General features: G+C 37.1%; 1 protein-coding gene across 1 annotated transcript; it reads left to right on the top strand.

Annotated features, from left to right (window-relative positions):
- Positions 1–36,904: 36,904 nt before the first annotated feature.
- On the top strand, positions 36,905–134,099 carry grin2da (glutamate receptor, ionotropic, N-methyl D-aspartate 2D, a). Its single transcript, XM_088010443.1, has 19 exons — positions 36,905–37,396; positions 37,508–37,635; positions 37,751–37,888; positions 41,614–41,880; positions 47,593–47,780; positions 55,517–55,657; positions 82,283–82,397; positions 89,468–89,673; positions 91,699–91,867; positions 97,470–97,623; positions 104,832–104,957; positions 106,569–106,681; positions 108,567–108,683; positions 109,137–109,297; positions 114,832–114,901; positions 115,411–115,528; positions 123,309–123,370; positions 123,572–123,742; positions 128,052–134,099. Exons 1-19 carry the CDS (start codon positions 37,171–37,173, stop codon positions 131,190–131,192), a joined length of 5,811 nt encoding a protein of 1,936 aa, XP_087866569.1. The 5' UTR covers positions 36,905–37,170; the 3' UTR covers positions 131,193–134,099.
- Positions 134,100–144,179: the final 10,080 nt, after the last annotated feature.

The raw sequence follows: 144,179 nt of genomic DNA, 5'->3' as shown, positions 1-144,179 counted from the left end.
TAAAGCATGTGGCTCTTACTGAAGACAAAGATAACAGGGCTGAGGGGGAAACGTATTGTAAAACTATGCCTTGATCACCGTCCAGGACACAAACACACACTTTAGATGAACAATCCACTTTGGCACGTGCTGTCACCTTTACCATCTGGCTCAGCTGTGATGGTGAGCCAGACATCTGCCAACATGGAGCCTGGACCAACTTCAAGGATGTGCTCGGTGGTTTTTGCTGTTGCACCCCTCAGGGAGGAGTGAGGTCGAAATCCCCCAGCAGTAGATGCAGCCAGTACCACCACTGCCCACGTGGGACGAGAAGAGCTGGCTTTCCGTTTTATTGCTGTTTGTTGCCACAGTGTTTTTTTTTTTGTTGTTGTTGTTGTTTTGTTTTTTGTTTTTTTTTAACACAAACAAGAACAAACCTCCTGCCATTTCACGCTCAGAATATTCAGCGTTCGATTCAACTTCAGTCTGCTGCTGAGTTCAAACTGGAATGTGATGGATAAATGCTTCCTGCATGCTAGTGGCCGGATAAGAGAAGTCTTTCACACCCTTCATTGCTCTACACTTACATTTCTAATCTTGCGTAAGAGCGTGCTTTTTTTTTGTTCTTTGGATTTATCTGGCAATTGAAAACTGCAGGAGTTTTATAGTGGAAGTCCATTCCTCTCACAGCAACCAAACGCTGCAGATAGTCACCAACTGCTCCCATTCAAACGTGCAGCCTTGAGTTGCTGATATGTGCCGGAGGTTGGCTGCACATGGCCTCTAATGGGCTTGTTCTCTGACATGTGTGAGCACAAGAGGGCTGATGAGTGGTGAACAGATGGCTTCTCTCTTTCATTTGAACTGTGAGTTTTAAGTGAGGACTCTAAATTGTTTATCTGAGCATTGATCAAAGTTTTTAGCCAAAGGGAGCAACCGTGAAAGAGTCCTCCCATAGCCTCCTGCAGCACTGTCCCCAAACGTATACAGACCTTTCTCTGTGACATTTAGCTGTTTAAACACTGAACGTTTACAGTCCTGAATGGGATCGGTTCACGTTTTTGAAGGTTCTGTTGTATTTGCAGGCCCTTCTGCGAAGCAAAGTGTTAGCTGATCATCTGGTTATTTCCACAGAGAAAAAGAAGACTTGTTGGGTGCTTTTATTTTGAATGCCAAACTCTGATTCTAAATTCTAAATATTTTTTTCTTTTAGTTATTTTCTTCATCATTGTCTAATTAAATGCCACCTTGTGATGCATAAAACTGGACAAGAAGTGAAAATACAGATTATAAACAGTGTATGGAACTATGTGCATTATGTGTGTTTGTGCCTCCTTCATGTAGCACTCTTGACATGAACCTGCACCAACCTGCCCGACCCTGCACACATCATCTTACTTCACATTCTCTAATTCGACATGAGGTGGGATTTGCAATTCAGATTTGTGGCCTGAAACACACAAATGTGGCTATTTTTGAATGAGAAGAGGAGCTGATGCTGGCACGATGTGGCGTCTTATTCACTGCTCACAGGGATGTTCTCATTGCAATTCAACAGGTGCATGATCTACCATTGTGGTATAATATTGTTGAAGGATTAGAAGAGGGACTGTTGTGGATATTTAAACCCTACCGCTCAAGAATCTAACTCTTTTTAGGATTTGGAGGAAATAAACCAGGCAGTTTGTCCATACTGACTGGCTTACAGACTAAATTGCAGTATATATTTTATTAGTAAAGTATTATTGCTTATTACTCTGGAGATTTTATGAATACATATAAAATGAACTTAAACAGCTAAGGTAGATGATTTTTCTGATATTTATATGTTTAATACTTTTACAGTCTGGCTCAGGCTTTAGGGTCTCTCTTCTTTGGAGTAATAGATATAAACACGGAGATCTTCCATTTATGCCTACTGCTATTTCCCTCCCTAATTATGTTGGTCTTATTTTTGATGGAAACTTTATGTATTTTTAAACACGTTTAATGGTGTGTTTGCTCTAAATGTGGGGTATTTAAATTTTTAAGTAATGTATATTTACTGGCTTACTTATTGTACATCTTTTAGTCCTACCAGCACTTTATGTCTTTGATGGACATGTTCTGTGTTTTTTAACCACTGTTGGTTGAAGCAGTGGAATTTACTGCCACAGGCTCTAGTTAAGTATTAATTGTTGGTTTGTTTTCTGTTTTTATTGTGACTTGCTGTAAAATTATTTGCCCTTTGGGATAGAAATAAAAATCTGAATCTGATTCTGGAACCATCTACAAGTCTAAATGTAAAATGGCTAAAATATGCAGCATCATCAACAGAACCGACTGCTGGTCCTCAAGTTCATGTGACTCATTTTACGTTATTTACAGAACATTTGTATCTCATATCAGCTCAAATATACTTAACTAACTCTTTTTTCTGATTATCTGGCACATGTCTAAACAAAACCCAAAGAATTCACTATAGAAAGGATACACTGATACCCATTGGCCAGTACAGAGGTTGGTTACCTTGGAAACCACTTCTTTCTACATTTTTGCTATTGAAGGATTTAGTGATTTTTCATTTACTTTTATTGGTAAATGATTATTTTTCCACAGTAACTGAATATAACGGTTTACTTGATTATTCAATCTTAAACCCAACATTTGTTTTAATAAAGCCATGTAGATTTTTTCCTAAATCTTGAGTTATTTTGTAGAAAACAAATCATATGCATGTTGAAAAGTCTACAAAATGTGAATGTCAATTAGGTTTAGTGTTTTTTTTAAAACATGATTTATCTTTGTGTGTTTACATGTTGCCTGTTCCACTGCAGCCTGCCCACAGTAATAAAACATTCTAATAGTGAAATAATTAGCTCTTATAGCTGCAGCAACTGTTTAATGACTGCAGTAGACTTCATTAATGCTTTGCCCTCTGGAGATGGTGGACAGTCAAACTAATTTGAAAGACCACAAACAAACACATTCACAAGGTTCAAACACACAGAGGGTTGGGAAGACCCTCCTCCCGCCCCTCAGGCATGTAATCTCAGGTCTCTTGAGGTCAAAGTTTGGCATCGTCGGCCACATAAACACAAAGTCATTAAGCAAACTTCTCTCTTGTTCTGTCTTTTTATGCCATTAGTAAAGTGAATTTATTTACTAGCTGTGACTTTGTTCTCACCCCCCCCTTGTCTACCCATCTGCAGCAATTCCTTTTAAAATACAATTATCATAACGACCAATTCCATCAGCACCTGTAAGGTCACAAATGAACCTCTTGGTAATTACTTTGAAGACACTGAAGTCTTGTGCATGTCTTTCCAATCTAGGCACTTTTGCAATTGTGAGCCTTCTTCCAGTCTTTTTAGCATTTTTCTGCGGCTTTCCTAATAAAAATGGTTGTCTGATTAGATAAAATAATAACATATGTGGACTTGTTCACAAACTATCCAAAGCATATCTTAGTTAAAATAAACCACATTACCTGACTGCAAACAATTGAATTTAACTGAAGGAAATGATTTGAACTTGGAAATGCACAATGAATTAAAACATTTTAAAATGCCTAGACCAACAAGCCTTTCACATTTTGTCAAATTCCACATTGAATGATGTCTTGATGTCTCATTAAAATAGCAAAACAAAATAATAAAAAAATGTCCACACACCATTCACTCAATAACAATAACTTATTTTCTAAATGAAAAAAAAATATCTGTATTTTATTCCTCCTGTCGTTAATATACCTTTTCATTGGTTTTAATCTATTTGTATATGTTGTGATTTTTTTTTTCTTCCAATTTTGTAATTTTGCATTTTTTCCTAAAGGGACAGTTCCCAAACAAGATACAGTTGATTAGAGTTAAATATTAATGAAGACCTGCAGAGCTTTTTCTTCTTTCATCCTTTGCACTACGTTTTACTGCAGTTTCCCAAAAGCTTTAATCTGACCTTGGAGTGGATGTGCAGGAACATTGAATCAGGGATGATTGACAAGTGTCCTTAACATTTCTCACTTCCTCTCTTCAAAAGGATGCATTCAAGATTTTTGAGTGCATCCTTTGGAAATAACCTTGTAACTCCACCAAAATCATAGTTGGAACAATTGGAGCTTAAGTTTGTTGCTAATGTCATACAGCACTGAATTCTTAAATCCTTATTTAAGGAAAACCTCAGCTTTCACAATGACATGTACACCCAGATAATTTATAGCTTCCTATCTCTGTAAGTAAAACGCCTCTTGTGGAAAATGCTAAATTGATTATGTTGCAGTACTCAATGTGCCTGAAGGGATTTACAGTCCATAGTATAAACTGTTTAATGTCATCATGACAAATTAAGCTGGCATTTCTGTTTAGATATAAGACGTTTAAATATAAATGCCACTCAAATCTATCTTGATGACTGTAGATTGCAAGCACACCACTTCACTTTTAATGCCCTTATTAAGGAACGTGAATAAAAACTGCTGCAGAGTGTATACAAGGTTTACAAGCTTCATCTTCTCAGTTTTGTCAGATTTTGCTGTACTTTCCTGTCATTAATTCAGGATGCAGTTTCTGAAGGAAAATTTGGAGTGAGAATTTAAAGAAAAATATGACCAGCGACTTGCACGTAGCACAAAGGATTATACACAGAACAACATTAAAAATAAAGCTCGTATTCTAAAGTGGTGTGATATACATCAGGCTCATCATGTTAGCTTAAACAGAGCATTTAAGCATAAGTCATTCCTTTTGAGGTAATACCGCAGCTACTGCAGATTCCTGACTTACCTGCGGCAAATCTTCAGTGTTAAATATTCACCAGTTATTTAATAATGTAAGCTATGGTCTGCAACAGTAAGCGGACTCATGTTTCATAATCAGTTTCTGTTGCTGCAGAAGGTTGTCCTGAGGCGCCCTGCTTTCAAGAAATCTTTTATTTTTCTAAACCTTCAGCAGTTTACCATAAAACCTCAAAAAAATATAATAATAATAATAATAATAATAATAATAATAATAATAATAATAATAATAATAATAATAATAATAATAATAATAATAATAATAAAATTATGTGAAATATTGTTTTGTTTACCTAGGAAATGCCAAAGATATTTTTATTTATTTTCTTTGCCAAATAACAGCTCGTACAGCAACGCAGCTCATGGAATATAAATGCTCACACAAAACTTTTGTGCAGCCGGTCCAGCATTGTTTACAAGATTTTTCGGTTAGTATACTGACATAGCTTTTTATTGTTTTATTTTATGTCATGAGTTTTAATTGTGTATGAAATCAAACACAGATGAAGTACAAAAGGACAATTGAAAAAGACACAGTACAACTTTTTTGTTTTATTTTGGGATTACTTCTGAGTTAAGATGAACATCATCCAGCATCTATTTCTGTCTCATATTTCCTAGATTATCTTCTGGCCCTAAATTCAAAGCTTGTTAGAGTCTTATTTATATCCATTTATGCAGAATTTAATTTAGTCCAAATAAAATAAAATGAAAATAATTAAGTGCATTTCAGTTAAATTTTGTCATATAGTCAGATTATGACCCGTAGAGTGTATATTATATCCAACTTTTCTGAGCTATACAAAAAAATATATCATTTTATGTTTTTGTGATGTATGTAACAAGTCTCTCTTGTAAATCAGTCAATGAGTTTCAAGAGATTATACATTTTGCTGAATACATAGACAGTAAAACGATATCTATGGAAACATATTTAGTGGCGTAAATCATAGATTTTGCATCAATGCCTTAAGAAGCACAGGAGACGGTAAAGAGGAACCATTATGTCTCAACAGGAAGAATCCTCCAGCAGAACCAGGCTAAGTGTGACACCAAGCAACATTAAGGCAACTGTTTTTATATAATAACAATGTAATTAAAATCTACTTGCTGTCAATAAATGAGCAGAGAAAACAATTATAAGAAACATAAAAAGTTATTGGGGGCAATATTTCAAAACACTATTAAATATAAATGCTAAATATTATATTGTAAACTCCTATAAGAAACCAGATCAGCTGCCAGTTTCTTAAACAGGTGCAACATTCTGCTGGAAGTCAAATGTACAATGTGCTTAAGCAGGTCTTTACAACATGAACAGAACATCATAGCAAGTTGTATTCTTTAACGGCACTATATAATGCTTTATTAACTTTTTTTCATTAAAGTACATAATACATGTTGAATTACCTCTATGAGTATAGCACTTTATCTGGTCCAGAGGACTCCAAATCACTTCATGCTACATTCAGTCAGTCAACCAGTCATGCATAACAATATTTAAAAATTAATGGAACGAGATATGAGTCAGCGCACAAACTATATTAGGATAAATGTAACTTTCGGATGAAAAAATGGCAGTGGTCTGCTTCGACTTGATAAAATCATCTCTTAATGCATTATTGAAAAGCATCTGCTCCTTCAATGTCTGATTAACAACCACTGGCTTTGTTCTGCATGGCAAATTATAAATTGGATTTGCCTTCAGTTTGGGATTGAAAACGTCTGGCCCGGTCCGCTTTTCTTTTGGCTCTCAAACCTGCCTCTTCCTTCATACTTCTGGGTCTCCCCTTGTGACCACGTTTGATGTGTTCAGCAGCTGATAAGTCCAAAGAGAAAAGCAGGCTTGGTAAGATGAAAGTAAACAGCAGGCAGAATTATAGTAATGCTTTGTGGTAATTATTGAAATAATTTCTCTCACAGGCTATTATTAGAATTTCTTGAAAGTGTCATTTAAAGGAGGCTTTTTTATTGTGGGGTAAACAATGAATGATTTCCATTTCTGTTAGGGCTACAATGTAGAACAACTGAAAAAAGCTCTGCCTTTACTTTTTATGATTTTTTTGTTTCTGTATTTACAGCATAGATTTATCAAATATATACATATTTTTAAATACACATTTTTTTAAACTGCATTTTGAATTGTTGATACATTTATCACAGCAGTTTGAACTGAATGTGAATCTTTGGCTGATTAGATATCATGTTTCAGAAACAAAGGGACCTCAGACAAACTGAACTGTTGTAGAAAACTAGAAATAAAACTAACATACTGTTAGCAGATATTAGAAATCCAAAGCAGCTTTCCTATGAGGAAATCTATGTTAAAGTTTCAACTGAGTTAACTGAGAGGTGTTCCTCAAGCAAAGAAAAGCCTAAAGCTTTTTGTTCAAACTGATTTTTTTTCTAAGACAAATGTTTCAGAGCAGCAAAAGTGAAATGGGTTGAATGCAAAAAGTACTTTCTAACAATCAGTGTAAGGAGAAACTGCATATCAGCAAGCAATGAGGGTTCTGAGTGGACAATAAATTGAAGGTGATACGTTTTTGCACTGCTAAGAGGCTTTTCATGCCTTTAAGACACCAAGGCTTTAGACTTTGTCAGCAGCTTTTGCAAAGGCAGAGAACTTAGCTGGAAGTGATGTAGATGGAAGAGCGAGGAAACATCTGCTCAGTTTGTTTAAAGACAGAGTAAATATTACTTTGTCAAGTTTTGCTTCACTTTCTGACATCTTTTTAAGCAATTAGCATCTGACATGATCTCTCCTGATGTAATTGTAAACATCAGCATATTAATATCACATGCATGTAACAGAGTATGCCGCCCTTGAGCAGAGTGTTCCTCAGTGTAATACAAACAAATCATTTAAATAGCTTTGACTAAACTATGATGAAAGGCATCTTTATGATGCCACAGTTTCATTATGCATGAAGACTCACATTCAGCTCTCATTTCTAAACACAATCTACTAGAGTTGATGTCACATCAGATTTTATGCCACTACATATGTTAGCAAACCTACAGTGACAGGATTTAGGGTAATATTGTGACACATCATGTTTGTGATGTGTGAGTCAATGTGATGCTCCCCTGTTTGATACAGTGCTTGTGTTTTGGGATTAATGGTGTAAAAGTTACATAATGTGACTGGTAGGGAGCCAATATGTTGCTTTTGTAATAAAATATATTTTTAAATGTACTTAACAATCACAAACCTGGGGGAAATTTCTAAATCTCTATGTCCGGTCTAAAAGTGCCTCTACATAATGCCGTCCTGCAGCATTCGGCAATGAACACACTGAGCTGTTTCTATTGAAATTTACAAGCTTGCAATCCTGAAACTCCACGAATCCCTTATTTTCTGAATTTGCGCTTTCTTGAAGCCATGAATGGTAAAATATGGATTCAGGCTACACATTGTTGGATTTCTTCTTCAAGACCTCCACAGTGTTGCTTTCCGCTGCTCCAAAAATGTGACAAAAGCAGACAAGTTGAGCTTGTAAAAAGAGACTCGGAGGAAGGAGTTCAAACAGTGGGATCCTTTAGAGTTGTCAGCTTTTTTAACTTCTGTAACTTGCTGGAATAAAAAGAGATGTCATAACTTGTCCCTGCACTTGCAGTTCAGGCTGGCTGCTCATGCAATTTGCTGGTGAAACTGCTGCGAGGAAAAGTAGTAACAAGCAGAAGATGTCTGTGTGCAACCTTCACAGGACAACAGAGCAGGTAACAGAGACAAGGGAAGACGTCGGCTGGTAATTGGGCATTTTAACTTGTCATGAATAAAAGAACAACGATAAACCATGTTTTGCCTCTTGAGAAACAATAATTCCATGTTGTGCCTTATTCAACCTTTTAGTAATCATAGCATGACGAGTGAAACTAAATCAGTTTTACTGTTTGCATAATGACTCAAGGGATGAACATATTTCTATTGCTAGACGTTATATAGACAGCAGTAAGTAATACTTCCAAATGCTTTGCGTGAAATGACAGATATACACATGATTGGATATGTCTGAGCTGGAGTTTCAGCTGTTTTGTTATAAAGTAAAAGCATTAAAGTGTGCAAAGCTGGACAGGGATAGCAAATATCATTTGTGAACTTCCATTTCACATGGTCATCATGCAGGAGTCTGTACATTTTCACCAGTTTCCTGGAAACACTTTCCTGCATGCATAATATAGTATCAACCCACTGATTTCAACAAGTGCATGAACAATTTTTAGTTACTGGGCTGTGAGTGGGAGATGAACTGTCATCTTTTGAAAAAGTTCAATTTTTAGAACAAGCATCTAGTTTGCTTGCCATATATGGAGCATTACTGTCATATAGAACATAGTTTTTACATGTGCAAAATGAAGTAAATTGTAAGACCTCATATTCCCTGTGAAATAGCTTATAAAGTTATTACACTCATTCTACTCATGTTTTGACTCAAACTCTTCTGTGTTTGTTGTGTTTGTCAGATTTTACTGCAATGGGGTTTGTGTAAATTGTGCAGTCAAGCATCTTAGAATATATTTGGCCTCTCAAAGTTGCAAGATGTGTCATGGAAGGTTTCAGAAGCCTGGCTTGGCTGATGATCAAACTGCATAGTATTAGATGGATAGAAAAGCAGTCCTCAAGTGTTATGTACTTAAAGCTGCACATCTTCTTATGCTCTTGAAATGCTAGGCAGGCATGCAGCATGGGAGATTTATTCTCACTGTCAACTCACAGTTTTGTGGAGGAGAAAGAGAGGGGAGGGGGGGTCACAAAAACTGGAGTGCACATAGTTGCCTGAAGAAAATAAATCATTCATAAATGCACATCCACAAATCACATTTAGATGGAAAAAGACGGCTTGGGCATGGCTTTCAGTAAAATTCAGTAAAAGTGACTGTTTTTACCTTTCTCTCTTAAAAAACATGAACTCGTGAAAACCATTTACCTCTTAATAGCAACTTAATTTAAATGAAATTAACTTATGTTAATGAAATGAACTGGTTTGTTTTAATGGAAATTGTATTGTAAAGAATTTATAAAGTATTTGCAGAAAGATTTGTTAAAAAAATCTCACTGAAAGTGCTGGCAGTGGTTTTACTCTAAAATAACACACTATAAAGTTTTCATTGCAATAAAAGGAAGAATGTTAAAGTGAGGAATCATCAAGTTTCAGACACAAAGTCTGAAAGCAATCAGTCTAAATATCGACACAAACTGGGCTATAAAACCCGTGTTGGGAGACTTGAATCAATGATGCAACTGCGTAAGGATCTCTAACAAGTTGCAGTTAAAAAGGTGTGATCAGATTCTTCTTTTCAAATCTGTTACTGTTCTCAACATGAAACTGAGGAGTTTTGCCTCATAATTGACATCTGTTTTTTATGTACACACACAAAAATGTCGTTAGTTGAGCTGCTTGACACTTTGTTGTCTTTTTAATACCATTTAGGCTTCAGGCAACTGAGTCACTGAGTCACCAGATTGCACATCACCAATAATCTTTATGAGAAAATAATCTTTTTATTTTTCTGCTCTTTTCTGCATGTATTAAGTTATACAGACTTCCCAAACAAACCAATGAATGTTTTACAGTTTATATGATTTAAAATTGAGTTAAAAACGTAACCTTTTTACGAGCTTTGTTTCTAAATAAACTTCACCCAGTGGATTTTATCTTTTCTCAGCTCTGAAAACACAACAAACTCTGACAAAATCAGTAAAAAAATAATGATGTATTAAGAAATAACAATGATTATCACCCTACCTGATTTATACTCAAACATCAGACATATGACAACCTCATTTCAGATTTTCTTATAAAATCCATCAGAGTCTTTTCTTGAAGATACACTAATACATTTGTTAACCAAAAGATGTTTTCAAGGGTTTAGTCCTTTCATCTTGGACTGATAACAATGTAATTATTCTCTACTTCTTTGTAGTTACTGTGTAAAAGCTTTCCAGAACCTAAAGTTCATTTCTAAACAGCCAAATGTATTCATCCATTGTCGTTACCGTCCATGAGTCCAACAGTGAGCGATAATTAAACTCTTCAAAAAAAGAAAAACTTTTGGTTGGAAGTGCATGAACAGAATGTACACAATGGGGTTTTCTTACGTTTAAAAAGAGGGAAATGAAAATACTCAACACTGTTTTTATGTTGGTAACATAAAAACTGTTCTTCTATCCAGAAACATACATCACATGAGTTTGGGAAATTGCTTAAAGTGCTCCTCCATTGAGTTTGGCCTGTAAAATCCTAAATTTCAGCTGACAGTGCTCGTTACGATCCAGACACTACAATAAAACAAGAGAGAGCTGCAGGGATGCACATGAAGACTTGTCAACTTGCAAAGAGCCAGCTGCTGAGCATAAAATTGGGTGGTCGTCGTTAAAGAAAATAGCTTTTCCTCCGTTGGGTAGAATCTCCCGAGGTGTCCTTGAGCACGACATTAAACCTTTTTCGTCTTTGTTCATTATAAGTTTGTTGACGAGATGGCGGGTCTGTCCCTGGTCTGGGCTTTACAGTCTGAGGAGTTCAGAAATAAAGTTATGCGTTTGTGATGTCTTGAGGAAAAACTGCTTTAGTGCATGAAATTTCCATTTGAGGCAGATGCTCTCTCCTGCGAGCATCCGTGAAAAGCAGTTAGCAGTTTCTAAATTGAATTGTGTGCTCCTCTGTGTTCGACATTTAAAATTCAGCCGGAAGATGGGTGTCTCATGTTGAGTGTTTAAATCACTGTGTGACCTTCTGTGTGTTATATTATGTGTGATTGTGTCTCTGAGGGTGGATGTGGATGGCTGTTGTCACAATAGAAAGGAGTAGGGGCTGGAGGAGGTTTATTTTATGTCATGCTCCTGTTTAAAATTTTAAAGAGTGATCCATGACAACTCCGTATATCTGCATGTTTTTAACTGCATGTTCTTTTATGGTCGACATAAAACTGAATCTTTTATATCGACATACATTTTATTCATCTGTACTTGGATCTACTGGTGGTGCCAGACAATAGGCTTGTATCTGTGTGTCAGAGTTTCAGTAAGGCATGCAGGGATACAGGGCAGACAGATATTGCTCTTTTGAATGCAAGCAGACTGTCTGCCAACGTGTCAACAAGCTCACTGGAAGAAATACTGGGTACGATCTCAGTGTCAGGGTATGCTGGCTCAGGCCTTGACATCATGTCTCTGAGTCTGTCAGTGTCCATTAGACAGCAGTTTTAGGATGAACACATCCCACACTCAGCCTCAGGGATGTTTCGTTCCAGAATAAACGTGACTGCGATAAATGTTTTATTCATTACGTGTTGTGTATATTATAGATTTCTGTTTGGGTAATCTGTGCCTGACATGGACATATGAGCCAAACGGTTCAGCTGTACTGACTCTTGACTGTAAGGTAATGATGCTGCTAGAAGAGACAGAGGAGGATGGTTGTGAACAGCTGAAAAGTGGGAAGACCAACAGCTTTTCCAATCACATGGAGCCACTGTTAACCTGCTTTTCATACTTTAAATACTTTGAACGTACCTCTTACTCAGTGGTTTTGTGTTTAGCCGTGTCTTGTATTTAACTCTCTCTCCTGGATGAAGCCATGGACAGAGGTATTGCTTCAATAAATGTTGTGTACGCTTATAGAAAGTGCTCCTTTCTCATTTTGATTGTCTTTATGTTTGTCATAGAAAGTATTCCAGGTTCAGTGTTGCTGTGTTTTTCAGTGTCTTCTTCCTGTCGTCTCAGTCCTCAGCCTGTTGGGTTCAGTGACTGGTTAAACTCAGCTGTATACATATATTTTCTTGTTAATAGGGAGTAATTTCTGTCCACTGTCACCACATACGTGCTCAAGATGAACACGTATGTGGTGAACGATGAAAGGCTGGGCTCCCTTGATTACGTTTTTTTTTTCTTTTTTTTTTTTAACAAATTGTCATTATAACATCAACCAAATTTTGCAGTGAGGTTTGTTCCCAGTTCCCACATCAAGCAATCTGTGGTAAAAGTTTTACACACACACACACACACACACACTCAGGCAAATCTTCAGAGCTATACTATAGGAAGAAATGGGAATTTGAATCCAATTATTGCAGACAAACTACTTTCTGATTTAAAACACTGCAACTGCCTTCAAGCACAATGGATCAATAATTGTCAAGAGAGTTGAAGTGCATGAGCTAAAGCTTGATTGTTCCACAGTGTGATGACAGTATTCATGGCTTTTGGTCTCTATTGGACGTTTACTTGAAGCACTGTTAACGTAAAAACAAATTACTTTAGATATGAAACAAAACATCTGCTCTTTAAAGACTTTAGCCACAGAGCTGAGTGATTCAGAGGCGTTTTTATACTGATCTGAAAAAATAAACTCTCTTCACTTCATTTAACTCCCAAAGTTAAGATATCTTTATCCTTGTTTTCCACAAAGAACTTGATTTTTTTTTTTACTTCATCACTTTCAGAGTCACTAAAATTATGTAAATAATTTGTCTTTCAGATGGTATAATTTTAGACTGTCATGCAAGATCAACTTCACAAACAACAGCCGATCCTCCTCGCTCGCTAATAAACAAATATGCATAATGATAAATCTGTTCAGGCCTGGAAGCTAATTTCTATCATTTTTGGCTGCAGTTCAAGTGAAACAATGAAGGAAGGTGATGTGAATGAAAATTAGGGAGGCTTGTTCAGAGCATCAAGAGTCACAGAAGCCAAGTTCTGTTTCAGCTCTATCAAGAATTATGGAATCACAATTCAGATATCCTTCAGATACTTTGATTTAATAAGCTGTCTTCATGCATTAGATGCATTAGTATTATTACTTGTTTAAATCTGCACATCTCCTGCAGGGGTAATTTGAACTGACACCAGGTAATTGGGGTCAAGGGTGTTGGGAGCTATTGATTTCTTCTGCATTACTCCAAACAAGAGTGCCACCCCTACGCTGGCCTTTAACATTTTCACTTGCACACACACACACACACACACACACGCACACACCTCTACACACACACCCACACACGCACACACACACACACCCACACTCACAAACACATCTTATTGCTTTGTCAATAACATAAAACCACACATAGATTTTTAACTGTCATGCGTAGATCCTCACGCTTCCACATACACTTATGCAAGCAGATCTCGAAACAGCTGGCTCAGCGTATGGTGCGGGCAGCACTGCTTGTTTAGCCGTAATCTATTCTGCTGCTGCAGCGTGTGTTCGCTTTATGGCTGGGGAGTGGTCCTTCAGGGAGTCGCAGACTGTCAGATTTGCCCGTTTGGTTGCTTGCATGTGCATTTGGGAGCATTTTAACCACCTAAGTGATGAACTGAGGTGTGAACTTGCCGCATCTTGTTAAAGTGAAAAGCAGCTATGAGGTTTTAGTGCGCATCGAGTGTGAATGTTTCATGTGAACTTTGTAGTTTGGGTTGTTCCTGCATTCTTGCAGAGTATCTTGCCCATGCTACAGACCAGATGATGACACGGTTGTTCTGTTTACTTAGTTTTTTGTCCCTGTCAAGCTGCTGAAGCTCAAACGCAAACAGCAGGCTGATACTGAGCAGATTAACTCGGGTCACACAAAGTTCCCTTGAGCATAACCATGCAGCGGTCAATATTTGGGCAGTATCATGGCCCAGTGGTTGCAGAGATGTTCCTCTAACCAGAGCAGCATGAGCTGAGTTTCCAAAACAGGCAGAAAGTTGAAGCTATACTTCAGAAATGTTGGTGGATTTTCTTTTTACATTTTTCCACTGGTAGGAATGTGAGAAAATAAAGGTAATTTGCACATTGTGCAATATGACTGAGCTTTTGCAAAAACAGTGTTGTTATTGCTGACTAAACAGCTGCTTACTTATGTCTCGTGAATTGTCTATGTTGTACCCTTCCTATAGCCAAATGACTGCTGGACATTTATTATTACCCTGAAAAAAATCTAATCTAAAGCAGAGTGACCAAATCTTGTCTGATGAGCATTTATAAACTTTCATTTATTTTTTTTATATCAAGTTCTTCACTCATTGAATCAAGGCAACAACAAAAAACACTCTTGCTCACTCACTTTTTTCTACCTGCTTAATCTTATTCTCGTAAACGGTTGAAAACTCACCAGACGCCTAAAGGGACGAACCAGAGACAAATGAGATAAACAGCCGTGCATGTATACACCTCTAAGGGTGATTTAGAGTTGCCAATTAAGCTGACATGTTTGTTTAAGGAGGATGTGGGGAAATAGGAGTGTTTGTGTGTAAAAATCCATGCACATTGTATGCAAATTTCTCATCTAATGCCTCATATAAGTACTCATACTTTTTACTTTTTTTTTCATTTTTTGTGGCATTACAGTCAGAACCTTTAGTGCATTTTATGTTATGCACAACACAAAACAGGGAAAAGTGATGCATGTTAAGTGCATAGCGTCCAATACTCTGAGTCAATACTGCGATCATCTTTGTGGGTCTTTCTATATGTCTCCATATTTAGGAAGTGGAAGTTTTCCCCATTCTCTGCAAAATAGGTCAAACTAAGTGCAATTAGATGTAAAGTGTGAACAGCAATTTTCAAGTCCTGCAGCAGATTCTTGATTTGATTTAGGTCTGTCCATTCTAACAAATGAATATGCTTCACTTAAATCTATTACATTTTACCCACAAACCGCCTCCTTTTAACAGGACCTGTACTTTGGTGCATCCATCTTTTTGTTTTGTTGCAATGTGTTTGCTGTTTTCTTAGATCCTCACGATGTTTTTTTTTTCAGTTTGTTTGTTTTTCTATAAACACACATGTTGGTTCAATTAAAGACATTACAAGTGAAAGCAACTAATGCAGTGGATTCTAAAATATTGTTTCCAATACAAATCAGTTCATGTAAAAAAAGAGAAAAATGTTAATTTCCTCAGAAAAAAATAATAATAACAAGGCTCACAGCAAAACTCAGCAAATCCCCATATGATTCAAAGTGAAAAAAGTGACGCCTTAAACTCTTTATGAACCTGCCTTAAAATCTAATTAAACTTTGAATTTTAGTGGCCTTTATAAAAATAATCTGCACATCTAGGGAAATAGCTTCAAATGCATACTGCTGGAAACAGCTGATTGAGCTAAAATCCTAACAAGAAAACATACAAGTTGTTCAGGCTCAAAGTGAAAAAACTGAAAAAAGTCAAATGTTCAGTTGGTTTGGAAATGGCAGCTGAATGCACACAGTGAGTGCAACAGTGGATGGTATACAGGGAGGCAGTGTAAGGCCTAAATGCATTGCTTGGGAAGACTTTTTGAAATTTAAAATATATAGTTAAAGATCAGTTAAATGTCTCCATTGATCTTGACAAGAAGGAAAAGCACAGAGTCTGATGTAGAAACAGTTTATGAAGAAGCCAGAAGCCTTAATCCAGGTATTTTTTGTATTTATAAAACCATAGCTCCTTCTTCCTTTATTAACACCTTTTGTAAAAAATAAAATAAAATAAATAAAAAATATGCAAGTATCTTGGGGGAAAAAAGATTTTATTCTGTAGTAGTTTTCCACCTGCAGTCTTTGAGATTCTCTATTTTGATAAATGAGAGAAATGAACCTATTTGTCATACCACATTAGTATGCAAGTGAAGCACAAAGTCACAGATTACAAGTTAAACTTCAAGTTTGAAAAAAAAGTAAAGGTTAGATTAAAAAGATACTGGGAAAGTCAGGGTTACCAATAATTGCAGCTTAATTAATTTAAAGAAATATAGGATATATATTGCATGGAATATATTTTCCAACCCAATAAATGCACATGATTCAAAATCTTTTTTTCCCCATTTTTGTGTGTGAAATAATGGTTCTGCAAGAAAATAAAAAAATTCCTAATGACTGTTATTCATTCTAAAATTGTAGGCACATATGAATGCATCCATGATTTCCACTGCATTTCTTGGCCATGAATGAGTGTAAACATTAGAGATAAAAAAAAATGTATTTCAAATGTATTCAGAGAATAACAAAACTACGAAACAGACACGTTGTACCAAAGCGTACTCCACTGGAGCTCAGCAGATAAGTACACCTTATCGGTAAAGCCCTCTAACATTACTCATGACCGCTTTGCTTTACCTTAGCAATTTAAGACACCTTTTAGCAGCCGCTTCCTAAATGAGTTGAAGTGAGTGAATGTGTGTTTTCACAATCCAATAATTCAGCCTCGTAGCAGTAAAAGCATGGAGTGGTCTTTCAGTGGCCTCCGGAGGTCTGAATAGTCTGAACTTTCCAGTCTTTCCGAGGTAAAAGCGGGATACTACACCTCTAATGTGCTGCTAAGATTTAAGGTCAGTGCAGACGGTGCCAGAGGAATGGTTAGAGGTGGAAAAGGCCATTGGCAAGCCTTGGTGTCCAATAATAAGGGTAAAGAGTGTAAAACAGGGATTGTATGCATCAGATGCTTTAGACGAAGTAAACAATACTTTATCACTACTTCTAATGGCATTGATGTCTGGAAAACAACCAGTTTGACTGGATATCAAAAATCCAATGACTTATCAATACAAATGCTACCTGGAAATTAGCCTTTAAAAAGAGTTAAGGACTGAACTCAAAAAGAAAAGGAAAAGTTTCAGGATAAATCACTAAAACTTTCAAAGAAGGAAAGTATTTCTTAATCTAATACTTTCTATTGATTAGTAATGGACTAAGCTAAAGATATAAAGAGAGCCTATAGTTAATTAAAACACAAAGTGAACAATGAACAAGGCAAATAATTGCACCATAAGCTGCATGTTGGAGAGAAAGAAACAGGTGATATTTTCCTATAAAATAGACCTGATTAAAACTCTAGATGAAGTATCTGTTTAATTCTCTGATATCAAGAGGGAGAATATTTTGACACCTGAATTTGAAACACTGATATCTAACAGCAGTGGTCCTGACTGAATGACAATCTCGCTTCTGTCTGTCTGCTCCAGGGCAGACGAGGCACCATCATCAGTGTGTGAATGTGTGCAAGAATGAGTGGATGACTGGCTGGAGTGTAAAGTGCTTTGGAATCCACAGACTTGATAAAACTCCATGCAAGTGTGATCCATTTACTATTTATGTTATTGAAAGATGACACAAGGAACCAAATTAACAAATACAGTGACAGAAAATTAATATCAAGTTACAGTAAATACATCATATTTTCAAAGAGATAGAAATAACAGATGGTGTTTGTTTTATTTTATTAGAATTGAATATTTCAGTTGCACCAGCTCAGGACTTGAAGCTGCTCAGGATAAATGAGAGTAAAATATTCAGAAGGTCCTTTTCTGATAAACTGACAAATCACCATCTGGTTTTCGCAGTGATCGCTCCAGGAAGGAACACATGATTATTGGATACACAGTCTCAAGCTGCACTTTCACAGAACTGCAAATGATGTTGATCACTGGTATTAACTCTAATTATTTGTATGAGTAAATTATCCGAGCTTACATTAACATCTTCTCTCTTTTTATTTTACACTAGATGGGGAGTCCACATAGATTATATTTGACGTTTCAGCCAGGCATAATTTTCAATTACTTTAACTTAAAAAGAAAAAAAAAAAACAATCCCAGAGGACTTTTTAGACTCAGTTGTTCAGCTCTGTGACAAATGGAATATTTAATGTTGGTGCTCATCAGTCCTGAATGTATTTGTAATCTTGGGATTAGGGCTGCCAGGGCTGAGAGCCAGACAGCTGGCAAGATATCGGGAAGATGTCTCTGCTGACGCTGGCTGCAGTGGACGGCTAAGGAGATAGTGAATGTCATAACCAAAGGGGTTACTGGTTTATCTAAAACTGCTGGCCATGGACGTTCCCAAAGAGAACAGGTTTGGGTTTCAGGAACAATGCAGTCAGGCTGTAACGAGGACGTTAATTCATTTCGGTTGGTTGTGATAGAGGCAGCATTGTATTTTAACTATTTTTATGATTTATACATGCACAGTGCTGACACTGCTGTGGAGAAGTAGCATAATGAATAAACAGATTCACACTGCAAACAAGCTTTTCCATATTGTGTCTTTCAAAGTAATTTTACGATTCACATTTTTTCTCAGATATACCAACATTCCAACTATCTATATGTTTTAGTGCTTTGTGAAATCTGAGCAGGTGCTGCCACAGTTGCTGTCCAGTAACGTGTGTCTGCGCTGCTCCTGGATCAGCAGCATCACTCTGCTGCTCTTGGTTGCCATTGTCCCCATCCTAACACACTCCACAGGCACACAAAGAGTTGGAATCACCTCATGAATTGCTTCTGCAGCCTCCGACTCACACGTGAAGCCATTATGGCAAGCTACAAATCAAGAACTCTGCATGTAGCGTCACAGTCATTTTGCTGCAAATTACTTTACAGTTCGGCAGTAATTTAGGGTTGACATGAAAGAAGAAGAAAATGTGTGCAAAATATTCAATATCAGACCTGGAATAACTTAAAAGTTGTAAGTAAAAGTGAGACAGTAACTGGGTGATCTTCAACCTAATAAGATTACTGCAAAACGTAAAACTGTAATACCTGAATGAAGTGTAATTTTCATGAGTAATGTTCTTTACAGCAAGTTACTGCATCTCCTTTTATTCCCTTTTTGACAAAAAAATGTAAAATTACATTTGAGGTGAAACGTGAGCTAGAGCAGCATGTTCATTTACGTCAAGCCAAGTTTCTGTTAAAAACATGCTATTAATTTTTATAAAACCAAATCATGATAAAAAAAAGGTTTTCTGGAAAGGGATCTGACATTTAACACTACCATTTTCAGGATTCCCGTATTAGATTTCTGAGTCATGTGACATTACCTTGTTGGAAATGATATTTTACAGTAACTGAATGTTAAGATGGCAGAAACACGGTGAGGGTCCAAGTCCAGTGAAGCGTCTACCGCTCTGCTCAAGGAGGAACTGTGGTGATAATGGCTGTGACTGGAGGACCATCAATCTTGGTCGATGTTCATCCCAGTAACTATCACCACAGTTCCACTTTCAGCAAATGCTTCAGTGAACTTGAACCCTTTGAGTCACATGAAACTGAAATCCAGATCACAGTAAAACTGTAGGACTGAATGTTCTTGTTCTAAAACAATTAAATTACAAGCACCTCTAGTTAAATGCTATTAAGAAGTTTTAAACCTTAATCCAGTTGCCTGATGGGAAATGACTGGTAGCCGTGACATCGCTGTGGATTAGCTGGGCATTACTGTGGTAAAGGATGCACTTAATTATGTTTTCAACAAGCATTTAAGAACAAACATGGAGTTTTGTGTGAATGTGTTCTCGCTGTGAAGTTGTTGACCTCGCGCCTTCCAGCAAAAACACAAGAAGCTTCTTTCAAGTCATGAGCGCACATCATGCACACAGCAATTATAGCGAGCACAAAGCTCAACTCTTGCTGAGCTACACAGCTCCCAACCCGCAGCCTGTTGGGCAGAAACTTTTCACTTCCACGCTCGTACACAAAAACAAGCCTGGCAGCGGCAATACACTTTCTCACGAGCACACACACATTCGCTTACAGTTTCTCATAACGCCAGCAAGTCGTGGGGAAACCTCACAGTAAAAGTGCGATGGATAGCACTTGACAGCCAGCAGGAGAGCATAACTGTTGGCTGTTTTTGCTTTCTGGGGGGTTAGAGACAGGAGTGTTATGGAGCACTGCACAGCGACAGGAAAGAGAGAATTGCAAAGTGAATCAGCATGTGTGGTCAGCTGGCAGATTGAAAAGGAAGGTCAAAGATTCACAGGTGATTTCCACCGCTGACTTTGTTTTAAAGACGCATTAAATGCATTTCAGGAGCAATGAAGTGATAAAATGTCTTTCCGTACACAGCCACCCACCTCAGCCTTAGTTATAAGGTTTTTTGTTTTTTTTTGTGCTTTGTGTTTCCTACATCTGCACAACATTCTTAAAAACGTGCTGAGGAGAGAGAATCTCAGGTGGAAGTTATTTTAAAGTTTCTTTCTTTTTCCATCACGATAGGCAATCTGAGGCAGAGATAATATTTATCAAGCCCCTTTTACAATTAAAACAACAATAATTCAGGACATTAACATAATTTAATACTATTAAGTGACACTCAGAAAAGTTGTTTGTTTGCTTACACATAAATAATCAGCGGTATGGAAAAGGAACAAAACTCAGAAGGAAAACTGAAGCACGTCCAGAACTTTATGAGTATCGTTGAAGTTAAACTGCTGTCTTAACTCTGGGCTTCGATTTGTGTCAAGGCAGCACTTTGGTTTGTCTCGCTCTGCTCTTCTACAGATTCATTGTCTTTGTGCTGTTTGGCAGGTGTGACATCACTGTGGGATTGATTAGAATCAATTGTTCTCTTTATTGTTCATCACCACAGTAAGGTTCTGGAAACTCTTCATTTGGAAAGTGATTGCAGTTTTCAGAAATTGTGCTGCGTTTAAACTCATTTCTACATGTCTTTGATTTAAACGCATCATATTTAAGCAATAGGTAGTTTATCCTAAAAAAATATGTATATGGTGATAGCTGACTACTTTGCTTGATACTTGTTTATATGGTTGACTACATCCACTAAGTTTGGTCAATAGCAGCTGCTGGTGAAATATTTACTCTACAGATTCTCTCCTGGCCCCTCAGTGACTACAGCATGTTAGCAACATGAAAGTCTGGGTTGGCTAGTGCTTGTAGGCAGTTAAATTATTAATACAGAAGAGGGAATAATGATTTTTTTTTCCCCCTTTTGAAATTATAAGTTTGTTAAGTCACACAAAAATTATCAGGGTTTAATTTTTGATGGTTTAAAGTGTCAAAAATGTAACTTATTCAGAAAAAAAACCCACATTACATCAGCATAAAATAGATTTTTTTATGCTTGTCAATGAATTATGTATTTAAACCCCAAGCAAAACTTGATTCAGAACTTAGGGGAGGAACCTTTACTGACAAGCACGGTAGCAATCCGTTTCTTCTATTTGTCGAGCAGGTTTGCCGAAATCTTAGGAAGCATTTTGGTAAACTCTTCTGCAGGAATTCTGTAACTCCTTAGTGTCCATAATTAGTCCTCTTGGGACGCCGTATTACATGTTTTGGGCATTTTCTGGTTCAACACACCTGAATCTAATGATGGTTCATAACATGTTGGGTTGAGTCAATGTCAGAGAAATCTGCTTTGGTCTGATCTAAACTTTGCACTTTCTGCTGACTATGAAGTCACTGTGAATGCAGGATGAGCCTTTTCCACAGTAGCAGGAGGCTGCCAGACTTAGAGTCATGGCCGACTCCCTCTCCTGTCTCATGATCATCCTCATTATATCAGGCCAGATTTTGCTTGGAGATCCAAATCGAGGACAACTGATGGTCATCTTCTTCTTATGATTCTAAATAGCACCACCAGCAGCTGTCACACTTAAAATAAAAACCAAGCTATATATTTGGGAATATTTCTGATCACAAAAACATGAACAGTTGAGGTTTTGAAAATTTACCTGCCAAGCCTATTAAGTTTTAACTGCTTTACTATTGGCAAGCTATAAACTAATTGATAAGCTACTTTAAATAGAATTAATGTAATTAATTACTTAATTAATGTAATCTTTGTGCTAATAGCATAATATTGTGAGACTTTAATATTTTTACTTAAGTTTATAATGTTGTGGGAATCTCATAGCGACCATAACTCTGTTCTGTAATGGATTGATTGAGCCATGTGCCTCTTGGCTTGCAGAGAATAAGGTATTTATTTTCCTGAGTGTCATCCAAATCAATGTCTAATTTTCATGTGGGATTTTTTTTTCTACATTATTGGTTAGCATCCTGCCTCTTTCCATTCAAATAAACTTCAAGTAGCTGGAAGAATGAAGATTAGGTTAAGTTCATTTACTGGAAAAGGTCGAACTGAGGATACTGTATATCAGCCATTACAGTTGTATCTAATGAAATTGCTTTTGTAACAAAGATCAGCTCCACTCTCCAAACAGTAATGATGTTGTCTCACTTTGGCAAGAGTCAAAGAAATCCTCTTTGGGAATTGATTCAGCTTAGAGACGACTTCATTGGTATCCTGTGTGGAATATCGTCTCCTTCCACGCATGCAGTTTGGTCTAACACACACACACACGCACACACTTCTCTATCACCTCCCATCATGGCCAGTGGCTATATGAGGCCTTTATTATGTGCCTGAATAATGCAAAAGTCTTTTCACAAATCAGAGGTTGTTCGTTCCCTCATTGCAGCCCCCACTGCCCAGCACACCCTGAGCGGAAGATAGCCAGAATATTTCTTCTTTTCGCTTCTCCTTAATAATGATTTTCTCCCCATTTCCCCTCCACGCTCCACATTTTCAGTATCTCACACTTCCCCCCTTGATGCTCTACTCATTATGTAGTGCACTTACTGTAATTTATGGCTCTGACAGCTTTCTGTTTGGTTCTTACGACTCCATCTCTCTAGCAAAAAATATAGACAGAATAAAATGTGATCATGTGCACTTACATCTCTGTCACCTTCTTTTTATTTTCTTTTTTACTTTTTTTCTCTGAATTATGTTTTCCTCAGAGTTACCATGCACCTGTGCTTATATCCTGCTTCACCCCTGAAATGAAAAGTTTTTTATCTTAATCTTCATTTTCAACTTAGTTCCCCTACACTTTGAGGATTCCTCACAGACTGAAAGCACAGGAGAGTTTGGAAGGAAACGGGTGGTTGAGTCAGAAAAAGACTGATGAGGTGGGAGTTAGAGCTTGTATTACGTCAGGCATCCTTCTGGTTTATTAGTAAGTGATGTTGGGGAAAAAAGCCAATCTCAGAGGAGTGTGACAGTTATGGATTGTGTGTTTATAGGCATGGTAGTAGTGCACAGGAGAGAGTTTGAGTGGATACATTCTGACTGGTAGATTTCTTAGTAAACCTGGAGAGATTGGATTAGGTTCATTATATAGAGGCGTCTGGACAATTAACAAAAGTACATTATGGGAGATAATGTTTTTTTTCTCTCTACTTAGGTAAACTTAGTTATGTGAAACTTAAATATGAGAGTGTGTAGGAAATAAATGGTGTAATGGCTGATGCCCAGCTTCATGCATGTCTCAGAGGCACAGAACTCTTTCATGACAGACGCCGCAGCAGAGGAAGCTTTGTTCAATCTCAGGTTATCAGATAACTGATTGCTTACTAATCACATCAGCTGGTTGCTACTCCTGTGAAAACAAGAAATATAGTGTACTATTTAACACACTTTATTTCCATAGTTGGTTGATGGGACATTATAAAATCCAATTATGTTTTTGTTCATTTGCAGGTGTTTACTTAAAGATCTGGAAAGATCTGAATACTTGTTTGTTTTTACCATGACTGCATGACCTTTTTAATGCACATTACCGACATAGTGAGGTAAAATAAAAAGAAAGTACACCCTTTTTTTTGTTAAATGTTGTGCATATCGTTGCATAACAGAAATAATCTCCTCTTTGTCTAGTGTGCAATCACAGTAGGTGACACATCAGTAGTATTTTTCCAACAGACTTTTAAGCTGTGTGAAAAGTAAGTACACCACTGCAGTTTCTTTTGGACTTAAGGAAGAAAACAGCAGCCAGCTGCTGTTGACCAAACAGACCTCAATGTTAAATGAACATCAGCAGGAGAGAGCAACTTTGTAACACAAAGAGCAGCAAACTATCAGCAAACTCTAGAGCATGAGGATGTGTGCAAACAAACTGCCAAGAAGGAAACAGCCAGGCAAATTAGTCCAGCAGTGGGTGGAAAATTATTTTCAGATTGGTGTAACACTTTTGAATTCTCTGAATTAGAGAAGCAGTAATTAAAAAGGCTGGATACGGACAATTTGTTTTAGTGTTTCTGTTAAATTATTCCGTATTTTTTATTAAGAAGAGTACTGCCATATTTCTAGCTATGTTCCTTGCACATGAACAGGAAGCGCTGATAAGAAAATATTTGATTTATTTTATTTAATGAGACTAAAAAAAAATCTTGCAAAAGTATTTACTTTATTATTTTTCATATTTTGTTCCAAATGCCTTTATACCTTATAGGGATTTTATAGATCAACAAAATGTAGAGCATGATGGAGAAATATAACTCCTGAAAACAATATACATATACTGCAGATGCTTATGTAGTAAAAAGTATTTCCACTTCCATTGGTTCATAAAAAATAGAATTTAATGTTGTGTTAGTAACACAGCTTTTATGTCCATATTGAATATTGTTTGCTTTTTTCACACTGTATCTCAAACAAATGTTTTATATAGTCAATCAGCTTTTCTCCTGTTTAGTCAAGGTCCATGCATGGCGGAATAACATGATAAACAACTCACCTGCTGCTTCCAGCACCGTCCTCTCTCAGCTCTCTGTCTGTCAGCTCAACAGGGGCTGCAGCCCACAAGCATCCATATGTATGACTCCAGGTCCTCTTCCTAGAATAGGACACTGTTTCTTGGATCTGCTCATTTTGCAGTGCAACGGTTCATTCTAAAAAATATTCTAAACGTGTTCAAAGTAACATTGGAAAGCTAAAATTGTGTTGTGTGTGCTCACTAGAGAGGAAAATGTGTGTTTCTGTGCCTTGGCGTGGATTCTTCTGAGCCTGCGGGGAGAAGTTGGAAGGAGGGTGGTAATTATAGAAAGTGAATGGAACAAGGTGCTGTGTACTGGGGCTAATGAAGGCAAGAAAGAGAAAAGACGAAGGATGTGTGTAGGAGGTGTTTAAGACTTGAGGATGATGCATTGGTTCGTAAGTTCTAGTACTCCCAGTCGAACCATCACTTTGACTACATCCTGGCACATATTTTATTCAGGGAGACTGACGCAGAGACAAACATGCACAAGCTTACTTCTAAATATGCACACAAGTTACTGAAATTACTATAATTTCAGGCATATTTATGCACTGTTGTAACTTTCAGGTCTTTCTTCGCTTCTGATGTTTTCCTTAACGACATACTGAGCAAACTTTGGATTATATCTGAAATAAAATTATATTTTTAGACATCTATCATCTCTACTTTGCGATGGTGTTACAGTATTTTAATAAGCTTAGTGTTAATTATTTAGGTCTCACCCTGTTTAACCTTGATAGCCTGCCACTGGGTGAGGATACACTTTTAAAAAAAATCCAAATCATTTTTATTATGTTTGACTAATTATTATATTTAACATTATATAAAAATGTAATGTGATACAATTAAATTATTTTTGGAGATATTTAAGCAATTTAAGGCCAGTGTGTTTACATGCCTGTCAAAATTAGTTTTATCCCAGGCAGATTCATGTTTAATGTAGTCCTTGAATTTTAGCAACATGTGGAAGCAATAGTGCAATTTTGGAGAGGTCCAACCCGAATCAGAGCTAGAGAGGTCCAAGAAAATCAAAAATTCCTGTACAGAAAAAGTTAATTGGTAATTCTAATACGGTTTTAATTGCTAGTTTGTGTGACGGTCAAAAACATTTCCCCAAATCTGATACCCCTTGCATACCGTCTTATTTTCATTATAAAAGCACCAAAGTTAAGCAGTGTACTTTGGGCAACAAACAAAAATGAAAATTGCTGTCAGCAGTCCAGATAATTGTGGGATCATGATGGTATTTTTAGTGTGTTTCACTTGAACATTTTAACCTGAGGAGCAAATGTGTCAGGTTTTGTGTAGCTTGGCAATTTGAAGCTCATTTAAGGCAATGAGAAGACAATTGTAAAGAGAAAAAAAAATAAATATCCTCTGCAAATCAAATGTGCACTTTGTCATTTAAAACCACCAAGAGGGTTTAGAAAAAAAAAAAAAAAACAAACATCTGGCACAAATTGTCCCTAGAATATTTTAAGAGTTAAGTTTGTGATTTGTGAGATACATTTTCATAAATGGCAAAAAAGAGGAATTGCTAAAAGTAAAAAATAAATAAATAAAAAATATTGCTAAAATCTAATTCTTGTGAACCCATTACTGCCTTGTGTTGTAAATTGGATGCATTATGCACCAGTTGTATGCCTAGAGGCGATTGGTGTTTTGTTGCTAATCCTTACGTAAATTCAAGTTTCTTTCTGAACGTCTGTGAAGGGAAACTTCCTCAGCTTTAATAAATAGTTTATGTCTGTGAAATGGAGCAATAATAAAAAACAAATGCCAGGCTCTGTTCCTGTCTGTATGCAAAGCTTTCTCTGGATACATCCTCTCTCAAAGACCGTCGCAACTTCCACAATCACAAACCTGTGGCTACTGTTGGCGGTGCTGCATTACCCTTCATCTTGTTTTCTCTCATCGCCTCATTCACACAACACACACACACACACACACACACACACACACACACACACGCACACACACACACACACACACACACAGGAAAGTCATTATTTGCTGAGTGTCTGTTCAGTGTCATGACCCCAAGCCCCCTGCTTGTTATGAAGCCAGGAGTTGCTGGCTGCAAACATATAAAACAGGACACACAGCAGGTTGCTGCCTCTAATGATGATCTGCTTGGTGACGGTTGTGCTCATGACTACTGGTGTTTTACATGCCCCAGTGTGGTGTGTGGTTGTCACTGTGCTCTGCAAATTAGAATGGTAATAATGTGTATCCACCTTCATGCTCTCTCTCATGTTCATCTATCCATGTTGTTGATGTCCTGATGTTTATTGATGCAGTGTGTGCTTTATGGTATCGCATGTGTGTGTGTGTGTGTGTGTGTGTGTGCAATATTATATAACTGCAAATTCATAGGCATGCCTCCATGCTCTTCAATGATGTGAGACGGAGCCATGAATCAGCTCAGCCCGTAATAAATTCCGATGGCCCATGGAAGACAGAGGGGAGGAAGACGGGAGCAGGGGAAGGAGGAGCAGAGGAAGGAGTAGGAGCAGCAGCAAAGGCGTGGCTGAGGAGCCGAGGCAGGGGCAGAGAGGAGAACGGTTGGAAAAGTGAAGAGAAATAATAAAAGAGAATAACGAGGGAGGGAACAAACAGTGTGAAGCTGCAGGGCTTCATTGATTGATCACAAATAAAAATCATAATTCAGTCCAGTCTCCCACTGTTCTCTTTTTAACTGAAAACAGCAGAAATTTTTGTCATTATTGCTGTTCCCAGAAAACCATTATAAGCAGTTTGTAACTTATTTGCCTAGAGTTAAATAAGGGCTAATCTAAATCAGGAGGTTCTTTATTAAAAACTGAGTTTCTTTGTGTTTGATGAAAAGCAAACTTCTAAATGGAGTTTTACATTATCTTAATGCATTTTCAATGCCTTGTGACTCCCATTCTTTAATAGGCTGATCTGAAAATACTGGCAGCTTCAGTGGGGAGAAATCATCACATTTAGACGTTTCCTCTCATATCCCAGTTTGTGACAAATTAACACAACCAAATACCCAGACTTAGTCTTATCATTGTATCAGTTCTGGTAGTTTCTATTAATTGTACCTGCAAGTATATTTTCTTTCCAACTAGATATAACATTCGTTTTCTTAACATTAGTGGTAAATAGCAAGCAAATTCTGTCAAGAGGTAGGCAGCTTTTATAAAAAATATATTGACAGAAATATGTCTCTCGATCAAAGAAAACTAAGAATAAACAGTTTTTATTCAAGTAAAGTTATCTAACGTGGGGATCATAGAATATGTAAGCAGTGTTCAGGTCAAATTTGATCTGTCTTTTAAATATCCAATCGTTTTCCTAATTGCATAGAAGTAATAAGAAGATCTTAAAAATGTGTGATGTAGAAGGGGAAGGTTTGGCTTCAACAGCAACTTTGATGTCTTTCTCTTGCTCCTGTACAGCCTGGATGACCACAGACAGGTCTTGACATGATGTTCAAAATACATTTTGATTTAGAAGCTTTTAACATCTCTGTGCCTCCTCTGATTCATTTAGCCATTTTACTGACTTTGACATTTGATAAATTTGAGTCCCTTACAGTACATTCTGTCAGGAACAGCATGTACAGCTTCAATGATGTCATCCACACTGCCTGGTAGTGCTTATTATGGTGCATTCACAGATTGGGAAAAGATTAGGTTTTCCTGTTATCTGGTGAAAAGTTACATGAATTCTCTTAACCTCACCCTGAAAGTAACCTCCATTTTAAACAGCTGTGGAATATTGTCATCCATACAAACCAGATGTGTTGGAGGCCATTTTTGATTTCCTCACTGGTACAGTATTGGACTTTGTGTAATCTGATTATATGTTGTCAGACTTCATTATCACCAGTTCTTGTGTCTCCACCAACTTATTGAAAACACAATTCTTTATATTGTCTAAATAGACACAGAAATGAGTCATCCTCACTGACTTTACATAGAAGAATACAATACGTGGCATAAACTAACTCACAGAAACACTTGTGCTTTTTGTTTTTCTGATGATTACCATTTTAACAAAGCAGTTAAACACAGCTCTACCAGATTCAGTTAGAAAACTTTGAAGATGTGGCATCTGAAATTTCTTTGCTGTCACAGCTGGTGCGACCCAATCTGAAGATGCTCTCCGGTTGTTTCTAACATGACCTGCTCTTTCAGATTCAATCAAAGCCCTAATCACAAACTTTAATAGCTTCTTTATACCGCCTCGTTTTCTTTTTGTTGCACACACTGTCAGTCTTTAAAAGTAATTCACAAGTAGAAAGCAAACAAGACGTTATTGAATGGCTTTGTCAGCTTTTCTTGCACTGTATCATTTTATATTGATCCACGCTCACAATCATTTGTTTATATGAAGTCAAATATGTCTGCAGGCAGAACAATGAAGTCATATGACACTGCGGCTTAATAAGAATATTTTCAATGACATGGCTCATGTGCTGAATATGAAAAAGAAACAGATATGTTTGAGTGTTAAAAATCTGTTTGATCGAACCACATTAGTATTAGATAAGGATAAAAACAATAAGACACTAAGAGTACTGTACTCTAAGCACTTGCAAGTTCACTTACACAGATAAACAGAAAATAGCTGAATGCATGTTTAAACTTGCAATGCTTAGTGGAATTAAATGAATATTAAAACTGCACAGAATATTAAAATATTGATCACCATAAATACAGTCTAACAGCTGTCTTGCATTCTTTGTTGCATTATTGCATTATTTTTCTTTTTCATTCTTTAAAAGTGCTGGGGAAAAAGTATGCATGTTGGCCATTTTCTCTTACCTTTTAAAATCATGCTAGCACACAGTACCAGACACAATGTGTTCCCATTCCAGCTGTGTTAAACACAACGTGTTCTTTGGTCACACACGCATACACACACCCACACGCATGCATAGAAAGCACCAGAGCAGATATGAAAAGGGGGAAAAAAAATGCTCATGAACTGAATTAGTATTTGAAAGCTGTGTTTCTGCAGGAGAGTTGTCCTGTGAATTAAAAAAAAATCAGTTTTATGCAGTTTGACTGGCTTTCAAGAGATTTGCTCTCAGTTGCAGATTTTCCAAATGCCTGCAGGTCAGGTGCATCCCCCCGCTTCTCAGTCAAACGCAAACTGACTGACGATCAATGATACATTAACAACTCGACAACGAGAGCAAACAAAATGAACACTGCTACATTAAATGCGCAGTATGCTGGAGATCAACCTAACAAGCAGCAGCTTTGACAGAGTTCCTTATTCTCAACCCCCTGAGGCTGGTTGTGTAGGATGTGTTTGTTTCTCTAACAATGGTTTAATTTACATGTGGGTTTTAATAAATTCAAAACCAACAAGGCTGTTTGTTTTAGATTTTCCACACTGAATTTTCTGAAGTCTTACAATAGTGATACTGATATAAATAGTGACAGATGCTTTTCTAAGGGAAATTGAAGTTTCTGTGAAATCAAACATCTTCAGCTTAAATATTGTAGTTTGTCAAAAACGTCATGCTAAGTTTTTGCAATACAGTTTCATGAAGATTAAATCTACAATCTCAAAAAGAAGCTTGTATGCAAATACATATCTCATACATCACATAAAACATAAGACATCTCATTAGAGTCCTTTTGACTGTAGTTGATTTTTAATTCAGATTTCTCCATCCAATGTCTGTTTGGCTACAGCAATGTTTCTCAGCTGAATGACAAACAACATTAAATTCAAGAAAATTTGGTAATAATAAAATAAACTTGGCAAATCTATTTGTAAAGATGATCAGAGGAGGCTGAAATAACAAGATTTCTTCTGTGATGATTTTGAGCCAAGTTGTTGTAAAAACCATATGGCATTCCATTAAAATGATCTTTCAAGTGCCAACTGTGTTTTCTGCAGAAGTGCTACATCACCCACCACGTTTGCCAAAAAGGATCCTCAGGTCAACAGACTTGTAAAGAGCCCAAGTCTACCAGCTAGCCATATCATGCCTGCAACCAGAGTGATTCTTTATCCTCTATTAATATCTCTAATCATTCATAAATATGAGCTTTAATATGGAAAAACATTTTGTCTTGGCATTCTTCATGGGAGTCTAATCCAAACGGATGTTGATGGCAAGACATTTTGTGCATCTCATATTCAGCAAAGAGAGGTGATTTCTGTATTTTTGTCCTGAGTCCTCCAGCCAGTCGGCTGAACTGTCGGTATTGCCACATCATACGCTTGAGGCAAATGGCTAATCCTTTTAAAAGTCAACCAACACAGGGATGGTGTCCTTCGTTTGGCATGTTTTAGGAACAACGATGGTGAGTTGATTTCAACCACCCTTGCTACCTGTGCCATTTTACAAACACAAGGAGATGACATGGCTTTAAAAAAACAATATGTTGCTTGGAAATTCAAGTTCATTTTAATTTCGCACATCTGCACACAAGTGTGTTGGCTTCCAAGAAAGAAACAAATAAAATTACCATCTGCATTTGGACAGGATGGAATTTGACAGCAGAGTTTGAAGACTACGCTGGGCAAAACATTACTTGTTCTATATCAATAAGAGCAAAAGGACTTTAATTTGAACACTTAAAGCTTACAAAATAACAGCATTACGTATTCTCAATTTATTAATGTAAGGTGGTAATGCATTTCAGTTCAAATGTTTTTGAACTGAAATGCATTTTGGACTTTCTTTAAAACTTTTTTAAGAGGTTTTGATCAATAATTCCTCAGGCATTCTGAACATTTTTCAAAGTCCTTCTTTAAAGGGGAGAGAACATCGTGAGTACCGAATTGGATCTCATCGGTTTATACTCATCGGGTGGTACCTTTTTACTGAAATGGGTCAAGATTACGGGGCAACCTTGTTTTTCCTCATTTTCTATTGAGGCTCACCATGGAAGCATGTTGACATGTTTCAAAAAAAGCAAAGTGGAAAAGCAGAGACCGAAGGACATGTCACTTAGAAAAAGAGGGTAAAAATAAAAGCAGAGGCTTTAAAAAACAGCAAGAAAATACAGAAACATGAGAAACATATGACATTAGAAGCTGCAAGTTTAATAAGTTCAGCTGATCATCAATAGTAAGAATGGAAATTATTCAGACCCCTGACAGATTTAGGTTTGAAGTAATCTTAGTTTTCTCAGGATGACCCTTCTGACTGGATGCAGTTTTAACATGATGGAATGACCCAAAACTTTCATCTCATTTTTATAAAAAATTAAATACATACCTGTTTAAAAAAATAATAATTGATACACCCCTTACATTATACTATTTTCTTTTGCTCTGTCAGTATATGTCACTATCAGAAACAAACTTTATAATGAAAATAATTTGAAATCTAAATCTGACTGCAGTGTGAATAATTTTGAACTTAATGGTTTATATGCCATCAATTAATTTGAAAGTTCTTTGGGATTCAACTTGTTTTTCCTTCATCGTTGCTATTATCAGTTTGACAGGCTGCTACTAACAAAGGAGTCTAAAGAGTCGATTTAAAATTAGTTATCTTTTATGTGTCATAACACTGGTTCACCTGGAGCTTAGGAGCCTTTTATGCCTGGATGATTAACTTTTCAGAGTTGAGTGGGATAACAATTCTTGTAAAATGCTAACATACTGGACTGAACTGAGTCACGATCTGTAGAAAAAGACTGGAAGACTTTCAGAGACAGTCAGACAGTGATGACGCATCATTGGAAGCAAAGTGTAAAGAAACATTAAATGTCTTAAAACTGTTACACAACACGGTGGCTCACTAACAAGCTATCGCCAATTCAAAGGTTGGTGCGCATGAAAGTACAGTTAGTCATTTGAAATGTTTCAGAAAAAACATTTCATAAGGTTTTGAAGTTGTCATATTGGATGGATAACAGGCTGCATACAGATGACAGATCTGACACGTGGTTTAACTAATGATCTGAGGAAAATGGGGAAGATCTTAGACCCACTAAAATGAACTCATTTTCAAAAAACTGTAAAACTTACCAAAGATTGTTTTGTTAATTTTGCTCTGTCTCTTATTTCAGGACGTTTCTCACATTTCCAAAGTCTAAATGTGAACTGTCTTCAAATGTAACTCTAACTTGTCTGGTAGGTTAAATCTATTCTCTGACGTTAGTCTCCTTAATGAACAAAAATAAATAAATAGTTCAGTTTCTCCTAACTTTTCACTGAAAGCCAATAAGATGAAAGAAAAAGCTTCCCAATTATTTAAATACATTTATTTTATTTTTACACACTGTAAGATGAGGAAAAAATGATTCTGCAAGCATGAGTTCAGCTCTGTAAAGTGTAATTTATGTTTCAAGACGAAGCAGAGAGAAGTGCAGCGCTTCAAACTGTCAGCAGCACACTTGTTAACTTTAATCAATACACAGAAGATAATCTTGTCCTCTGAAAAGATAAGAAAACATAAAAGGAGCTGAGATTTTAACAATGATTTTTGGAAAGTAGGTCAGTGCACATGGAGAGGAAGACAATGTAGCAACCAGACTCAGATATAAAAAAGCAACAATTATTTTCCATAAAAAGTCACATATGGCAAACAATACATTCCTGTCACATTGGGAACATTGATTGTATTTTTTATAAATTCATAAATCAGCTTTAAATGTATTCCCCCTGCAGGATTTAAACAAACAGGCATAAAAATGATTACTTGTGTTTTAGCTGCAACATTTCCCAAATGAACACAAAACCAGAAATGACTACAGTCAAGCCGGCACCTTCCCAACTGGCTTTTCTGTTTGGCAGCCAGCAGTCCTAAAAAGGCATCACATCATTGTTATGTGGAATATATATGAGAGTCAGCAGCTTGAGCTTGCACAGACAGGGCAGCTTAGGCCAACAACATGACTAATCACTGGTAATAATACTAACAGGTATGACTCACATTACAGAGGCTTTCCTTGCAGTCTTCAATACATTTTTGTTTTGTGACACTGATGCCAAAAATAAAGAAGCTGCTCATTTTTAATCTGAAGATTATTCAAGCTTTGATCAAGTTTTGATGAACTTTCTTGCTCAACAAAACCTTCCATAAAACAACAATTTTATCTAGCTTGTGATGGGAACAAATTTTAAACTGTTCAGAAACTGTTATATCATCGCCTAAAAACATCTAACAGTTTTCAGTGTTAATCCAGTCATGGCTTTGATGTTTTTCACTGCATTATATTCTGTTCTAGGTTTGCATGATATTGGAAAAAACTGAGATTGTAATTTTCTCTACCCTTGTGATATATATTGTTATATGACAAGAACTTAGGATTGTTGAATCTGTAACTTGAATAGCTTCCTAAGTTATGCTGCATACCTGCCATCTTGTTGACAATTTCCACCTTTTTGTCACAAATATTTTAGAAATATTTTTGCAATGTTAGTAACAATAGTAAATATGATGATATAAGCTGCTATATAACCATGTTTTTTTCCCCTCTCTTTTCTGCTGTGCTTCCATCATTCTATGACCTTCAGCGTTTTGAGCATTAGTGTCCGGTGTGAGCATCTGCTGGTATGAGACTCTGTGCACCTGGCAAAATATTATTCGCATGGAAAAATACGGGTTCTGAACACTTGAAATATTGTAGTCAACAGTTTTTACACTCCTAACAGTCTTTTGTGATTTGAGTATTTCCTAAAGTCCTTCTCTGTTCTATAAGCAAATGTCTGATACATTTGAAGCATTACATACAATCTATAAGCACCTGATATGCCACTTTTATTACTAAAGTTTAAAGAGGTCTTTACTCTGATTCTGAGATATTGAAATGTTTTCCAAGGTTAGCATGCTCCATGTGAGACAGGACTCAAAAGTCCCTTCTGTTATCAGCTGGAAGTATTTTTCTGTCTTGCAGTCTGAAGAAACTGCTGACATGCTTTGACATGTTGAAAATGGTTTTCTTTTAAATTGCTTCTTACATCTCATGTCTTTTTCTGACTTCATATTAAAAAATGCAACTGACTGTTAAAATCACCAATTTTCTGACTTCTTAACTCGCTGCAGTCTTTTTTGTCTTTACCTCCACACCAGTGCTTGCTGGTAGAGCTGACATTCTTTCACAGAGATCAGATTTGTGACTTTCTCACTGTCTGATAAGCAGTCAACACTGATAACCAAATATTCAGTTTTGGCTGATGTGCATCTTTAAGTAGCACATCTTTCTAAACACTGAATGACAACGGTCTATAGATTTGGCTGTTCTATCACCTCATTGGGAAAATTATTGTTACACATGAGTAAAGGTGCTTAGAACTGTGATTAGATCATATGTAATCTATCTAAATTAGACGTTACAGTACGTATAGTCTTCATATTTTACAATCAGCCCCTTCTTCAGTTTGGAAAAAATGCAAAAACAATAGCAGTTGTTCACATTGTGTGTCTGTGTTGTAGGAACTTTACTTGAGCAGTTCTCTGTTTGTAGTTCTAATTTTGTTTAGTGTTTGAGTCCAGTAGGAAGATTTGAACTTTGTGCACTTTTAAGCGTAATGACCAAACAGCCTCTCATGGCCAGGAATCCTTACACTGAAGAGAATGGACATCTTTGGAGTCTCATTGTAAAAGTAGCGCTTGTTTTTTTATTGTTGTTTTTCTGTGCCTCTGTTGTATTTATAAGACATACTGTAAGTGCCTAGCACCTTCATACATTTTGCAGTTCTTGATATTTTCACTGCTCTTTTAGTGTTTTTTTTTTCTTATACAAAAGCAGATCTTTGCTGTTTAAGTGCGGCTGCACCTACACTCTGCTCTTCTAATCTCTGTTTCCTGAACTCGCTGTTTATCTGCTCTACCTTTCTTGCCTGTAGGTCTTCCTCTGTGTCTCTGCTCTGTGTGTCTTCAGTGTTTATTGTCATCGTTCCTCTGAAACCATGCCTTTTCTGACATAAAGCAGCACAGATCCAGCCTGTGCTGGATTGAGAGGGCAAAAATATATATTGTTTTTGGGAAGATTTTCACCGTGAGTAAAGAAGCTGATTTGTGCACTTGTCAAGATTACAATTCATAAGTCTTAGATTCCAGATTGTTAAAACAAGACATTTCAAAACTCTTGTCCACAATTAAATTTAAAATGAATAATAATTACCAATAGTCTTTGCATGTAATCAGGCTAATGGTTTAAACTTTATCAGTGTATAGAAATGACCAAAAGTATCTTCATTTTGATTTAAATAGCATCCTAAGGAATAAAGTTAAAAGGTTTTTTTTCATAATTATGTTTCCACAGTTATAGTATTTGTTAACAGATATTTGCTTGAACAAAATTCAAAGATGTTCCTGAAAAGTATGTTTTCTTCCTGATTGAAACATTCTTTGTTTAGAAATTAAGTGGTGTGAAAATACAAACACATAGATGAATGGGTTTTAGTCTGTCACCTATGTATGCTGTTTACTGAAAAAAAATATAACTGCTTTATTACACCCACATAAATCATTTGTCTGTCTAGGAATAACACAGGAGTTTAGAAGTAGCAATTAGAAACAGTTTTTGTGGTGCAATAAGATAAATGGCATTCAAAGAGTAGTCGTGTTTCCATCAAAGTTTTTTATGTGCATTTTGATTAGAAAAAGTTGATGGAATGGCAAAGTTCAAAAATAACTTCCCCAATTTTTACTCTCAATTGAGGTAGAAACACATTTGCCAAAAAAGTTATCATGTCTGAACCTCCCACAAGGAGGGGATGACTCTTAATTATTTTTTTAAATGAGTGGTGCACGCTAGTTTGCAAACTCTGCATCGTGTTTGTCACAGCTATGCACCTCAACATCTGATTAAATTATGTTTTGTTTAGCGAGGTTGAATTGCTCAAAAACAGGTGGAAACACCCCCAATTTGTAATTTCTTTTTTGTGTCATTTTAAAAGTTTGCTCAAAATTCACATGACAATTAGACTGAAACATAGCTAGTCACAGTTTTAATCATTCTGCTTCATTCTTCCTCTGCAGGGTCTCCGCTCCACATCAGGTGAAGCACTGTAGGCTGCCAGGCCCCTGCCACCATTACCTTCCCTCCTCCTCAAGAGGCATCATCCTTTACACAGAATCCCTCCACCCCACCTGGCCTCACCTGGCAAAACCCCATCAGACAACCACCACTGGCCCTCCCTTTACCCCATGGTGGCCCCAAGGCCCACCCTCTCACTGCTACTGGCTATCCTGGCCTGCACGGGGCCCGCACGCCCCTCGCCCCCCCTGCTGCTCCGGCCCCGGGAGAGAGAGAGGGACTCGGGTGGCATCAACATAGCCGTAGTCCACTCTGGCTCCTCCCTGCTCCCGGAGACGGCGGTGGTGGGAGGCGCGGGGGTTGGCGAGCCGGGTCTCGGGTCCGGTCTGGGAAACGGTCCGGGAGGAGGAGGCGGCGGAGGCGGAAGGGGGGTGACAGATACAGCCTCACTGGCAGGAGTCGTGGCCATGGCCTCTTTGTCCTCCTCAACATACCTGTCGCTGGCAGCACTTTCCACGGAGACGGTGATGACACCATCAGGTCAAGCAAACGTCATCTACCTGGCAGTGAATGAGAGCAGTCCAGGCACACTGCTGCTGCAGCTGTGTGAGCTGCTGGCCACTACACCTCTACAGGTAGGCACAGGACACAAAACACACGGTTTTTCACCTTACATTGTGTTTGATTCTAAATAAATATGCATTCTGAGTTACTGAAAGATGTTTCACCTGCGACCTTTGTTTAACTCAGGGTTTGGTGTTTGAGGAGGAGAGACCACCCCCGCCAAACCGTGCCCCTCTAGCCCCAATGCTGGAGTTTGTCTCCGCTCAGACTGGAGTTCCTGTTGTTGCTGTCGGGGGAGGAGCCAGTCTAGGCCGAGAGCCACAGGTAAAAATGAGTTACTTCTTATTGCATCATCATCGTTCCCGTTTCTTTCATCGCAGCCAAAGAAAGAACTGTCTGTGAAACACCAGATAGAATGTAACAATTAAAAGATATGAACATGTTTTCCGCCTTCTTCAGCAGATTTCAGTTACATAACACTTTGAAGTTGTGGTCTATATGTAAATGGGAAATTTAATGAAGAGAAAATGTACAGTAATTTTAATAGGACAATGTCAGTCTGTGAGGGTGGAACAATATTACCTTTCAAATTAGTAGAAATCATATTTTTTATCAACCTACAAGCTTGTTTGTTTGCTGTTTGACAGGAGCAGGTTGAGGGTCATGGCTAATTTAGGAATTAACCATGGAAAAATCCAATCAGAATGGGAAACGGGAAAGGAAAATTCAAATCCAAAGAGGCACAAATTTGTATTGAACTGATTACAAAGAGTGACTCAGTGAGACCTTTAATGCTGAGGTGTCTTGTTACAAAGCTTTTCATTACACAATCACAGTTTCTGCTTATTGCAAATATGCACATTTCAGCTTTAGGGACGACAAATTCCTTAGGCCTGCAGAGCTATGGATATGAAATCCTCTCCATATCTTCTGACAGCAGAAACTGAAGCTCAGTGAGCAATCTCTAATTTATCTCAGATTAAAATCTACAATGTCAACTTCTTTTTGGAAGACACACTGTTTGATCTTATCAGGAATGTGCGATGGAGAAGAGGGGCATTGCAATATCTTTCTCAGGATGGCTTTAGTTTCCATTGTTGCTATTTGTTAACAGGTCAGCATCAAAATCACCAAGTAGGAAGAGACATTGGCATGAATATTCATAATATTCGACCTGTTTGAGAAAAATAAATCAACACAATTGTTTAAAAATTGATTACTTATGTGTTGAGAATAGGCCACAATCAGAGACCCGGATAACAAAGCAGTACAACAACGGCAGGTGTGATAGTCAGTGAGTGGGCCAGGCTGTTTTAAACAGATCACCTTGACAGCGGTGGGTTATAATTCTTTCATGACTTGGCTGCTGTCATAGTTAATACAGTAAAACTGGCACCAAGCTAACAGCATCTTAAAATATTCATTGATTTAACAGATTTGTTTACAGCAGGAGGTGAAGACACTTTGAAGAGACATTATGTCATTAACCTTTTAACATATTGCACCTTAACCTAAAAAAAAAACATTAGATGGAGATTATCTTGCTAACTCTTTTACTGAATATGTATTTGCACACTGAAATGAACACAAACAAGGCTGATGATTTGACATGGATGCTGTTCATTTCACCCACTTCATATTTGAATTTTTTGCTGCTTTGTCCCTGACATGTTCAGGTGTGAAATGAACACAGGATGTTTTGTGCTTGTGAAGCATCAACTGGTTTCCCACCTTCACGAAGTTGTGTACGTGTTTAGACAATCAGTGATGTAAAGGAATACCATGTGCTCTACTTATTGTCTACTGAAAACTAAAGAGATTGTATGTTGTTAAATGAGCATCCTCTTTGCACACGCCACCTGACATTTTGGAGTCCCTCTCTGACCTCTCACATGTGCCTTCATGTCTCAGTCTCTCAGATCAGCCCACTATCTGTAGCTAGAAATGCTGAGGACACACAGGAAGCTCAGAGAGGATTTGGCTTCTGCTGAGGTGGCTCCAAATCATGGGATGGTTGCTGTTGGAGATTACAGAGGCCTCTTATCTAGCCAGTGCTCAATCCCCTCTCAAGACCTACCGCCTTGGTTTGGCTTTCAACCCAACATTTTTGATAATGAGTTTAGCTCTTTGGTCAGTGCTTGCTTGTTTCGAAGTACTTTTTAAATAAACTTGGCTTGGAGATTATTGATATTTTTGAAGTCATTCATAGGTATTTTAATTTGGGGTCATATTTCTAAGTGGCTGCTGGCCCCGCCGAGCATCAGAGCAACCATCATGTGAGATGTGGTGTAATAAACTGTCTTAGAAAAATAGCTGAGAAACCTGCTGTATGCAGCATGGAGACATTTAACTCGTATCCTCTGGCTTTCAGATTATCTTTCCTTTTGCTTCAACTTTCAAAATCTCATGAGCTGGATCTCTTTTTAAAAGGCTTAAACTCTCAAGAGTCATATTTTCCCAAGTAAATAAAAGTTTAAAAATGAGTCAAACGAGGAATCAAAAATCTGAAAAATACTTGAGGTCGGTGTGCAGTGGAGTCATGTCTTGCGTTTTGTTTTCTGGTTTAGCTATAAGTGATCAAATCCGAACTGAATCAGCATGATTACACAACAAGCTCTCCTGGGCAAATGACACAGACTCTAAAAAGGAATGACAAAAACTGAGAAGAAGCAAAATATGAAACAAAAGATGCATCTATGAACCGTGCTTTTCTACATAATCTGTTGAACACGCCATTGGAAACTGTTTTTAAAACAACAAAAATATGAAGACGCTATTAGAATTTATGAATAAAAGTCATTTCATTTTCAGTCGCTCTTGCTCCAGGCTGCCAGTTTCCTATTTTTCACTAAGACCTAACTTTTTCTTTAAAGAGTAACAACGCACATACAAATTCAACTGAAGTAAGGATTGTAATGTGACAAAATGTGGAAAGGCTTAAGGCATAGGCATAATTTTTCTGTACTGTAACAGAAGTACAGCAGTGATCACAATGTTGGGATGATGAATCACCATTTTGTTTTCTATTTTGAAGCATATCAAGAATAAGTAGAACTTGTAGCAATTCGTTTTCTAAAATGGCGACTTGGGACGCAACATTAGTCATTCATTGTTTCTGGTGAGTACTCAAGGGTGCTAGTGAATTTATTTTAGCTTCATCTTACAAAGAACTCTGAAACAATCTTGAGTCTTCAGCTGCAGAATTCACTTCTAGCACGTTTCCTATAAAACCTTTTCTATGGCAGGTTGATAAAAGCAAACACACTTACACTGCTGGTTTGATGTCTGATATACTTCAGTGCATCATAACTGGAGGTGAGCCCTGACGGCATGAGGCCATGGAATGTTATTCCCTGGCGTCGTTCCCTTTGATCATCCACATGTACGCACAGATGCAGAGCCCTGATTACTAATTTACAGATATTCCCTCAACTCCCAGCAAAAAAAAATATAATTCATACAGTATTTGAAAGTGCAATGCTTGCAAAAAAAAAAAACATATTTTATTTTGCTGCATAAACTTGCATTCACGCCAACCTTCTGCAAATATGCATTTTGACATCTTAAAACTTTGCTCTTGTTTCGACGAAAATACAGTGGCAGAAAAGCCAATGAAAATGAATTTCTTTTTCACACAGTGAGCAGCTCATCTACTAACATTAAATATGACTGCAGTGGCAGAGGAAGGCCATCACTGTTTCTTTCATTCATGCTTGAAAGCTTTCTTTTAAAAGCCAAAGCTTGTTTTGACAGACTGCGTCATTCTTCTGAGCCGGCCCCCCTTAGATTCAAACCAGTCAGACACAACGCAGAAAGAGAGCTCAAATGAGTGGCAACAGTGTGATGTTGCCTGCAGATCCGCTGAATAAATATGCTCAATCTTATATTCAGTACAGCTGAATGGCACCCCATTCTAATTAGCAGTTCATAGAGAGCACCTGGAGTTCAAGGGAAAGCAATAACTTTTTCTGGTATTTAATAAACTAAAGTTTTATGTGAAATGAACACATTTGATTTGTGCTTCATGAATTCCTTCTCTCTGCTTACAGGAGAGCGGCTCAATCTACCTTCAGTTCACTTGCTCTACCATGCTCCAACTTGAGGTAATCTTCGAAGTCCTTGAAGAATATGACTGGACTTCGTTCTCTGTTGTCACCACTCGTCACCATGGCTACGAGGACTTCCTGGCCATGGTGGAGGGTATGACGGATGGCTCCTTCATTGGCTGGGAAAGGAAGAGCGTGGTGGTTCTGAATGTGACAGACGACCCCGGCGGGGCTCGCACCAAACGGCTCCTCAAAGACAATGAAGCCCAGGTGAGTGATGGGGAACACAAATGCCACTTTTGATTGTGACGTAAGTCAAGGGCAAAATGGTTCATCTTAGCTCAAATCAGTTGAACAAAATGGGGTTCCAGCAGCACCTGCCACTTATCTGAGTGTGACTAAAAGCCCTTGAAAAGAAAGTGGATAAAAAAGTCTAATTTCTGTGAATTTCTATAGAAGTAAGTATCTAAAAATTAAACGTCCCCATCTTTCTCATGTAGACCAGCGTCTCCTAACCATGTTTTTCTTTTAAGCCCCCTCTTCTCTCCAAAGAAAACTCACCCGTTTTCCTGCTGTTGAACTCATATGCACACATGTGCATGCACACTTGTACATAAAAATCATAAAATGCATACAGAAACTCCAAAAGGTAAATATATAATTTCTTTACTGGCAAAATAGTAAATATAAGTTATTTTCTATGTAAAAGAAACCTTGATATTTCATACACCTGTCCATTGTTGTGATATATGTACCAGGTGTTTCAGACTTGTTATATTTTGACAGTTTTGTAGATGTAGCATTCAAAGAGAACTAACCTGAAGTTGATCAATCTGACCTCATCATTTTGTCATTTGACAAATCAGAACGGTGCGCTTGATTACCACGCCTCATTGTTTATGTCCTTGATGGCCCAACTGAGAATTGGTGTAAATGTCAATAAAATGAGTCCTAATGTTTTAACTAACCCATTAATTTCTCCAGTCATGATGCAAATATAAGTGGTGATCTGTTAAGACTCTTCACGTCTCTCATTCATTTAACCCTGATGGATAGATATTGCAAACCTGTGCACTAACTATAACGCTCTTCAGCTTCGTTCGTCACTGGTTATTTCCCAAATGAAGCTTAGACTTTGCCTGTGATTTTGTAAAGCTATAGATTTATATCTCTAATACACAAAACATATTGCAGATTGTCACGATGCACCACTGCTGGCACAAATGCTTCTAGGGACACATGTCTAATATTTATTGGAAGCTTTTTCAGGGCTTCTATGAATGTGTAGTATCATAAATATTTAAACTTAGATTTAGAATCATTCTTGTTTTGCAGTTTTGTGGTTCGTTCTAAAAATGGAATCTAATATAAATGTGTCGTCAGACTGTTCCTCTACTCCTACCCAAAGACTTTTTCTTACCTCTAACATATTATGGGAGGTTACATAAAAAGACTAATATTTAAAGTAAATGCACAGATTACGCCTACTTGTGAGGAGAAATGGTTGAATAAACATTTTGCCTGACCTTACCGTTGTCTTATTCATGGAAGGAAGAAAGAAATCAGGAATCTCATGTTGTAGCTTTTTATCCCCACCCTTCTCTTTTCTAATTCTCATCTCTGCATGAGTCAGTTACCTGAGATGACCTCTCTCTATAATGCTTTACCAGTTTAATTTATATTCAATTCTTGCTCTCATTTTTTTGGCTGATATTACAGCAAATGACCTTCATAAAGATAAATCTGGAAAAAAATGAAAGAAAGACAGCAAGGGCAGCTGGAGCAAAGGGAGAACATTATGTAATTATACTGAAAGTGATGTGACGTGTTAAACGGGGGACATAAAAGGGATTTTGATGTGTCAGATTATTTTTGACTCTACAGCTCTTTGACTCTTCAGACATATACTATTCCTTTTAGAACAAGTTTCCTTATTTTTTGTTATCGTCATAATATTCAGAATATTGAATCCAAGAGTCAAAATTAGACATTATTTAGAAAAATGTCAGTAGCTGACATTCTACTGGCATTCCTCTAAATACCTGCTTAAGCAATTTCTCTGGCAGCTGAAGTATTCTTTGCTACTTCCCCCTCAGAGATCCCACCTCCTCAATAACAAGAATAAATATTTTTGGAAATTCTCCAAAAGCATGCCTGCTTTTGCCTTTCTGACCTCTTTTGCTCTCAGGCTTTTGTCTTCCTGTTTCCTGCGTCAGCATCATCAATTTGAATTTGGTATTTTCAACAACCGTATGAATGTGCATGTCCTTGGAAAAAATATCCATTTTCCCTGAGTTCACCTTGAAGTTTTGGAAGCGGCTTTTGTTGATGGATGCTATATGAAGCACAATATGTTTGCCCACGAGAGAAAAGGTTGACAACTGTAAGCTATTCTTATAGAAAGTCAACAATCTATTTGTACCAACTGCTGCTGTTAAATTTGTGCAAACAAGAGTTTCTTTATCGCTCTAAGAAAAGCTAATATAGTTCTTGATGAGCTTGCACATTGCCAGCATCCCTCAATAGGAAGTAAAGACACGTTTCCATTGAAGTATAAAAGAAGAGGATTTAAAAGCTTTACTTGTATGTGCAAGTCAATACTAGGGTTAGTACAGACAGTTTTCCCCCCATGATGAACAATGGTTCTAAGACCACTTACTGTGCAAGACTCCACTGCTAAAGAGGAAAAAAACATGATGAGGCTTGTTTATATTTTGCTGCCAAAGATATGAACAAACCAGCAAAACACTTGGAGGATACAACCTCTTAAGATGAGACTAAAGCTGAACTCTAGATGACTTTTCTCACGCCAGGTTAGGAGGAAGAATAGTTCTGCATTACACCAGAAAAAAAAATCCTACAGTTACATTTGTAGGTGGGAACATCATGGTGTGGGCTGTCTTACACTTTATTATAAGACAGCCCATAATTATAAAATCTGTTGATTTTATAACTGAATTAAAGATCAATAGAAAAATGGACTCAGAGTTTCTTGATAAGAATATGGAAATGAAACAAGTGAGGAATGCCTGGCAAGACAATAGTCCTGAACACACAGCTAAGGAATGTCGCAAACTGCATTTTTATTTTTGAGTGAAATACTTTAAGTCAATCATTAACATGACCCACATCATCTATTGATTTAGAGACACATTCAGATTATTTATGATCCTGATTTTCTCCTACTGCTTTAAGTACCTTGATTTATTTAAATCTTAGTGAAAAAAATACTTTTTCTCCCTGTGAAAGTTGTATGTTTCTTGCTGTGTTTGGTGGCAACTGCAATCTGTTTGCATCTGCATACATGTTATGTAATCTGCATTGAGATAACAGTACATAAAATATGCAGATTAAGAAATGTGTTCATAAATGTGTGAAAAATAAAGTGGTTAAAGTGATTGTAGCTTGTGGGTTCCTTTGACTGAGCTATGCACAAATGATAAGAATTTATCTTTAAGAAAACATTGGTCTTTCAAAAGTTTTTTTTTTTCTTCCCCTGACTTTGTGTTGCCTTCATCTGACAAACCAGCTAAGATGTCAAATTAGGTTTTACCACCAAATGCTGGTACAGAAAAATTCAACATGTCCTTTCTACTATTTTTTAAATATTTATTTTCATTTGAAATGCAGCTCATAAGAGTTTTGCAAAAACATATATTGATTTTCTGTCTTTCAATTGTGAAACGGTTAGCTTGTTCTCATGAAATTTAATTTATGAATTGTTCAGGTGTCTTCCAAAAGCTCTGCAATAAGAAAGCATTAAATTCCTTTCACACATTCACTCTGTAACCCAGTCAGTACCAGAATTATTGATTTCATTTGGTTCCTCTGCTCTGATGTGACAATAAAAAGATCTGTGTCTTGCAGAGACTTAGTGACTTTTCTCCTTAAATCAGCGTTTCTTGTCATTTTTATACTACTTTAATACTGTACCTGATTCTTTCATTACACATTAGTGTATTTAAATTGGTATTTGAAGACTGTATTTATTAAGTACACCTCAAATTAGAAATAACTTGTGTTGATCCATCCAAAAAATGTCCTTCTCCTGAAAAACATAGACAGACCTATAACCTCTGAAAACCCTGTTGATATGGATGTATTGATGGTGTTATGTGCATAATCTAAAGCACTCAGGAGGGTGCAGCACTGCATGGGCCATTTATTTTACTTCAGAGCTTGCTGTTGCTAATTAGCATATGGCAGGCATTGCTTGATGATTTGTATCTCAGTACTGTGACTGGTAAGCAAGGCAGCAGGCGTGCTGGTTTTCCTCTGCATGCCTCACTTAAAGTTATTACAGAACCAGAACACAAAATGAATGACAAAACACATATTGTAAAAGGAAACCAGCTGCAGAATGCTTATTTGTTCCTTTGTGTTGCACTTTAATTTGAATGCTTACAAGTTTACTTCTAACCATAGTCTAATGTTATTCAAGTGACACATCCTGAAAGCATCTTAAATGATCATAAGTTCATACTAGCCCAAATTCTCTGAGCCGAGGAATGGAATAAGGCAGGATATAGACCGTAAATAGGAGAAAATGTACATTTTCCAAGTTATTATGACTTTTTATAGATGAAAACGCTCAAAAAACCTTTCCTAAAGAGAAACACTTACTTGGTCCCAAAAACAAGTAAGTGCTTGTTTTTGATTTATATTAAGATAGGTTAAGTAACAAAAAACAAACTAGCTAAAGTATGGTATGTGGGTACTAATGCTAAGCAAGTCTAGAGATAACCAAGGCAAAATCAAGCTATTAACTAGACTGTCTGCATTGGAGAAAACCACACAATGGATGGGCAAACTTAAAAAAGGTTTGGAGCTTTTGTCACTCTCTCATTAATAACTTTGAAGTAACAAAACCCAAATTTCAACAGCACAGGTTTAAATCAGAGCTGTAGTGAAACCAGCACGATGTCTTCTCTGTGTGTGGAACAAGATTTCTAATGTGATTAAGACAGTTAAGCTTCGTCAAAGTACAATATGAAGACTCACAATTGTCTAAAGAAATCCATATTGGGATACCCATGCTTTAAAAAAACGAATGCCTGTTCTGACAAAGTGATTACCACATGATATTTAAAGAAAAAGAGTTTTTGTGGGTTGTTTGTAAAGATAGCAGGGAACATCTTTCTTCAAATATTAGAGCAACACAACAATTTACAAGAGGAAAAAAGATAATTTTTACCTGAGGAGATAGAGATTTTCTATGTAAAAGACTTTGAATGTATGCCGACTGCTGGAGCATGTCTATGTAGACCTCATGCCGACCTTGATTCTATCCGCTGTCAGCTGAGTAGGAGGATCGGCGTCATCCGGCCATCTTCTCTGACGCGAGTCACAGCAGTAAACATGCAGCATGCGATTCAAGCGCCACACGCCTGCTGCTATTACTGCTGGTATTCCATATTCCAGTGTTGACTGATTTGAGTTTTTATACCCTCACTCATTGTCTTCCGAAATGGTGGCACACATTTTCCTCAAGTGCTTCCTCTGAGCAATCATCTGAAGGACTCTCATAAGCCCCCCACCCCTAAACACACACACACACACACACCCACACACACACACACACACACACACACACACACACACACACACACACATTAAGACTCACACAGATTCATTTATCCTCCCTTTTATTTTTAATAATGTATGAATGGAAAATAAAAATACAATCAGAACAAGATTCCTCATTTTTCAAGTACAGCTAATTTAGCTAAAAATAAACTTACCAAAGGGCAGAAATCTGTTAGATGTCATGTAACACTGATGTGTACATGAAGAAAATGTATAATTGTGAGAGAAATATATACCAAGTAAAAAGAAAGAGAAAGAAACACCGATGATTAAAGTGGGATCCAGCCGCTCAACCTGGATCCATCACCATGCTTCATTTTAATTGATGCTACACTCTGTTACCCTATTGGTTTGTGGCCACCACCTGAACCCCTCTGTCGTATCATTCGCCTCCAGGTCCGTCTGCTGTACTCCTCCCTGGAAGAGGCTGAGCTGATTTTTCGGGCAGCCTGGGCAGCGGGTCAGGCTGGGCCGAGTCACATGTGGTTTGTCGTTGGACCCGCCCTGTCTGGACTGGGATTGGAGGGACTGCCAAAAGCCTTGTTTGCCATCAGGCCTCAGGGCTGGAGGGACGAGCCACGCAGGTACGCGCCAAGCAAATGGTTCCCTACTGGTCCGTTTGGGTTTTATGTTGCCATAGATTTTTAGTTTATACAATAAAATTAATGGCAAACTCATTCCGCCAAATTAGCTCTTCCTTCTGCTCTATCACAAAGCCTATCACAGCTGAACACAATGAATCCCACTGTTAGCAAAAGTCAAAATAATTTTTCAGAATAAGATTGCATTATGATGTTCTTTTTAATTTCCCTTTAATTTTCTCATGTTAATACCCATGTAACACATGGATTTTAGTATGCTAGCACACCAGGAAACACTGTGAAAGCTGCTTAAGCAAATGTCTAATTACTTTAGACACAGTCGGTGAATCACTGGATTCTCTTCAGTTAAACCTTCACCATAAAAAGTCACTTAACACTCGGCATTGTATCTGTCTGCACAGTTAATTGATTACAATTTACTAAAATGGATTTGTTGTAATGCCTGACTTCTCCTGTTTCAGAAAGTTTTATACTCCTAGTTTACTAGTTAGTTTTTTTTTTCTTAGCTGAATGAAGAATTTACAAGGATTAGGAAAGTTCTGCACCTCTGAGCCTTTAGGCAGCGAAAACCCAACCTGGTGATTTGAAAAATGCATGAGGATCAGTGGGAAAATAAACATTCTCTTCTTTATCCCTGATAAACACTTTTTTTGCAAATCCATGTTCTTTTGGCTTTGCAGCACACAGAAGAACACAAAACCGTTTTAAGACAACACCGCTCCATGCATGTTCCATTTTACAGCCAAGCTTTTCTCCTTGCTTTTTCTAAATGGATTGACTGAGTGGATCAAGGTGAGAAGTTCCTTAATTTATTTTATTTTTATTTTCAAAGAAACAAAAATGGTAAAGAATAAATTACTATTGAGTCTTTTGTGTTTAGTTTTCCATCATTGACATGTCAAAATCCCAGTTTTTTAAACTTTACCATCCATCTGGAATCCACTGAGATGCAGACGTTTTCATCTCGACAAGCAGCATTTTGCCTACATCAGACTTCCCCAAAAAAATGTTTGCACATAGAAAACCCAAGAGAGCAGCAGAGTTGTCACTACCATGCATATTGTTGTAGTTCATTCTAAAACACAGATGTCACCAGACAGGGGCAGCATACTTAAAGGGATGTGATAAACAGAGACATGTTCCTTTAAATATTTAATGAAGCCCAGCACCTCCTTTCCAGGTGAAAAGGTTTATTCAGCGTTTAACCTTTCAGAAAAGAAAACATAATTCTCCTTGAATCAAAATCCACACAAGTTGGTATTTAAATCATTATGAAGAGTTTTAAAATGAATTTGCCTTTTACTTTTTTCAGTTCAGTATTTTAGCCTAGACATTTCACATTTTGCTTGTTAAAAACTAAACATTGGCTATGATATCAAGATCAAAAGTACCATAATTTTACAATGTTATTGTTTACTGAATCATGTATAACATGATGTTTGTGCTTTATGTATAAAGAAAATAAATATTGTTACTGCAGCTGGTATAACATGCTACATTAATGTATCATTGATAACTAGCTAAAAATGTATTAATACAATGTTTATTGTTATCTTAAAATCTTTACCTAATAGTAAAGATTTCAGTCACTTGACTGGATTTGAAATTAATATTGGTAATTTTAGGAGCTGGTGATACTGGACTTGATGAAGTGCTATTCAAGTGGAGGCCATTTACTATTTGTTCTTGAGGATTAGTTATTTTCAACTTTATATCTGTTTCAAACAATATCCATAGTGATGTATTCAGGGATTGAATATGAAGACAATGTGAACTACAACATCAAATGGAATGATATTTGACAGATTATGAATCATTACCAGACCAGAAAAACAAAAAACCCTGCAACTTCTACAACCTCCGGCTGATAGCTTGTTGTTTACTGGAGTCACATTTCCTTCATGTAGACTATGCATCGACCAAAATGATGGTTGATATGAAACATCTAGAGGTGGATAATATATTCATTGTCAAAGTAAATTTCTTTTGTAGTGAAGGGGTTTTCATCATGACTAAAGATGGGTAAATATGGTTAAAATTGCCATTTTTTGTAGGCTCATAAATCTGTAATAAATACAGAAACTGTCGAGTTACAAGATGAGGAACAATGGCACTAACACCTTATCTTAGTTTTATATGCACAGTGTATTTTAATGGTATGGTTAGATTTATGTTTCCTGGAACACAGCTTTGGCTTTTGTGTCAGTTTCAGATATACAATGCAATAGGAAGACATAAATAACAACAGACAAAACAGCCGTGTTTTGTTGGGTTTGTATTTTATTCATTTATTTGATATTAAAGAATTAAAAAAAATAAAAAAGGATATTTTCACAGTTTAAGGACTCACATTAATCAGAGTCATTTTTGGCCTTAAAGTAAAGTGCCTATTTCAGCCACATTAGTATTTCTGCCACAGCATTTTGTGGTTGCTGGAGAATCTTCAGAGAAGTTTTCCTCACTGAAAAGAAGTGATAATTGTGACATGGATCAGTAGTTTTGTGAATGTAATAAAAAAACATGTCCCCCTTTTGCAGAGTTTGGAATTTCACCCGCAGCTAAACCGCTCTTTCAAGTCATATGTAAAATTAAATTGTCATTGCTTCATAAGCCGATTCCAAACATCAAACCCTGCAAGATAAGATTTTCATTTATCACAACTTCATCACTTTTCCTTCCAGTATAATCAGGAAGCATTTCAGAAGAACATGTAAGAAATAAATTATCTGTCCCCGTTTGAAATGAAAGCAAGAGGAAAAAGCTGAGTGGTTGTTTCCACTCTTTAAGCTACTTTTTGCTCATTTCTGTGCATGTTTACGTATGTGTCCCTTTTAATGTTGGTCAAATTGTTTTACTCTCACCTGATTCACAGAAATTTTATGCTTAATTAATTTAGCTCCTCTTTGATTCTTAGTGGTATTTGCATCTATTTCTTGCCCTCTTAGTTTTAGTGGTTTTACTAGTGCATTTCTTTTTCAGTTTGTTTTGGTTGTTAAATTTTTGGTTGACTTTCCTCCAAGAAATGGCTCTGAATCAGGGTCTGAGTTGTATTCTTGGCTGTTATCAATCTACTGACACATTACAGCATTCAGAGTTACATTGAAACACCCAGAGAACACATCAGCTGACAGGATGGTATAAATTGTGACACTTCAAATTTATATTCTTCTGGACTTTTGAACTCTTTCTTTTTCAGCTGCTCTGTGAGCATTTTCAATGTCTGAGTTAAAAATAAGAAAATAAACTTGATGTTGTTTTCTTCAGTTGTTTTTTTTTTTTTTCATCATTTTGTCAAATGGAATGCAAGAAATAACTGATAGGTTTTGGGGGAAAAAAAAGCAGAGTTGAGTCAACAGTTAAATAAAAAAGTGGTGCCTTCACAAAGTGTCCCGCATTTCTTTCAAGCTTTTCACAGATCCATGACTGATCTATTAATATTTCCCTAAGACAGATAAGATATTTTTATTTACTGAGCACCTGAATAAATTTAGAACTTTGACTTTGATGCATCATTTAGATGCGTTAGATTTAGATCTGTCAACATGATTTTCTTTTTTTTTTTCTTCATTTAAGCAGTTATCAGCAGTGCAGTTATTCAGTTATACTGATAATTCCAACTAACAGAACAACATTTATACTGACCAGTATAACTGACCTCCCCTTTTCTTCGATTCATTCATTATGCTTTAGCATTTTTTTTTAAATCAAGCAATATATATATATATATAAAAAAATAAAATTCCCCTCTCACCCTCCGTGGGTGGTCTCTGAGCTCGGGTCCTCTACCAGAGGCCAGCTAATTATTCCGGCAGGGTATCTGATTACTGGCAAGAACATTGAGCTGGCAAGAACAAGATCAATGTTCTTGCTCCTTTCCTTGTGACCTCATCGATGTTGCCATTTGCTTGCTGTATTCCCAGGTACTTGTAGCTGTCTTGTTCAGCTTTAGATAGTTCGTTCATTACTGGCTGCATACCCAGTCTCGGGGTGGGGAGTAGTTAACTCCCCCCTGACCTTACCTTTGGGCTCCTCCCTTTTGCCGTAGCATTTGTGTTGTACCTCGTCAATCTCAAGTTGTGATAGCAGTTGCCGTTTGCGGATGTTGGAGCACTGAGCTACTAGTTGTTTGGCAGTCATTGTAGACTGTGGGTGTCGAAGTAACCATTCCACCCTCAGTCTTTGCATGTAACCCCTCTGACTAGGGTTACTTGAGTAGTAGCATTCCAACAGATCCATGTTTTCGTCTCTCGCATGTCGTGCTTATCAATGTCTCTCATGGTATGAGGTAGGCTATATAGCTCTAAGGGTCTTGCCTAAGGACCCACACTGCATAGCTCAATTGTACTGTTGTAACTTGTTGTAACTGTTGTAACTTGCCCCCAGCCCGGATTCGAACCCCGGTCTCCCGGGTGGTAGACTGGTGTCTTACCCACTGAGCTATACAGTCAGCTATATATATATATATATATATATATATATATATATATATATATATATATATATATATATATATATATATATATATATATATATATATATATATATATATATATATATATATATATATCTATCTATCTACGGTGTAGTGCATGTGTAATCATAACCCATGCACCTTTTTGCTTTGACAGATTGCAACTATAAGCTTAGCAATTTGTAGTTTTCTATATATTTTAGCCAATAAAAATCAAGACCAAGAAACACAGCAGACAGGTCAGGGTTAAAGTTGTGACACAGTTCACTTAGGGTTAGTCTATAAAACAATGTCCTAAGCTGAGAAGATCTCTTATAACTCTGTTCAACCCACCATGGCTAAAAACACAATGAGGGAAATTCTTACTTAGGGTATCACTATGGAGGCGCTGCTGAGATTTATTGCCCAAGCTACTCTCAACAGCTCCCATGAGGTGGTAGAATCTTTTAGCAGGACACCTATTAATGGGATACTTAACAAATCTGGTTTTTATGGAAGAGTATAAAGAAAAGGTCCATGAGAAAGCTGTTTAAAAATCACCACCACTGCGAAGCGAACAGGGAAAACATTTTGAAGACTGTGGCTATGACACAACAACCATGACGATTTTCAAGGGTACCAACCAGTTCTTCAAATGCACTGTTACAGTCTAAATATTTCAGTCAAAGGGCAAAAGCAAACTGCTACTTTAACCACGACCTGGTCTATCACAGAAATATTATGATGCCAAACGAGTGTAACAAAGTTTGGGTGCCAGGTAGTGCATTAAGAGACTGTTTCTCTTTTTTTTTCCTTTTTTGACATCTTCACCCTTTAAAAGATTAAATACCTCCTAAAGCTTGTTTTCTTTGCCTCGTCCACTTGTTTTAAGTTTATGACCCCTTCAGTATCCATCACTCTTCTTAAGATATTTGATCCTGTGTGAAATCTATTATCATTTCCACCAAGTGTTTCTGCTTGCGCTCATAAAAGCAGCATAATGGCTGTTTGTAAATCTATATTTTATTTAAAATTCAGCCCATCTTTTTCTACAGTTGCAATTAAGATGTTGAAAAGCCAACTACTTAAGCAGTTAAAAGAAGAAGCAAGAAAACAGAACTTCTGTATATTCTTTTTAAATATTTTTAAGCACAGTTACACACAGCATTTTCACACACCTCTGCACCCTTGAGAAGGTGCTGCATCCTTAGATTTTATTTTCTTTCCATACAAAAGGAATGTGAATGTGTTGCTGAAAAGGGCTTGATGGAGAAGAGAAAAAAGTGAATAAACAAAAACTTAATAAACTTATTGTTGTTCTTTGTTATTCTCTCACCTTTATGTTTCCACTCACTGTGGGCACACATCTTCTGTTCAAAAGTTTTTAATATCCCCAAACCTGGGGAAAAACATTGATCCTGAGCAGTTCTCATGTATTATGACTCTAAGCAAAACAAAGTAAAATTACACATGGATAACTAATTTATATATTTTTATGTAGATAAAAACACTGCCAGGATTCAACTGAAGACCTTACAAACCTCCTAAATATCTTCTTCAGAAAGATTATTTGGAGCCATGACTAAAGACGACTTTAAAGCACTGAAAGATGATTCTTAAAATGTTTATTTCTTTTTTGATATGTTCTCACAAGTAAGTTCAAAGCTATTTTACTTATGAGACTTGTCTGATAATTGATCTTTATATTTAAAACCTGGAAAGCCCTGAGGAAAAACAAACTCACAGTTTTGCTGATGTGCAATGCGACACATTACTTGTCAAAACATGCAGAGTTTCTGAGATGTGAATATTCCTTAAGACTAATCCTGGGATTAAAGGGTCAACTTCCTTTATTAAATCCTCCAAAATCACTGCACCTACTTTAACCTGATCAAATAAAGATTTGGCCTGTTTAATGCAGATGCAGTCAGCACGCTTGGTAGATCATTAGCAACAGAAATCAAATTGTGAATGAAGTAAGTAATTAGTTGATTCTAAAAGTACCTTTTAATTTGATTTGCCAATTTGGAGATGCTTTGAAAATGTAGATAAAATCATTATTGGCCTTTGACTACATGCCAGATCAGATCTTCTGGATTGAAGACTGGCAGTTCTGTGACTCAAGTCTGCAAATTGCCATAAAGGATTAAAACATCAAAAATGGAATTCCTAAAAATGTTTAATTTTATATTTGTAAAAATGTCATCTTGCATGTGAATTACCGATACAAGAAAAAATAATCCCACACAGAGCAGTTTTATTTTTCTCCTCTTAATAAGTTGTCAAAACTTGCACATCAGAACCGATAACTTATGGTCCCTAATAGATTGTTGATTACTCTTCTAATGTTGAGCATTATTCTGTGGTATAAATTAAATTTCTTTTGCGAAATGGGAATTCCTGCTGTCCATTTACATTAACATAGAATTCACTGAATTCAAATATCACCTTGTTTTCAACCACAGACAGCAGAGAAAGTCAGTAGAAATATGCTGAAATTTTGGCCAACATTGCCCATTTACACACATCCTCCACACCACCAGAGATCTGCTACGTGATTCCTGTTCTTACAACAGGCGCCAATGTCGATCAAACAGGATTCAGGATATGATACCAAAAGGGTTGTGATGGCAATTTGAAGATAATACAGCCCTCTGCATATAAATACTGTTTTTTTTTGTTTTTTGTTTTTTGTTTTTTTGCTACAAAAAATAAATCAAGCATTAAGTGTTAATATCCTATCATTATCAGCATACATGATCTCAGAAACTCTAAAAATAACCTAAAACATTTTTAGCAATTCTTGCAGCAGTACTTCTGTGTAACGCGATCATTTAATGAGGCTCCTTTCACCCTCCAGGCTTAATTTGTTGTTACCAACGTGTTTTCTTTAACCCATCCTTATCTTCCAAATTGGCTTATCTAGGATAAGTTACATTAAAACAAAGATGATAAGATCATAAATAGGTATGTTGGATCGTATTTTGTATTCAGATTCAAAAGTCCTTGATATTTTGTTAAAGTAAAAAAGGATTTCAGGATTTTTGCCTTTAATTTACAGAGCTGAGGGGTATCTTTAATTTCTTTCTGCAGTTTGAAGCTTTTCCACATCTTCAGGTGTACAAGTAAGCTTTTGGGCTTCCATGACTCCGGCCCAGTCAGTCTATGTCCTTTCATAAAATTCCCTTGGACCTCAGCAGTGTCAGAGAAAGACCTTTAAAATGTCCTATTATCCCTGGCTCACATTCTTCTCTTGGCTATCTTGCAGACGTATTGCCAAGGGAGTTTCAGTGCTCACTCACGGGGCGATGGCTCTACGGAGGGACCAGGGGGCCAACAGTCGAGCCCAGTATGCAGGGAACTGCCAGAGTGATGGAAACCAGACCCACCGAGTGCCAGACAGGATCAGGTGAGAGGGGGCAAACAGCGCTGAGGGGATGCCTTTGATTGTTATTGCAATATAAAGCTTCAGCTTGAAGGAGTGAATGTCATTCCATACATTTGATGAGGCATCCGAATTCAGAGCAAAGAGATGCATTGCTTAGATCTCACGAGTCTCAGTGAAAGTTTCAAATGAAGGTAGCTTAACATTGTTCTGTGTTTTGAATTTTGTATGTGTTTTCTGCTGACCTGCACTGATTGAGAGTCTCTGAGTGTAATGCTTTTGGAGCTGGATTATTTTTTGCCACTGTTTATTTTCCAGTAATATTGAATGAATTTTTTTCAGGATCATTTTAAGGAATATAAAAGAGGAAAACAAAGAAAAATAAGACATTAAAAGTTCTTTGCTGCAACCAGAAGAAAACAAAACAAAAAAAAAACTATAAATCTATTATTTAGAAATAAGCTGCTGGCAGAAATCATCCTGGGAAGTTGTTTCTAGCTTTTTTTAAACACCTAATTCATTCAGAGTCAACAATAGATGTGTTTTTGGTTTTCTGTTTAAACTACAAACAAAATATATTAAACAGGGAACACTGTTAATACCGGTTTTATTGTTACAAAAAAACACATTAACTAAAAAAGCTATTTTCAAATTTTAATTTCCAAAGGGAAAAATAAAATGATACATAAAACAAAGATGCAATACAAGCTTTGCATTTATTTATTTTTTATTTAGGTGATGCAAACTTCTGCACAATCTCTGAGACTTTCAAACATTCACATTTTAGACAATTTAATTTTCCTGTCCAGGGGGAATGCAGATATGAGGAAGGGACATGTTCCAGGTTTTAACTGCATGCTTGATTGGCTGCTGCTCTCTGGCCCGATGCCCTCAGGGAACTGTTTGGAGGAGTCCGATTTCCCTGTTTTCAGCTGACGGCGTTACAGGAGCTGTCTGTTAACCTGCTGCCACTCTGACTGAAGATTTGAATTCAAATATACAAATGCCACTGTTAGAGAATTGAGTGGTGGAATATTCCAAAATGTATTAAGATGTATATATTTATGAGGAACTTTTTTTTATTTTTTTTTATTAAGTGTAATTCCTGAGGCTGAGGCCTAACTTGTTTGCTGAAATATAATTTTTGATTCAGAGTGTTAAATGGATTTACTTCTGACCTGGAACACAAAACCAACAACACTTACAAAAAATGTTTTTTTCAGAGACAGTAGATTGATGACGGGCCGGCATAACATTTTTCAAACATAAACAAGATTTCAGAAGCCAGATGAATAGACACCACAGGTTGTATTCCTGTTCTTTTTTATAAAGTTAGCAGTTTCACTTCAAAAATCGGTGAAACGTTCTATGTCCATCACAGCCTTGCTTTTATATTCTCTCAATCAGCGACAGGGTTGTCTGTCACGCTGACAGGTATTGTGGCTCAAGGCAGTCTTGTTGAAAAGCAGAGATAGTCCCCCGTACTGCTGCATGAATGACACTTGTAATACATGGAGGATTTTATTCTCAAGTGATCCACCCTTTCTCTAAAATGTTTCTTTTTTGACGTGAAGTTGAAGCTGGTACAATTGTGAAGCTACATTCATATGTAAATATGTAAGAATTTAGGACACAAAGAATTTCTCACTTTGTTTGAATAAAAATCTAAACAAATAAAATAAAAAATACTGTGTTCGCACAACAGCTTTGCAATATGGCTGCATATGAGCCCCTCCTGCCTCTGGTCATTCATAAACCATTGGCTGCATCACTCTCATGGCTAATGAAACCTAAACTGGCTTACTCTTTAGATTTGACACCTCTGCAGTTTGATCATTACCTAAAGCTGGTGGCCTGGAAACCTAACAATAGCATGCTCTCTTAAACACTCTTATGTCATCTTAGCCCTTTCAGAAATCACAACTCGACTGCCAGAAGCTATCTCAGTCCCAGTTTGAAGTGTTTGTGAATGAACTGACAGTCTTTCTGCAGTTTACTGTTTCTCTTTACTTGTAACTGCAGCTGTAAGCATGCAATAAGCATACAAGATGATGAGAAATACAAAGTAGAGTGTACAGGAAAAGGAGGACATTTTCTTAAGATTTTTAGAGAAACTATGAATGGCCATGTTTTGTTTTTTCAAATGAAGTAAAGGTTTTATAATCCGCAAATTGTGCCTTAAAGAACCTGCAATCATAGTAGGGTAATCCAGTCCAGGTTTGTGCATTTATTGTAGCATGTGTGGTTTCCTTTGTAATTGAGGGTTGTCAGCCAATCAGGCGAAATGTCTTCTCTAGGTAACTCAATATGACAACACAGCTCAAAAACTACTTCCTTTCTTGCTTTGAAATAAGAGTCTCAAACAGATGTAATGATAGTTAAGGTAATAGTGCACAACTCCATGCCTAAGTCCCCTAAAAGCTCATGGCACCTGGACAGATGAGAAGTATCAGAAGATCTTATGGCAGTATCCACTTGGAACTGCATCTATCTCCATAATCTGTGCACTTGATACAAAAGGTTGGCTCTCCTACATGATCTCTTATTCATCAATCCACTGATCAGAGATAATAGAAATGTGACAAAAGCTTTGCTCCCCTCAACTGTGAAATTGCAGCCGAGGCTTTCTGTAGGCCTGATTCATGAGCCAGAAATGTTGAATCAAGTAGCATTTCAATGGTTGTTGTCATCATCACCAGACTCAGTAAAAATCTAAATCTGTCATCGGAAAGTTTGAGATTTTCAGCTTCAAAGAATTGCTGCATTGACTGTTTTTTTTCCTCTTTTTTTTTTCCAACAATTTATTGGAAGCATGCGTTCTAGGAAGCTACTGTACTTTGAATAATCTCATGTTTTTGAATGTTTTGCACACAGCAAGATTGCATACTCACACATAAAAAAATAAAATATCTGTTTCACAGATCAACCTACTACTGCATATATAAAACATAAAACCAACACAACTGATCACCATAAATACTGGTTCATAGCAAGAATGCTCAAACAAATCTTGAAGGGCCACAAATAAATCCTTCATTCTAAGGTCTTTAAATAACTCAAGCATCACAAGAGTTAGAAAGAAAAAAGAAAAGTTCCTTTCAGTTCAGCAAAACAACCATTTAAAGCACAACACCATTTCTTATTTAGTATAAAACACTAAATAAAAACAAAATTAGCTGCATTTAAAACTAAAACCACTTTTGGGGAAAAAAAAGGCATTCTTGAATCTACAAGAACTCATACTTGGACAACTAGCACTTGTAGACAGTAAATCTCTAAATGCTTCATTTAATTTGTAATTTTTGTTTAAACCAGACAGCACTTTGTCTTTCATAGAGTGTACAACATTGTCATCTGATATTGGTTCATACAAATTTAAAATATAGTATGAATTTCCAGCTAGAAAACATGCAACAGTGTTTCCCACAGGTCGTTTTTCATCACAAGTCCGAAATGCAGGCACTGCATGCTCCGTCTTCTTCGCCCCATCAATTTTGTTGTGTGTCCATCTGAGTCTGGCCGACATTTAAAGCCGTTTACTCTCTCTACACAATCACTGTTGGTGGAAAGATGGGTCAGCACCACTTCCCCTTAGCTTCAAAATTAGTTATTTGCTTTTCCCGGTGTTGAGAGTCCAGTTACTGTCTGTCCACCATGTCTCCAGTCCGTGTGTCTCAGCTTTATGGGTTTTCTTATTGTGTCCTGAAATGAGTCGGTGAGTGTGAGGGTGATGGTTATGGTTATGATGGTGTTACTGGGATGGCAAGCAGTGCATTTAAGAGTGTGCTGTGATTATAGTTGTGGAGTCAAAACACAGCCATGTAAGAAGCTGGTGTTGAATGTAAAAGTAGAGGAAATATGATTACCAGACTTTCCTGGCTGGGGTTGATTGTGTCATGATCTGTGGGTTTGGTGAGGGAAGACGCAGGCAGGCCAGGATGAAGTGAAGATGATGATTTAATGATGAAAAACACAGGGACACAGGGACACAAGAAGCTTGCAGAACGGACTGGTTAGACACGACGAGGATCCGACAAGAGACAAAGACAACAGGTTGGGACTAAATACACTGGGAGGGTAATCAAAGAAACGAGTCACATACGGGATCAATCAACAGGGAAGTCAGAGACTCACAGGGGAACAGGCTAATAAACACAGAAAAACCTCAAAATAAATACACAGAAAATCACAACAGATTGGTAGGGATTGCATCACTTGATAAGCAAACCAGTTCCGGTTCAGGGCTGGTGGAAAACTGGTTTTAATATGTTTTAGTATCAGAAATAAAGGTGACTGTCAGCTATGTCTTAACTGAATTATTATTGATAATTCTTCAAAGTTTTATATTATTAAATTCAAATTATTATTTTTTATTTAATCTCAGAGGGCTCCGCGTTTTTATTGCCCAAATCTAGACAAGTGATAAATCTACATCACTACATAAACAGTTTCATTCTGTTTCATGTTGTAATGAATGTAAAACCTGTGTTTGGAAGCCGGTGTGGATTTTACAGCATTATGTGCTGCTTGGCTCCAAATGTACAATTACCTCTCTGGTTTGGTCTATGTTGGGTGACAAGAACCTTCACCTGTTGTGCAGGTGCCCTTAACTATCATGCTAAATCCTGTATGGACGATAGGTTCATGGCACAAAAACCTGTCCCTTTTGCAAACCCACATGACCTCCAGTAATCTCAAAGACTGGAGTTACTTTCTTTCATTGGCATCATTTGACTTTTGTGACATTCACTTACTGTATTGATTCACTATAGGGTCCTCTGGCATTTGCCTGATAAAACCTCCTTATGCCATTTGGTGGCTATTCTAACAACTCTTTAGTAACAGTTCCTCTTCCTTCATAGTGTTTTGTTGTCTGTATGTGCTGCACTCTGTGAGAAAGGAGAATATGTGTAATCATCTTTAGGGTGACAGATAGATAAAACATATTTAACTTTCAAACTCTAAATCTTTCCTTGTGCTTCCCTTTTGAAAAGATCAAAGTCTACTGTCTGAGTTCACAGACAGATACTGAGCAGTGATATCTGTTGTGAAGCTTTTCTATATATATAAAAAAATGTTTCTGTATTTTGTTTTTAAGAAACCAACATTAAATGAAAGGAACCATTACTCTTGCTGACTACTGAACAATAGTGTTTTTATTCACAACAACCCCCCCCGCCCCCCCAACAGTTGGCCGAGGTGGTTTGGAAGCAAAGCACAATAATAAAATTAAGTATAATAAATTACTATGAAAATATGAAACCACTTAAAATTAAGTTCATTTAAAGCTGATGTTATTATAAAGATTTATTAACTTAATTTCAAAAGTAATGAGATCAGAGTTTAAATGGTTGCTTCTGCACACATAGTTTCACACCATACCTCATAAATCATTTGCACGAGGATGCAAAGTGTGGTTAAACGGCCTCATCAACATTGTGCTTTATCTTTTAATGAGAGGCGTATGAAAACAACCTCCACACATTTTGCTGTTGTCCTTCCTAAAAGTCTGTATTGACGAGTCTGTTGACTTTCTGTGTGTGCTAACAGCTAAAACCAATGTGTGTTTAAGAAAAAAGGCATCACTGTCACAGCCTCATGACCCTAATCATTCACCAAAACGCCAGAAAGTCTCCGCAGTACAATCTGCACAGAAGGCTGCACAAATAGCAGGACGTGCACACACAGGGGGAGAAAAAGAGATGTGTGAGAGGACTTGAAAGGCAGGAAATGTGTGTCATGCAAGTTTGGCAGGCAGAGCTTGAGACGTGTCGAGGGGAAGGATGGATGAGGGAGGAGAGGGAGTAAATGGAAGACAGAGATGACAGGAGACAGAGGCAGAGATAACGGTGGTGGTGATGTGGCTGTCTACTCGGAAATCATTTTGCAACTTCAAGCTATACAATTACAACCAATGGCAGTGAGCCAGAATGCAAACTTGTGCAATTAGATAAATGAATGCATGACAAACCACAGAGAGCAGTCAGAATATGGCATTTAAAATATGTGCAAAAGAACAATCTGCACCTCACTGGAACTCACTAAAACACAATGGGAAAATCTAATAGCCTAGTGCTTATTTAGTTGTTCTGGCAGAACAACTACAGTTATAAACGTATTGAAATAGTGACTGAAAACTTGACATTTGTATTATCTTTACTGTAAATGCATTTTTTTTCTGCTGCGAGATGGTTATTAACATTATCTAAATATCATCTCTGCTGATTGAAGACTATGAATACATAAAAATCAAGTGCCAAACAATTTTCATGCTGCTATTAACAAAAGAATGCCTAAATGTCACTTGATTCTAAAATAACAGCAAAATCTGCGATCCGACTTCGGCCCGATTGCACAATGTTTCTTTAATCTACAAACACAGAACAGAAAAGATTAAAGGCTGAGAAGTGGATTATCCTGCTACAGAGGTTTTTTGAAGATCGAAGTAACACTTTTGTTCCTTTGAGACCAAGCTGTTCCATATGAAGAAATGCTAAAACATTATTTATTTTTTGACAGATATTCAAAAGAATCATTCATTTTTGTGGGTAGCATCAGAAAATTGATTAAACTTTGATGTAATAAGCTTTTCTTCCAGGACCATCACAACTTCGGGTAATGGTGCTCATAGTGGTAGGAGTTTGTTCTGTAATTGGTGGGTTCCTGGTTCAAATCTTGGCTCCATTTGTCATCCGTGTGTGAATGGGTGAATGACTGAATATAGTGGGGAGCAGTTTGGGGTGCACTGGCTTGTTAAAGCACAATACAAGTACAAGACTTTTACCCATTTGATATGTAAATATCTGTTACATTTCCAGACATTTACATATCTGGAACTGTGACAATTAAAAACTACCGTTTAAAGGAGAGTCAGGCCCATCCTGACTAAGTCACCAGTCCTTTAGAAAGTAGCAATACATCTCATTAGGACAATTTTTACCTGTACAAGACATATAAAGACAGGATTCATAATCCAACCCTTATTGTACCATTGTGTAAATATTTAGGAGTTATGATTGACCATCTTCATTATTGAAAAAGCATCACTGATCAAAACAACCTATATATTTCCCTTCGACAGCTGAGGTCCTTTTGAGCAAGTAAAGAAACTATTCTTGTGTTTTATCCCTCAGTGTTCTGCAGTTCTGCAAAACCGATATGAAAAAGTTTCCTGTGTTAAAAATTCTGCTGTTTCATCAGGTGAAAATTAGCTCCAAGATTGAGGACCACCCATTTGAAAAACTGTACGACTCATCCTGTCATAGTAATGTGTTGAAATTAGCTAAAAACATTGTCTTTGACCCTGTCCACTCTGCTGTCATCTGGTCAAAGATACATGGTTCCACAGTTTAAATAAGTTTAACAGAGAAATGCTTTTGTACATTAGTCGATCCCCAGTGTGGAATGCCATTACCTTTCTGTTGTACCACATCTGAAATTTGCAGCACACTGACCCTTGAAGACTGATATTGAATAGTCCTGGTATAAGGCAACAAGGATCCTGCATTTTCACACATCCCATTCCCACCCTGGCATCTTTTGTCTGACCTGAGAGTGAACAGTGATCTATCTAGGCTTCAGTGATAATGAATAAATAGCCTTTCCAGTGTACTGGAAATGTTAGTATGTGAGAAGAGTTTCCAATAATTTATATGGAGAATGAAATAAAAGAAATGTTATTCAGAATGGAATGTGAGACTTTTTCTTCAGAGTCATGCAACATACCTTACATTGTAACCTCTCTGGGAAATATTATGAGTCTAAAAGTTTATAGCATGTCTTTGCTAGGATTTTAAATAGAATTTTTAAAAAAATGTTACAGAAATGTTATCGCTTAATATGAATATAATACTTCCACCTCCATAACTGGTGAGGAGGAAGATGCGGTGTTTCTCTTTAAATCTAAAAATATATGCTTCATAGGTGGGCAAGGGGTTCGGTCCTTGTGCGTCCTTTCTATATTTTCTCACCTTGATTTTACCGTTTGTTTATAAGAAAGAAAATGAACAAGAATGAATTTGTAAAGCAGCACCCACAAACATTCATTGTCAGCCAGAAATAATTGTAATTTTTGTTCAGAACACAAACTTTGTGCTTTGAAATTCCTTCAACATTGTTTTCTGTTGTTACTTATATATTTAACATTATATTTGGTCATTTGGAGCTTTTTAAGAAAGAAATTAATGAGTTGCAGGCTACAATTAGATTTAGGGAATGAGTTATTGCATAAATTGAGAGTTTGTTTTACCTATTTTGCAAATGTGCAAAAAAGTAATACTTGGCATAAATATTTCGGTAAGTTGTGACATACTGCCTCAGTTATGCTTAGTAAGATTCTTTGTATCTGATTAGCCTTGAAACTCCACACAGCTGGGTCTGTCACACTTTTTAAATTTGTAGATGTCATTTTACCTCAGCACCTGAGTGTTAGCTCCCTTTTACCACATGATAGTCTCTTGACAGACTGAGACTCTCATCAGATTAAACCAGGTAAAAGCCCCAGTTATTCTTAAATGGAACCAATGGAGGAACTTCATTCAACCACTCCAAAGTCAAGAAGGTTTGAAAATGAGTTTGGAAAGGATTTAATCCTTTTCGACAGATAATCATGCACTGTATTGTACGAGAATATGTAAAATGGGGATATGTTAGCTGAAGGAGAGAATGTCAGATAAAGAATCAAAAACAATAAGGGATGTAAGAAAAGTATTCATTCAGAAGTAAAAAAAAAAAAAAAAAAAAAAGCAGTACAGTAAAAATTTATTTTAAAAAATTTGACTTGGAAACAGAAAAAAAGTGCGGGCTAAGAAAATAAATGGACAGACATGAGATAGAAAATAAAGCAAAATAAAAGAAGAGATAACTGGAGTGGACTGGTGAAACATATTTTAGCTAATTTAGCTGAAACTAAATTGTATATTTTCAGGAAACTGAGATCAGCAACTAAATTACCTCACACTGTTTTTATTTGTACTTTTAAGCTTTTATCTGCACAAACATTGTATGTAATTTTGTTGATGAGAATCTTTCATAAAATTGTACACAAAAATACTTAGGGCTTCTTCCTCTAGTTCAGATATGTTTTGGGGTTCTTTGCCTGTTTTGCGGCTACATTACATTGCTGTGTTACACGTACTGTAAATGCTCTCTTATCATTGGAATCAGAGAATAATATGTGAATTTCATCATAAATAAATGATGTTAGTCTCAGCAGAGATTTTGACAACTCATCAGAGGATGTTTGCACTATGGACTTTAACATTCAGGCAGTTTCTGTGTATCTGTTAAGATTTAAACAAAACCAATAACAACTCACATGCCACTGATATTTTTTTTCTACATCTCCCATCTGTAGAAAGGGAGATGTTTGACAGATTTATTCCATTAATGATTCCATTAATTTCCACTCTGTCTCCTTTATTTGAGCTTTTTAAAAACTTAATAGTTACAAATAACTATGAAAAGTTTGTGTTAAACTTTAACCAGAGCTGCATGAGCATAACTTGTCCACACACACGTTACATTTTTAATATTTTTGCTTCAACAACAGTATAACGCAACAAAATGTTTTAAAATGTGCCCAAATTTAGACCAAGTAGAAACATTGAGTTCTTTTAAATTAACATTTCTGCTTCTGGGCTCTTGTCACCTTGATGAATTGCAACCCATCTATTTGGTTTCTTTTGTTCAGTTGGAAAATGATATCCATGAACTTTTGTTAATCTCGTTTATGCAGCATGTTTTTAAGCCACTCATAGAGTCTATGCTCATTATCAGTGGTCCTTTTTCCACTCTGTTAGGCACTCTGTAACCACCTTCATATTATACTCTGTGTGCAAAAATACTGGCTTGCAGTTTACCGCTGCACAGTGCAACACAAAACCTCCAGCATGTAAATATGAGGCAGAGTTAGGGTTATTGAGTTGGATTCAACTTTGCACACTGTGCTAAAAACAATGATGGTCTTCTTCTGGACATCGAAGCACAGGAAAATGGACATCTAAAACACTGGAGGGTTTATCAAGAGGTTTGTCTTTTTAAAAATCACTTGAATGTTTTATGAATTCCTTCTACAGATACAGCTTCAAGCTTCTTCACCAAATGCCTTGAAATATCATTCAGTATATCCATTTGTTAAAATACTTTGTGAGGAAATCAGTCAGCTTAAATAAAAACACATTTGGAAAAGTGTTTAGATCTTTTTGGTTCTTCAGTTTCAAATCTTCTATCAAGTTGGCAAAATGTATTTGAAGATTTTATAACCATTCAGTCTTTTCTGTTCCTTGTAAAGTGTCTGCTCCAAATCTAGACATATGCACATGATCTTTTCCAGTCTTAATGTGACAGACAGCTTTTTATAAATTATGTGCTTCCATTTTCACATGTATCACTCAACTGCCCCCTCTTTCTTGTTTGTTCTTGTCTGTCAACTCTGATTTTAAAGATGTATTTCTATGAGAAAGCTTTTCTTTTATTTATTTTAGTTGTTTACTTTGTTGGCTTCAAGCTCAACATTCTTTTGAGCTTTTCAAGCAGGCTTGAACAATAGGCTTTCTATAGATGTCTCAAATTTTGGTTTGGATTATTGCAATTGGTTTTCTCGTGTTGTGACCAATCATAAACATGTCATCTTATTGTACAATTTGTGTGCTTTAAAAAATTAAGAATGTGTGTGAGAGGATTGTGTAAGAAAACTTCTCACCTCATAGTTCCTGTAGCTCATCATTTTAGCACCTTCCACTGAAAGATTGGTGCTGAATCTTATGCTATGTTCTCTGACAATGGTCAGTGAAATTTAGTCAAACAATCGTCAAAGTCCAATGAAAAACTGGTTGAAACTTCTATAATTATGTCCTTAGTAATACCATCATTTACCAAGTCAGAAAAGGTCAGGCTTCAGGTCTTAAAGGGGCATTCACAAAGAAAAGCTCCACTCACGCCAGACTAAAGCGAGGCACTCATCATACCCTTATACATTTTATCTTAAACGCAGCCGAGACCTTTTCAAATAGAATTGCCAGGAATTATTAATAACTGGACAACTGAGCCTCAATTTACATAAAAAGGATTCATTGCCATTATTTTCAAGAGCATTTTTATATGAGTTGGAAAAAAGTCTTTCATTACTTTTCCTTATTTGTGGTCATGATAGTCACAAATCTGGAGGCTCACTGAAACGGCATTCCTTTTATTCTACATACTGTTTTAGAAACATATCTACATTCAAGGTTTCAAGAGCCACATTTTTTATTTTTTTCCTGTACAGAATCTTTACATTTCCATTCGTTTTTTAACATGTCTGGATTGAATTAAAATCTATGCCACCTATGGTTAAAAAACATGAACTGTGCACAATTATGCCCGGAGCAGAATATCTAGACAAATTCAAAGCTTAATTACAAAAAAATTAAGTTTTTATTAATGTTATGCTATTAAGAATTGGACTCATCTTTTTCATCAATAAATTCCCAGTGGAAGAGATGAAATAGGAAAGCGATTTGATGATATCACCCTAAGGGAGCATACATTAGCCATGATAGTCATCTTCCTTTTTATCGCAGGAATTTATTCTGCAAAGAGGAATGTTTTTACACAATATAAAACATCATTGTAATTTAAGAAACTTAAAAAACATTGGGATAACTCGTCTTTGTTTTTGTTTTTTTAAGTGTAAAAGTGATAACTGTGTAAATCTTCCCCTGTCTTTGAAGTTTCTCTATCTCACTCTTTTTTTTCTGCCTCAATCCTTTTAATACTGCCCAATCGCATTCCATCAATCATCATGTCTGCTCTTGTTCCCTGCCCATCTTTATCTCCCACCCTTTCCCCTCTTGGAAAAGTGGCCTCCAAGACTTCTGATGCATCATCTTGGATTCAAACAGGATAATTGGATTTGGAAGTACAGGGTCTGCTGGCAAGCAGGAAGAGAGGACAGAGGACGGGAACACAATGTAGGAAAAAGAGAAGGAGATAAGGTGCAGCATAGCTGGAAGTAAAGAAAAGATAAACAGGAGAGTTGGAAAATGTGTTTGCATCAAAAATGCAATGATGCATAATAACTACAGAGTAGATCAATTTAACAGCTGCACATTATAATTATCAATATTTTGTCTTTGTAGGTTTTAAGTGGTTTTGTAAGGACAGACATAACCTTAGATGATGCATGGGAGCTACTAGATCATTTCCAATAAGTGGTATGGACACCAGCTGACTGGGGCAGGCAAGTGAGTGAGAGTGCATGGTGTGGAGTTTGCAGCCCAGGCACTCATTGCAATCGTCAGTATCTTTTTTTTTCTATTTTTATTTAGCTCGCTTCCTTTTGTTTACAATATTCTATCCACTTCATAATTTTCTAATATTTCTGTTTCTTAGTTTCTTTATCACCTTTTTGGTTTGTATTTCAAATCATTTCTTTATTAAGATATGTTCTGCTGATTGCTTTGTAACATGAATTCAATGTTTATTTTCATTCAGCTTCTGTTTTCTGCTCCTTGGCTTAGTATTCCCTAAATTGTGTCCATCTTCTGGTTTCTCACTAAGCTGTTTTCAGTTCAGTTATTTCTTGTTCCAGTTCTCTGGTTCATCTTTCTGGGAAGGTTCTGTGCTCCCTCATTGAGTCTTTTTGTTATCTTATCAACTCTGCCTTCTGACTGCCTGTCTGGATTTGTTTGTGTAAGCGACTCTGAAATTATCTTGCTAATTCCCATCCTTTGGATAACAAGACTGATTATTTGCAGCTCCGTGTACACATACAGCACATTCACTCACAAATTAGAAACTGCAATGTGTCTGAATCCAACTTATTTCACTTGTGGCGTTGCAACCACCATACTCCTAATGCAGTGATGGGACTGCTGTGAAACTGTTATCCTGATGCTGTAGTACACATGCGACTTAAAATCCAATGCAGCATTGGAAGTAGTGCACACTGCCACCAGCCTTTAAGCAATTCAGAAGTTCTCTACCAATGACACCCTGGGCACAGGTTGGGAGAAAGACACTGTTTCCCCAAAAGAGTCACAAAGATGTCTCAGGCATATCCATCTGCTGCTTGGGTCCTAAGACACAGCAAATGTTGTTTCATGAGAATCCTCCAGATAGGAGGAAAAATGCACAATTTATTTTTTTCAATGTGAACTATCTCTGTTAAGCAGCTTCACCTGTTTCTTTCCAATCCTCTAAGCATAAAGGTACTTTGATGTTAGCTAAACAAATGATTCCCAAAATGTTTTTATTCACTTTTAATTCAACAACAAATTTTACACCATCACATCTTCTCTACTTGTTTTTGTTCTTTTGTCACACTTAAAATTTAAAGTCAATAAATAATGACTTCACATACTAAGGGGAAAAAGCTTTCCAAACCAACCTAAATCTAAAAGACTGCATTTCAGACAGTTCACAGCATAACACTTTTTTTTCCTTTTTCTCACTTGACATGTTTTACTTCTATGAACTATGAGCATATCATAAAATGCGGATGACCAACTCAGCTTGCAGCTAGTAGTCACCTCCCTGTGGTGAAAGGCCAACAAGAAGGCACGTTCTCCACAAGAAGCCGGAAAACAATCGCATTACGTGAGACCTTATTTAATCAGTGTGGGAGCTTGCAAATGTTCACCTGATCCCCGCAGGTGAAGAACACAGAATAGGTGCTGCTGATATGCAGTTGACTTGTCACATTTGCTTCATGGTAAATTACTCGTTGTCAGTAGGCATGAGCAGATCTCCTCTGGCTCTGTGACTTCCTCTGCCACCACCGTGGGAGCCGTCGGCTTTGTGGAACGCATGCAGATGCACTCCGGCACATGAAGACGCTCCCCTGATATCCTCGCTGCGACCTGTCCCATCAGCGCTAATAAAGGCAGCCAAATCAGTATGATGATGGAAGTGAAGTGCTGGGGTGAATGTGTGGTTGCTGGTTTGTGCCGGAGTCTAACATAAGAACTGCCATTCCTGCTTATAATCATGAAAATGGGAATGTAAAAGGCACCTTAAATTCTTCCCGACGCTATTTGATGTTTAAATAGCTGCTCCTCTCCCTCAGCTATTACTCCAGTTCCTCCCACTCACTCCTTTTCTTCTTTTCCACCTTTGTCTGCCTTATTATTTGCCTTTTTGCTCGCTCTGTCTCTCCATTACTTCTTGTTTTCTGTCTGTATTTCTCATTCTCTCTTAACTTTGAGCTTTTCTTTCCTTTCTTCTTATCCCCTAGGCTTCCTGTCTTTGTCTTCCTCTTGCTCTACCCTTTGTTTTTTCTCTCATAGCTATGCTTTCCTTGGATGGTTACTCTTTTTCTTCTCAATCTCTGTACTTTGAATTGCCTTGTGTATGAATGACGCTTTATGAATAATCTTACCTTGCTTGTTAGACATTTGTAATACTGTTCAGTGTTTTAAAACCTATTGCATAACTGCGCAGATTAAACCTATTGTATTAGGATTCTGTGTCTCCTTAGCCAGGCTCCTTGAGAGGGTTGGTCACTCTTTCACACTGGAGTTGCCTATGTTGACAGGTGCCAGACAGGAATGGCTGCCCATCTCTGTGCCTGTATGCTACACTCTCTGGTGCACGAGAGTGTAACATCCCTTCTCTTATGTGTGGGGCACTGAGTTCTGAACATATTTTTATGCATCCAACGATGTTCAGATTAAGCACCCTTTTTGGAGTCTCTGGAGGGAGTCCTGGAGAGTACTCCTCACTAAGACTCCCTGGTTCTGCTGGGGATTTATATGCTCATGTTGGCAGTGACAGTGAGACCAGGAGGGATGCTGTTGGGAGAAAGGTTCCCCATCCTCTGATATGAACCCAAGAAATGTTTTATTATTATATTTCTGTCTTCATCATGGATAGTTCCTAACAAACCCCATGTTTAAGCACAAGGGTGTCCGTATGCACTCTAGCCACAAGGATCCCTTAGGCCGCAGTTCCATTTTAGACTTTATCAGTCCATCTGATCTGCGTTCACATTTCTTGGACACCTCGTGGAGAAAGGAGGAGCGCTGTCAACTCACCACATCCTGGTAGTGAGTTGGCCTCCTAAATAATTTTTTTAAGTGATATTTGTGCAAATGCATTTAAAATATAGAAAGAACATGATCAGATTCAGACACATCTTTCAGACACAGTTAAGTGTGAGTAAAATCTCTCATTGCATTTTTGCTGATACTTAAAATTGGCACATATTTCTTCTTATTCTATCTCCTAACCATCTTATTTGTGCATCTCCCTGCTGGTACTCTCCTCTAGTCAAACAAGCTCAGGCTATGCAGCTTTGTTTCAGTTGAGCCTCAGCCATGGCAGGCATTAGCAAACACATGTAATGTTGAGCTTTGCACATCGTCTTGACAACCCCTCAAAACACAGAGTTAGATGATGGAGAGAAATAAAAATTTGTAAGAGAACATGTCACAACACAGTTTATTTTTCCTTAATTGCACAGAAATAATGTGCAATTATTTATGGGCAATTATTTCTGTCAATTACATGTTTGCAAACATGCAATTGCAAACGTGTTATTTGCAATTACATGTTTTTATAACAGAATTCTAGAAACAGATTAACATAATTAAATGAAATTCAATTTAGTTTATTCACAATTAAATGCTTCTAGTTGAGTGTTGGTAATTTGGTTTTGTATGAAAATGGAATACATTTTCAACAAAATAAAAATGAAAGCCTCTCAGTTCACATAGAGAGAACAAAAGAACATTTATTGTTTTAAAGAGAGGGCAAAAACAAAATTAGTATATCAACAATTTCTATCAATGATGTTAAATCAATTTTAATCTTCTCACTTAAAATGCAAGTGTAACCCTGGTTAACATAGCCCTCACAAAACATAAGGATTTTCATAAAAATAACTATAAAATGGATAAATAGACAATAAATAAATACATTGAGAATAAATAGATCTTAAAATAGCTAAACATCCAAAAATAATTCATTGAAACATTCGTAAGGTTGTATTTTATATTATTATGTTTTATTTAGTTTAAAAAGACATATTTTATTTTGTCAGCAATTAAGACAGTTAAGCGTGAGTAAAATCTCTTATTCTGAAGGGTCATATTGACGTGTAGCCCATGTGACTATATCCAGCCAACCAGGTTCTCTGGCGCCAGAAGCAGAAAAAAAACGAAGCAGGGAAAATGAAGTTGCAGTGTAAAAGAGGGGAAAAATAAGAGAAATCGACAAAGAGTCTATCTTCTGTCTAAAAGCCTTTTTCCATTTTTGGAGGAGTTGTTTTTCTTCTCTTTTTTTTTGCCAATCTGACTGCGTTCGGGACAGTATGTGTGTCAAAGATCTGGACTTGGTGAGCTAAAAAGTGTATTTTATTTCCTGTGTGGGGGATGTTATTTGTAAGATATTTTTATTTCATTGAAACGGAAAGCTGAAGTAGCACATTTATGTTCTATGCTGAAAACCGTGGATGTAACTGATGAACTGATGTGGAGCATGTCAGCCCCCCAACGCACGACATACAGCAGCCAAATCGACGAATATATATATTACTTTATTCAGTTCGGAATAAAGCTGAACGAACTTCTGTTATGCTCTGTTGGTTATTAAACCAGGTCTTTAAGGTTCTGCTGGAAAATTGGACCGTGAAATTCAGAGTCGATTGCTGAGTTGGATTCCGTGAGTGAGAAACAAGATGGCGAGCGGTAAGACAAGGAGTCTTTTAACTGCCATCTAGCAGGAGCTACGCCCTCTGCTGGACGTTGTGAATCATCCAAACTGGGATGACCCGCCCATAGAACCATAACCTAGTAAATAAATAGTATCCTTTAATACCAAAGGTTAGGTTAAATTTCAAAGCAGGGATTAAACAAAATATTCTGAAAGAAACAGGGAAACTATGGATTGAATTTTGTATTAAATGTATGTCAATCGTTTGTAATATTGTAATATTGGCATCTATATTGAGGCATACTCTTGCTTGAGAATTATTTTGACATATCCGAGAAAACATCTGTCACAACCTGATTTAGCCTGAGTTTTACTTATGTAAACTGAAGTCTTCACATGCATATTTTTGTAGACTAATGAAAGAACAATAACAGTTATTCCACATTCTGTATGTCAGAAGCTAGATGTGATTTAAACTGAATTTTAAAAAAAACTGCTTATGCTTGTTTAGTAAATGTAATTATTTGCATTAAGGCCAAAAACAGGTTGACAAAAGTAAGACCTAAGGACAAGGCCAAATGTAAAAAAAATGATTTAAGCACATCAACAAGGATAAATGTAAAAAAAACATAAGATAAGTGGAAAAGAGATAAACAATGTCCTGACAAAATGAAATGTTTTGTTGCGTGGTATTCTCCTTTTTATCTTCAAAAACCTTTGCCTTTGAGAAATCAAAACTCCAGCCACATAAATAATGTCATATGTGTCAGCAAGTTATTTTGTTTTAATCCCAGTGCATCTAGATTCCAAAACATGAAGCAATTGTTCTTCTTTAAACCAGAGAGGAAAGGCATATTTCTTTCACACATCTAATTTTTAATATTTTTGTCTCCTGGCTTGCTCTGTGTCCTCCCCATTAAATTTGTTGAGTGCCGTTTCCTTTCCACAACTCCTGTTTCCCGTGTGACAACTCCAGTCCAGAGCTGTGCACCTTAGACGTTATTGATTTTATTTCATTGTCTCACACCATCATTGCTTGGCTCTCATGAGCTCTTGAGCCATCCATTCATCATTATTTCAGAAATCACATGTTATCGACACAAACTGGTGTTTCACACACCAGTTGTGCTGGATCCCACGTGACTGCATAGCCTTGAAATCTTAGGTTTGCCCTCCATCAGTCATCCTTCTGTCTCTCATTTATACATGACTTCCTCTCCCACTTCTGTCCACAAGTGACAGTTGTTAAATGATTGAAGATCCATACTTATGAACTGTCCAGCTCTCACTTGGAAGTGGATGCTGGACCTTGAAACCAACAACCATTTTTTGCTAAACCTCTCAATATGTTTGCATTTAAGGAGGACATACACTATTGGAAGCTGTGAAACTTGTATATACATGCTCAATAACATATTTTTCTCAAATAGACTACATATTGTAAAAAAATAAAAAGGCCATTTTATAGATGTATATTGTTCATAAAAACATTGGAACAGCTATTTACCAAATGTACAGGGACAATAGTCTAATATTCAATAATATACAGTGTTTTCAAACCCTTTCTCTATCATAACAACACCACTGTCCTCGTGGACCCATTGACTATTATGTAAGCACTTTGGTGGTGACCGTTAAGGGGTTAAAGTTCACTGCATTCATGACAGCTACTGATGTAGACTGATGTAATGTAAGAGTTTCTGTTCTGATAGATGAAAAGATTATGCTTTTTAAAAAGTCTGAATCAGTAATTAAGTTTCTTTTAACTGTCATGCACAAAAAACATTGTAACATTTGCTGTTAAAATTATCCTAAATTAAGCAAGATTTGCAAACAAAATGGTTGTAGCTATTTAGCATGAAGACTAGCTAACATAGGTGCAGTCTGCCATAGTTCTGACCTCCAGATGGTGGCCAGGCATTTCTATTGGTATCAGTAATGTTCATGGAATTTGCATCAACAGGCATTTATGTGCATGCTTGCTGAATTCACTTGGTAAAGACTTTGCATGGAGAAGCAATGCACCCATTAATGAGGACACAACATTTGTAGGGAGAGATGACGTCAGAGGCAATGTGAGACAGGTGACTGACAAGGGCTGGAGCTATGGCATACTAAATCCTACAGGCACAACTTTAATATATATATATATATATTTTTTTAATTTTTTTAAATTTTTTTATTTATTTTCGAGTTGTGTAAACATTACTCTTTATTTTATTTATTTTGAGTGGAATAACTGACGCTTCTGATGACTTGTGAGTTTTAAGGAACTCAGTTGAACCCAGTTAAATGATATAGCAGACTGTGTGACGTACTTGTGTACATCTGCAGAATCTGAATCACACAGGATGCATGTTTGTCTTTACCTCTCTGTAAAACTGTCCCTTGCTGTGGTTTTCATGGTCACAAGCCTTTCATTTATATGGTGTGATTCATGCATAGGTCTTGTTCTTCCCTTTATATGCTGAGCCTACGTGTGCAATTGCATATAATACCAGCATTAGTCTCCACAATATAAGAGCGTTCCACAGGACGGGACTGGGCCCCACAGCAGTTCTATCATGAAATATGATGAACTATGAATCATATTTTTCACTGGGAGAACATTGGGGAGAGAAATAGCAGTGGTATAAGACGAGAGGTGTAGCGAGGGAAAGAGGAGGTAAACATGGCTGTTTTAAAAGCTTAAGCAAGTAAATGTGATGCATAAAGAGACGTTAAAGGTGGTGTAACGCTGATGTAATAACTTGCTGCAAAGGCCGTATAGCATCACATAAGCAGAAATGTATTATGCGTGTTAGTATTCGCACCAGTTGTTAAGCAATTAACAGCGTGGAGTTGGGCATTTGCACAGAAAAGCCATTATCAACAGTTCTGTACTGTATAATCTGTTTCTATTATATTTCTGTAGATTTACAACGTGTTCTGGGGACATTATGATCAGCTGCAACCTAAATCATATTAAATAAACATACTAGTACTCCTTTAAATAAATTAAGTTAGAACTTTTCTCTTCAGCTGATTTTATTTGCCATTTTTCAGTGTTCAGGTCATTAGGGCCCTAGTAGCCCTCCGTGGACCCAAAAAAAAAAAAAAAAAAAAAAAAAAATATATATATATATATATATATATATATTTTTTTTTTTTGTTTTACAGTGAAATTACTTTACTATTGCTAATTTTACAGTACTGATGCTTTACTGTGCATCAGATTAACACATTTTACTAGAAATGAAAATACAAAAGCTGCTGGATCATCGTTATAAATATGTTACTGTTATTTTACCAATAAACCATTTACAGCGGAAACAAACAAACAAAGAATTGGAGCCTTTGTATTAGCGAAAAAATATTCCTGCAGCAAAACTAATGGTTTCTATAATCCTGCATGGTGGACAAAGCCTGACCATCAAGCAAAGCAGATATGCAAGCCGTCTCACTAGGAGGATATACTTTGTCATTTCACTTTACACTAAAAGCTGTTGACAAAGCCAATATCTGTCTGAATATTACATCTGAGTAATCCTCTTCCTCTCAAAACACAAATCACAGCTAAACATTACCACAAGCTCTGGAACCCCGGTATAATTCATCTGCCTATAGCTTTCAAAGGCACTTTGAAGATGTTGTTCACCATTCAGTTTTAATACCAAAAGTAATGACAGCTCTTACAGTGATGAATAAATGCAATGAAGTCCCTCAGGATACCCGCACCAAGGATACTTACACAAAGGAAAACCCTTTGTGTTTGATTTTTTTGGCTCATTGTGAACTTCTTGTGACCACACCTTTGTCCTTTTACCAATTGATTCTTTCACAGTTTTGGTTGTTTCAACAAAACATTTTTAAAGTACCGAGGGCCTTCTACTGAACACTTGATACCGACCATCTGCGAGTTGTTAACTGATTTAAGAGAGCTTTTTTTTAACATCTTTTTTAGTACTCCCAGGTGTTATCTTCTACTAAGTAATGCCAAAGTCCAGTTTGATTAAACGGCAAAAAACAACAGTTGTTGAACAAAACACTGCACAATTAAACATTCAATTAAATGCAAAGAATTAAGGCATGAAAACATTTAAGAAAAGCATGAAATGAAAGACAGGAGCAATAAACAACACGATGCCAATAGTCAGAACTCGTTCTGATTAAAAACCAAGAAAAGAAAAGTGGTTTTATAAGCACCCGATGTGAACAGACAGTTTGTTTCACAAGTTAGGAGTAGTCGCAGCGATGACTGCTCTGTGCTAATGTGAGGAAAAAAAGAAAAAAATATATATATCTCTATATATATAGATATATATATTTCTAAGATGTTAAATGTTACCTAAGATCTGCATCAATTTTCAGTTGAATTGATTTTTTCTTTGGTGCTCACTATTTCCAGGTATAGTTGATTGCTCTTGAATTGTATATATTTAGAATTTGAACCTTTTAGTTTCTTATGTTAGGTCTGAATTTACAGTAAACATTATTTGAAACAATCTTCCTATAGTTTCCAAATTACATTTTTATGCAAGAAGTGTATTCAGTGATTTTATTACTACTTAAAATATTGAGAACTGCAGACCAGAGTCTAGCAAACCATCAATAATAAATGCTGAACAATCTTGTATTTTAATTAAGTGAAGCAAGAAATGGCTCTTGATCATTCTGCCTTACACAACAGTCTTTCCCGCTTGCTGTTTTTATCTTTTTTCTGTTTTAAAGCTTCATCTCTCTCTTTATTTGCTTTCTTTTCTTCTTACTTCTGAAGAGGTTGCCATGGTTACAAAGAAAGCTTTCGTGTAACAGGCTGGAAAGAGGCAGAACGTTTCCACTGATGGAAAATCGCTCAACTTCACACATGGCTGCCATTATTGGTTTATGTTCAGGCAGAAGTCTAAACCATTATTCCATACTGTAAGTCACACAGACAGGCATATGACTTTGGCAGGGTTTTGATCATCCTTCTGCCTGGATAAATCATATTATGTCTGTTGTGACATTTTATGTGTGACATCCTGTGATGAAGCCACAAAACCTTTCTTTACTGCAAACGTCACCATTTATCCACTATATATGGGGAATGTCTCTATTAATATATCATTTACATTTGTAATATTGTTAGTAGCATCATTGAATATTTGTTCATTTAAAGATTTCAGAAGATGACTGCTGCCTTCTGCTTTTAATTGGTCATCAGAAATAGTTATACCACAAATAAACAGGGCAGATTGTTCTAGATAGTTTTTTGTTTTCACCAAAAGTATTCTGATAATTGAATGCTTGCGCAACAGGCTTTTAACTTTTATTTTGCAATCCAAAGCTTCTGCAGCGATAGCGGCTCGACAGGAGATGGCCTTCGGCATGATTGGTTAGAGCAAACAAAGCAGAGCTGACAGTAGGCCAATAGAAGAGCAGCAAGCTGAAGGTAACTCTTTGTCACCAAGTGACGGATTACGAACCACACTGAGGCTGGAAACAGGCACTCAGCAAACCTTTAATGCCACAAAATACCTAATATGAGCAATGGGGCTCTTTAGTCAAGGTTTTGGTAGATCACTCATTCAGTACATAGTTTTAGGTTCTCTTACCAATTTCAACATTTTATAGCCCTAAGCGAGCTTGATTTTATTCCAAAGGTCTCCTTTTAAGGCTTAACTGGCTGAATAAATGGAGAAATAAAGAAATAAGGAATAAAGAGCCACAGTTGTATCCCTGAGTCACTGCCTTTCAATCGTTGATTTGTTTTCTCTGCCTTGTACTTCTCCTTTTTTACTTAGGTTTTCAACTGTTCAAAATCTCCTGCCATGCATTTCTGGCCTCATGTTCTCTGTCATTGTATTGGGGAGAAAGTCATATTAGTTCCACAGGGAATCATTCTTCTGTTGTTTGAAGCACAGCTGTCATGTGTCTTTGTCATGAATCTGCTGATTAAATTATGCTTCATCTCAAGTCTGCTGCTCTGTCAGTATCATTCTGACTGCGAGTCACGTTTACCTGTGAGCCAGTCTTCATTCTTTTGCAGCCTCTTTTCTTCATAGTCACTTCTCCTCTTCAGATTCATATGTAGGAAGTTACATTTACTGATGCCTGAGGATGCAGGAGTTGTATAATTATGCACTGCTTTGTGGTGGTACCTTAATAATTTTGAAATGTTGTTGGATATTTGTCTTGGGAAGCTTGACAGCTTGTATTTTTTTCTTTTTTGTGTTTGATGCTACTTGTCATCCAGAACACTGGAAATCTTTCTTGACTGTATTTTTTCTCTCTGTGTCCCTCTGTTTTTTTTTTTTTTAACCTTTCTCTCTTTTTGTTTCTTATTCAACAGATCCTCCTGCTTGTCACTTTCTTTTGTTTTTGGCCCTCCTGCTGCTTGATGACATTTCGTCATGGTTTTCACCTTTAATTCTCTGCTTCTCAGCGTTGTACTTCCCTGTCGGCATCAAGAGGGGGAAAAAAAATAAGAAAAATGTATAAAGTAAGGGTGAAGTTAGATAGATGTAAAGACCGCACAAGCAGATGAAAGAAAAAGGTGAAAAAGAATAAAAGGAGCTTAAAATCATCCTCAGACTAACAGTACTTGGCGAAAGCGAGGAGAACAGTTTTGACTTGTGCCACTCTGAGCCTGAAGGCAGTCATTTTTTCTCAGGTAAAAGCTGTTAAAAGAGGAACTCCACAGCTGCTCATGGGCACGGCGCCAGGTCTTAGGCCTCATCTTTTTAAACTCCACAAACGAACTACAAACTGTCACAAATTAGAGGTAGATTAATTCAGCATCACATTCGTCAGTGTCGTTTTGTTGAATTGCGCTGTCCTGGTGGGCGTAGTTGTGTCTGTAGCAGCTGTGCTGAATGTGTTCTGGCTGAAGATTTACATCAGCTACTGCAGGCTGACATGATTACTTACACAGTCATATTCTGATACTCTGTTGATAAAATGGTCGCAGTGTTTATCATTCCTTTGCTTACCTGACAAATGTGTGATGGATGTTGTGATTATGGGGTGTGGTAAAATTGTATTTTACAGCAACCTGAGAGTAATTTAGCTAGCAGCCACCCCTATCCTTTCAGATTAAAGTGAATGCATCCTTTTGCCTTTTTTCACAAGAGTGGAAGTTCAATTTCACCATCATTTTTCAGCTGCATGGCACTAATATTTATATCGGCAAAAACATATATCAAACTCAAAACTCATGCATTTTTACTGAATCTCCTCACAGTGGGATGCTATTTTTATTATTATTATTATTTTGGATGCAACACACCCCAGATTCAACCATGAACCCCAAGTCCATCAGCACAGAACCCCTTCACCGCACAAGCAAGAATCCCCCACAGGGGATGATGCTGCTCAAAGGAGCCCAGAGAGGCTGATCTGAGGACGTTCACATGTTTAACCCTAACCATGAGCAGGTTTAATCTTTTTAAGAGATGCTTCGAACCTTCTGCTCCATAAAGTTAAGCAAATGTTTGACCAAAACTGGTCTTAAAAAACGTCATGATGAGTGGAAAAAAATTTCATGCAATGTCAAGTATAATATTTTTTTGTCACTAATAGAGCTAATATGAATAGCTGTTCATCATATTTATCTCATGGGTGACATTCCCACAATAGTCAACCGTGGCTTCAACTTCTCTGGCCTTATGGAAGGCTGCAATGACATTATCTTGTTTCGTTCCATAAAGAATGGCCCATTGTATCCAGGGCTTTTACACATAATAAAGGTAGCACAGAAATAAGCTCTTATCATGGCTGACAGATATTTCTGGGACATTTCTATCAGTAAGAAACCCTCCTGAGGTAGAAAAAAAAATCTTTTGAGCTGAACACTTTGTCTTCCTGTCCTTCTTCCTATGTCAGGCTTACCACAAAGCAGATGGAGCGGGAACTGTGCAAATGGCAGACACAACAATGTGTTTCTTGTTATGGTTTTATAATGTGTGTGGGCATTTATTTTATAGATAATCTACAGATAAGCCAGTGATGTGATTTCTGAAAGAAAGAGACCCTCATGTGATGAGAATAAGTCAGCTGAAATGTCCGTCAGTCTCCATGAGACTTTGGGGGGTTTAGTTGGACTTGATCATCAATGGAAGATTTTACCTGTAACATATCTTAGATTCCAGCGATCAGTCTCAGAAACTGTAACATTAAAAGAACATGAACAATTAAACACACACACATTTGCAGTAGTACATTCAGGAAGGAGAGACTTAAAGGAAAACTACACAAAATGTTGTTTCTTATTGACATTTATTGTGAACACTGAATTTTAATGGGCTTTCAGAAATGAGCCAGGGCCAAAAGTCTCTGGCTGTAGACATCATTTGGAATCTGTATTTTATTAAAGATAAAACAACAGGACCAATGGAACTACAGCAGAAACAGTTTTACAAAAAGGAAAACTTGACTGTCTATTTATTCTGCCATGCAGTGTGTCTTTAATCAACCATTTCTTGATGTGTGAGGTTTTTCAAGTTCCCCTGCAGTTTAGGAAGGTTCATGTTTTTGGGTTGCTTAAATTTTTCTTTTTGTAATTTCAGTGCAAAATGTATTAATTTGGCCTGTGTTTGTGAGCTTTTAGGGTGATTTAATTAGATTGATTTGATTAGCTTCTTTCAGGTTTGTTTTATTTTAGATTTTATTACTGAAAACATCAGAGGTAAGCCCTTTGCTTCATCTCCCCTGCTATGTGTTTATGGTTAATATTCTCTTTGCATTTGCCCTTTTGGTGATATAAGTTTAAGTCCTAATTTTTTCCTGCAATGTTTGCATGCTTTGATTTCATCTGACTTGTTGTTTTCTACTCTGTAAGCCTGCACCGATACACAGCTGAAGGAGGGGGAACTTTTTGGGAGTTCTCAGTATCTTGCCTCTTGCTTCCTGTCTTGCCTTCGCTTGTGTTTTTTTCTTTCACCTTCTGATCTCTACTTCACAACAGTGAAATTTCCTATTATATACACCAGAGTGTGTCTCCCTGAAGTGCAGGGAAGGTTTTATATCTGCACCTAAACCTTTGATATCTTTGCCTCTTTTCCTTTTTTTTCCCTCTAATATTTTCATCATAATATAAACCAACTGATGCACCTCTACGAGATGCCTGTCGAAACTAGTATATTTTAGAGACGTGAGTAAATAAAGTATTCCTGTTCTGCATGGGAAATTCTGCAAGTAAACTAAGTAAAGGTAATGGTTAATCTTTGTAGTAGAACAGCATCGTCAGCAAGTTTCCCTCACTACCGTTTGATGCTATTTTTATGCAAGCAATTTGTTTTGAAGGATTGAAAGAAGAAAAAGCCTTTTCTGTTCGACTATCACAAATATAGACATTTGTACCTTTGACAACAAACACGCCAGATTGATTTGGTGTCAAATGAAGGAAGAAAACATGGACAATTATAGTTTCTCAGGTGATTGCATGATGAACCACATAGCAGTCCGTTACATCTGAAATCCTGGAAGTTTTAGAGGAAAGCCTTATGGACTGCACCGGTAAAGTGAAAATTGCTCATTTTTTGAGCATTATTTGCTCATTTTTTGAAACCAAAACTTATCAAAAAATAATTGACCAAATTAAGACAGAAATGGTTCACCAGACACAAAATGATCTTTGCTTCATGGCCATCTTAGATCTATATCTAGATATAAACACTATTGGAAACCCGTAGGTGTACTGGAAGAGAGGAAAGCTTAAGAGAGGACCCTGAACAAAGAAACTGTTCAAAAAGGAATGAGCAAAGATATATTTATGTATTTTTTGAAATGGTACATTAAAAACAATCTGCTATTTTATTGACTAAAGTTATTGTCATGAAGTATAGACAGCAGAGGATCAATAAATATGTCACCAATGATTTTAGTGAGAAAAACTACATCTGAATTTTTCAGAATAAATAAAGTGCTCAAATTAAAAGTCGGATCTTTTTAAGTTTTGTGTGGTGACTTTTGTATATGCAATTATACCAAATCAATTCCATATTGTAGCTAATAAAACCACATGTCTCTCTTTCTGCTCTCCCAATTCCATTACAGGTATTTCACCAACATTTCCCTCAGTGGACGAGATTATTCCTTCAACAGCGATGGCTACCTGTCCAATCCCCTGATCGATGTCATTTCCTACACCAACGGCAGAGGCTGGGAGGAGGTCAGTACACAACTGTGCACACTCCCGCTAAATATCACAACGCAGCAACAAGATAAGCTAACTGCAATTTCACACTCCATCAGACATGCTAACTCATCACTGTATATTTTCACCTCTCTGCTGTCGCACAGCTTCTTTTACTCCCATATCTCATTAGATCTTCGCCTCCTTTCCTTTCCTGCCTTTGTCTAGTTTTGTCTGCCTTGTTACCCACTGCTAACACAGTCCAATATCCTGTCCATCAGAAGCCTGTTTAACAATTGCACAGTAATACCACCAAATACCCTCCGAGGAAACTTTTCAACTCCACCAGTCCTCCTTCGACCAGAAAGAAAGAAGAAAACCTCTTTGCTTTTGTTGCCCTCTGCTCCATTTGCTGCTGACCTTTAAAGACTCGATATGTTTATCAGTGAGGGCCGACTCAAGTGTGAAGTGTAGCATTGTGAGTTTTAGATTTCAAAATAGGTAAGAGGTTACTTTTCACCTTTCTATTAAATCAGAGCATGAGTGAGAGAGATTTATCATGAGAGAGAAGTTTATCATGTTTTAGGGTCAGTTAAAGGACCTTAGAACTGTGCAAAATACATAAAACGTTAAAACATGAAGGTGGTGTATTTCTGTCTCTCACTAACGGTTTCTTTGCATTGAGCCTACATAACATTACCCACAAACTGCTTTTTCCTTATCAGGTTTACACTGCTGTTTTATCATTTTTGGCCTACACACTACTAAGATAAACATTAGCAACTTTCCAATTTTGTGTTACAGTGAGTGGTTGGGCCTGTCCCATTTTGACATTTCCTTCTATTTAGCAGAAGGAACTTGGCTGACCTGCACAGAACCTAGACATCCACATCGTGATTATCATGCTGTGCACCCCTAATAAAGCTCAGTAATGAGGATGAATTGAAGGACATGTCTGCTATCAGATTCCTCTAGTCTGGGAGAAGATTTAGGGCAAAATGTTAAAAATGACAGTAACAGGCCCTGTTCATCAGGCCCCGGCGATCTAAATGCACAGTTAAATGTCTCTTCAGTTGGATTATGTGGAAGCTGTAGGTCAGGTGTTAGGGTTGTACTCCACAGATTTTTGAAGAAAAATTTGGGTTTACTGAACTGTAATGTTCCTGATACCACATTTCCCCACTCCTCCAAACACAGACACAAAAAAATAAGCAATAAATTATTTGAATGAAGTTGCATGAAAATCATCAAGCTGCATACATTTTCAATTCAATATCATACATTTAAAGTTTTCTTATACCTTGCCATAGGCACAATACAATGAACCCCTGGTATTCTCAAGGGTTAATGATCACAACTGCCCTCTGTCTAAAGTCAATTAACATTTGAGACCCCCTCTAAGACTGCTTAATACTGTATATTTTAATAATTCAAACCCCAAATAAACCTCAATATACATGGAAACCATCCTAGTATTACACCAGAAGCTAATGTCTTTTTTGCCCCTAATGTCTTTGCGGCACAAAAAAATCAGCACCAAGGAAAAGAAAATACCACTTGTAGATTGGCTGATTTGCAGCCAATAAGGTTCTGCATAGCATAACACTATAACACTTTTTCTGTGATATTTCAACAGAAAAATCACAGAAAAAAAAAAAAAAATAGGTGAATAATTTAATAATGAACTGTAAGGGGTCCAATGTAAAATGAGGTGTGCAATGTTTGTTTTGTCAAAAAAACTGGCCCTTTATGTAATCTTTTCCTCACAATTTCTCTCTGCCTGAGTGTTTTAAATATATATATATATAGACCCTTTTTATTTGCCAGTTTTTAAACTAAGTGGAGATTATTATTTGGAAATAGCACACTGCATTTAAATGTAGGTATTTAGTATCCAATTTAGGTAATGAGGGCATTGGGTATAAAACCAACCAGGGGAAAGCAGCAAAGTGCTTCACTGGTTCATTGTATGCATTCAATTTGCCTTAGCAGACATTAGTGGTAAATGTATGGCACTTTGCCTGAGTGGGAAATTAGTTGGAAACAGCTAAAACCTGATGCAGTGCATCTTTCTCTCTGAGTTTAATGAGTTCAGCACATGGTTCCAGGTTAATAAACTATTATGCAGAAAAAAATATATAGGAACGTACATTCTTATAAAACAGTGATAAAATGGAATGACATTTTCTTATTTTCATTCTAAGATGATTTTTACATGGCAGTCCTAAAATAAAACAAAATACACAAAAATCCACAGTTATAATGCTCCTTACCATTGAAAATCTATAAAAGATCTTCCAAATCACCACAAAGTCTTTCAAAGACAAGGTAAAACCAAACTCCACCTGTTGCTTTAATCGTTGATCTTTTTTTTGTTTTGGTTTTTCAAATTCAACACTGGGTTACACCTTTGACTCACCTTTCTACAGCTTTCCACTATATTTAAGAATTATATGTACATTTTAAAATAATTTTAAACTTGATGCTTTTAATCTTACACAGTAATTGGACCTTTTTCTCAGATATATTTTCTTTATCTAACTATTCTGTATCCAGTCAAATATAAACTGCCTTTAACAACACAGGTTTTTAGACGCTATTGCAGCTCAGTCCCCAGGGTGCTGAGAAAAAAAAAAATCATAGTTCAAACCAAACAGAATGTGAAACGTTTTAGCACAAATCTCCAAGCTTCCTTAAAAGCCAGACCTGAGTAACGTACAAGAGCTGCTAGAGCTTTTCATTTGTTCGCTGTGCCACCTCTGACCTTACTCTTCAATCCAAACATGCGGTCTGCCAGCAGCACAGTGTAAGAAACTAAACAGCCAGACAGAAAAAGAAAACTACCAGCAAAAAATATGACATTACCCACAGAAAAATAATTTTTCTTCATGCATTATGGATCTTTTGATTTATTTAACATGCAACTAGGATGTAAACATTGTAGTTACTTTACATTCACTGCAAAATAAAAATGTTCCTGTTTGCATGTGGTCATTGTGCAAATGTTACAAACTTTGTATAATAACATTATACAGTTAGGTCAAAATTATTCAAACTCCTTTCAAATTTACATTTTTGAATTACTTTCATTTACCAGGAAGTGTGTTTGTGTTGGGAACTAAGACAGGTGTCTTTCAAAATAAAGCCAAAAAAAAAAAAACAAGAAAAAAATCCTTACTGGCGTTTTAGCAAAGAAAAAAAAAGATCTTTCTGCTATACTTCCATTACTATTATAGAAATTTTGTTTGGTGATTTCCTCCAAATATTTGAGGTTGGTAGGTCAGCTCACCATCTCTGTAATGCTTAGCCCCAAATATTCTCCATAAGATACATAATGGACCTCCTACTACTTTTAGTCATAGACAACATGTTAGTGAAATTAAAAGAATATGTTAAGCCTTAATCTCTCTAAGGGTCACCAACTCCAGTCCTCCAGTTCTACCATCCTGTAACTTTTAGATGCGTCTCTGCTCAAACACACCTGGATCAAATAAGCTGCTCGTTTCCAGCCTATTGCAGAGAGGAATGAATGCTGGTGAGGGAATTCAGACATTTTGGAGCAGAGGTGAATCTAAAAGTTGCAGGATGGTAGCCCTCGAGGACTGGAGTTGGTGACCCCTGCTCTAAGGGATAAAGAATTTTGGGCATAAATGTAATGTCTAGAAATCTTACTCATAGAAAAAGTCAAAGTATTTATGTATTTTTTACAAGATGTTGCTCTTTTTTTATAGGTCATGAATTGCAAGATTTCCTTAGGATCCAATGCAGCAGAAAATATGATTTTTTCCAAGGGACTAGATTTGAAGATGACTAGTGACTATGTACTCTTTTTAGCCCCCCTAGGTAATGTTGCCAACATTTTATGTCTTGTTTTCTATAAACATATTTCACAAAAGATAAACTAATAAATAAAGTTACTTTGTAACATGTGCACCAATGCACAACTTCCAGAACTCAAAGTGACTTATTTGAGTGGACATTTTGCTCTTTGTCTCAGTCTTTTTTTCTCATACCATCTATGCAGTCCCTATGGTGGGTTATGTAGGGCCTGTATTATTCAGTAGTGTATCAAATTAAAATGGATGTTCTTGTAGCTGTGACAAAAACAAAGGGATGTAAAATGAGTCACTATATGTCAAAAGAGCTGAAGCAGAAAATAATGTTTTTGTTTTGTATATATATATTTTTTACATTTAAATAGTTACATCAGTAAAGTTAGAATCCTAAATACAGACCAGAGTGTAATTTTAGTAAAGCTACAATCAAACCTCACAGGCTAAGTCATCATGGTCAGTCTATACTTCAAGGTTAGCTTTCGGTTACTAAAAGCAGTTCAGAATGACGTTTAAAGGAGAACAGCCTTTTCAATGACTTGAGAACCTGCTGATTTGTAGAATCTTTTTTTCCAATAACACACTTTAAACTGATCAAATATCACACATATGATGCAGAAAGTATAATTACATTTTCTTTCCATGCTCTTTTACACTGACCTTGGATATTACTGCATTGCTCCTTGTTAACTGCAATAAAACTCATCATCAGGGATTTACTATTTACTCTTTGATTTAATTAGTTCAGTTAAACAGAATTACAGGCTCCAGTTTCAGACACAAGTCAGACACACTCTGGTACACTCAACACTTCTTAGTAAAAATGGGTAGTGAGTCAACCACCAGTGTTTTGGTAAGGTGGTGATGTAGAACATTGTAATGTCCTGTTCTCTTTCCCAGTCTTGTAGCTTATAATAAGGCTTTTATTTCCTATGCAATGACCAAGACAGACAGTAGAATAATTTTCTTTCTAAGTCTTTCCTTTGAGCTCGTCTGAATTTTTTTTAAAAGAGACAAGTTGTCCTAGAATATAAAGCTTTATAGATTTTCATTTTAACATTTTATGGCCTGACATACATATTATGTTGTCAAGGTAGCTCTAAGTCTTTCTAAAGGTCTCTCTCAGCAGTAAGCACCGCTTTGTGTGCTGTTACAATGAGTGTATTAGTTTGAAAGATTTGACTCGAAGCTGTGTTGTATTAAAATGTAACTGGGTGCAATGAAATGAATTGAAATATATTTTTTTTGTTGTTGTTTTTACAGAATTTCTGCTGCAAATATAAACATGCTCACTACAAAGTAACACTAGTGTGGGTTGTGCGTCATCCACGACATAATGTGACATCCTAAGTACTTTAGCAGAGGGCAGCTAGACCTCTTTTCCTGTTCCTTGAAAATGTTTTAACTTTCATCCAAGCAGCCGTTTGGCTGAGAGGAAAAACACCAAAGTAGAATAAGAGTTAACTTGCTGGGTCACAGAGTCTTTAGGGACTGAAAGTCTGTGAATATTCAGCTATGATGAAAGCAAATTTTTCCAACATGATACAAGTGTGCTTGTTTGAGAATGAGCTGATAAGTGCACAGTGCCTTTGTTTCTTGAAATTGGGTTATTAAACAATCATACTGTGAATTATGTTTTAAAAAAGGCACTCCCAGTTAAGGATAATTAATTAATTAAGATTTAAGTGCTCATTGGATTTCTATTGAAATAATAAGAATGGACTTAGATTTGCTGTAGTTTGTGGAGTTTTATGGAATTCCTTAGAATTCCTCATCATTATTTGGCATTATAAAAAAAGAAGGATAAGCATTCTGTAGAATCTGCAGATTGTTTTTTATTGTAACATTTTGCTTCTTTTACTTTTTGCAAATTTTACTGATTTTCCCCACGCACAGACATTTGGCCAGCAGAGTCTAGACAGAAAAGGAAAACAATAAATCCACTGCAAGCAGGAGTCTCATGGATGATTGCATACCCACTGACTATGAAAAATGAGTGGCAGGAGTATTTTTTCTCTTTGGCGCACCACCGATAATTTATCCCCCCTTTGAACTAGAGTTAACTTTTGTAACATACATGGAATGGGGATATGGTAAAATGAAAATGCAAGATAAAGTTACTTTGACATCGTTCATTTACAGTGATCTGCAAAAGTATTCAGAATTTAATCACTTTGTTCATACATTGTGACATCATAACCTCAAAATTCAATGTATTTTATGATAGACCAAGAATGGCTAACTGTTAGGTGGAAAAATATAAATGGTTTTCTTATATTTTTCAGAACGTGATATGAATCTGAAAATTGTGCTTTTATTCAGTTCCCTGTACTCAGGTGTCTATAACTAAATCTCATTACAACAAACTACATTTGAAGTTGCTTAATTGTTACATGGAGTTTACCTGTACTAAAGATAATCTTAGCATCACTGAATAAACAGCATGATGAAGTCCAAAGAATGACATATCAGAGGGAAAATTACAGAAAAATCAAAATAATTCTCATTTGCAGTTTACTACAAAGCATGTAAGGGATAAAGTGAAAATATCGGTCCTCAAGGCAGGAGAAACTACAGCTGAACCTTTTGCTTTGTGGTGGAAAACTAACTGCACTTTACCATGAACACACTACATGCTGGAGGCACCATTATGCTATGGGAATGCTTTTCTCCACCAAAATTGATGGAATTATGGATTTATCTACTTACAGATAAATCCAAATTTTTCTTTTTAGAAAAAGAAAAAGTTTCTAAATTTGGAAGAAAACCTGTTACAGACTGAAAAACTGCAGAAACTAAATGCAGTTCCACGACTGGGCCGTGGCGTGGCCGGACGACGGTCACCCTTCTCCGTTCGCGCACAGCATGTTTGTGGAGAACGTGGTGCTAAATGACCTGCAGACGACCTGATTCTAGACGGTCGGCAGGTAGATAGGTCAGTCAAACTTTATTAACAAACCAGCGTTCTGACAACTATCCCAGCATGCACCGCACGCTTCTTCTTCTACGGGCGAAAATGAAGTAGGCGGCTGCTTACCGTAGTTGCTAGACCTGTTGTGGCTCAATATTGGTCCATATATAAGGTTCACCGGATTATAAGGCGCACTGTCGGCTTTTGAGGAAATTGAAGGTTTTTAGGTGCGCCTTATAGTGCGGAAAATACGGTAGTTTTGAAATAATGACAATTAAAACAAGAAAAAAAGGTTTATAGGAGGTTTTGAATTTACTAAAAATGTCACAATGAAGGATCTATTTTTGTTTTTTATGTTTCAGGTTGGCTGGTGGGAGAACGGACACCTGCGCCTGCGTTACCATCCTTGGTCTCGTTACGGCTCCTTCCTGAAGCCTCTGGACGATGCTCAGCACCTCAGAGTGGTCACCCTGGAGGAGAGGCCCTTTGTCATCGTGGAGCCTGCTGACCCTGGAACCAGCTCCTGCATCCGGGACTCTGTTCCCTGTCGCATGCCTATTAATTCCAGGTAGTAAAACAAAATGCATAACATGATTTCAAATTAAATTTTTTAGGGGTGCTTGAAAATAATATGTTGTTGTGGCTACAAACAGAGGTAATAAGAAAGTATGGTAAAGTCTCTGGCATTATGAATTGACTATAGTCAGGGTTACGTCAATTGCCAACCCTGACGTAATGTTTTCTCTATCAACCAGCTTCATAAAAAGAAAAAGGTTCAACATCTCATTAAACATCTTCCTCCAATTCTCAAGCTGACGTTCCTGAAGTAGTTATTAAACTTTATGGCCACCGTCTGCATCATCCTAAGATGAACTGTGCAAACAGAGAATGTTTAATGAAATAGTTTTCCACTCAAACCCATTGATACGGATATATAAACAGATTTTTAATTGTCGTGGGGGATTAGATCATTTTCTTCCCAGCATTTATGTAAACAATAAAAGGACATCAACAGATCAAAACAAACATTTATGGGAACAATAGTCTGTTAAAACTATTCATTAAAACTGCAAAGGAAGCTTGAAACTATAACGTTAACCAAGGATAACAGCTGTTTTTAATCAATGCAAATAATAAACAAGAAGGAAGACATACAGAGTATTACAGCCAGTGAACAACACTGCATCCCGTAGAGGGTAAATATGAAGGTATGGGATGTTAAGTAGTTTAAATGCTGTAGTCATTAGATAAATTTTAAACATTTCATGAAGCTGAATATGACCTACATCTGGCACGGCAAATACAATGTTTCATGTCCCACATTCAATATAGCCTAAATTGGTGCAGATTATTTATTTTTATATGTTCATACAGTTAATTTTATATAAATGTTGTCAGATAAAGACAGATTCCACATTTGTGTGCGTGTGTGTGTGTGCGTGTGTGTGTGTGTGTGTGCGTGTGTGTGTGTGTTCTGGCCTCCTGGTCTTTCATTAGTAAACTCTTTTTCCCACCTGCACTTATTTTAGTCGTTAGAGATAATGAGTTCATTCTTCATCAATTAATGGCTTAAAGAGTGAAATGACTAGCTAACACAAAATCCATAGTAATCACCAACATCAGGTATCAAGAGATGAGTTTAGTCAGAGACTGCATTACCAGGCATTCAAAACTGCCTTAATTGGGATCACAGGTATTACTATCCCATCTATCTGATCCCTGTTACTTACAGTTAAAGTCTCAAATTTCCTAACTGTTTCCACATAATTATATTTCTCTGCATTTGTAGTAATGAGAAATAATTTTGCGAAGCCATGCAATTAATTGCTAAACACCCAAGCTGCATTGGTTGCAGTATGAAATTCTTTAATATGCAAATGGTTAAAGTTGAATTAGTGTTAATTGAGATGATGCAATTTCTGATTGAAACTTCTGCAGCTCAGTCGTCTGCATTTCATTAAGTTTCTACAAAGATCAGGCAGATTTGAAAGATTCTTACAATTCCCATTCTTCTTTCAGCTTCTAATTGAAACAATTTCCCCCAGAGTTCAGACTGTGTTGCTTGGTAACACAGTCAAGAGGTTACAATAGCTAAGTGTCTGAGAGGCCATCAAACTCACTCTTGCTATGGAGAGCTGATGGAGGCCACTGCAGCCACTTGACTGATAGTCATCAAAAAGTACTTGAATTCTTCTATGTGTTGCTTGCACATCATGCTGAGGTGTTTGCTGCGTAAAGTCTGAAAAGCAGACTCATTGCAGAAATCTAGTGTGTTTTCAATAAAACCTAGAAGCAAAACACATATTTTTATTTTAATTATACAGAACATTTTAGAAAAAAACATTTAGCTGCTGGAGTTATCAAAACATCCCTTCTCCAAATGCATTGGCAAATTGCCAGTATTGATCCACTCAAAGTCACCCACTAATAATTTATAAATCTGCCTTCTTTTTCTTCCATCTTCTTTAATATGGTTAAAATGCCTTTATTCAGTCAGGTTTTTTGGACATTCTCCTTAGGTTTTGCCATCTTATTACTGTTAAAGTTTGATGTTTTTACTAATATGTGTCCTTTCTCTCACTATGTTTCTTAGTTTGGTGTTGGACGGAGCTGCACCCATGAAGCACTGCTGCAAAGGGTTTTGCATTGATGTTCTAAAGCGCTTGGCTAAGATTGTAGGCTTCACCTATGATCTTTACCTGGTGACAAATGGCAGACATGGGAAAAACATTGATGGGGAGTGGAACGGCATGGTTGGAGAGGTGAGATCCATAATATTACCAAAATGTGATTTTGACTTTACAATACTTTCCATATTCAGGCGTTTAAGTTGAAGAAGCTTGTTTTTAAAGTAGAGTTCTTCATGAATTTAGATGCTGTGTAATAGAATGCTGGAAATCTCTTTGTCAGTGAATCCTGTATGTTGATTTTTACACAGGTTGCATTCCTGCCTAAAAAAAGAAATAATTTTTTTTTTTTTAGAAAACTAAGAATCATTTCAAAATTTAAAATGGCATATTAAAACAAAATTTTATATTTTGAATTATTAATTTATCTGGCTGGTAACTATCTCTTGTTCCCTGTTTTACAGACCATTAATTACCAAATAATTATCTAGTTAGTAATTGCCAAATTACTTGAGACTGTTAAAATGTAATCTGATTTTGATTACCCACTAGAATTTGTTTCACTTACGTAGAAACACACCGTAGCTTTGAAACATGCATGGCTTCATGTTTCAAAGTGAAAACCTAATAAATGAGAACCAATGACTCGGTTGTCTGATTCCTGTTCATTGAATGAATTGTCAGTGTCTTTTAGACATCTGCTGAATGCTCAAAATCACAGTATCATACATTTTACAGCAATGTACACTTTCTTCAGGAAGATTGTAGGATTAAAGTCTCGCTGAACAATGACTGCTCCATTCACTGGAATCCCAAATCCCTTGGAGACACATTTGAAAGAGAAAGAAAATTAGTTTTGGCAGAGATGAGCAAATCTTTAAGAGAAGAGGTTGCTTTTGACCTCTGGTTTTGTACAAATGTTTTACTCAAGAGCAAAAATGTTTGAAATTTGAAAATTGGTGGCTTTCATACTCATTTTTTTTTCCCCTGTAGCCACATGTTTCTTAAAGTAAACTCAAAGAAACTGGCACTGAGCTGCCTCCATGGGTCATTTGTAACAGCCACTCAAAAACCTTTATGGCTGATTGAAGTGGTATTAGTCTTTCTTTAGAACAAGCCAGATTTGTCTTAAAAGAATATTGTTTTGCATTTTGTGGTCTGCTATGACTGAGTTAATAGCTCAGTGAATTGAGCTTTTAGAACCATTTAGCCAAGCTTGTATTTTAAGCTCCCAAAAGCCATAAATGCCAATCTGACACCTACCACTTGCTGCTATACAAACACTAGGACTTTTCCAGTGTCACACTGGCCACCTAGATATTTTAAGGTGGACACACATTTATATAAAAATCTTGACCAAACAGTTTGATCATTTGGAATTTGTTAGCAAGCTACAACAAAGTTTGCACTCTATATCCTACATTTAAAATGTCCGCCTGCGTGTTTTTGCTTATTTTAATAGTACTCAGTACTTAAAATGTCCTGAGTAAATATTTTTGCCCATTTATCCATAACAACTGGAACTTTCAATATCTAGCAAATTATTTTCACAATTTACCATCTAATAAAAGAGTGCCCCTTAGATTCATTTCACTGCCTGTTATGGCAGGTGTGAAATTACCGTAATAACCCGATATTGGCTGGAAAGTGCAACGTCTCCCCTTTCATAAACCTTTCTAATTTTTCAGATAGCACAAAGTGTGGCAGAATTACAATACTGCAAATTTGGCTGGATCATCAGCTCTCCGTTTAGGAGTTAAAGGTTTACAAAAATATACGTTGATAGGCAACAGGTTCTGTGAAACTGCAGTACTGCCCACGTTCTCAGTCCACTGAACCTAAGAATGGTTGTAAACAGCATAATAAAGAAGCATGTTGTAACTTTGTGGTAAAGGTGCAGTATCAGAATGATTGGGAGATTCTTAAAGGAACAGAGGCCACTTTCAACGCGTCAATTGTGAAGTCAAATTTCTCTCAGTTATTTTTGATATATACAGCATTTTTATAACCATTAGAGCTAATAGTTACTACACTGTGCTATAAAATAGTGCCATGTATCTGGAACATACACATTACACCCCTTTAAACTCTTGCCTTTGGTTTTGGTAAAAAAAAAAAAAAAAGTTGTTCAGCTGCAAAAATATCCAAACATAGATGATCTTTTGATTTTGTGGTCTGTTTTCTTTTGTCAGTTTGTTGATGTCTGAAGCACAAACCAAAAAAGCATTCAAAACATTTAAAGACAAATTAGCAAATTAACGGTTTTATGTATAATTTCTAGGGACTTTTCCACTAGCAGCCTTTCAAAAAGACATAACGTCCTCCAATCTCTTTTGATGAGTCCATGAAAAATCCTAATGATAAACCTGCCTGACATGCAGAAAATACCATTTTAGCATCAACAAAGTGATTCCCCAAGAGCTATTAGTTGACAACTTGGCATATATTACATGATGAACTGAAGGATGACGCATCTCTCACATCACATTCCAGGTCTTGTTTGATTTGGGGTCTGCTTCTTAAAGACATGATTTTCATATACGAGGTAGTATTTTTTTAGACAATACTTTTACTGTAGACTTTATTTCCCAGCTTGCAGTCTTCCGTTTCATTATTTCAATCACACCTTATGTGAGTGCTTTCATAATCAAGTAAACAAAGTGGACAAGAAATTCCTATCAAAGCAGACCTTGAGAAAGTCTGAAGAACTTTTAATGAAGCTTCACTTTAAAAGATAGTCAGAATCTTTTAAATCTTTTTTTAAATGGAGTGAATGGGGGGTGGCACATATTTTTGAAGAACTGAGACTTTACTTCTCTCTTGGTCAAGACTTATTAGCTGAAGGTATTGTCCATATGTTTTTTTTTCACTGTTTCAGGGAGGTGTCAGAGATGCAGGTGGTTTCTCTTCCTCTGTCAGTGTTTCCGTCTCTCTCTCCATGTCTCCAGCTGTCTCCAGTCTAGCAACTCTCATTAACTCTCTGTAACTCATTAAGTTGCTTAATTGCAGTATCACACAAACATGTGAGCAGGGGCAGCAAGTGTGTTAAAACAACTCATCCCATCCTTTCCTTCTCCACTTCCTGCTGCATGAGCAACACCTTTTAAAAGAATACACTCAAAGCTGTCCTTTTCTATTTTATTTCTATTTCCATCCAGACCTCAGTGTCCTTTTACAGATAGTGAACGCTTCCTTTTAAACCGACGGTTCTGCTATTTCTCATCGTGTTCCTGAGCCCTGCACTTATTCTTCCTGTGTAAGTGCTTTCCAATCAGGCAGCAATTTCCAACATTCTTAATATTTTCTCACCCTACATGCTGAGTCATCCTGAGAGAATCATTGTTGTGCCCAGAATGAAGTCTTTGCTGGAATGAAGCATTTCCTGAACAAAAGTGTCACAGGTGATGCTTTCAGCCATGACTGTATTCAGATATCTAAAATGACCTACCTGGAAAAAGAGGATGACTAACAAAGTTTAATTGATTCTGACAAGAAATGATGAAACTATTGAAATGTTATCAAAAGTAGAGTACCTATATGTCCAGGGGTTCCTGTAGCAGTTTCCTCTTAGCTGTCTCCTGATGATTCAGCCAGAAGCAATTGATTTTTTTAAATTAACTTCATAGGTTTAATCCCTTGCACTTTTTTTTTCTGAAGTTGATTGAGTGCCTATTGTTTCTTCTGCATATTGTGTCTCAGCATTCTCTTTGTCACTGAAATGACCGACATGCAATTAAAACTGAAAGAAACTGAAAGAAAGGATCAAACTGTTGAATGCCACTGGAGAAATTTAGATCAAAGTTGGATTTATGATCGTGGTCATTGGACCAAACAGACCTTGTTAAAAGATACTGCAGATCTGTTCCCAAATGTACAAATTTGTACTATCTGTACAAATTAATCCATAATAATAAATTCAGAATTCAATGGACATTCGGCTGTTAGGGGTCAGTTTCTAAGTTTGAAAAATAATGTTTTGACATTTAAAAAAAATATATTTTTATGATATTAGAAAAAAATGCTTGGGTTTCTTTAGCTACAGAGGGTTTAGAGTACTGGATCGTCATTTCCACCTATCAGCTGTAAGTGACAGCAACATGAGGGATTCTCCTTAATCCGCTTCAGATTTAATTGGGATTTTATTTTTGATATTTTGAATTCAACATATCTGCAATTAACACCACCCTGGAATAAACATATTGAAACACTACATGTAATATTAGGAATAAAGGAACATGGTCATCAGGCAAACAACATTTTCCAACCTCTGTGACTACATGCATATATCCACAAGTGCACATTAAAAATGTCCAAATATACAAAAATAGGATGGTGCATGAACGCCTCACTGAATATTTTGACATTTGTTCACTGGAAAGATGTGAGCTGGTGATAGATATTTTATATATCTTGGTTCAGGAAACATCTAATTTTAAAATTATCCTCAGCAGCACCAACAGATGTAATCTACACTGATTATTACACGGATATTAGATTCAACAAAGACGAAGTTAACATGAGTCTCATTGTGAAGAAAGGTTCTCAACAAAATGACATTCTGCTCTTACAGTCTTTGGTAGTTTTTGTAGTTTATCATTTACTCTTATTCTGGACAGAACATTCTTTTTTTGTATTGTGTCTGAGAAGTGTGATATATTCACTACACTGTCAAATTCTGCAGTAGGAAGGAACCATGCAGACTTCCTAGGAGTTCTTCACTCAAGTTCTTATGAAGTAGGAAATGTCCGGGCCCAAAAGAATGTTGGTATTTTTTTCTTTTTTAAGGGAATAGTAAAGAGCTCAGTCATGCAGTGGGAGCTTGGAGTAAATGCTCCTCCACATCAAAAGGAGAGTGAGTTGAGGTAGTTCTGGCATTTGATCATGACGTCTGATTCCTCCTGTGTGCCTCACCTTTGAGGTTTTCAAGGCACGTCCTACTGAGAGAAGACCTCAGGGCTGACCCAGAATACACAGGGAGGACTAAATATCCCTTCTGGTCTGTGAACGTATTTCAGTCCCTTAAAAAATGAAGTTGGAGTGTTTCAGTGGAGAGAGGGATGTCTGGGTTTGAGAAATGGAAGAATGTATGGATGGATGTCCATAAGGAACATCCATCCATACATGCAGTATAGGTAGAAAAAAAAATATATATATATATGTATACTTACAATGATAAGAGTGTAAAGTAAACTTGTAAGTATTCAAGAAAGTACAGAAACAAGAAAAGTGTCAGTGTCAGTAGAAAGCAAAGAAAAGTTTCAGGACCTAAGAGCATGGTTAAAGGCATCTCAGTGGTGTTGGCTCAGACACTGCAAAGCCTTTATTGTTTCACAGATTCTTTGTGTCAAGCCACAGCAGAGTAATGAACTCCTGGTCAGCATCCAGCTTCTCTAACCTTCACAGTCCCTCAGTTGCCGTCATGCAACCCCTGTTCCCTGCCAGGTGAAACATGACAGAGCCGCGAATTCCCTCATTTCTTCACCTGCTGACCACCTGAGCCACAATTATTGCTGCCAGAGGAGCTTCGAAGAGGAACACAGCTCTGATTTATGTTGAAAGAAAGAAGAGAAATTCAAATCCCAGACTTAGTTCTTTATCAAGGACTATCTTGCAGTATTCTGAGAAAAACATAAAGCAGCTAATTGTTTTTGTCAAAGATTGATGAGTTTACTCAGTTTAACATGAACTATTTCATCAAAAGTCTTGTCAATTTAATTTCAGGTGTTGTGTTTTCTAGGTTGTATCCAACAGGGCTGACATGGCCATAGGTTCCCTCACCATTAATGAGGAGAGGTCAGAGGTCGTGGAGTTCTCCGTTCCTTTCGTGGAAACCGGCATCAGTGTCATGGTTTCTCGCAGTAACGGCACCGTGTCCCCTTCTGCTTTTCTTGGTAAGCTGCTGTTTAGATTTACCTTCAGGTGTCTGGATAAGTCGATTTAATTTAATTATTTCAAATTTTATTTAATTATAAGTGTAATAGTAATGCTTTTGAAAATATATAAATTTGCAAAAATCACATATCTGAATTCTTGAGACCAGAGTGACGACAAAAACATTTGATTAAGCAGCAAAAATTCCACAACTGGTGTTGCACTGTTTCTCTTGAAAAGATAGAAATTCTACAGTTAAACTTAACTTGACCTTGTGATACTTGCAGAAAACTGACACTCACATCACCTCTTTGCTTCACAGTTCTCACCTCATACTGTTCCAGCACTCTTACATACTGGGAGCCCACATCACAGTGTGTACTGCCCTTGTCTCATCAATTCAAGAACAGTCAAAAGTTTGATGATAAGCTAGTCAAGAAAAATCAACTTCTAATATAATCACCTCACTTGTAAACATTTCAAGAGCATCTATCAATACTTTTCAAACTTTTTTTGTGTATTTCACAATGGTCATATTTATTTCAAGTACAAACTTATAAAAATTGACAATGCTACCAAAGGTTACTGTAGACTGACGTTACCACAGAACACTGAACTCAGGCGCAAGGCATAAAACAAAGACAGCCTCGAAAGATAGCACAGTGTCCGTCTCAAACATAAGCTCACAATGCTAAGGTTTATGTGGGGATTTCTTCAACCAGGAAGAAAAAGTCAGAAGATATTTGGTCTGTGAGGCAATGCATTTGGAGACCTAAAACAACGGCACCTTACCCAGGAATTTAAAACAACTCTGGGGAAACCAAGTTTTCCTGTAATTTGCCACAGTAGGAAAATACCAAATCTCAGTTAACTTCACCACATCAGGTTAAAAAAATCTACATGTAACATTAAGACTCCAGTGGCCAACTTTATTTAAAGTCACATATAGGAAAATATATTTTGGTTTCTGGTTTTCATTGGGGTCAAAGCTGAGAGTCTCACTTTTCTTCACATGATCAGTCTGTGGTTTGGTTGACAGGGATTAATTGTGCTACAGTAAGTAGCTGCCAAATCTTTACTCTTGGAATGGTTTCTGTTATGCTACTCAAACTTTGAATGCCCATCTGTAGTTAGTTCATGTACAAAAGTCAACCTTTGTTTCCAAGCTTTGTTTTTTTCCAAAATATAACTTTTATGCTACGTATATGGTTGGAAGGAAAGTCATACATTTTAAAGAGATGTCCACCTGCTTATCCACAAAAAATAGTGGAAGAAACATTTTTAAAGACCATAGAAATGTATTGGCATTACAGTTTAAGATGTTTGTTTTTCAGACTCACAAGATGTATCTTGAAAATATTCCGGCCAACATCTGGTTCTTTTTTGTGTATTTCCCTTGATTGTGTGAATGTCAGTTTAACTGCCTGTCTGGGAATCACTGCCTTTCCTGGCTCCTCATTTTAGGACCTCACTGCAGTCCAGTATGAAACCAAGCTGTAATTTTACAAAAAAACTTATACAAATGTTGCTTACCTAATTGTAATAAAATACATAAAATATGATTAGATGTAGTAAGGTATTTTGTTTTACTAATACTGTTTAAAAAATATATTTTGCTATGTTGTTTTTGTAAGTTTGTTGTAGTGGTGCCAGTTTGGGATGTAAAATCTTTCAGCTGGCTTTTATACTGTTTCAATTTTCAATATTTCCAACTTACTTTGTGCTTTTTTAGCTTTAGATTTCAGCTTCCTCATTTCAAGATACACTTGTTTTATGTGTAGCTCACTTTCAAAACCAGATTTTCTTTTCCGCTACTTCTTTCATTTACTTTCCAGTTACTTTGTCTTTTTCTTGAAGTATTTCAGATATAGATAGAGACTGGCAGTATATTACATTTCCATTTAAATTTGTCCAATAAATGTTTCTTTTATCTACACTGAAACAGTTGTCACATTTGGGTTCTTAGTCATGCATTAGACTTTGGTCTAGGAAAAAAAAAAATCTCCTTTAAACTTTCTTAAAAACAGCGATGCTGGAAAAAAATCAGTAGAGGCAGTTTGCAGCTCAACGGGAATCCGATGTTGTGATGCAGTTGTAGCTGTTGGAAAGGGCTTATTTAGAAAATCTTTGGGAGTATTGACCCACTATTATTATTGCTCCCTGAGAAAACACTCTTTTTTTTCCTCTTCCACTTTAAAGCCCACTTACACAGGAGGGATTCTTTTAAAAGGACAAAAAGAAAAAACAAAAAGGTAGAAGAGAAGATATTAATACACGGCTCAGTGCCATATTAGGGGCGTTAGCTGTGGAGAACTTAAATGGATCTAAACAGGGAAGAAGGAGCAGAGCACAAATTAAGATGTTTAAAGAAATAAAATTTACAAATCCAAAAACCTGACCTGAAGATCATGAATCTAATGTAAAACCAAACCAGTAACAAAGAGAAACAATAATGGAGGCTATGCAGTTGCTATGCACTAAAAATATGATTTTTATTTTATTTATTTTTATTTTTTTTGCTTTTCTTTAGTAGAGGATGTACGTCTATGAAGGGGGTAAACCAATGAAGACATTTTGCATAATACTGCACAGTGCTCTCTGTAACTCCTCAGACATGTAATATGCCTTCACTTCTGACATGCCTTTTGTCTCCCATTTGAGGAGTCTCATTTGTGCTTTTGTTTCTCAAGCCAAAGCTGATGGATGCAGACTTAAAATGTGATTTTTACAGCACTCAAAATGATCTGGCCACTTCTGAGATAACACCTGCTGGGTAGCAAATCTTCTAAGATTAATTCCTTACATATCCAGACATAAAGAGATGGTAAGATGATGGAGGGAGAGAAATGTGGGCAGAGAGAAAGATGAAGAAAGTGTTAAAAGGAAAGAAATGAGGCAAGAGGGTCTCTTGGTACAATATAGATGTAGCACAAAAGAGTAAGCGAGCATGGTTTAATGCCTTTGTTAGAGCGCTTGAGCCATTTTAAATGCTCTCAGATGCTTTAATGTACACAGTGACTGGTTTCTGCTCATATATGTGTGTGAGCTCTGGATGGGCCAGATGAGGCTGTGCCCTGTAGCAAAAACGACTTGTTAACACAGTTCGGTGTCTCAGGCGATTACTTTCTAAGCCTTGTGTGAATTTGGTGCACATTTTGCTGCAGTGAGCAGTGCACATGTCTTTGAGTTGTAAAACAATGCTACACAGATCTGTACAGCATGGAGTATTTAACATAATTAGGGTGAAACTGCATATCCTAAACTCATTATGTCATAGCCTACTGCATGGTAATATGATGATGTGATTTTCTTTGCAAGTAAGGTAATATGGAGGCTGCTGTTGTATTTGCTTCATGTTGGAAAGAACTCCTTCAAAATGCAAACATTAGCAGCAAAACTCAATAAAATGTTCAGCTTGTTTGTCTTTGTAATAACATTTACATCTCAAAGGTCATGGATCTGACCAAAAATCAGGTTCTCTCCTCATAAACCTGATCTTTTCCTTTACGCCTTAAGTCACCTTAATTCATGCGTTCACAGCTGCAGAAGTACATCAATCCGTCTGTCAGTGGAGATTTAAAAGACAATCTGAAACATGTCACGGTTGGTGCAGCGCTCCCAAGGCTTTTTTATCTCATTTTCTCCAGGCTACAGGACAGGCAGTGATGCCACACCAAGCTCTGGCCTCATTGGTGCGGTGGTACTTTTGAATGCAATTTGTGACTGCATGCAGTGCTGACAGAATATAACAGGTATGCAAGGCCAGAGAGAATCGAGAGCAAAACGAAACGCAAGAGGTCAATAGCAAAAGAGTCAATCCAGGGAGAAAAAACAAAGCACAGTAAGAACGAGGCGACTTCAGCAAATTGAGTGGGAGGAAGAAAATGACTCATAAAACGCAGGAAGGCATTTAGAAGTTTAGTGAGCAAAGTCATTTCTGTTAAATACGGCTTAATCATCTCCTTGTTAGTTTAAAGTGATAGAAAATGTAAGCAAGAGTAATTTTCTTGAACTTTATGTAAACAGAAAACATGATTTTTTAAAATCTTTTTTTTTTCAGCCGACTTTTATTTAGAAACTGTGTTAGTTTTCCTGGATTTTTGCTCATTCTGACATCAAATACCAGATATTTTAAAGTGTCAGTAGCAACAGACCTGCATCTGTTTTATGAGAAATGTACATAATGTTGTGCCAGTTAATCCTTAAAAAAATTCAGAATTTAGTTCAGTTGAAAATGACCTCATTCTTGTCCAATAACCTACTTTCTTTAAAAAGAAAAGGTTAAAAAAATCAACACAAGTCTTCTTCAATTAGCATTTTAACTGTGTTATCACATAGTACCTGTAAGCATCATTCTTTTTTTTCTCTTTGCCTTTGCTCCCATGAATTGCATTTTATAATGGCTCAATTCTTAAAACATTCACATATTTTAATGCCTTTGTCATCAGAAACCAGGATGAGTCAGAAATGTTGATTAAAATCTGTCCGTTTAGACTCTGTCTGTGACTGAAGTCACTCTTATCACTCTCCTGTCAGCTCAGATGTTTGTTTTGCTCTTTAAACTGTTAATGCACAGTCCAATACACACAGTAATATGGAAAAACTGCCAGATACTGAAAGCTGAAATAATCATGATGGAAAAAAAAATATCTGATGACTTGAAATATGTTTCGGAGCATAAAGAAGAAATCTGTTTTTGGCATGTCCTTTTTCTTCACAATGTTCCAGTTTATAAAAGCTAAATTAGCTCCTGAGTTCAAATTATTGTCATCATTCTTTTTTTTTTTTTTTAAATAGCTAATTCTAGTTGGTATTGCAACTCCCAGGGCTCAGAGAATGACAGTAATCTGTCTAAATCCCTCAATACCGGCTGTGAACATGCTGCCACGCAAAACAAATACATGATGCCGCTGCTTTTTTAGCACCTGCTGCCAACCTGTCCTTGAGGTAGGACAAATAAACCTCATTAACCCCAATCTTAACCACGTGTGTTTCAGTGGCACTGAAACCAGACTGGCTGGTACCTGACCTCAACCAGGTGTAGGTATTACAAAGAGCAGCTTTGAAACAGGGAATGTATCTTCTGTTGATGAGCTTTGCTTCGGTATGGATTTAAAATTAGACCACTGTTGTCCCAAAAGCAAACATATCTGTTGGAGACCAAACTGTGGGGCTTGCTGAGAGGCAGCTGGCCCTGAATGGGGGCAAAAACAATAAAGCCCCTCGTGTATTAACTCAAGGCTGACATCACTTTCAAAACAACGCTGCTTCTTTTCACGCTCCTCACCCAAAAGACTATAAGAAAATAAATATCATGCAACCTTCAGGATTTTCAGGGCACAAAGTAATTATTTACAATCTTCCTCTGTCAAAGCAATTTTGATTTATCCACAGGTGTACAGCACACGTGACTGGATTAAAAACTACACATTGTGAAAAGCAACTATAAACAGGTTCCTCTTGCTCCGAGCTAATGAAACAGAGCTCATGTGCAGACACTAGCAAGTCGGTAGCTTTAAGTGCTTTGGATTTCACTTTATTAGTACAACCTCCAGAAACATTAAAATTAAATACTTGTAAGTGTTAAGAAACACTAATTCAAAGCAAATAGGCTCTTTCAGTTTTTGTTTTTTTTTCTGACAATGCATTTTCCTACAATCCAATAAAATCATTTCTTATTTTTTGTAAATCATGTGCAGCAAAGTAATGACGGTTTCTACTCTTGCGGTATGAAAAATCTTGGTAGAACTATAAAGCAGTGCCTCAGCCCTCATGGCACGCATTTTGGCAGCTCACGCAGCCTTAAAAGCATATTAGCCCTGCCAGGCAGCGAGTTTAATGGATAAATCCTGAGAGTCTCCACCTGCTCCCTCACTGTACACCTCTGCAGGGAAGCCTCGGCTAAAAGCCCGGTATGTAAACAGAGCTTGTAGCTCTTTGGTATGCCTGCACAGTGTCGACTTTGATTTAGCATCTTCACCTGTAAGGTGGAGATGAATCAACCCAGCAGCTCTGCTTTTCTCTCCAGTGTAGTTTGATTAGCAGTACACCTGCTAGCACTGTTGATCTCAGTCTGTGTTGCACAGTGGAAAATCTCAGATGGATCTTTTTGTTTCCGCTGCCAACAGTTTCGCTCTTCCTCGCTTTGTGAAAAGAAAATAAGATTTTTTTTTTGTGTTGTAGTTTTCAGGTTTTACATTTCTTTCTATAGAGGTAAATTTAACACTAAAAATATTCTTGACATTAACACAACCTGATGTATTTGATATTCCTTACATAAATATGTCCGTCAAAAAAAGTAGCACTGATGTAACGTGACAAGGATACAATGTATTGTTTACTCGCCAAGAAAGCCTTCCCATGTTTATGAGCCAACGCTCCCTGTGCTGTTTCCTACTGTAAACTGTATGGCTTCCTAACTTTGTGCTGGTCTTTGTAAAATTATCAACACCTACAGTTATGCATTTAATAAAAAGTAAGTAAGAATTTCTCCAAAGTAAAGGATTCCACAAGTCCAAGTCCATATTTTAGGCTAATAAATATAGTATGGTTACTGTGGAAAGCTGGCTTCTTGTTGAGAGATGGTTCAGAAATTGACAATAATCATGTATAGCTAAACACTGCAAAAAAACAAACAAAATCACTTTTACTTGGTAAAAAACGTCTTTAAATCTGTTCTTGCATCTATTGGAAGGCAATACTCATAACAGTAGAACATTAAATTTCTTTTTAATTTACCTAAAGCCCTTCATGTACACAGTATGACATTGAAAATGAATATTTTACCAAAAATACATAAAATCTGAAAGTTTAAGTCATTAGATTGTTCATTATAGACTCAAACTAAATGCTCATGGCTAAAAAGGAAACAGAAAAGACAAATCCTTCCTCTTGCTTTCTGTTCACCTCTTCGCCATTTTCAGTGTTTTTTGTGGACAAGATCCAATATTTTTCTCCTTACAAAATATTAGGCTTACGATAAGTTAAAAAATTAGCATTTGACTGTCTTTATAGATACAACCAGCCCCCTCACAGATAAAAACAATACTGCTAAAGTTAAAGCCAGTAGAAGGCCCAGAACTCTTTTTTTTTCTCTCTCTCTTCCTTTTCTTGTCCACCATCCATTCAAGTTCATGTTTGATATTGTCGGGCTTTGTGGATGACGGACACCTTTCTATAACTTTATCTGATGTTTGCATGGGCGTCTGTGTTTCTCTGTGCGTTGCAGAGCCCTACAGCCCGGCGGTGTGGGTGATGATGTTTGTGATGTGCCTGTCAGTGGTGGCTGTCACCGTCTTCATCTTTGAGTTCTTCAGCCCCGTGGGATACAACCGTAGCCTGCAGAGCGCCAAGAGTAAGAGATGGAGTCCCTCCAGCTTTAGCATGCCAATCAAGCCACCGCCACTGCTCATGTCACGCCATTATTACCAACTTGTCAATTTGTCAGTTAAGTAAGCGAGGGGGGGCTGATTTGAGGAGGACGTTTGCACAAATTATGCAAAGCGTCCTATTTTTCTTAATTTTTTTTATTTATTTATTTGACTGCACAAGTCAAAGCAATCACTCCACAGTATGCCTCATTTATATGTTATAAAGCAAACACTGACAATGCAGTGATGGATGGTTTTGACATTTTTCTGCCACTTATCAGTTTATGATTTAGTCCAACTTTTTGCTGACTGCCATTCTGTCCAGCCATATTCATTTTACTTGATTATCCAGAGATGTTTCTCATTATATTTTATTTGATTGACACATGTTGTAAAAAACTATTTCAGCATGACAGGCCAAAGGCAGTTTAGATTCTCCTTCTGCATTAAACCTTCTTGAGTTTAACCTTCAGTAGCAAACATTTTATTTCACATCTAAGATTTGTTTTTGGTCGTAATAACAGAACTATATCACTATAAATGTAGAATAGCAAAGGTCAAATATTCAATGTGCCATCTCTGTTCAACCACATATCCTTTAGATATCACTGTTGAACTTTTGAATTAGTTAGGTCCACTTTCTGTTCAGATTCTTACATTTACATTGATTTGAATAACATTCTGGCCAGAACCAATATTGAAAAACCACATATTTAAATTTCCAAGTCCAACAACAAGTCTAAAAATGTCTTTTTTCTGCTGTTTGGTGAAAGTTCCTCGACTACTTTATTACAACTGGCCCAAAGAAATGCATACGTTAACAGGATAAAACCTTCAATAAGTGTTTGGAGAATCCTTATTGTAAAAGGTTTGGCTGTGTTTCCGGTGGACATTTTTTTAGAAGGTTGAATCCCTGCAGTAAATTCAAACCAAACACACCAGCAGCACCAGACGATACAGTGTTTATGTAGTTTTTTTCCTTGAACACTACATGTTATGTAACATCATCTTTGACGTATTTGTTATTCATGTTTTGTTAGCAAAATTGATAAGATATAATATTTTCATGTGGTGCCAGGAAATCAATCTGTATTAAATTCTCAGGAGTTGTATCCAGTCAGCAAATGTATAGAATTGATTTCAGTAGCTTCCAGGTCTGAAAAAGCAGTAAAATACAAGAAGAGTGTTATAAATCATTTATCCTTCTTTACATTATTCCCTGTCCCTTTGTCTAAAAGTTGTATCCTTCTATATTTTTATGTATTTTCCTTTTTTTTATTTCTTTAGTCCTTCCTTTTTCCTGCTAGTTTCTGTTTTTGTAGATTTTTGGGGGAAGGTCAGCTTCTCATCTGTAAAAACATCACCATTAAAGTCATACTGAAGATTAGGATTTAAGATTTAAAAAATGAAGGTTTGAGACCCAGGGCAAGTTGTGTTTCAAGTAGAGAATCTATGTCAGGAAGTGATGGTACATTTTGAATTGACATGTTACAATTTTCCACTTTGTAGCACAAGATATTTACTGCATCCCCAAAATGTTGCTTCATGAAAACTGCTTTATTTTTAACGTCTTCCTCTTCCTTACTCATTTCCAGAATCGGGGGGATCCAAGTTCACCATTGGTAAATCTGTTTGGCTGCTCTGGGCGCTCGTTTTTAACAACTCTGTTCCTGTGGAAAATCCCAGAGGAACAACCAGCAAGATCATGGTGACTATTCTGCTCACTAAATTCACTTTTAGTTTCACGGATTTGCTTTTTGCTTGTCTCCTTTCTCTTCTTGTTGTATAGCTGACTTACTGACTGTTTTTTCTTTATTTTATTTGTGAAACTTACATTTTATGTGCGTCCTTATAACAGAATAAGTGAGCCAAAAGCTAGTGACCTCAGCCTACAGTGACAGACTCAAAATGTCTTTTTCTTTTACTCGTAAAGTCAGCCCAAGTGCTTTTGACAACAAACCTGATCATCTCACGAGCTCATTAGCTGCTCAATTAGCTTTACAAAGGGGGTCAATGAGGTAAAGTGAAGATGCTTATTTTAGTTCGGTCTTTGCAAATGTATTTTCTGCTTCTCAACAAAATGTGTCTTTGTAGTGAGATGACAAAATGGGAACATTTTATTTTTCACCAAATCCCATATGTCCCTTTATGATTTATTTTTCTGCATTGACAAGTGATGGTACATTTTGAATTGACCCCCAAAGGTCTTGTTTTTGTACAAATAGTTCCTTAAGCATGTTCTTGCAGATTGATATAATCAGAAGCCTCACCAGCTAACATGGAATATTTTTAAAGGACTTCAAATAATTAATTGTGTTCATTTTCAGACCTTAATGTTGCTGGTGACTACAGGCATGTCTCCTAAACATTACAAACATTGTTTCCTTTTTATTTCGTAACAGCAAAATCTGTCAATCCAAATATACCACATATCTGAGAATGTATCCTAAACATCACTAATATTTAGACAAATGTAGTTTACAAAAACAGAAACATAAAACCCCATTCATCATTAACTGCAAGAATGTATTCATTGCATTGTATTATGGTCCATATATTTCCTTTCCTTTCTAGTTAAAAGTCAGACTTGAACAATGAGGGGCAGTTAAAGTGTCGCATCTAAATTGCTACATTTTATGCCAAGTGCTTTTAACATCAGGGGTTCTGTTATTGGCAAGACTGTTATTTAGGGCAGCTTCTGTTATAGAGTGTTGGAAATAGCATTAATCATCTTAGTAACAGGTAGTTCCACAGTGATTAGACCAAATTTAATTAAATGATCAGGACTATGATTATATATTTCTGTTAAAAAAGCTGAAGGTTTTCATATAGCTACAGAAATGCTTACAACTAATTGGTGAATTTCCACTGCAGATTCTCTGATTTTCTTCAAAAATAAATAAATAAAGAAGCTTGTTTTGTTTACATGATTAATTCTGCCCAAAGCCAATGCCCTGTCAAATAGCAGTTGGACATCAACACATTTTGTGCTGTTTGAGTTCACTTTTTTTCTATATACATTCTGAGAGATCTAATCAAATGGTCCACAGATATCGATATAGTTTGTCTTCTGCTTTTTCAGCATTTCTTCTGATTTTGGTAAAATTTAGAAGTGGTGGAGTTTTGACCACAATTCAGGAATTACTTTCTTTCTTACTTAAAAATCATTTTCCAAATATAGATACGGGTTTTCATGACTAAATCATTTATGTTTATACATTTAGTGATCTCTTAGAGACTGATTCTGAAACTAATCCATTGCGTAAAACCTGTTCTGGTTGAATATCAGTGATGCTCGTTTTTCTTGATCAGAGTTTCAAGGATTGCTTGAGGATATCAATGCTGTGAAAAAGAAAGTTACAATGTCTTTTGACTAATCTTGCTGCTATATAGTTTTATACGACAAGTTGAAAGAACGCGTTTCAAGGTTTCAGTGACATTTTAGGAGGTTAAACGTGACTCCCTGACAAATGATGCTCAGTTCAACAGAGACCTTCAGCTGCAGGTTCAGAAATTGAAATTGTCACCAGAACCTTAAAAATACTTCCTGCTCCTTGTCACGCTCATGACTCGTTAATCATCTCCATGTCCAGGTGCTGGTTTGGGCCTTCTTTGCTGTCATTTTCTTGGCCTCCTACACTGCCAACCTGGCTGCCTTCATGATCCAGGAGGAGTACATTGACACGGTGTCTGGGCTGTCTGATAAGAAGGTGAGATCTTGAGTAGACGGTGCAAATAAGAATTTCAAACTACAAGTTTTATGTGGATTTGCATAAGTCAAAAATGAAAAAAAACAACAAAAAAAAACATTCAAGATAGAAAGCATTTAAAACTGTCAACACAAAATTGGTTACTATTTTTGTTTTCTGTAGCATAACAAAGTGAAGGCTTTCCTCAGTCTGATTCCTGTCAATAGAATCCACAAGCCATCTCCTGCTGCTACGACACTTTAAAACCTCACGTGTTTTATTAAAGTCTGCCCCACCTCTTTAGAAAACTCCACCCTCCAGGCCTCACTTTGAAAGTGTAGACTTTGAATCTCCTCAGCACTTCTTGCTGCAGCGGAGATCAACTCATCTCCCTCATTTCTTCCAGTGACTCGCGTTTGCTTCCCACTTTCCGTCTGCCACGTTAATCTCTGCCCACCTGTTCCTCTCGTGCAGTTTCAGCAGCCGACAGAGCAGTACCCACCACTGCGCTTTGGTACAGTGCCGAATGGGAGCACCGAGGAGAACATCCGCTCCAACTATCCCAACATGCACCAGTATATGATCCGCAACAACCAGAAAGGTGTGGAGGAGGCCATTGACAACCTGAAGTCGGGGTAAGAAAGAGAGAAGATGATGAAGGTGGTGGAGGGAGAAATTGCTGCAGGGCTGCGTAGATATCCATACAGTCGTCTTTGATCAATTAGAGTGTGATTGACTTAATTTAATTCAGTAGCCTAATACACTAAGTGAAACACATTATATAGATTAGTTACTCACAGAACAGTGATTTAAAGCTTCTTCTTCTGTTGTTTATGATGATTCCACTCACAGCTAATGACAAAAACATATTTCGGAATAGAATATTAAATCAGGCCACTAAAAAACATTTCTCTGACAGAACTGTGAGCTTAATAAAAATATATTTCATTCGCTGTAACATTAGTCTCCCCGGGCGCATTTCAAGTAATTTACTATGTGGATTCCAAGCTTTCTAAGGATGTCAACACAAAAATAAAAAAAAAAAGAGAAAAAAGATATGGACATTTGATTGTTGGCACTTTGGAAACAAGATCAGTGAGAAAACAACCTTCAGAGTTTCAGAAGAAATGCCTCCAATCAGCTACCAGACAGTTAACAAAGGCTGTTCATGTACACAGCTTTAGAGTTACCACACCCTGCAGCATTGACTGCCCACAGGTATGACTGGGAAGGTGTGCAGACAACAGTGAGCTTTTGTCTTTCCTACCTATTTGATCATATATATTTTTGTAAAAGTTGCATTTGTTCCATTTTTCAATTAGCCTGTGCTTCTGTGTTGTTGACCTTTATCTGTCATGAAGTCATCTGTGAACTCTGTACATTTAGTGGTAGAGTGACACTGTACACAATGAGTTACCAGTAAGGTAAGGATGCTGCTGTGATGCCAATCAGTTTTGTATTTAATTCTGAAGAGATCTCACAGGTTGTGTTTTTTTAGGATATGGTATTACACATTTACCAGCAACTCAAATAAACACTCAATTAGATGTGGGAATCCACTTTTTTTATGCATAAATGTCCATCACACGTTTAGTTTAAACAAAAGTCAATTTTGCTAAATAACGTAAAACTGAATTACGTACATTCTGAAACAACGTTCAGTTTTAGTCAAGCTCTCGCTGACTGAGAAGTTTATCTCATTAATTTGCAAACATGCACTCAGTGGTGCCCAGTCTTTACTCTGAGGTGATGGCTAATGTAGTTGGAAGATAATTAATGACCAAACAAAATGGCCTAATTTCTCTAGGGGTTTAATCCAACACCATGTCAAACACAAAACACACTTTTTCAATGCAACACACTCCAGCACTACAGAGGAGCCCACGGCTGGATCCAGAAAATGCACTTTGTAAAAGATTGTTTGGTTTATTTTAGCCTGTAAGCTTTCAGTACCAAACAGTTAAAGTTTTCACACTTCCACTTGCAACATTAACAATGTTGTTCTTTATAATTGCTGTTCTGTTCTGCAGGATATATGATGCTATTATTATGTTCTGATTGGATGCCCTTTACAATGTTTTAATTGTACATTTTATGACTCTATGGATTTATTGAGCTCATGTCTCGTTTGCTTTTAAAAGCACATTTATAGCATCCGCAAGACGATTTATTGAGCAGATTTTTACTTTTCAATTGTTTTGGTGTTAAATATCAAGTGTAGCTGCAGATATATATTTTTTTTACAATAGTACTTACCCTTGATTTACAGTTTGCAAAATTATTTAAACCCTGTCAACATTTTGATTATCTCATTTGAACTCCAAAGTTTGATGGGTTTTACTTTAGTCTATATGAGAGAACAGCATAAAGTAGTGCACATAACAGGATCCTTGCATTTCTTTTGCAGACCCATTAAATTAACATTTATGAAACCACCTTTTACTGCAGTGTGAACCAGCTTTTCACATGTACAGAGGGATGTTTTCCTCCATTCTGCAACTCAAAATAACTCAAGCTCTGTATAATTGGATGGAAATCTTCTGTGAAAATCAATTTTGAAGTTTTGCAACAGATTTTCCCTCAGAACTTTCTGGACTTTGCTCAGCCCTTTCTAACACATGGATATGCGTAAGGCAAAAGCAGTCCATTGCATTTTATGTTTTTTTGGTTAATGTTGTCATCCTGCTGCAAGTTGAAACTCTGCCCTTGTCTGGAGTCTTTTGTAACATTTAAAAGTCTCTCTTTAACACAGCTTGACCCTGCCACCTCAATCTTTTAACGACACAAAAGGAGTATTCAGGGTGATGTACACGTTTAGTTTTCTGCCACACATACCATTTTTTCTTTCATAGGTCAAACATTTTGGTTTTCATTGGATCTAACCAGAGCACATTCTTTCACATATTGGGTTCACCCTGCTTGGTTTGTTGCAAACTGAAGAAATGACATATTTCAATAGTGCCTTCATTTCTCTCACATTCCTGCAAAGGCTAGATCTGTCAAGTGGATGGCTAGTAGTTATCCTGTTCATAAATTCTATCACCTGAATTGTGGAATTATGGATACAAACCCCCAGAGTCATGGGCGTCTTTGATAAGTTACCAGGGAGGACAAATTATTTACATGGTCATTCTTTTGAAGCTTTACAGTTGTTCCATAATCTTTTAATTCTCAAAACATGGCTTGAATAGTCCTTCATAAAATGTCAAACCGTGGAAGATTGTTTTATAACCCATTCAAAAATTAATCTCTGAAATGTCTGGCATGTTCAGTAGTTTAAATAAACTAAAAACATCCATGGATGCCTTGACAGAACAGCTGGATTTGTCCTGACAAGACATTAACCACATATAAACTACATTTACTCATTAAGAAATGTGTTTCCTTGGATTTTATTTTGGGGTGTCAAAGTAAAGGTAGCTGAATAAAAGTGTAAATGATTTTTAAACAATGTATATGGTCCTTTGTGTTGGTCACTTACATAAACTCATTAAATCATTAAAGTTTGTGATTTGATGAGACAAGATGTGAAAAGTTTGAGATGTACAAACTGTACACCAAACCCGTAAACTCTTTATTTGATCCTTTACTGGAGGCAGTTGTTTCATCCGCACTCGGCTCAGTTACACAATCCTCTTGCGTGGCTGTGAGCGCATTGATCGGTGCTACCTCAGAAGCTTCAGCTAACTGTTGTAACCTCTGAGGTCCCATCAGGATCATTGTTGCTGCATGAAGGAGCAGGAGAGGGAGGCAAACAAACAGCCAAAGGAAATGAACAGCTTCTTAATAATACATACCAACCACAACCGCAGTGCGGTGGGAAAATCATGAGCACCGAGCTCCTTACAGTAAAATATACATTGCACAGTTAATTCTGCTCAAGGAGTGCGGGGGTTAAGATTGAGGGGGAGTAATGCAGACGAGACACGTCTGAACAAGTTTGGATGTGCTCCATGATGATACATTTCTTTTATCATATCTGCTCATCATCCTTGTGCCTCCTACATCAGTAACTACCTCTCTTTATCTATCTCTTCATCTCACTCCCGCTCTCGTTATCCACTGTTTATCTCACTCTGCTTATCTCCCTGGATTCATCCCAACTTGATATTATTTACAAAGGAAACATAAGTTCATGCCTTCAAAGCCAGATGTCATCAAGATTCCTGGGATTTCTGACAAACATTGCATTTCCATACTTTCCCCTCTCACTTTTTCCTTCCAATCATTTATTTTGCTTTGTGTTTCCCTCCTCCCTCATGAACTCCTTGCTAACAGCTAATGGATGTCTTTGCAGTTCCTTCTCCCATCCCTCAAATAATCTCATCTATCATCTCCTCATCATCCCTCTTTCCTCCCCTTCCTCTCTCCTTCGTAGACATAACCTCCTCACCTCTTCCCAGTTCTGCATCCTGAAGCGCAGTCTGCTTCTATGAGGGGCCTGGTTGTTGCATGCTGCTCCCTCAATGTGAATATAAATGAATGGGAAGTGGAAGAGCAGGTGTGCTGACAAATTTATCATCATATCCTCAGATATGCATCATCAGTCTAAGCTGAGCTGTTAAATTCAGTCTATTATTTCATTATGAATGGTTTTAATTCACTTTTTATCTCCATTCATTTTTCACAGCCTGCCTAATTTCAAACTCCTGTGAAGCAGTTCTGTTATGTTTCGTATTAGAGCTGTGAGTCTTGGTTGACCTCACATTTAGAGTTGATTAACAGTGTTTGGTAAACAGTTTAGTACATTGTGTTTACGGTGCGGAGAGGGAGTCTTTATTTGGTTTATTTCTTTTTATTTTATGATATTCAGATGTAATATACTCAATCAAGGGAATTATTGTTTGTATTCTTCACCGGCACTCCACACTTTCACTTCTTTCATGGTTGGTGATGCATCAACTTTGAGATTCAACTTAAAAATGTGTTTATTTATTGTTTTATAAAAAATATATGTGAATTTCATCTTCATTTGTTGCAGTACTTTCAAATAGAAAATAAAAACTGCTTCCCAGTTTGCAAAACTGCTACATTATGTTCCATTTGGAGCTAAAAGTTCAAATAAATTAGATTTTCCTGGATGAAAGGAGTGAAAATGTGCAGAAAACATTTTGGTTAAGCCAGTTTATCGGGCTGAACCAATTCCCTAATCATATAAGCGCAAGTAATTTCTGTTTCTTTCATGAAGCTGTTTCAGCAAAGCGACATTCTGGCAGTTTTAGAACAGGTACAGAAAAGTAAAGTGGTGCAGTGGCATTTCTAATGCATCGAGATGCAGGGAATCCTGAAGAGGAAGTTTCCTGTCCTTCAAAGGAGCTTCCTGAGGAGCCTGAGTCAACTACAGAACTGAGAGCTAGTTCTGGACTAATGAGATATCACACATAGTTAACCTATTTGTGATTGTTTGGGGAGCCTAAATTGAGAGCTTTTGAAGAGAAAAATCCTAATCTGTGACGACTCAGTTGCCTGTTTTATTATTAAGACACTTCAGTAGACATACAGTCTGACAGAGAGTAGTTCTCTTAGGATATTATGGAATCATGGACACTAAAATTTTTCAAGTTTCAAAGTAAACTAAAAGAGCTAATTTACACCTGAAATGACTGTAGCTGTGGTGTTTGGATCATCTGGATACTTTTTAACTTTGTTCATGAAATTATCTGGAGATATGTTAAGAAATGGGAAATGGATAACGTTCCGTATGTGACTTCAACAGAACTGTAGCTGGAGAATGCTGGCAAGATCAACATGTCTGCACATTTATGTAACAATCTGTGTTTCGGCGGGCAGCTGCAGATGGAGATTACAGCAACTGTGAGCCTTTTTCCTGCTGAGCTAAAGAGGCATTCGCTCCCTTTTGCTTGAATCTCAGCCTCCCCTGATGCTGCATTGTATTTGGTTCTTTTGTGGCTATTGTAGGAGAAGAAATGACATCTTTGCCTCCACCATGATAAATATCTCCTTGTATGAATTTTGAAAGTTGGTGCAGAATTGTGTGTAGAAAGTGGCCTCCTTTAAAATCAGTTTTCTTTTGTGCCTGGTTGTTTTTATAGTGCTGGTTTTTCCTCCAATTCTGTCATTTTGTGTGCTTGTTCTATAGTCATTTAGCTCCAGGGCAGTGATTTCCAATTCTGTGATGTAATTTTCCACCTTCATTCTTCCCTTGCAGAAAACTAGATGCCTTTATTTATGATGCTGCTGTGCTGAACTATATGGCCAGGAAAGATGAGGGCTGCAAGGTAAGGAATAGGTCTGCCATTTCACAGCTCTGCACACTGACACACTCATACATATGGGCAGGAGATCCCTGTAAGCTATCTAAATGAACATTTCTACAAGGGCCAAATCTGCCTTCAATAAATCAAACAAACGCATCAGACGCCATTTTATTGATCCCTTGGGCCTCTAGCTAAATTAATAATGTCATTTTTAGACAGCACTGATGTTGATTTATTTATAAGGTTCCATCTGATGCGGCTCTTGCAGGACGGATAAAAATCTCTCAGTCATAATTTGTAATGATGTCTGTGTGAGGCCCACGCTCCCAGCTGGTTCACACAACAGCCACTACTGCAGTAATTACTACAACCGATGTAAAGCTGCACCCCCTCCCCAAAACCATTTCTCATTCTCCAGCGCTGGGATTTTAAGGGACGTAAATATTTAAACAGAGATAACTGCACTGAGGCGGCAGAGACAGAAGGGATGTAATAATGTTTATTTATCTATGTGTGCTTGATCTCATAAGGTGATGACCATTGGGTCTGGGAAAGTGTTTGCCACCACAGGCTATGGCATCGCCCTGCACAAGAATTCTCGCTGGAAACGACCACTGGACCTGGCTCTGCTGCAATTAGTTGGAGATGGTAAGAAAAAAGAAAGACAGTTCACATTACATGCAGTTGAATAAAAAGAAAATTTAGACTTGATCATTTGTTTTATTCCTTGTAATTAACATATGACTGAGTAATAAGACTGGAGCATACCAACAAGAACTCATTTTATATTTAATTTCTCTGAGGAAAATTTAAACGCAACCAGGTGCTGACATTAGTCAAGCAGCAGTGTGAAACACCTACATTTGAGATGTCTCCAGGGCTCAAGAACAGCTAATAGAGGCATAAAAATGATAAATCTCTTCTAAAGTTTTGAACCAGGTTGCCTGATATGTGAAGCATATCCTAAGAAAGAAAAAGTACTTCTGAGGCGCTACAACTCAGAGGTACTAAAGAGGACGAAACAGTTCCTGAAGCATCATAAATTTCATCTGGGCCAAAAAAAATGCATGGTTTTTGTATTGTTATCGCAGCAAAATTTAGCACTGCTGCTGTCAGTCAGAGATAAGCTGGTTCAAACTACAGACTGTTCTCAAACATCATTTTTGTTAGTACTGTAATGAGGGAAAATGTGATTTGTGCAATAAAAACTGTCTCTATGCATTTTGATGCTTTAAAACCTTTACTGGAAACTTGCCGGAAAACCAATATGAGTAATTGAGCCAATTAAGAATCGACTCGAGCATGGACATCAGTCTGACAGTGGAAATACTGAGGTGGAAAACCCTACAGCAGAGGTTCCCAAACTGTGGGGCGCGCCCCCTAGGAGGGGCACCGTGCCATTGCAGGGGGGGCGCGGGAAGCCGTCTGGATGAAAAAATAAAAAAATCATCAGGAATCGGTCCTGTGATACTTCTGGCCTCTTGAAAACACTCGTGGAGGCACAATTTAGTCCCCTCTATGGGGATGGGGAGTTATTAAATAAAATACAAGACAAATGATAGAATCTTGGCAGGTGCATGTGTGATGGTTCAGAGAAAAGGTTTGAAGATGAGAATTAACAATACATTGCTTAGCTTCAATAAACTAATTAGTACAAAATGAAAATACTTCATCAGTGCTGTAAGGATTCACTGATTCTAATGGTGGAATTTTATTATGATACAGAAAGAAACTTAGAACTTTGAAAACTTTGATAAAGTAGCCTATTTGTGCTGGTTTTATTTTATATTTTTTTGGCCAAGCAGTTTCACAGTTGGGTTTGGATTTTAATAAAACTGATGTGAGAATGTTTCCATTCCAAGTGAGTCTGGACTTTATGATTGGGGGAAGAATGAAGAAGGTAATTAGTGAAACAGACAAGTGGAAGAAGACAGAGAACTCATTAGAGTTTAAAACGTATGAAAAGTTATACAAGTCACTAGTTAAAGGAAAGAGAGCAAAACTTGTAAGAAATGACAGCTGTTCACATCAGTGTTGAGGTCAAGAGCCAAACCAGTCACACATGAATAAGATTTTTACATTTTTCTCTCATTTATATGATGCATTATCTTTCCTTTTTCATTTCTGAACTTGCTCTCATATCTTATTCACTGTTAGCTGATACACCAAGAGATGGGTCCAAGTTAATCTATACTTATATACTTAGTTGAAAATGTTACTTCAGTAATAGACTTTCTATTACTGAAAATCTATTTCTATTACACTCAAATAAAAAAATTTTAATTGAATGTAAGCATTAAAAAATATACATTGTGTTTGTATACAAATTATACATTGTGTTTGTAGTAAGGCAGAAAACTGTCTCTGCTGCTTTTAGAAGAAACAATAAAGAAGAAATAATAAAACCGTTGAAGTAGCCTAAAGTCAAGCATGCCATAAAACTAGGAGTGCATTTCTTAGATGAAAATGATTTGCTTTGAAATAATTTCCATTCAACCAAGAAGTTTGTTTCTGGTATGAGAACTGCAGATGCCATTTCTCACTAAAGTTGAAATCAGCATATCTGTTTTATAGAAAACTGGGTTTTATTTGACATCCTACATCTACTGAAGGTATAAAAAAGACAGAACAAAAATCTGAATAGTAGAAAAGCTTGAAAAACCTGAAAAAGCAGGACAGCTCAGTGTAAATTTATTTACTAGTTTAACAATTCTCCCAGACAAAAAGGATCTTTAAAGACTATTATCATTGCAAACTGTAGGACAAATACTTCAGTATTTAGAAATACTGAAAAATGCTTGTTCATCCAGGAGTGTGAATAAATTTCCATGCTCATTTGTGGGACCAGCTTGTTTTTTTGCGTCTACTGTTTTGCTTAATTGTGCTCTTCGGGTTATTCATTTGGAACCTAAAGTCTGAGCTGCAGCAATCATGTAATCAACCTCAAATATATATTAATTTATCAGGCGCTGTAAAATGCACTGTGGCCCTAAACGGGTTCTGTAATTGGTCCTCGTAATCCACCTCTTTGTTAGAGGGATGTCATTTCCTTTTTTTTTTCACATGGTCAGTCATCAAATTGGCTCCCCTGAGGAGTAATTTAGCCTCTTTGCAATTAGTGAACAAGAGATGGTGGCAAATGCCTCAGTGCAAGCAGTGACAGCAGCTCCCGGGGGCAGATGGCCCTATTGGCTGATGGCACATGGATATTAAAAGTAAAATATGCTTGTTCCTTCTTAAAATGAGATGTCTGGCTGTTTTATTTGATGTCCTTCTATATTTCTTTCTAATTCTGTAACAAGATGGAAGGACAGAACTGCTTCTAAAAAAAAGCTTCAACTTCCCTCTGCGCTAATGCAATTAAATGGGGGATTCTACATTGGGATGGCTGTCCATATTTATGTATATTAGAGAAGTAAACTAACGTTAAAGAGATGCTATAAGAACACCCAGATGCAGAAGTATATGCACTTATAACTGCTGACATTGTATTTCAGTGAGAATCCCACAGCAGCATACATCCAAAGTTTGCCTCCACCACACTGTTTCTTTGTGCCTCTCACACAGCTTCATGCTGACTGAGCAAAAGCAATAAAAATCACACACACACACACACGCACAATAAAAGATAAAAGAAAATGTGAATATGAACATCTTTTGGCACTGAAGGTAGGAAAAACTGTCGCAGTACAATACACCTGGGGGAAATTGATTTTTTTTGTTGTTTACATCCTTTTTTAAATTGCTCTGAGTTTCCATTGACCCAGAAGTTGATCTACGTTTTATAGACAGAAAGAAGAGTCAGATGTTTGTGTGGATCTGCAGTGTTCCTGTCTTTCTTTGTGTATTTCCATCTGTGGAAATACACAAAGTTGTTTGTTGTTTAAAAAAGTGCATTGGCATCTACTCTCTTTTTTCCATCAAATTTTTGTTTAGACATTTTAAAAAAAAAACTTTGGTGTGAACAGCATAGGACAAGATGATTAATAAGTTAGTTCCTGAATTACTTCACAAAATAGAGCTTTGAGAACACCCAAACGTGTGCATCTAAATATTTCAGTATCATTATTGTCCTAAATGTTGCTACGGTTAAATGTTTAGTGAAAATTACTCAGTAGAGATTCTTTGAGTGATGTCTATGAGAACACAGAACAATCATGTGTAGCGTAGCCTTTTTTCCCAGCATCCTGCTTTCGTTCTAACCTTGCAAGCTTTTGCTCATTTAGCCACATATAAACATGCACTTACCCTACCTGAGGTCAAAAACAGCACATTTCTAATGCAATATGCAGATCAGCTTTATGTCTGCAGGTATTTGAAATGTAAATTTTACAGAGACGGAATAAAATAAATACAGCTCTGTAATTACACAGCTCTGTGTGTGATTTATTTTCTCCTAAATTCAACCCTGAAAAACTGTTTCTGGTGGAGGGTTGTTGCTTTCACATCCAACAGTATCATTTTTTTCCCTATTCGTTTCATTATTGAAGGTAAAAATATGAACTAGAAGTTTTATGTATGTTTTTGATAACAGTTTATGGTTTCTGTTCATTTTAAATGTTTTGTTTTTTATTTGCACAAAACGTGAAACTGATTATTTTCATTCAGACAACCATTTTCCACTGCCTAATTCTTACTTTTCCCTTACACATACACACGCACACACACACATATATATATGATGCTTATCCTTATGTGTTTTTTCTGTTCCGCAAATGCATGCCGGGAATGTAAACCTCAGTGTTTTGCCCAAACACTCCCAAAACATGCGTGGAGGCCAGAGATTTTTTTTTTTAAACTGTCAAATGGCCAGAGTGTGTCTCAGAGTACAGCTGCCCTCAGGCATTTGGGATTTTGTTTTACAATTTATTTGTCATTCCATTTACACTGCATTTTTGCTTGGAGAGACGATGCAATGAAAGAAATGTTACAAACGTGAAATTTGGGAGATATTTTGGAACTTGCAGTTAAGAATTTGACAGCCAATATCTTCTCATAATTTTTAAGAAACCAAAATTAACATTTAGAAATACAACACCTACCACTCCTGGTTAAGATGAGAAAAAAGCCCTTTAAAATAACTGTTTTATTGCAGTGGTCTATCAGTTTCAACAGACAATAGAAAAATGTAATAAAAAAAACAAAAAACTTTGATTTTGCTCCACAAAGAAAAAAAAAAGTTGTTTCTGCGTGTTCTGCCTCAGCATTCCAGGCACATCTTATGAAGATGCTGGCTGCCTTCATGTTCCAGGGCATTTTTTTTATCCACAAAAGAATATCTAGGAATGATGGTGTGTGTGATAGATTGTATTTAAGATCAAACAGACACATTGATTATTGATTACAGACATTTTGATCATGGCCCGATCCATAGACTTAATAGAGGTTGTTTTTACTCTTCTAACAGAGACCATTGTTTTTTTGTAAGACTCCTGGTGTTTAAACTGCCTTTGATGACAAACAGCCAGAGAAATGATAAAAGAAATAGTCCTCTTCATACCATATGAATATCCAGGGAAACATGTTTGGGAAGTTATGAATAAACAACAACAGTGTAATAAAGCAAAAATGACAAAAAATATTCTCTCAAGTTTATATTTTTGTAAATCATTGTGAATGACGATAACTGTGACAGGTTAAAAACAAATGTCTTGGCAGTGATTTTTTTTCCCTCGACTTAAGTCTGATTTTATATTGTGGGAAAAGTGTTTTGAATTCTTTTTGTATTTTTTTTTTCTTATTCCGTATCCTTTCTTTGGTTGCCAGTGAGTGCAGAGTGTAGAGCATTTGTTATATAAAAAAACAAAGAATAAAATATTTTGCATCCACCATCTTTTGGAGTATAAAAACTTCCGTCTTCTAAAATTGGTTTTTCAATCATTATCTCATCTTTTAAAGCTTTGTTGATATCTTGACAAAGCAATTTTTCTCTGAGATAGATGACATGACAGTGCCAAACGTAATTTACTTCTGTCACTCACAAAGTAGCCTTTGCACTACTTTCCAATTACTTTCCCGTGTTTTCTGTCCAATCCAATACATCTCCCAACCAAGAGGACACTTTTTGCTTATTCATATGCTGAATATGACTTCTCCCCAGAATGCTACAGAGCATAGACAGTATTCCAATCCAAATATGACAGCTAATTTTTTAAATTAAATACAAAAGTGAAAAGAGCAGACTAAATGTGCCCTTTTTTTCTGCCATTTTAAAACAAGATTGTATAACCATCCAATTCCAATCCACTGGGGAACAATGTATAGGTATGCAGCCCTGTTCTAAACGTACAAAAAAAAACGATGGAATAATAAAAACAGATGACCAGTTGCCATGACACTAAAATAATCATTTACCTAGAAATTGAAATGATGCCAGAGTCTAAAAAGATCATCCTGTGTGGTTTTCTAACATTTACCTTTAGATAATTAGGTTTCCTTATTTTATTTATTTAGAATATTCCAGTTGTCTCCAGTGAGGGGAAATGGTTTAGCAAAGAACAGAAGACTTTGGCTTAGTCTTCAACGTTGCTATTTTTCTTCTGCGTTGAGTCTGTTGTGCATTGAATATTGTTTTCTTTACATTAGTGCAGAAGATGTCAAACACATGACATAACCTCAGACACAATGCACAATTTGCTTTTTTTATCTGAGAAAATCCTGTTGATGTGATAAGAACTTGGTAGGATTCCTCTTGTTTGCCTGCTTTTGCAGTCACAGCAGGTGATGCTGTATCCTTAGAACTGCCTCAGGTGATAATAGCCTTAACTTACTGCTTTTCTGCACAGATTGGATAAGGGAGATATTTCCTACAATGCCATTGAGAGGATTAAAAATTCTGGGGGCTTAATTCTTTACTGTAAACCAGTGCTTAGATGTTGGAGGAATACGGGAATGGTGGATTTGAATAGGAGTGAATTTACAATGATTGTTTGCAAATCACAAAAGAACTGTTCACAGATGGAACCATGAGTGTAATTTCATGGTCTGCATGCTAAATCCTTTCTTGTACTGTGAGGAAAGGAGGACACAGATGGAATTATGTGCTTCTGCTGCCTTATTTGTGGAAAATGTTCTCTAAATAAAAGTTTTATTGCTCATTGACTGCAATAATTTAGTATAAAATACAGAAAGTCAAAAAGTATGGGCAAAGAAAATAAACCAACTGAGCTGTGATTAAAATGTGAAGAATTAGATCCTGTGAGTAAGCCGCCATTGAATGAACATTCATCTCAGTGGCTGTTGTGACATTTGAATTCAAGCAAGCGTTTTAACGGATGTCTAATTTTGCACAGCCATTATTACTGGAGTGAGATTTTGCTTTTTTTATTTGAACAAATCTGAAGTTTCAGTCATTCTGGCTGAGTGGTGGAAGTCTAATCGATGTGGCACAGCGTTAGGAGGCGTTTCCAAGCCACACTAATTAACCCAAAGGTCAACTTATAATTGAGGATGGGATCCTCTTTAACTGGGGCATCATGAGACTGCGTACAGTGACAGATCCTGAGCCCGTGTTTAAGACACCGTGCTCATGTGCTTGATTCAGATGTCGTCTGCAACCCAGCCATGCACACCTAAAGCCCTGTACATGGGAAGATGAGGCACCCTTCTCCTTTGCACAACCTCATTCTTTTTGATTAATGCAGTAATGGCCAGGGCAGAGAGCCCTATCACACTGGGGTTCAGAGTGTGTGCCTCCTGCATGTGTGTTGGATAGTTTGAGCAGGAAATGTAATGTTTGTGTGTTTTCCTCCTTTCATCTCCCATGTGCTGTCGCATCACTCTGCCCTCAGTGTACTCGCCTCAGACACAGAGCCATTTCAGAATCGGCTTCAAAGGGTTTCTCTCTGCCACTAATTCCCAATTTTTACTTTCGATCTCATAACTTTTGAAGGGAAAATATATTACATTTCTGCTCTTTGTGAACTTTCTGTCTGTTCTTAGCACTTGATGGTTTGTTTTACAAGTTCTTGTTGTTGTTGTTTTATTTATTTATTTTTTTCATTATTTTTATGTTGTCTATCCAGCTGTTGTATTTAACATTTTTCCAAGAATATTAAAACAGGAATTGTTTTCCTCTACTTATTTCTCTTCACCATGCTCAATTTCATCATCCATTCCTTTCATTTTTGTTAAAACTACATTTTCCTTCCTCTCTCTTCAGCTTTACTTCTCACTGTTCTCTCTTAGGGGATCAAACACCTTGATCTCATGACAAAGAGGTGGTAATCCCCTTCTTTGCATTTTTTACTTAATTTCCCCTTTCCTGCTGTACTGTCTTAACTTATTTTCCCAGTTGTCTTTTCCATGTGTCCCTTCAACTTTAATTAATTTCAGTTTTACCCTTTAAGCACACTCACCCATCACCTCTCTGCCCCTTCTTCTCACCAATTTGATCTTCTTTCCACCCCTCCTTTCCTTTTTCTTTCAGATGAGATTGATATGCTGGAGCGCCTCTGGCTGTCTGGAATTTGCCACAATGATAAGATTGAGGTATGATGTCTCATCCAAAGCTTAACTTAGCCTACTGAGCCATGTTCTGTGTGTATGTATTGATTAGTTAAGCAGTAAGATGTAACCATGAATTTCTCCAGCCAGTCGCTTCTAGATCAGCGCTGTCTGTTCTCGCTGCAGTTTAGGGGAATTCTCTGTGTAATTTCCTTCTCTCACTGCTACATTATTCTGTCCCTTCAGGTGATGAGCAGTAAGCTGGACATTGACAACATGGCAGGGGTTTTCTACATGCTGCTAGTGGCCATGGGCCTCAGCCTCCTGGTGTTTGCCTGGGAGCATCTGGTGTACTGGAAACTAAGGCATTGTGTCAAAAGGTCTGGAGGGATGGACTTCCTCCTGGCTCTTAGCAGAGTAAGAAAGAAGAGATTCTTTAATAAATATTTTTCTAATTTTAAGAATGACCTTTAAAGCCAATAAACTGTTGAAAAAGAGTCGTACAAACATGGATTATTGCCAATCAGTGAATAGGCTTTATGAATGTCTGGAGCATGTGTCTCATTCTTATAGCTGCAGAAAGATGTCATTTTAATCGAGGCTAACAGCATTGTTGGGTGAAGTAGAACTGTAGTAACATCATCTATGACTTGGACTATTTTAGTTTCCTAATATTTTTAATCTATTTTACAATAAGAAGTAAAATGTCTTGCAACTTCCCATCTTTCCCACTAGCAAAACTCATACATGGTATACATTAGGTAAGGAGTTAAACACATGCACTTATACAAAGAAACTTTAGGACTATTTCAGAGTTCCCAACCATTCAGTGCTAAATGTTACAGTCACAACCTAGTGGACTTGTAAAGGTTTAAAGGACATACTTTTTTTTCTCAGTGAGAGCAGAAAGAAAGTAGCAATATTTTCCAAAACCCAGAGAATTTCATTTCTCCCTATATTTGAAAAGTTCATGTTCCATGTTCTTAATGCATCCCTAATCAAATATCGCTAAATTAAATAAATGAATTAAAAAAAAAATAAAGATAACATTTTTGCATGCCTCTAAGTTTCGATTTCTTTCTTGGCCAAACATGAAAGTCAGTGTTTCTCAGTGAGAAGTCCAAACACAGCAACCTTTTGGCTTGTCAGTAATACAATGTTAGTACTTTCTGCTATTTATAGTTCTTATCAGGGAAAATGTTTAAACGCATCCTTTACAGTGTACGATAATATGTTTTCCCATAGTGGGTTGTCTTTCTAAGATTCATTGATTTAATGTTCTTCACTGCATTCCAGTTCACAGATTCCTAAATTAAACCATGATTTCAAATATAAACTGCATATATTTCAATACGTGCAACAGTATGAAATGCAGTCAAAGATGTTTACTGAATTTCTAATATTTTAGTTTTAGATAAAAGCAGTCATGTGTAGAAAGTAGTCTGCTCCAGCCAGTTTTAAAATATTAAAAGAGGAACAAAAAACTTTGTCTGGGAATCATAATAGAAAATAATCAAAGGCATCAGAGTTTTTAATAGCTGTGACTCTGAAGTAGCTGATTTTACAAATTTGCAAACTATTGGCTTAAAAAAGGAGCTAATCAGTGAAACAACCATTAACTTATTTCCAGATCACTTCTACATCGCTGATGAATGTTTTATGCAGGACCAGATGTTTTGGTAAACCTCAAGGTTAAAAATGTTTTGGGTTCCTTCTTGTTTTTGGAATGATTGGAATCAACCATGCTTATTTGTAATAATAATGTTTTCTGTAGAAAGACCTGTTTCATGATAGAGTCAGAAAATACAAAAAAAAAAAAGTTTTCAGATGCAATCAAGATTTAGATTGCATGCAGAGTCATGTAGGCGCCAGTCTTATTGGCACTTGTCTCTGGCCCTCAGCAGGGACAAGGGAACAAAGCCAAAATAAGTAGCAGCATTTATCTTTGGCATCATTTTAAGAAGAGCTTTAAGAGTCCAATGCAGAGTGATTACTCTGCTGTTGCACAACTATCTACTTTTTATGTCTGCAGGGTTTCTGTAAGTTAAGCCCAGGCAGTTTGTGTGGGGTTAACTGTGAAAAATTGAAAGTAGTTCATAAGCAAGTTAAATAATTAACTCAGAAAATTGTATGAAATAAAAAAAAGAAACAACATTATTTCAAAGTGGAGAGATATAGGGTGTCATTGTGGAGAAAAACTGAGTTATAGCTGCTCGGTTAGATAGGGGAGCTTTGAGATAAGAAGAGAGCAGAACCAGCAGTCAGTGAGACAGTTTTGAGTGGCGAGATAGAGGAGCATAAGACATGTTGGGCTGGCAAAAAGGTTGTGCAGGCCAGAAGCAGAAAAGGGAATTAAACAAATTACAAAAACAGTACAGAGTGAGGTCAGAGGTGAGCTGGAAAGCAGCAGACAGGTCAGAAATATGAAGTTCAAATAGGAACAGCAATGCTGCTTTCAAACAATGTTTGTACTGTTTGTTTGAACGGCTACTATAAAAAATCTGAATTGAAATAAGAGCGAGAAACTGAAGTGAAAGTTGTCCTAAGAAAAGTGTTGACATGAACCACATTGAAATTTTTGAAAGCTGAGTTTTTTAATACTAGAAGAAAAAAGGGGTCATTTTGACATTTTGAACATTTTCAGTTTTGCTTAAAACTTTTAAAAAGAACTGCTCCATGGCATTTGTGAAATTGCTTTATTTAGCAACTCCTAAATAATGGGATATTTGAAATATGAACTTTGACCTTGACCCCTAGAACCTTATTAAGAATTTAATGTCAGAAATGGTTATTACTCAGCTTATTGTTCTATAGCAGTGGTTCTTAACCTGGGTTCGATCGAACCCCAGGGGTTCGATGAGTCGGTCTCAGGGGTTCGGCGGAGCCTCTGCCGCGGAGGTAAAGACACACTTGTGTAAAGTCGTGATGACGCCCCGCTTTGCAATCACTTGCTGCAGAGGATCACGTTACATTCCTTAGCCAATCAGTGCTGCGAAGGAGCACTGATTGAAGGAGATCCACTCTCAGAAGGGTTCGGTGAATGCGCATATGCAACTGGGGGGTTCGGTACTTCAATAAAGGTTAAGAACCACTGTTCTATAGCCATATCCCAAATCATATTACATTAGTACTTCCTCAAAATTATACACATAAATTCCCTATGTGAAGTTTTTGCAAATTTATTAAAAATAAAAAAAATCAAGAAATCACATTTACACGAGTATTCATATTCTTTTGCCAATGAAGCTCAACATTGAGCTGTTTCCATCTTTGAGATGTTTCTATTTCTTAGATGGAATCTACTAGTGATAAATTCAGTTAATTGGACATGATTTGGAAAGGCATACGCTCGTCTTTTTAAGGTTCCACAGTTTACACTGCAGGTCAAAGGTTAAACACCAACTACGAAACGAAAGGAATTGTCTGTAGACCTCAGAGACAGAATTGTCTTGAGGCACAAATCTGAGGAAGGAAACAGAAAAATGACACCGTAGACCACTCTCAATAAACCATTTGATCAGCTACATTTGTGTTTAATTCTCAGCAGTTTTTTTGATTGTCTAGTTAAAGTTATTAGTTTTTTTTTTTTTTTTTGCTGTACCTGTTATTTAGAAATATTGCATGTAGATCTTCATTCTGGACAATTTGGAGTTCAGTTTCACATTTCTTCATTAATACCCATTGTGTCAGCATACTTAGCTAAACTCTTATCTATAATATTTTCCATTTTCATGGAAAATATCAAAGGGGTAAGCAATATGAAATATTGTATTATACCTCATCTTCTTCACCTTAAGGTTGGTAAATATTTATTAGGGTATATATAAACCTCTGCTTTTAAGTTTGTGTGCCTGGTTTATGTGACTTCCTTGAACACAGTCAGCGACTTACCCTGATGTCCAATTTCACAGTGTGCAGCATCCTCTGCTCCAGGGACTGAGGTAGTACTTCTGTCACTGGGAGTGCCAATTCATTTGTCCAGAAGGGCCATTATTATAGCCCCTCCATTAGATCTATATCCGGGTGGAGAGCAGAGATTTACAAGAGGCCTCATGCGTTTTATCATTATTATGGTGTGGATATCAAATGAGTCATCTTCCCCCATCATGTGAGGTATAATAGAGATTTTGTGATTTACATCACCACTCTGAGCCTCTAATTGAGTTCCATTCCTCTTCTCTAATGTGTAAATAAGGGAAAGAGGAGCACGGTGTCACAGAAGGGACATAGTTATGTGACATAAATTTCAGTTGACTTATGTTTTTTTAGGATATTTAATTCAGTTTTATGTTTCGGTTTAATTACTCGAAGAGTCTTTTCAGACTTTTCAGAACCAGGTAGCGCAAAAAAGAAAACTGAGAGAACAAGGCTCCAAAAAGGTGATTTTTATTTATTTATTTTTTTTCACAATCATCACAATAAATATGGCTCTTGATTACATCTAAACTTAGAAAGTAGGGTTTCGAAACATCTTTATTTTTGACCTAATTATTGGGGATCGGTTCAAATATTCATATAAAATATATCTCAAAACTGTCTTTTAAAAAATAGTTTTCACGTTATTTATTACTCGGGTCAAAATAATTTAACTTTGTTTTTTTCTCTCTCTTTTTTCAAACCAAGAGTGTTGGCATCCCTGTTTTTGATATGTACATACAGTCTCCTTCTTTTCATTCACGACTGCCTGCTGATCTAATTATGGTCCCTCTGTTATCTCTCCACCCAGGGGATGTACAGTTGCTGCCAGTTTGAGGATGAGACGGCACCGGGAGGGAGCAAAAGCTCTTTGCCTCAGTACCACTCTGTTACTACTATTCCCAGTGTCCCCCAGCAACACCTGGTTACAGCCACAGTGAACAACACAACCGCTATCGCCATGGTGCAACAGCAACAACAGCAGAAGCACCTCCAACAGCAGCAAGGGCAGACCTATACCACTATGTTACCTGGATCACCAGCAGCTACAGGACACTCAGCAATGGCTCTGGGTCCTTCCAATAGCCCTTTATTGGAAGGCCCCATGCCTTGCTCCACCTTCCTGCCTCGTCATGACCGCAGATTGGCTGTGGTTGATCGCTGGAACAGGCCAAAGCCAGAAAAAATCATGAGCGGAAGCAGCAGTGGAGGAGTGGGTGTTGGTGGGATTGCAGGTGGCATCACTGAACTGCAAGCACAGCAGCAGTTTCAACAGAATCTTGGAACACATTGGAGCCTCCAGGTAGGGGTTCCTGGTGGAGGTGACACAGGGCTAGATGAATATAAGCGCTACTATGGTCCAATAGACCCAGAGGGGCTAGGGGCTAACTTGGACCAACAAGCAGGAGGCCCTCAACAGACTACCAAAGCCAATTCTCGAAGTTTTAAAGCCCCGGGGATGCCACGGCTGCCTCCAAAAGGCTCTCAACAAGGACACCTAATCCCCAAGCCTCCTCCTCCACTCCCATCTTCTCCACGGAGGCCTCCCTTTTGGCGACGAGGAAGCCTTGCTCAGGCAAGGAGAAAAGGCTCAGGAGGTCCACTTTACGAGAATATTCTCCCTCTAGGGAGACGAGGAGGTGGAAGGTATGGGGCAGGTGATGGAGTTGGCAGGCGAGGACGCCGACCTCCTGCACCTCCTCCGCTTCCTGTGCCCCTCTCCTCCCCCACACACACTCCCACTACTCCGTCGTCTCCATGCCGTTTCTACTCATCTTGCACCAGTGCCTCGTCTTCTTCCTCTTCGTCGTCTTCATCCTCATCATCTTCTTCATCCTCTGGGTCACTTTCTCGATCAAATTCCCCCTCATCATGCTCCAGTGACAGCTCCTACAACTCCTCACTCAGTTTCCGGTACCGAGCAGGAGATCGTGATTTTATGGTGGATGATGATTATGACTCAGATCTTCTTACTGAGGAATCAAGCCTTCTTCTTGGGTCACGGAAGAAAATTCGCTCCCGGAGGATGTCATCGCGCTCACTACCATGTAGTCCACCACCTCCTCCAGTCCCTCCCCGAAAACCACATCCACAGAGAAATTTTGGAAGAGAGAGAACCAGCAGTCAACTGGCGCAATTGCAGGAGTGGTGGGCATCATGGGGTGACAGAGAACGAGGGAGAGGAGGGACATCAAACAAAGATGGAGCAGTGAGTAGAGATGAGAAAAGACACCACAAAGAGAGAGAGCGGGAGAGAAAAAGGAGAAAGAAAGGACGAAAAAAGAAGAAGCGAGAGGAAAGAGAGAGAGAAAGGGAGCGTAAGCGCCGCAAAGCAAAGAAGAAGAGGAAGAAAGAGGATAAGACGAGAAAAAGAGAGCGAAAGAGGGCAGATCAAGAGGTTGGAGATCCAGAAAAACGGGAGGAAGTCAAATCAGCAACACCAGATTTCCCAGCTTACCCACCATTGAGGCGGGAATCATTTCGAAAAAAGAGTGAAAGCTCTATCAGAAGCTACGGATGGAACATTCCTGGCGAAGACGAAAGGAAGGACAGAGATGAGAAAGAGAGAGATGATGGAGAAGAGAGTAGAGGAAAAGACAGACAGCACAGGAGAAGAAACAGCAAGAACCATCATAGCTCTAGTAAGGCTTCTACATCTGTGAAGTTCTGGCGAGGAGGTAATCCATCCTCTGATGCCATACCATCTGCCTTTCTGCCCTTGTTACCTGTATCTTCTAAAAGAAGGAAAAGCAAAAGCTCAGACAGAGATGCTGTGGGCATGGAGGGAGAGAGGAGGCCACTGCTGGGAAGGAACGAAAGAAGTGAAATGCATTCCAAGGAAGGATTGTCTTTTCATGAGTGGGAATCTGAAGTAGAGGATGAGGAGGAAGATTCCGAGTCAGACAGGAGGAAAGTAGAACGTGGAAAAAGGCACAGAGGGGGCAGGACAATATCTGAAGAGGAGCGGGAACGTGATAAGGTAGTTGGGATATACTCTGATGACGATGGGTCTTCAGGAGAATTTGGGAAGTTTGAGAGATACTGGGAGGATCATGAAGGCAGGGCAGTGGGAGGAATTGGAGGAGGGGGTTGGTTTTTTAGCACATATCCTTCTAGGGATAAAACAGGCAGTGTCAACAGCAGGGATGACCTCTTCCAAGAGCGAGGAGAAAGATGGGGAACAGCAGAGAGTGGGTGGGGATCTAGTGCAGGTGGGGGTGGGAGAGGAGAGAGAGGCTGGGGATCAGGTTCACACTGGCCTCCGCCTCCTCTCACCCCACCACCGCCCCGTCGATACTGGTCAGTGGACAAGCTTCACATACAGGATGAGAAGAAAAGTAAACGCAAGTCCAAGGACAAAAGTCGGGGGCACGCTGCTTGCTCCTCCTGTCATTCACCTCGACACCATCCACATTCCTCTAAATGGGCTCGCGTGACTTCACGGAGCCAGGAAGAGCTGTACCACCACTGCCAGAGTTTTGGTGGTCCCTTGAAACCAAAACACGACTCCTCATCATCATCCAAACCTGATCGATCACACAATCTTTCTAAATCTGGTAGCCAGTCAAACTTAAGCATCCAGCAAAGGACACAGAGAACAGAAAAGGATCGAGATCGAGGAAGACAACCATCCCCACCTTCGTCTCTCGTATCAAACTTGCCATCACAGCTCCCAGCCCTTCCAGCTCCTCCGTCCTCGTCTCACTCAATCCATGCTCCTCTCCCTACCTCCTCCTCATCTGTGTCCTCTCCCTCAGTGGTTTCATCTGCACCGGGAGCAATCCAGGCCTCTTCAATGGCTTCGGCAAGTGCCAAACTGCAGTACCAGAGACTGCGCTCTGTACCCCAGCCCCAGAGATTTCCTCAGTCTCCTCACTTACCCCTAAAAGCCAAGAGCCTTTGCTCACGAAGGGGCTCAGCTCATTTCTCCAGTGTGGAGAGTGAAGTGTGAATCTAAGCAAGACAACAAAAGCTCTACGAATGTCCTGCAAAGTTGGCATAAAAAAGAGAACGTGCAAATATGGCTGTGTGGCTTAGTCAGTTCAGCTCTGAGCCCGTTCCTTAATGTTCTGCACAAATGAACAAACAAACCAGAAAGCCAAACAGAGCCAGTGGAGTAGGTCAAGAGAACACAGGACCATTTTTTTTCTTACTGTTGCCTCGTTAAAATTCTCTCATCCTGTGAAAGACAACAACAGCATTGACTCTCTGAATAATGCTAAACATTAGAGTAATCTGACATGAAAAGCATCACTAATACAGAAGGCATATTTGCTGTTATAAGTAAAGGATTTTGAACAGGTAAAGCAGTGAAGTAGTCGGTGCATTCAGAGAAATCTCACTACTTTCTGAGGGCTCAGAAACTTTATAGTACTGTATGCCCACTGCTCTCAGAAGCCTTTAACACTGAACACTGTTCTTATTTTTTTCCTTTTAAACAAATTGCTTACCTTGATTTTCTTTTTTCCCAAACAAACTGTTTACACTCCCGCAGAACTGTGACAGCCACCTAAAGTATCTTTGTTGCGTGATCAATGCCTTCTTGTTCAGAGGGACAGGAGGGTGGTTACCACCTGTTTTTGGTTTTTCTTTTTCTTTGCTTTCTTTTCCCTCCAACTTTATTACCTCGTTCCCCTCTGCTCCTTTTTTCATTTTCTGTTTCAATGTTTTTTCTTGACTTCCTTTCTGTGTTCTTCACATACCAGTCTTTTTTTCAGCTCTCTCGCCAGCTCCTCTCCTGTTCTCCTCTTGCCTCCTCTCTTTGATGTGATTATTCTGTGTGTCTGTGCTTTTCTGTGTTTGTATTCTTGACAACAGGGTAAGTCAGCTGTGACTGATATTCTTCTGGCTTAATGAAAAGCTGAGTGCCAAACTTAAGTAGAGCTCAACATCAACATGTATAATGTTTCCAGCTGTGTTTCCTTTTATCTCGCAGAATATTACATCACCTCCAATACTGTATGTGCTCACACTAATGCAAACACACACACACACACACACACAACCCCACAAATGCTCAAACACATGTAAGAACACACGCACATTACCAAGTCACGTTATCTACTCTCCTTCTTGAGCAATACATTATACCATATTTGTTCTTGTTAAAGCTTTATACTTAAATACCATTTCTTTACTTCGGTGTCATAGTTGTTGTTGCTATTGATGGTGTTTTAAATGTCAAGACATGTATTAAATCTAATACAATGTAATCACTGTGCCATGCTGCTCTAGCTTGGGTCACATAAAATGTTCTCACAACTACCTAACTACAAAACTGGAGGCAGTTTCTGTTCCCTGCCTGTTTTTCGACTGAATGTAAAGTCAGCTGCCGACGTGTGCTGCACCATTTACTGTAAGACACTTGAAGATGGAACTTGTAGCACTTCGGAGGGTCTACATGTGTGGTAAAGAAACAGACGTTACGTTGATGTGGGTTATTGTTGACAAAGTGGGGTGAGCGACAATATGTGAATCTTGTGGAGTTCTAAGGGATTGGAGCTGCCATTGATTGGAATTGAATTGTATTTTTTTCTTGTTAGTTTGTTTTTTTAATTTTTTATTTTTTTTTGTTGGCTTTATTTTATTCTTCAAGTTAGTGCCAAGGCTAGAGAACAAAAAATAATACTTTTAAAAAGCTTATCAAAAACACTTTTGCTTGCCATCAACCAAAAGACGTGTAGTTAAGCAGCTTGTTGGTGATTTACAGGTTGTTTGACTTTCTAGCCTTATGCTAATTGCTCCTGTCAAGTATGAGTAAGAAGGTATGTCAATGTATTATCAGAAAGTTATTTATTTACCTAGGAATACATTTAGTGCCAGAGCCGTTTTGATGTCACAGGGAAGATGCTTGTGATGTGATAAGTGTTGGATCTAAATAAGAGAATATGGGAGACACAATGGAATCTATTGTGATATTTTGTTAAAAATATTAAAAAGCATTTCTCATCTTGTAAATGTGTGATTATAAGACATAGCTTTTTATTCATGGCATGGCTGACACAGTTACTACTAAATTTAGTTTATTCAAAATTAGGTTAAATTTAAAAGAGTTTTTTTTTTTTTTTTTTTTTTACCGGAGGCTGGGCATCAGTGAAGCAGTAGGAAAAAGACAAAGGTTTTATTAGTTGCCAAAACGTCCTGAGCCATCTTTCCCTAAAACTCTGGTCAGCTCATGTTGATCGCCTGGAACTGCATCTGAGCCATAATTTAATTTAACTGAAGAAAACAAAACAGAGACTAGCTTTTTAATATAGATTTTGTCATATAGAGTTTGTCTTATTTTCATTGAGATAAAATTATTTATATTTCATATATGTAAATATAACTACCATCATAAAAAATGTAAGATATTTCAAAATGTTCATCTGTTTAAATAACAATAAAAATGTCTCAATTTAAACCATACTAAACAGATACAGTAGAATGAAATTCACGCACGTCAAAACGGTGAGCCATTCTTTGCTTTGCATATTACAATCAACAGCCTTTTGATAAACTAAGCAAACATGGGGGGGCATGCCTCTGTGCATTCACAAACCTAAATTTGAGTCCAAACTAGAATTTAAACGTATTTGGCTTCATGTGTCTGAAGGCTGTCGCAAAAAAACTTTAATGTTAGTCAGCATTATAGATATGTAATTATACAGGAGGTCAGTTGCACAACAGGTCGTAGCGGTCTGAACGTAAAGCTTGAGTGTTTGCTTAAAAAAAAGACCATCAATCTTTCCCTGTTTCCTCTTCTTGCCTCTTTTTTCCCTTATGTCTTTCCATTGTGCTGGTATCTGTCTGCAGTTGTAAAGCTGGTATGTTTTTTTAAAAAAAAGTATCTACTGATATATTTATTTAATCTTGAAAAAGCCCATTTCTCTCTATGTATATAATAGTATATTTCAAAACTCTATTATCTGTTATATAAGTTTGTCTACTAAATCCATGGTATTATCTTGAAAATGTCTTTTTTGTCTGTGTCTCTCCTTGTCTCAGACCTACTGCCCAGCTCCCTCACCCCCAGTGAAAACAGAGACCAGTATGTAACTGTGTTTTTGCTCACCTAAGACCAACCATCCGCCTACATTAGCTATTTACTATAGCTAGTGCAAAGAGCTGAACGTATAGTGACAACAAGGAGGGGAGCACGAGTGTCTTAAGACCACGTCACTGTAGCGGTGATGGTGTGTGTTTGTCTACCCAGAGGGGCCTTCATTTTTTTGGTTTGGGCTACAGATAGAGAACTAACTAAATATTTTAATGATGCAGCAGCTTTTACCACAACTTACATACGTGAAAGGGTCCTGTTCTTGACCCTCGGTTTTAGTTAATACCACATGATCTCTCTTAAACACAAAGTAGTGAGCAGCACAAATCTTACTTTGTTACTTCTTACTAAACATGCATTGCATATCTGTCAAGCTGCTGTGCTGAACGACAAAACATACAAACACAAGTTGTATATTTCTTAAGCAAACTGTCTTTTCTGAACCCAGAGCTGATGTATCTGATTCTGATGCCTGTGAGAAGAGCTAAATCTCCTGTTTATTACCACTTTGGCTAAAAGGGGCTGATCAAAGGCTTTCATGAACACAGGTGCACCAAAAAATATTTATATTATGAAAAAGGTGAATATTTTCTGCCACTCGTCTCAGAAAGTGAAACTCGTACAGCTTCAATACACATGGAGGAGAAGATTTATTTCTTGTAATTTAGATGAGTATGACTTACAGATGATAAAAATCCCAAATTCAGTGTCAGGAAATGTCAGGTTTCTGAAAACATATTTTCATTTCTACGCATTCAATGCTTTCCTGGGGCTTGTTTTGCATGAATAACTGCATGGAGACTATTAGCCTGTTACACTGTTGAGGTGTAAAGGAAGCCTAGGTTTCTTTGATGGTGCCCTTCAGATCATCTGTTTTTTGTGGGGTGTCTTTTGTCTCTCATCTTCCTCTGGCCAATACTCCATGGAGTCCCTGTGGGGTTCGGGTCAGGTCAGACAGACCCCAGAACACTGTGGTCACTGAACCAGCTTTTGGTACCTTTGACTGTAAGGACATGTGCAAAGTCCTGGTGGAAATTGAAATCAAACTCCACAAATCTTGAGATCAGAAGAAGCGTGAAGTGCTTTAAAATGCCCCAGTAGCTGGCTGCAGGCTACAGATAATGCAGTGGATCAACGTCAACAGGTGACATGAAATGTGGATTCTGTACCTCTCCACTCGTCCTCCACACTCTAATTTCCAAAGAATCAAAAACTGTATTTCATCTGAAAAGAGGACAGTGGAGCAGCAGTCCAGTTCTTATTCTTCTTAGTCAAGGTGAGATACTTCTGAGGCCTTTGTTTCAGAAGGTACATGACACAAGAAATGCATTATTTTCATCCCGTGCATAGTGGCTCGTTTGTGCTGACTGCAGCCTCAGTCTGCTCCTTGTGCAGCTCACCTGAATTCTTGAAAAAAATTTGCTTGACTGTCCTCTCAAGAATGTGGTTATCCCTGTTGCTGGTGCAACACTTTGCACCACGCTTTGTCCTTCCAGGTAACCTTGCTTGGAAATAGGACTGAAAAAACAATGACCTTTTATGATTTACCCTCCTTGTGGAGAGTGTCAGTGGCTGTTTTCTGCACATTTGCTGAATCCAACATTCTTCCTCTTGTTTGTGTAGCCTACTGACCCAGAGTGAAAAAACATTTAGAGGTTTTAAGCTAATAGCTGATGTAAAAATGAATTTATAATATTTAACTTTTTTGCAATACTCTAATCATCTTAGACACTGAACTTTGGGTTTTCATTAGATGCAAGTCATAATCATCAAAATGATCATGAATAAAGACCTGATATATTTTACTCTGTAATTAATCAATGTAACACGTTTCACTTTCTGAAATGAGTGATTTTTTTTTTTTACTTACCTGTAGACTGGTTCGGTAATGTTTTGCTTTATATCTAATGATATAAACGGTATATCCCATGAACAACGTGGCAGGAATTACTGTCTTTTACATGTTATAATCATTATCAGCATTGTTGCCCTGCTTATGACTTTTTCCTCCATTGATTATTGCTTTTGTGCCATGGTGCCATTTACAATTATCTTTTCTTCCCTTTTCAAAGTACTGAAGGCAGTATTTAGTTTATTAAAATCCTAAAACATCCCCAAAACTTCAACAAATTTAACACATGCAGGAGCAGTAAAAATGTACGTCTATCGTCGGTTGCAAAAAATTAAAATAAAAAAAGATAATATTTCTGACAACACCTCTTAAATCACAGCAATTTTAGAGCAGATACATTTGTAGAAATCTGCAGGGCGGGCTAAAAAATGTCTTCAAAGTATGCCTTAAACCCAACAGGATATAGGCCATTTTGGGTCTAAGCTGCCATTTTCAAGGTTTTACACATGTGGTACTTTGACAAATGCCTCCTGGAGACTTTCACATATCAGCTTTAAATTTGCTTCAGTACATTCCTAAGACATCTTTTTCTTGGACTGAATAAAATCTAACACCCCCTACTTCATATTAAATATGAAGTCCAAGGAAAAAAATACTTCCTCTACATTGTCAATGACAAACCCTGATTTCATAACTCTACATATTGGTGACAGTATTTGCAATTCTGAATTACGGAGATTGATTCGGAATTGCTCACAATACATTTGTAGATGCAGACTTAAAGTTTTAGTTTTAATGGAGTTGGATCTTTTTTTTTTACTTCCCCACTGCTCTTTTCCCATTACGTTTTACAGAATACATGTTTGAGAAGAGTAACTGACGATATGATAAATGTCAAGTTTAAAATTTAGTTTAGGATTATGTGAAACTAAGTTTCAGCCTGTACTGGAAGCACATCTGCAATTTTTGCTCATATGCCTCTGAACAATGTCTGAAGGTCTTGTATTACTGCTGCTGTGATGACTGACTGTACGGGGGAACTGGCTGTTCTGTGTTCTGTGCCAGCACATCACACAGGCAGACAAACAAACATGATAAATTCACATGAGAATCACAGATTCATTCACAGGTGTGGTAAAATGCTGCCACCACTCTGCTTTAGCCACATATGCCAAACGATGGGGACAATGACAACATTGTGCTGTAATGCAAGTGGGACAAAAATAAAAAAGATGATTTTAATAAAAACATCATGTGTGTCAAGGTTTTCTTCTTCTATGCTCTGAATGATCTATTTCACACAGTTGCTTGAATCTGACTTGTAATTAATGCAATTACATATCATTTTCAAATTATTTTTGTCTTGTGTACTATTCCTGCTGGCCCAATTAAATAGGAGTATTTTTATTTTTTTTAAATAGGTTTTGACTAACCATATTCACGGTTCACAATGTTTTTAAACGTACATCTGACACAATTCGTGCAGCTACAGATGTCAATAAGCTCACATTTTTCTTCTGATGACAATGTTTATATTCAGAGCACTTTGCTGAATTACCAGGCTGACATTTACATGTTTATTGCATTTTGATATTTGAATTCAATTCTAATTTATCGTGCAGTCCTACAGGAAGAAAAATACCCAAACATAAGACTGCGAATCTAACTTTGAAAGCGGATGCTTTGATTTATGAGAATGATGGAACATCTCAGACAATTTTTTCTTTATTTTTTAAAATCATTTTGCATTGTGATTTAACATTTTTCATGATTAAGCTGAAACAGTTTCACAGCTGCCTAAAAAGGCAGACGTTTGATCCAAACAACCCAAGAAAGTCACATTTCATTTGCAGTAGTCAGTTTGTGCTCCTGTCTTTTAATCTTTGCCATTTCAACATCTGCATTCAGACAGGCAGAAAAGATTAACCGGAAAGGGAGAAAGAGAACGACGGCGAAAAGAAGTGCCAGATCAAGACAGCAACAATAACAGAACAAGGTCTAAACTAAGAGCGAAATGGGTGAAAAAAAATGACATGAAAGGAAAATGATGCAGCGTTCCATTCTGATGTGGTCTGGAGAGCAAGATAGAGCCGCTTGTCATCGCTGCTGTCCATTGGCAACCTCTGAGTGCTGCATCCATTAGGAACACAAGACACAGAGAAATCACACACATGTACACACATCCTCTGTTCCATTACAGCCTTCTTCAGTGCAACATATTACAGTCATGCAGAGGGACCCTCTTTACTACAGAAGGCATCTTTTAATGATCCCTCCACCTGTCATTTTGCAATTCTATTCTTAGAACCCTGGTCCACAAATTCACATCTGGTTATTCTAGGTAAAACAATTGACTATAAAAAACAACATGAACTGCATTTCTGGTATGTGCTGATTTTATTCTGAAATGATCATGTTCCTGCAGAGCAGACCTTCATGTGTGACTGCATTAAAGCTCCAGCTCAGCCCCTTGTAGTATGAAAGCTGTTAAATGTCAGAGTTCATTAGTATTTTGCCTTCCAGTCAAAGGACTCAATATTACTTTTAGTAGATGGTTGTAAATTGCTGAATAACCGTGGTGTCACCGACACCTTAAGCTGCACCTGTAGTAAATGCCAGTGTGTGATCATTCACTTGCTTTTGACCTTAACAGACACACGTGTTAGAAAAACATCTAAAAAAAATATTCAATCTGTTCTTTCTCTGGACATATTCTAATGGTGACATGCCGATGAAGCAGTTAGGGTTGACACTAAAAAATATATTGATGGCAAAGTACATTAACTGAAGATGAAGTACCACCTCATTTAACATTCGTGTTTTAATTTAAAATCAAGAAGTTTATTTATGAAAAAAAAAAAAAAAAAAAAACAGTGGGGTTGGTAGTTTAGTGAAGCAGGATGAAGTTAGGATAAAGCAGGCTTCATCCTAACTTCAAGACTTAATCTTGCGTGACACCAAATGGTTTCTGTACCGCTGACCGATACCCACGTCGACTTTGCTCTCAGGCATGTTGCATCATATTCGCTTGCAGACAGCAGGAGAACATTTTACCATCAGCCTGTCTGCAAAACAATGACCATCACATTTAATTACGGTTAAGAGGGATCAAATAAAGACTGAACAGCTTGAAGAAACAGCATCACACACATCCGCAGCGGTATGACCTTGACCTGTGAGATATCACTTGAGGCAGCATACATTACCATGCATTTATTTAACCTGATTTGCGGACAGACACTGCAGGTCGTTCAGATTTACAGCTGGGGTGTGAGTGAGGTTGGGTGAGTAGTGAACCTCAAACAGCAGATCGTTTTTTCAATAACTGAAGTATCAAAAAGGCTTCTGAAACATAAAATTAATGGTTTGCAAACCATTAAAGAAGCATGAATTTAATTAATACATTACTTTTAGCTTTTCTCTAAAAATACAAATGTGTACATTTCCACCAATTCTTCAGACAGTTGCCCTAAATCTGGAATACCATGTACAGTCATATTTCCAAAGAAATATATATATATATATATATATATATATATATATATATATATATATATATATATATATATATATATATATATATATATATATATATATATATTTCAGTTAACCAAATGAAACAATTGTAAGTTAATTACACATAGACTGATGTTTTCAAGACTTTATTTCTGTCAGTTTTAAGAATTTTCTATTTACAGAAACTTACAAAACATGTTAAGATTATACTGCTAAATGAGAGTAAAATGTTTTTAAAAATAACATTTTTAATATGCACGTGGTCTTCATAAAAAGCATGTGCAAAACCTGCATAAAAGATATTGTAAAGAGGCACTTTTACTTCTAATATGACAAAAGCCTTATTGGAACATTATTTGAATGTGACTAAATAAACATGCAACTATAACCTATTTTTATATTTGTATCTATATCTTATTTTACATTGAAATTTTATTATAAATTTGAGGAAGTACATGAAGAGATTTAAATAATAATTGGATTGAGTTAGACTGTAGTCCAATACCAGAATATTTTTCACAGATCTATATATAGCAACAAAAGTCCAAAATCACTGTACTTGTTATAGTGTTTAACAATTCAGTTATCTTGTTTAATGTGATTTCACTAATTTGGGCTCACATTGATGAATTCCAGGTCTGATGCTTGCCATAATTAATTTTCCTAAATCTGTCTGTGTATGCATGAACCCACTTTGCAGTGATGAGATAAACTAGAGCAGGGATTGGATCAGCAGTTATAAAAATACCACATATTTTATTTATCCAAAAACTCAATTCTGTTTTTTATGAAAGTCTATTGCTTGCTTATTAGCATGAGATGTGGTTAAAACCTGAGAAGTGTTAAGTGATGGATTTTCTCATTAAAATTGAAATTGAAGATACACTTTAACCCGAGAGTCCTTCTACATAATCCACTGCAGATAATTGAGAATCTTGTGATGTGTGTATGTACATGCATGTGTGTCACAAAACTGTGCTACTGATGAGTTAGGATTTTTATGTTCAAGGGTGGATTCCATATACGTTTGCTGAACAGAATCAATGAGTAAGTTTCTGATTTCCCAGTTTTGTATCACAGTCCTTTACTAAAGGCATTGCTGAAGTGCTCACTGTCATCTTTACCAAGCAACAGCGTTCTCTAAAACTACCCCCATACTGAGACCGCTCAACACTGTGGTCTTGCAGGCATCTGAATTTTTAAAACTTTGGCTGTGCTAAAGGAAGAGATTTTTTGTTAAATATATTCAATGGGGAGCAATATTTGGTGTCCAAATGCTTCAGTATTAATGGTCTAACCTCAAGAAGGTACAGGTACTATTACAAATATTTATGAAACCTTTTAAAAGACTTCACAGCCAAAACTAAGTTTGATTTTCTTTTGTAGTTACATTCATTGCTGTACAACTTCTTCTGCATCATTTTTGTTGGTCGTGACACCTAGCATTGAGGAGAAAGATTACAGAAAGTTTTTTTTTTTTTTTTGCAAACTTAAGACTGGCCTTTATTTTGCACATTAGTGACTCTGGTTAATATTGTTTAAGCTTAAACCTGCATGGAGTATCCATTAGCAGCATTGATATAGGCGATACTGGCCTTCGCTCAGGGAGCCATAGCATGGAGGAGCACTGCAGAAACTTGAGCAAAGTCTCTTTTCATTTGTGCCCCAAACACCTTTTTTATTGTTCAATACTTAAAATCATTCATTGCAAATTTAGTCTGGTCTGGTCATCAAAATATAGAACTAAAGTTTTCATACTGACGTTGGATCTGACATGCTGTTGCTAAAAGAAAGTGATGATAAATCAGGGAAAAATGCAGACAAATTAGAGTTTATTACAGGAGTGTGGGAGCATATTAATGATGTAGCCTGAGTGTAAACATGTATGACCCTTTTCTCTTTATGTCCTTGGATAGGATGCATGCATATCTTTTTATTTTCTGTATACATGTGACCTTCTCTCCATGTTTATGTGTGCGCCCTTGACCACCGCACATCGAGCACACACACACACACACACACACACACACACACACGCACACACACACACACACACACACACACACACACACACACACGAGACGACGTGTCTAGAATACAAGCCACAGCATAATGGTAGAAGAAAAGAGATTGCTCCCGTATCCAGGGGCAACGCAGGTAACAGGAGGATAAGCTGCGATGACTGAAGGAAGCCCTGTTCTGCTGCGTTTCAAGAGCCCCGAGACATGCTTGGAGACATTTGCAGCTCTAATAGATTTTTGGAAACCGACTGCGTCATGTTCATAATGAAGAGATTTATTTTCATGACAGATTTATGTAAGGATGGGAGACAGCAGCTACAATGTTTATCAGGAGGATATAATTCCAGTCACATGTTCAAGCTGTTGATTCCACTGATTAGCTCTGCCTGCCTGGTTGGTAGTGCATTAATCAGTGTAATCACCTGATGTGGTGATAATGCTGGAGCTTAAACCACAGTTTTTTTTGGCTCACCTTGATACATCAATACCTCATTAAAACAGTCTTCACAGATTTACCTTCACAGATGAAATCTTAATACACTCTTTCTTCCCTGTAGGATTAAATTATGTTCAGCAAAGATTTGGGAAACCAGCAGGTCAAAAGTCAAAGTTGTTTTCTCATAAACTTCATACCACTCAAGTTAGGGTTAGGGAGGTACTGGTTTTAAATCCAGTAGAAAAAGAAGGAATTGCAAGATTATCCCCATTTATGCATCAAAGCATTTGGCCATAAGCTTTGTCTGCGTCAAACCATGCTGCAAGTTGGTGCATTTGTAGTCAGTGAATGGTGAGAATTTGTAATTTTGATGCAATTAATGGATATGAAACAATATTTTGATTTTTTCTAGGATATGACTTGCTGTTAATCAATCAGGGTTGATCAAAAGAAGATCGGTCGGTTCCATCCTCTGAACTATTAGTGTATCTCCCATTTTGATCGTCTGCATACCTAATAGAGAACACTGTTAAATCCTTTCAGCCAGTATCACATCATCTTCTAGAACAGGGGTGTCAAACTCAATTTCACCGAGGGCCACTTCAGCATATTGGCCCCCCTCAACGGGCCACATTGACGGTACAAATCAGGAGTGCATCCCTGCTAAAACACACCCAGACAAAAGGCTGACTTCCCTCATTCAGGTCTGTAGAGGCTTATAATGAGTCAATGGTCCAGGTGTGTTAGAGAAGGAATGCATCTAAAGCTGCAGATGGTAGCTCTGGAAAACTAGACTTGGGCACCTCTAGCATAAATGTATGAAAATACAATGTTAAAAATAAATTAAACACCACCTCATATTGTTAAATAACTGATTTTATGTATTGAAGTTTTAAATATTACATTTGAGTTTCCATGGATGTAAAATTACTGCTCAGTTTAAAAATTACAATATTTAAATCAGTGTTTAAAGGTAAGCAAACAAATAATAAAAACAAGTCACATGGGCAGACATTATAGACTTTATGCAAAGATTTAGTCTCAGAGGCAACTGAAATCTATTAATTTAAAAAATCCTTTCTGAATATCATCTCATGGTCTCTGAACTAAATGCGTCTTTCTGACCGGGAGCTGACGGCGTGTTGAAGAGTTATGGACCGGACACTTTGGAGCGTCTGGTTAGGAAGCGCATTACAAACCTTTGGTTGAAATGTAGTTTGTAGTCAATTCATGCTCAAAACCTATTTTAAGTCAATCATCGGTGTATAAAATGCTGTGGGGCCACATGTGGCCCTTGAGTTTGACACACATGCATTTCGCCATATAACTGCCAATTGAAGTAAAGTAGCTTCAATTTCAAAGAAGCCTACATTGAAGTCGATTGGCAAATGAACCATCACAAAAGAGGAAGGCTCTTGTTGTCTCACTGCACCACAGGAGATGCATAACCTACAAAAACCATTTCTGTCTGGTTTTGAACCAGATACCTTTTGCATGTAAAGCAACGATGATAACCACTACACTACAGGAACTGAACTTCTCTGCTTTGTTTCTCTTTGAGGTTACAAAGTTGATGATGTGAGATGCAACATGAAAATTTAACTGAGGTTTGCCTGGATACTGAGTACAGACCATGACACCACAGAACCCTTGCTGACCTTTAGTAAACACCTGTGATGAATAAAACATACTAACATTGTTTCTGTCTGGTTTCAAACCAGATACCTTTTGCATGTAAAGCCAATGTGATAACCATTACACTACAGGAACTGAACTTCTCTGCTTTGTTTCAGTTTGAGGTTACAAAGTTGATGATGTGAGATGCAACGCATGAAAATTTCAACTTAGGTTTGCCTGGATTCTGAGTACAGATCATGACACCACAGAACCCTTGCTGACCTTTAGTAAACACCTGTGATGAATAGAACATACTAAAACTGTTTCTGTCTGGTTTTGAACCAGAGACCTTTTGCATGTAAAGCCAATTTGATAACCACTACACTACAGGAACTGAACTTCCCTGCTTTGTTTCAGTTTGAGGTTCCAAAGTTGATGATGATCCTTGCAGTGTTCCT

The sequence above is a fragment of the Poecilia mexicana genome, unplaced genomic scaffold (assembly GCF_051168715.1).
Source record: "Poecilia mexicana isolate PSO_F unplaced genomic scaffold, ASM5116871v1 scaffold_11, whole genome shotgun sequence".
In the NCBI taxonomy this organism is placed as follows: domain Eukaryota; kingdom Metazoa; phylum Chordata; class Actinopteri; order Cyprinodontiformes; family Poeciliidae; genus Poecilia; species Poecilia mexicana.
Note: the sequence above shows the minus strand (reverse complement) of the source record. Positions and strands in the feature narration are given on the sequence as shown.

Bases quoted from the DNA above. Each gene is read 5' to 3' on its own strand.
- grin2da (XM_088010443.1), top strand. From the start codon at position 37,171: ATGGTGGCCCCAAGGCCCACCCTCTCACTGCTACTGGCTATCCTGGCC. The intron at 47,781-55,516 runs GTACGCGCCAAG...GCTATCTTGCAG, and splicing joins TGGAGGGACGAGCCACGCAG to ACGTATTGCCAAGGGAGTTT. The intron at 123,743-128,051 runs GTAAGAAAGAAG...CTCTCCACCCAG, and splicing joins TCCTCCTGGCTCTTAGCAGA to GGGATGTACAGTTGCTGCCA.